Here is a 144,179-nt window from a genome sequence, read left to right as displayed (position 1 = left end):
AATCTGGTGACAAAGCAATGCAATATAGGCTTCCACTTTTGGAAAGCATATATTTTGGAAATATAGGCTTTTGTGAAACAATCAGTGAGTTGATCTTTATTATTTTGTATATAAACATTGGCCTGTGTGTTCCTAAGAGATTGGAATAAAGTATACTAATACAACACAAAACAATCCCATACTAATTTCTTCCTTATGGTAACAGCCATCATGATGGTTCTGATGGTAGTAACAGTGACAATGCTCACCTAAATGCTAGTATGTTCAACTTGACCCAAGTAATTCTAAAGATGATTCTCTCAGTAGACTTGGTCATCTCTTTTCATTGATTTCTGATGCTAATCTCTGCCCCATGATCTTTAGTAAGAAGTACTGACCTTTATTCCCAGCACATAAAAATCAACCACACTCCAACTAATAGCCAATCACTAAACTAGAACTGAGATGTTTAAATATTATTGGAGAAAAAAATGAAATAAAACAAGAGCTGTTAATAAGGAAATTCAGCCACAGTCTGGAATTCCTTTGCCTTCTCTGTTACTTAAAGAATAACCTTAAGGGAACTTCCCCAAAATTAGGGTTGGGGAAGCATTTTGTTTTTGGCTTTTCAGGAGAATGAAGGCATCCGGCTAAGGAATTTGAAGGCCACTGGACAAATGAAACATTTGAAGAAAATGAACAAATCATTCAGAAAAAAAATCCCAAGAAAAACAGTAAATTGGCCTATTAATATATCACATTTTCAACAGAATAAAATTTCATAAATTTTCCTTAATGTTTGTTTCTGCTGTTCTCTGCAGACACATAAAGCAAAAGTTCTTTTTGTAGTCCTAGTCCAATTAAAAATTAAAGCTGGCATGCATTTTAAATTAAAAGACAAAAATCTCCATCTCATGTCAGAAGAGCCACCTGATATAAGACAAAAATAAGGGACTATTTCATTGTCACTAATTTCATAATCTTTAGTTTTATTTTAACTCTTTAGAGCTTTTCTTAAATTATAAATATTATCCCAAAATATATTAGATTGATGTATATGCATACATTTTAAACTTTGTCAGGATATTAATGTTCATATAGAGTATTAACTAATTCTAGAAAAAAGCTTCATCTAGTTTCCTGTACATGATTTTGACTTTGAGTCTCTACCAAGTAACTAAGAATTAAGTTTATATACTCTGAATATATATATACAAATAATGATCATTTAATCTCTTTGAGATATGCTGCACATGACATTTAAAATGTTTACGTTTCCTGCAGTGAACCATGACTATGCCTAACAGCGACCTTTGAAGTCTCCAAAAAGATAATGAGGCCCCACAACAATGATTTCACATGGACTATGATAATGCCCCCATGCTGACAACCACCACCCAAAGATTGTCTTTGGGCTACAAACTATTCAGGACCATCTTGAGGTGGCTAGCAGAAATGGTCTAGTCTCAGACTACTCAAGATAGGACTTGAGACATACCTTGCACTTTTCCATTATGCAGAGAATGGACAACAAATAATACAGCTACCTTTCCCAGGCCTTGAAAATTAACCCAAAATTTTCTTTTCAGGATTCCCTAAAAATGCTGTTGCCCCCAGACAGCAGAAATAAATTTAAGAACATGATGTCCACATCCCCAAGAGGTCTGGTGGGTGGTTTTTGGTCTTTCAATGAGTTATGAATATTTGTCATCATTTAGAGTGATTGGTTACAAGTTATTGGTAATGGTCAGGATAAAGCTGAACAAAGGACATTAGATTCAGGGTTCATGTTTTGAAAAAGTAAAAAGAAAAAGGGGGATATAGAAATGATGGGATAAAGGGTAGATTATTGAATCTACCCTGAGAAGTAAAAGGATATCATATACATGTATATGATAAACTAAAGGGTAGATTATTGAATCTACTTTTAAAAAGCAACTACTTGTTTTAAATATTTTACATTGATATGGATTTTTGTATATTAATATAACATTGAGATTATTTTTGTTACAACATATCGTACACACATTTATATTATTATTCAATGTATTGTACCTATATATCTCATTTAACAATGTAATGCAAATTGCTAGTCCTTGAAAGTTATTATTACAAACTATTCAGGATAGTTTGTAATAAAGAAATGCAGGTTAGTAATTAGTCATCTATTATAATTGAACTTGTAGTCATGTTAGGTAAGCTTTCAAGGTCAAACAGGTGTATTTTATATAGCCTAGTCATCTTTAAACAATTCAGAGATCTAAAGAATAAGGCATTTAAGACGTTTTTAATAACATAGGTTCTTTTTATATAAAAATGAGAAATATCTGCTTCTGACAACACCAACCTACTTCAGAGAAGGTGATGGGCATCAAAGAAACGCCATACAGTGTTTGCTTTCTTTGTGGCAAAAGTTAGCCACTGGGCAAGAAAGTGCCCTTGCCTCAACAGCAGATGGTATGCTATCCAAATGGAACAAGCAGAACACAAAAGACAGGACTATTGAACTTTGCCAAGACAAGGTAGGACAGCCCTTCAGAATATCCTTTGTCCCAGAAAAGTCTGTCAGATATTCCAGGCCAGTAGGCCAAAGATGGATGCCCCAGCATAACAGAGGAATCTTGGGTGACTGACCAAGCAGCCAACTGTTTCTGCCATTTCTCATATTTTTTGGAAGTCCCTTGCTTGCACTTCCTGCTTACTTAGGTAATATTATTTCATTCTTTGTTCTCTGATGGAGTTAAAAACATTATAGTTTTAATTATAGTTTTCTTTTTTACCTTATTAAGAAAAAATTCACTAAAGAAGTATAAAGTATATAAGGCTGAAAACATCAAAGATAGTCTTAGATGGTAATGCAAGTTAGGATAGAAAGTGAATTACATACAAGACTTTGGACACACCAAGATCATGGGTTTATTTTCTCTGAATTTGTCAAGTACAAATAGACTAGACATTGTTGATGCATTTATTGCCTGTATATATTATATATAGTTATTGTATTTATTGTATATAGTTTTTCTTATATTAGTTATAACCTTTTTAAAAATTTTAGACAAAAAAGGGGAAATGTAGTGATATTTTGTTTGTGATCTAACAAATAAAGCCTGCCTAAAGATCAGAGTGCAGAGCTAAGCCAGTAGTTAGGCATGGAAGCCAAGCAATGGTGGCACATACCTTTAATTCCAGCACTTGGAAGCAGAGGGAGACTGATCTCTGTGAGTTCAAGGATACATTGGGCTACACAAGATTGATCCAGTCTAAAAGAAAAGAGAGCCAGGCAGTAATGGCACACATCTTTGTTCTCAGCACTTGGGATCTCTTGCCCTTAATCCCATTGCTAGGGAGGTGGAGACAGGAAGTGATATGGCTGGGTAGAGAGAGAAATATAAGGCAGGAGGAGACAGGAGCTCAGTCCCTTTCAGTCTGAGGATTCGGTAGAGCTAAGAAGTCTTTCTAGTGGATTATTGCTCCAATTCTCTGATCTTTCAGCTTTCACCCTAATATCTGACTCTGGGTTTCTATTATTAAGATCAATTATAGTTCCTGCTACATTCTGACAATTTCTTTTAAAATTAGAAATGACCTCTCAAAATAAACAGCATAACTACAATTACACACATGGTCCACAGGCTGAAGTGCAATGTTTTAAGAAAAATGCATAGGTATATTAAGGCAACAGCATTAATTATTGAAAAATATTTAAAATGATGTCAGTTTCCATTTCCAAAGGACTTAATGAACTATTTGGTCATATATAAGAATATACACTGTAAACAAAAGCTCCTGAAAAAAAGTTGTGCCTGCAGAAAATGATTAGTTGATCAGAATTTCATATTGTGGAGAGATTGAGCTCGTTATAGCCTATTCAAGCAGCCATTCCTTGACCACCTCCATGCTGGAGTTAACATCTTCTAACTAACAAATAAAATTAAAAAACAATAGCAGACTGCTAGCTTCCACCAATCCCAAAGCTAAGACTGTCATTAGATAGCATCTTGGAACTCTAGAAAAGCTTTTCTAATCTAAATATATATTCCCTCTCAAGTATCCACCAATGTATTTTTAACTTGCCCTGTTATAAGATTTTCTTTCTTTTATAAAACTATACAAACTTCGTGAAACTGCTTCTATGTTGGAATATGTATTTTGGAGTAACATGAATCTGTGTTTCCAGGCCTTGGTCATTCAAAAAGTTTCCAGAATAAATATTACTTATTAACTTCGATTAAATGAGCTGTGATTGTTTTATTGAAAATATACACATTTACAAGTAAAAATTATCATGTTGGAATGTAGTATTTTGATAATCTGAAACTATGATCTTGGAGCATAATCATTTGTCCCTAAAAAACTAATTCATAGTCTATTTTTTACATTTGTATATTAATTTCTAATTGTGTACATGTATCCTAAAGACATTTTAAAATTATTTTCAAATGTATATTAAGTCAGTTTGATCTACTAATCATTATGATGTTTCATATTGATATATTTTCTATATGATCTAGCTACTGATGAGAATGCAATATTGAAGTCACCTACTCTTACCTTCTTTATCTTTCTGTGTATAGTGTTAAGTATCTTCAACAGTAATTGCTTGGTAGTTATGAATTGTTTTAAATTGTGTTTGCTTGACATGCCATCGTTTCTTTATCAATGAAAACATAACTTTGCTAGATGTAATACTCTTCATCGACAGCTGTTTGTGCTCAGGTCTCTCAATGCATCATTTTATACTTTTCTGTCTCCCAAGCTTTTCTTGAAGCAATCTGATATTATTCTGATAACTTTGTCTTTGTTGAATTAGCATTTTTATCTCTTAGCTTTTAATGATGTTTTGTTTTCTTTATTGTTGGGATATTTTGGATATAGTATGTCAGGCAAAGATTTTCTAGTAATATCTCTTTGGATTTCAGAATGCCTCTTTGCTGTTTATTTCTCTCTATAGATTTGACACAAAGTCACTAAAAAGAGTTTTATGCCTTCAGATCTAATTCTGTTTCTTCTTCTATCTCATGGACTCCTGAAATTCAAGCCTATGTTTCATTTCTGACATTCTACAATGCTTATTTATACTCTGTATTGATTTTCTTACTTCATTAATTTGCTTTTATCTGTTTTCTCTTTAAACTCATTGAATAGTTTTAGAAGTAGAGACAAATGCATTATTTGTACTATATTTCAGCCACTAAAATTTCACTGGATTCATTAATTTGGGAATTACAATATCTTGTAAGCACCAAGAGAGTATTTTCACATATCTTGTGTTTCGTTGCTGTAGTTTTTACATATGTTTGTTTCTATATCCATTTTAAGTCTATTTGGAAATCTTAACAAGTACCTTATTGTTGAAAGCTCAATTCCTAGCACCTTTCAGGGAATTGAAAATGAATTACTCTAACAGTAAGAACACTAAAATGTTCAAGTATAAAACTATATTTAAAATTTATTAAAGCCTTCAATAACAGTGACTGTAGAAACAATGTGGTAAAATAGTATAGATTGTATTGTGCACTGTACAAGTAAAATGGGCAAAAGAACAAAATACAGAAGGATGAGGGATAAGGAATAAAGAGAGATGAGAGGTTAAAAAAGAAAATAAAGAACAAAGAAGAACATTGTAAAAGGCCAAGAAAAAAGCAAGCTTATATAAACTGACACCTTAATGAAGAAAAATGTATAAACACATAAGATTAAAAAGAGTAATAAGAACTGAAATATAAGAGCCTTCAGAAAAAAATTGAAAATACTACTAAAAATGCAATGAAAACACAAAGACAAAAATCAAACATTGAGGTTTTCCTCTGGGTTTTTTTTTTTAAATTGGTGTCTGCCATATTAAGTTGAGAGCCCCCTAAAGTTGAACTCTCTTGCTTTCATACCAATGAAGCTGGTGCCAAACTCACATCAATTAATCACCAGATGCTCAGAAGAGTGGTTCTGTATAGCAACCAACTTCCTTAGTGTGCTATGAGTACTGGCTTGCAACACATTGCTTTGCAATTTATGTGGGCAAAACAGTTCCTTCTTGGTCCTGAGATTCCATGTTTTGTGTACTCTGGGCTGATATTTTAGTCAGGGAGCTCTCACAACCTTGTTGGAGTGGAGAAGACAAACACATCACAGAGATCTGCATTAGAAAACATTCTGAATGAACCAGCACAGAGAGGCAAATATCCTTTTTCTTCTATTTTACTCATAGACATTAATATGGGTTCTCCTAATCCAGTGCAGTAATTATTGTCTATATATATAGAATTTGCAAAGCTGAAATGAAAGAATTGCTTCAGTCCTAGACTTTAATACTAACCTATACAATGTACTGACATGTTATTCTGAAAACAGAACTTACCACTCTGTAGCAATATTTCAAAAGTCTGATGAGGACAGTAGATGGACATCTATTGGAAAATGAACATCAAACACAGTTAAAGACATATAATAGATTATATTGACTATATAACATTTTGTTAATTACAGTGCTCAATAATTACATGTATTTTATAAACAATTAAGGAGAAAAAATATGCTCAAAGCCTCTAATGATAAAGCTAAGGTAAGGAAATGCAAATGTTACTTTCAAAAGACAAGAAAGTAAAAAAGAAAACCAGACTCTATGCTTTCTAAATATGCTCAGCCTTAAAGACCTTAATAGAGGGATGAAGCTGAAGATGGAAGTACTAATTAAAGATTCAATAATTGCTCAAGCAGCAACAAACTTTTTAATAGACACTTGTCTCACGAACACTGGCCACTCACTAATATGAAGCTCAGGGCTGTGTCCCTGTCTACATCCATCCTCTGGAGAAGGCTATTGTAGCCAGAGTTTTTTTGCCTTGCCCACAGTCAGGACAAATCTCTCTCACCCGCCAGTCTCACAGCCGCTCAGACCCAACCAAGTAAACACAGAGACTTATATTGCTTACAAACTATATGGCCATGGCAGGCTTCTTGCTAACTGTTTTTATATCTTAAATTAACCCATTTCTATAAATCTATACCTTGACACATTGCTCGTGGTTTACTGGCATCTTCACATGCTGCTTGTCCTAGCACCTGCTGGCAGTGACTCTTTCTGCCTTCCTGTTCTTTCTTTTCTCCTCTCTGTTAGTCCCGCCTATACTTCCTGCCTAGCCACTGGCCAATCAGTATTTTATTTATTGACTAGTCAGAGCAACACATTTGCCCCACAGAACATCCCACAGCAGGCTATACTCCTGGGCACTGAAATTGTGTACATTACTCACCAGACCCTTTCTTTACTGCTCGATTGAAACTACTATTTGTAAGTTTTAGTATTACCAATGAATTCTTCATATTTCATTGACTGCTTCCCATTCCTGTCTAGCATCTTGGAGCTGTAAAATGTTGGGTCCAGGCTTCTTGACTTTTGCATACTCTTTGTTCTCAGGCCTCCAGGAAAATCCATTTTAAAGAGTAGATTCCATTTCAACATGGTGTCCAGCTGCAACCTAAGGGACAGCAGGTATGGCAAATGGACTGTCACTTCTACCTGATCATGCTGGAGCAGTTACTGTTACATCCAGATCCCCAAATGGTATCATGTCTTCTTCCTATTCAAGGATCTGATTGAATCACCCCCACAAATAAGTCTATAAAGCAAAGCTTTGGTTCCTCAGAGAATACTGCTAAAATATAGTATCCTAATTTATGACCTCTTTTCAACTATTACTTTTTGAAAACACTTTAAGCTAGAATTAATCTTGATTATTTTCCCATAAACACTTTATTACAACTCTGAGTAAAATGGTGTGTTTGAACAAGCCCATTCAAGTAGCTCAGTAGCAGGACCTCTGGAAAGAACAATCAGTGCCATCAGCACAAATCAGGAAGCTGTCTCTTAAAGGAGCCGCATATTTGCTAGCCATCAGCAAACATAACCTATGTGAAAAATTGTGGCTACCAAGAAGCTGTGCTTGACTCCTGTTTTAGTGGGGCTACAAGCTCTCTTTTTGAAGCTTTATTAGGCTCTATGTGGATGTACATGCACTGCATTGGTGCCAAATGTAGATGGAAGTTTTCCTGTGTCCTACAGCCATTCAGTCCCAAATAAACACACAGAGGCTTATGTTAATTACAAGCTGTTTGATTCATTTCTATTAGTCTATGTATCATCAAATGTCTTGTGGTTTTATCTGAGTTCCATTACATCTTGCTTCTCAGGCAGCTGGCAAGCCTCCTCCCCTTACCCGACCTTTCTTCTCCCTATATTTCTCTTGGATTTCCCACCTGGCTGTCTCCTGTCTTGGCATAGGTCAAGACCATCCCAGAATTATAACTCAGTACAGTATCTGTGCTTCACTTATGATCTTCTGGGCTCCAAAGGTCTCAGACACAGTGTTCATCACAAAGGCTCAGCCAAGCTTCACAACAGATATTGTTGCATTAGTTGGTCACCCCACAATCCTGGAAGCTCCAATATCCTTGGATCTCCACAGGCTCCACATTCACCAATGCTCTAGTGGTCTCTCTTCAGGCTCTATGACCATAGCACATGGTGTTAAGCCATAGCATCTCTCCATGACCCCTTAAATCCTTGGGTTTACACTGTAACTGAGGATGCACCATTACCAAATATTTGTCTCTTCTGGCCTGTCATGGTAAAAAGCCTCAGCTGCTCTATGTGGATCATGGGCTCAAAACCAGTATGATTTGGGAAACTCTTACACATTACCAAGTTCATCTGTCAGCACAAGATATAACCTTGGCTCCCACTGGAACAAAACTTCCCTGGGATGACTCACAGGAATACTTCTCAGAAGATTTGGCCTTATTGGTGCTGCTCTCTTCTTAACCACAGCTTGTAAACAGAGGCAGAGTTTCTGTCCCACCTGTTCCCATACATCTGGCATCCTGTTTCCAAATGACCACACAGAGGCTTATATTAATTATAAATGTTTGGTGGAAGGCTTAAGCTCATTATTACATTTAAATTAACCCATTCCTACAAAACTATTTATTGCCACATGATCTGTGGCTTGCAGGTCCTCTAGCATCCTGTTTCTTGGGCAGTTCACAGGATTCTCCCCCAGCTCTGCCCCTCTTCCTCTGAGTCCCTACTTTGATTCTTCTTCCCAACCTTATCCTGCCTTGCCATAGGCTAACAGAGTTTTAATATCAACCAATGAAAGCAACATATATTCACAGTGTTCAGAAGGATCATCCCACAAGATTTCCTCCTTTCTGTCTAATCAGAAAGAAAGATTTTCACTGTAACATAATAAAATTACATATAACAAATCAGTTATCAGGCAAGAATTATAATTAAAATATCTAGTTCATTTGTATTTGACAAAATCAGAGAAAACATTTATTTATCCATCTGGTCTTGGTGAGTCTAAAGTTTCATATCTAATTTACCTTTTACCATAATTAATACCTATTATAACTGGGACTATCTAGTCTTCAATCCCATCAAAGACCTTAGAAGGAAAATAATATTACCTGAAGTGGGAAGTGAAAGCAAGAGACTTCCAAAAAATGTTAGAAATGACAGAAATAACTGGCTGGCTGGACAGTCATCCAACGTTTCTCCAGGACGTTTGAGCATCCAACTTTGGTTTACAGGCTTAGAATATCTGACAGATCTTCTCTTAGAAGCAGCAAAAATTGAAGTATTGTCATACCCTGTCTTGGCAAAGTTTGGCAGTCACTTTTCTTTATGTCCTGTCTGTCCAGATTGGACAGTGTACTTACTGTCAGCAGTAATTTGCCCAATAGGTCAGTTTTGTTGAAAAGAAAACAAATACTATATGGAGTACCTTTGGTGCCCACCATCTACTCAGGAATAGACCAGTGTTCCCAGGAGCAGAATTGTCTCACATTAAAAAATTCTAAATCATTAAAATATTTTAAATGACACATTCTGTAGGTCTTTGAAGATTTTAAAAATCACATATCTATTTGAAACATATCTCTGCACACCTGGAAACCTAACATGACCGTAAGTTTGACAAATATGGGTGACTAGCTTTTAATCTTTTTTTAAATTATACATTAAATTTTTAAATGGCATGCATAAACCCAATACCTTAAACAAGAAAATATACATACAGTTTAATAAAATTGACTTTAAATTTATATCAATAAACTAAATCCCACACCAATGTAAAATATTTTGAGATAAACAGTTGTTTTTTTGGATTAAAGTAAATTCAATAATCTACCATTTTCCCCACCATTTTTAGATCATATCTCCCTTTCTTCTTTAGGAAGAGATTGACTATGACCAATAACAATTTATAACCAGCCCCCTTAAACAAAGACAGACATCTATAATCTACTTTTGAGGAATGTGGGCATTGTTTTCTAGACTACTTACTGTTAATTGGGGGTGCTGGTAATATTTTTGGGAACCTGAGAAAATTTAGGATAATTGTTAAGTCTTGGCTTCTGTATTCTGTGAGATTTGATCATCTAAATCAGTAGCCTTGAACCTGTTTTGGATGCTGGATCATCTGGACCATCATTTTTATTGGTGTCTGGTCCCCTTGCTCTGAAAATATATAAACTTTTAAAGGTAACATGCATATCTGTATTAATACAAATATAAACTGTACATTGTACACAAACTAGCCAAAGATAATTTTTCTTTGTTTGAGCATGTAAAATATGTGTTACACGATTTGTAGTCACTTGAGGTTTAGTTTTTCATGTTTGTAATCATGATGTCTAGGGTCTTCCTTGATCAAACCTGATTTTCCTTAACCCAGAATGAATCCATAGCCTCTCATTTCCTGTGGAAATAAAAACCCAACTCCTCCCACAAAGTGACATATCTTTGGGTTAAATTTTGGACTGAAGATATTTTTTTTCAATATATAGGTTGGTTTAATATAGCAATTTCCATAATCCAAGGTCTCTTAGTAGTTATTATTTATTCACTAACAGGCAAAAAATATAAAGCCAACATATTAAAATATAGAATACATACTTGGTGTATTTCCCATCTTTACATGGCTTATCATATTTTAATACTCTATTCCCTTCTTAAAGGCTTTATTTTATTATTCATAAATTATTTTTAAATTTATGATTGCTTCTTCCCTTTTACTTCTCTCTCTTTCAAGCCTATGTATATTTGTTAACATACTGAAACCCATTTAGAGTTTTTTTTTTCTACTCTGTATCTTTATCCTTTTTTTTGTCTGTATGAGCAACAATTCTAAATTTGTTATGCAGTTTGCATTGATAGCTTATGCCAACAGGCAGTGGCTGGGAGAAGCCTCTTGGTACTATTGCCCCTGTGAGAGACTGTGGAAACCTGCCATGTGGCTTAGCTAATGGAGGTTGGCATCCAACTCCATTTTTTGGACAACACAGCTGTCACTAGAGACTAGGAAGCCCACTGTGGCTCCATTTCTGTGGGTTTAGAACCTTTTAAAAGCTTTTTTAGGTTGTATGTGGATACATGCTTCACAGTGGCAGCCATATGTATATAGAGGTGTGCTTTGGGATGGTCTTTCTGTATGCTGTGAATATGTGTTGCTATGATTGGTTAATAAAGAAGCTATTCTGGCCTATGGTGAGTCGGGATATAGAAAAGACAAAGACCCACCCCCCAAGGAACAACAAGATGCCAGAAGACTGGTAATGCCAAGGCCATGTGGCAATATGTAGATTAGAAATGGGTTGAGTTAAGCTATAAGAGCTAGGTAGCAAGAAGCCTGAGCCATAGACCATACAGTTTGTAAGTAATATAAGCCTCTGTGTGTTTACTTGGGACCAAGCATCTGTGAGACACAGGTGGGAGAGTTTCATCTCTGCCACAGGGCTGGGCAGGACTGAAGAAACTTTCATCTACAGAGGTGGAAGTTCTGTCCTGCCTGTTGTCAATTATCTGGCAGCCAATTTCCAAATTAACGCACAGAGGCTCATATTAATTAGAAATGGTTGGCCGATGGCTCAGGCTTATTCTTAACTATCTCTTACATTTGAATTAGGCCATTTATATTAATCTACTTATTGCCACATGGTCCATGGCTTACCTCTAGTATCCTGCTTTTTGGACAGATGACAGCATCTCCCCCAACTCTGCCTCTCTTCCTCTGAGTCCCTAGTTTGATTATATTGCCCAACCTTGTCCTGCCATGCCAAAGACCAAAACAGATTTATCACCAACCAATGACAGCAACACACATTCACAGTGTCCAGAAGGACCATCCCATAGTGACAGCTAATTCTTCAGCCCCAGCTTAGCAGTATCAATTGTGTCACAAAAGTAAAATTTCACTTTAGTGGTTTATAATTCAAGACATCACTCCAATAGACCTGATAGGGTCTTTGCATCCCTCTTAGACGTCACAAGCCTGACATTCATCAGCACAACCACTCTCGGTATTATTTGCTAAGTTTCTACTATATTTTACTGAACTCTGAACACTAGGAGATCATTTAATGGGAATAGTTCCAGTCACTATGGCCCTTAGGAATTGTTTTGCTTCCTGCTCTCACGACCTTAAATTCTGAAGGCCTAGAAATTTTGGAGCACTCTTGCTAAGAGACACAACAAACTTGCCATGGAATTGAAGGCTCCGACTTCCCTTTGGCCACATAGGTTTTGTGTATGCTAGGCCAACAGGCTAAACAAGTGAATAATCCAGACTGTAAGGGTAAGTTCAAGTTTTCTTTCACTAAGGCTGTAAAGATTATGTCTGCAGGGTAGAAGAATCTTAGACCTCTCCTAGTGTGAAATTGTCCTATAATTAAAGTCAGTGGGAAAGCACAACCGTGAGTGTGTGTCACCTAACCTCTCAATCTTAATTCCATTGAAACGTTTAAAGGATAATGAAGATAAAATATAACATTTCCATGAAATAAGCTTTGTAAACTATCACTCAGAAACCCATTTTAACTTAATTTTGCCTCATCAATATTCAAGTAAAACCACAATAAAAGCAGGGGGAGGATGTTTCCTCATGGTTTTATTGATACTTGATCTGGAGCATCTCTGTTCTTCAATATATATATGGCTAGAGTTTTCCTGCCTTGCCCACAGTCAGGACAAATCTTTGTCACCCGCCAGTCCCACAGCCGCTCAGACCCAACCAAGTAAACACCGAGACTTATATTGCTTACAAACTGTATGGCCATGGCAGGCTTCTTGCTAACTGTTCTTATATCTTAAATTAATCCATTTCTATAGATCTATACCTTGCTACGTGGCTTGTGGCTTACCGGAGTCTTCACATGCTGCTTGTCATGGTGGCGGCTGGCAGTTTCTCTGCCTCAGCCTTCTGCTTCCCAGAACTCTCCTCTCTCCTTGTCCCACCTACTTCCTGCCTGGCCACTGGCCAATCAGTGTTTTATTTATTGACCAATCAGAGCAATTTGACATACAGACCATCCCACAGCATATATGTGTGTGTTTGTGTGTATTACTATATGTGTACATATATGTACACACACACACACACGTACACACACGTACACACACACACACACACACACACACATATATATATATATATATATATATATATATATATATATATATATATCTCCATTTATTATTGGAGCCTTTATGCTCAGACAGTGTTGCCCTAACTTTTCCTCCTGATTCTACGTACTTCATATTTGAATCAAATACACAGCCAACTTTCCTAAACCTTCAACTTGCAAATAGTAGACATGGGACTTCTTAGCCTTCATTGTCTTGTGAGATTTTCATCATAAATCTGTAACTAAGACAGATTTAGTACTAGAAATGAAAGCTAGATTTAAGGATAAATTCATTAATTGATTCTGAGGTTTCTGGAAGTTGTTCTGTAATTTACTTGGGATTTTATACGCTGATGTCTGGATTTACAATAATAAAAGGATAAATGCAAACACCTAGCTAGCCACAAACCCTTTATCTACAATGGTGTACTGCCTATAAGATATGCTAGGACAATGGTGGCACAAAACTTGTGGGAGTAACCACTCAATAACTGATTTAACTTAAGGCCCACTGCAGGAGATAGAACCCACCACTGACATTAAATGGATGACCAAAAACCTGAGACTAGTTATCCCAGGGACAAAATGTAAAACCAAATAATACTGTTCTAAATAGAATAGAAAAAAAATGTAGTGATACAATGACTCCTAATGATATTGTGCTATATATACATAGATTTTTGCCCTTTTACCTAACACCATACCTTCTTTTACCTTCTGCAGCAGATGGGAAAAATATAGGAATGTACAGCCAAATATTACTTGGGGGAGGGAGACTTTGGAACACTCAGCTCTAGATGAGGCATCTCTGTGGTAGTATTTTATTGGTGCTCTAACAAATAAAGCTTGCCTTGGGATCAAAGGAAAAACCCAGCCACTATAATATTAAACCTAGAGGTCAGGCTGTAGTAGCACATGCCTTTAACCCTAGCATTCAGAAGGCAGAGGTTCATCCAGATCTCTGTGAGTTCAAGGCCATAATAGGAATAGAGCCAGATGTGGTAGCACATGCTTTTAATCCCAGCACTAGTTAACCATAGAGGTCTCAAGGTCTGTACAGACAGACAGGAAGTGGTAGAGCTGGCAGAAAGAGGAAGTGATGTAGCTTGGCGAAGAGAGAAAGTAAGATAGCAGGGCACAGGAAGGTGTATAAGTGTAAGTGTGAGTATACAGGAAGTATCTCTTTGGGGCTGAGGGTTTTCAGAGTGGTAAAAACTTGTGGCTGGGTTATTTCATCCCACTGATCTTTCAACTTTCAATCCAATTTCTGGCTCTAGGTTTTTAACTAATAAGACCTTTTCAGATTCGTGTTACATGTCTCCATCAAATCCCTCCCCTCAGAGCTCAAGGAAACTTGTGAAGGAGGGAGAAAAAATATAAATGCAGATTGGATGGAGTGCACCAAGAAAATTATGTCCTTTAAAGAAACCTTACCAAAGTCCATATGAAGCAACAGGCACAGGGCCTGCATGGTCAGCACTACACTAGATCCTCAGCATACATTTATTACAGATTCCAGGTTTTTTTTTTTTTGTTTTTTTTAAATGGGATTCCTAAGTGAGCAAACAAGTGGGTCTCTGATTCTTGTGCCTTCTCTTGGGCTCTGTTCTTTCTGTTGGTTTGTCTTGTCCAATTTCAAAGTGACAATTTTGTTTTATCTTACATTTCTTTTGTTGTATTTTAAAAACGTGAATAAATGTGTGGATGAAAATCTAGCCACTGGGGTTAAGGTTAAAGGCTGAAATGTCGCTTACACCTGCTGGGATAGGGAAAACTAGTTTTCTCTAAAGGAGTGACATTGCATAAGTCAATGACTCCAGGGCAGGCCTCATGTTCACAAGTAGTTGAACAACATATAATGGACTTCATTTTTCTTTCCCATGTGCTTTTATTTGGCTATAGTTTGGTGCTTTTTTTTGTGGGGGGGGATTGTGTTTTACTTTGTTTTCTTGATTTGGTGGTGTTTTGTTGTATTTGATGTTTGGTTTTGAGAAAGAATTGTAAGTTGGATGAGTAGGGAAAAGAGAGCATCTGGAAGGACTCTGTGCAGGGGAATAATATAATCAAAACATTTTTAAAATTAACATTGTTTTTAAACCATAAAAAATATAAAGAACACTAATGATCTGTGCCTTGATATACTTTAAGAGAACCCCAAATGCAGCATTGGGTTTCTCATTTGTAATAATCAGCAAGCCATGTGCTAACATACATGAAACTTTCCAAACATTTTCTGAAAGCTAAGAAATGAAGTCATTGGTTTTCTTAATTTGTGTTTGATAGAGTGGAAAAGAAAAAGAAATTTGCTTGTAAATTCAAATTCTTAGTTCAAATAGTACATGCATAATACAAAAATGTGTATGTGTTCCTCAAAGAGAGCCCTATTCTTTGTAAATTCAAGTAGCTGCAGGATTTTAATTGTTGTACGTCAAAGAAAGAACATCACTTTAAAATTTGCTGAACTACAATGCAAGTTAAACTTTCAGCTTTTTGGGAAAGGTGACTACGGTGAACATCAAATGGTGTTTGGGAAGCGTCGTTTATGAAGCAATAGTTTGCAATGCAAAGAGAGGAACTTGTGAATGACTAATGATTAGTAGACAAGACACTGGGCTCCAAAGTTCTGACATGTTTCCTTTTCTAGTAGATGAGAACTCAGTCTTCAGTAACCACCCCTCCTTCCAAGTCTGAGTAGCCTCCCACTACCAGCAAAAGTGGCCTCCTCAAATCCAATGGAGTGACATTTTCAACTTTATCAGAATGAATTAACACTGAAGGAAAAGATTTGGTGTGACTCAAGTTCAGAGGCCATATTCCTTTGGGCCAGTGATAGAACTCCCAATATTTCATGGCATGAGCACAGGGCTGGGGCTTGTTTATTTATCTCCCTTAACTTGTCACAGTGGTCAATAACATGGTTGAGACTATATAGTTTGGACATGATGAATGAAAATTTCAATTACTCTGGGCATGTTATTAAAACTTTTGTGCTATACAGGGTGGGGAATTAATTTGACTAAACTTCAGAGGCATTCTGTCTGTTTATTTCAGTGAAATTGTGAGGAGTCTGGTAGTACAGGTATTCTTTCCATTACTTAGAAGGATATCTTACAGCATATGGCCTTGGACCCTCTCCTACAACTCTGAAAATAACATATCTGAATTTTGAAATTAATATATTTCTCATCTTGGGGGATTTCTCTGACCTGTTCACCTAGTGACTTGAAAATGAACTAGTTTTACAAAGGCCCTGGGCCAGAAGGCCAAGTCCAGATACTGTGCAATGTGCCCTGTTCAATAAGTGCTGTGATCTAATGGATTCTACACTGTTTACATGGTCAGTACAGACAGGGTGACATTCTAGCTCATGGCAAGACACTGTGAGCAAACTCAGGGCAGGCTGTTAGGATTTGTGTATGAAAGTTTGTCAGCATTCACAAATAATCAGTTTTTGCTTGTTTGTTTCTTAGTTCCTGGATTTTCCTAAGCCTAAGTAAAAACTGAGGGGTTGATCATGGGCAATCAAATGAACAAACTCCTTGAGCTAGATGCTGTTTAATCTACTAAGCATAAGCACCCTGCTTGGTAGTATACACAGATACTTTATCCTCAAGGTAAATTGGCATGTAAGTTATAGTGTTGGACAGGACCTGGAAGCAGAAGTCAATACTATGAATTGAGCATAGTAGTCATGGTTTTCTCTTGCTGTGTCACCCTATCTTTTTTTTTTCAGTTTGTACAATGACTGCAGTCTGAGTTCACTGAGATTAGTTTACAGAGGACAAAAATGTTCAATCTTTATTCACTGAATTTTCTATACAATACGCAAATACAACTTGAAAGCAGGCAGCTGAAGCTCTATATCAGCTCTCCAGGACATCCTTGGGGACAGTGGTGGACTGAAATCGCTGTAGTTTGCTCAATGTGATCATAAAGAAATGGCCAATCATGCTATTATATACCAATTTATGACCTGTTACAAGAGCCTGTGTTGATGACAGTCAAGGACTTGAAATGTGCACAAGTGAGAGATTGATGACAAAGAAATGTGGAAAAAAGCCATGTGGATAGAATTGTCTGAATGGGAAAATTGTTTAAGGTGGCTCATAGAGGAATAAGTAGAGGACTTAAGTTTCTTTGATGGCTTTCAAGGTAAAGGGGAAAGATCATGATTCAAGGAGAGATGATGGCTTTTAGAAGCTTGAAAGGAAAATGCCAAACTATACTCTGGAATCTGACACTGATGGGAGCCTAATAAATCTAAGTTCGGTGACACAGGACTTTTAGCCAATGGAATTCTAAAGTAATAAATGCACACTGATTTTATCCACTAATCTGTGATAATTCATGTAGCAGTAATAAAAATAAAGATAAGTATGAGTTTATATTTAAAATGACATCTCATGTGTATGATAGGCTTTTGGCAGATTAACTGAGAAAGTGTACTAGATACTAAATAACTATCCTGCATGTGAATAATTAATAAATTAGCATTATACAAAAAATCTTGGAATATTATTTTATAAATGACAAGAAGAAAATTGCATCAGTCAAGTTACCTAGACACAAGAAATGGAATTTGGACTTGAATACAAAAGTACTCTTAACTTCTACAACTAAGATTCTGGGCTAGCCTCTAAAGTTGTCTTTATATACTCTATGAAATTCAAGGATTTTCAAGTTTTCAGAATCAGAGTATATTTTCACTGGCAATGCAAATAATAAAGCAAAATGAAGACAACGACTATTACACATGAATTTTACTGTATATGGTTTTATTCATTCATTCAATGTGATATAAACCTGAGAACAGTTAAATTTGACATTTACTATAGAGAAAAAATATATGAAATGGTCATTATTTCTCTTAGATTAGAAAATCTCCTGTTCACTTAAATTTTAATTGTAAGTGTATTTGTAAATATACATGAAATATGAAAATGCAAAGAGGACCCTGGAGAAACTTTAAGCCTGAAGACTTAAGAAGAGTAAGGGCCTTTTCTACTCTTGAACTTCATCTCTAAAGTAAATGTAAAGTACTTGACCAATAAGTTTTTTTTTTAATCTAACCTCAAAATTGGTGCCATGATCTTACCACCCAAATCATCCAACTTGTTTTGGACATATTAATATCTTGAAGCAACAGAGTCTCTGAAAACATACTTTGCTATTTCTTCTGTCCACAATCTATATCAGATTGTGTGTGTCTTGGAAAAAATATGTTTCTTGAAACAAGTAGAATAGTAATTTCAGCAAGGGGTCTCTTTCTGTCCTTAGGCAACAGCAGCCTTTTCATATAATGAATGGACTTAAGGTATATGAACTTATTTTCTAGTACAACATTTTGAAAATTTTAAAGAATTATGAGCATTTATAGAATAATTATTACTCTTTCCTCTGTATTCTATACTCAGTTATTCAAAGGACATTACAAACAGTGATCTAAATTAATATATAGCAATGTGCTTAAGACATCATCACAAGTCACCAATCTTTAAATTTAAGATATTTGCATGAAGAGAAAACCCAAGATAAAATCCCATCTCTGCAATGATGGAGGGAAAGATGACATGTTCATAGAAAGAAACTTGTATCTCTGGTAAAGGTCCAATTGCTTGATAGGTTAAATAATTTTATTTATTTAGTAGTAAGGACAACATGGATGTTTTCCCCATTGACTATCACCTATGACTCTACTTTGAGTTATGCCCTGAAGACAAAGAGAGGAACCACATATAATATGGCCATATTTGATGATTAAGTGAATCTGATATTTTAATGTTATGACAGATTCAAGAAATCACAAAAGACAGTTCAAATTACTAATCAGAAAAATTAGCAACATTTCTTCATTTTGTGATATTGTGGGACCAAGGGCAAAGTAGTACTGAACCTTTCTTTCCAATTGAGTGGGGAAAACATAGTTACAAACTAAATAAAGTTATCTTATTGATGTCAAAAATATCTTCTACTTTATGCCAAACATGAAATGAAGATTTTAGTGATTATTTGAAAGGTTTAAATATAATCATATACATTAGGAACACTAAAATTTCAAAACAGAATAAAATAAGTACCTTACTAGCAGAAAATACACCAAATTTCGTGGAGGAAAAATTGTGAAACAGACATTCAATACTGAAGAAATCACATATAAGTGGAAGAAGTAGACTTCTATTAGTAGCTGTATAAAAATACTGTGTTCACACTGCTTCATGTTTTAAAAGATATCTCCTGCCCCAAATTGCTAGCTGCTTCTTTTATTACATAGTTTACTGTCTTGGGTCATTGTAATTTCTAAAAGGTTATGCCTGCTGGTTTTCAAAATATAGCTAAAATTGATTTATTTCTCCTCTATTTAGTCTGCAGGCTTTACTGTTGACAGATCATCCTTCTCCACCAGCTGAAAATTAGGTTTAAAATGTGACTACTTCAGAAAGTGTTTGACAAAGAATCCTGTATACATAATGGGAGGGCACAGCCAGATACACAAATCAGGAAGAACAGTAGAGAAACATGGTACATTTATCCTTATAATTTGAGAGGACAATATTTTTAACCTTCCCAAATGCACTGTTTGTAGAATGGTTCGTAAATATCTCTGCTTCTGCTAAATCTTAACGATGAGAGCAACAGGGAGTAGATACAGAAAGGGAGCCTAAAAAGGGTTTTTTTTTCTCCTCATAAAATATCTAAAGTAATAGGAATAACTATGGTCATGTCTTTAGCTAAATCTGAATGTTTTGTTTTTGTTTGATTCCAAATACAATTCTAAATTTTGTAACTAAATTTGTTAATAGTAAGTAAAATGGTTGCTCTTATGTCATAGTCTATGTTCCATAGATGATATTCTTAAGTTTATTAAAATGTATTTTAAGAAAAAGATAATTTACACAATCTTGGGGAGCATTTAATTTTTTTGTTCTATAGGGGAACAATGACTAAGGATTACTTTTTGTTTTAATTGATTTTGATAAAGTCAACTCTTATATCTGAAAGGTTGGTCACTAAAGGACAATTTTTTTTAACATTTGATTCATCCCAGTGACAAAACAAATCTATAAAGAAGAAAATAATATGAAACCATGATGAGCTCTTTTTTAAGGAAATAAGGAGTTTGGGCTTATATCAATTTAAGTATTTCACTTCTGTGAAATATTCTGAATGTGTTCTTTAATGGGGAAAGAATGCTTGTTTCTTCTGAGCATCTCTTCAGGTACCTTTCCATTAATCATATTATACTGCAGAGTCTGGGATTCTTATTTGTTTAATGAACTACTTTATTTTTTGGTTTCTGCTTCAGTTAAGAAAAGTAAGAATCTGGCCGGGCGGTGGTGGCGCACGCCCTTAATCCCAGCACTCGGGAGGCAGAGGCAGTCAGATCTCTGTGAGTTCGAGGCCAGCCTGGGCTACCAAGTGAGTTCCAGGAAAGGCGCAAAGCTACACAGAGAAACCCTGTCTCGAAAAAACCAAAAAAAAAAAAAAAAAAGAAAAGTAAGAATCTGAAGTGATGTTTCTTTATACTTCCTCTATGATGAGTTTCAGTAGACCAATTTGTCTCTCAACCCAAGTCACAGTGGATGTTGTATATACACACACACACACACAGTCAAACACACACACATGCATATTCAGGCACACTCATGCACATGCACACACACATACCAATTGATGTATACATATTATATATAAGAATATATAAAAATACATATATAAATGCATAATGATATAACAATAATAAAGAACAAGCGGTTATCAATTTGAGATAAATTGTGACAAGGGAGGGTTCTAAGAAGACTATCTGGTAGAGGTTAGAAGAAGGAGAAGGAGAAATAAAAACAATGAAACAAGAAATTCCCATGAAACTCATTTTTCTTATTAGTGTAGTGTGTAGTCATTCCAGGTTTGATCTGGAAGTTCCAACCTCCATTGAGGCTTCGGTAACTGTCATGCCTACAAGGCAGGGCCAAGAGAGGACCCTGAAGACCCGAGATCCCCATGTGCCCCCTCTCTTGGTTCCTAGACCCTGGACGCTGGAGGTAGACTGAGCAGAGTTCTCCGGAAAACACTGCTGGAATGTGCCATGTCTTTCCCAGACCCTGCGACCTACCTATCCCTTCATTTGTAAGTAATGCCACTAAATAAACCTCCCTTTTAACTACGTGGAGTGGCCTTAATAATTTCACCAATAGATAAGATCCTTTTTTTTCCCCTTGTATATGGAGAGAAGGAGACGTTTGAAAAGTAGGAAATTTTCCAGTTTAAATTTCTTACTGATTTGAGAGTGGCTCTGTTAGTTCCTACTTATTTGTTTCCTTACCTTCCCATGCCTCTGTCAATGGTCTCACTGCCATCAATTAAAATGATTCCATTTGATGGACTGGTTTGGTCATACGCATAATGAAAAAAGATAGGAGTCTGCACTCTGGAACATCATTAACTCTTCAGCAGGAAAAACAGATAAAGTCAAGAAATGTTGGTGAAAGGGTCAAAAGGTGTATAGTTCTAAGTTGAGAAAACACTGATTTCAGATTGTGAGGATTCACTTACTGAAAATCCTTTCATTTTCAATGAAGGGAAAAGGAACTGAGAGCAGATGATAAACAGCATGCAACTGAATTGATATGTGTTTATGGAGGACATAGATATTATAAATCATAGAAATTATATTTTACTTGTTGGATATGTGGATATAAAGAAATTAACAAACTAGATTGAAGACACAAATATTTAATTCATGTGTGTAATTTAAGGTGATGATCTAAACATGGATGAATTTACACAAACATCAATAAAATATTTGTGACTATACAAGTAATAGAATTTTATAAAATTTAAAAGTACAGAAAGTTCAAAATATCTGAATTCACATAAACAACACCAACATCCTGAGAAATATAAAGATATTTTCTCATAAAAATGGGTGATGGGCTTCTCAATGTAAGTGTCCTCAGTTTCTTCAAAACTCTATGATCATGGTTTCTGTTCTAGTACATGTTGCAGTTTATAGAGTAAGAAATCATTACTAAGAATATGGGCTGAAATCTTCAGAAATCTCTGTTTGAAATTTGAGTTGCATGTTGTGTTTCAAGGTTTAGCATCTATAGTCAAAAATCTCATTTATGTTGCCCTTTGTTTCTACCTGCCACACTTTATCTCTTTCACTGTGCTGATTTTCCAGCCTTAACAAGGTAATTTTGCCACTTGTTTATCAGTAAAGCCCAGTGATGTACAGCATCTTTGTTTTTCTGTTGCTGTAGAGAGGATGTACCTGAATCTACAGATATTTTAACTATGGTTTGCACCCCACAGCCCACAGTCAGCACTCTACCTCTCAGACAGGATTTCTGGAACCCTTAGATGGGCTTGGCCATGGCCACCAAATGTAGGTTTTACCTAAACCTCTGTTATTCTATTTACCAATAAAGAATTGGGAATCAGATTTTAGGTTGAAAAACCTGTTAGCTCAGAGAGACTAAGAAGCAACCAGCTGACCTTCCTTTTTGGCCTGAGATGAAGCAAGAGAAGTGTCTCTTCACTTCTCCCAAACTAAAAAGTCCACGAATCTCTAAGTCCCTCCCTGCTCCTTCCTGTGTGTCACTCTATCCATCTTCCTGGCTCCTCTGTCTTCTCTATGACTAATTACTGTCAACCAGTTACTGGCTCTGCCCCCTGATCCAAGGATAATTTTATTAACACAGCCTCAGAGTTTCACAGTGCTATTTAAAAAGCACATCTTTTACAAGAAATTGTGGCTGCTTAGACTCCTATTTAGTGTCAGAATGTAACTAGATGACAGCAATACAAATTGAGTCAAATTTAATATATCAGTGTCATTGTTGTACTTAAGTAGTGGATTTGGTTTGTTTCCTCTCCAAAACAATTTTGGAGCCATGTGTAAAATTTGAAGTCTGAGAGTATTCCTGAACCAAGTCTGGATATACCTCCACCTAAAAGAAAACTTATTCTTGGTGTGGAATATACCATTTCTTCAATTTTATAAAATTACTATTCAGATGTAAGTGTTGCCTTACAAAGTATCTCCAAACTGACTCAGTAATTGCATCATGTGTAGCAGAAAAACTTATTTTAAAATGTGGAAATCTAAGAAATTATGTGATAAACTGACCAATTACAATTGAACGTTTCAATTATTGGTACATTCATTATTGTACATCCATATACAGGCACACACAGACAGGGATGCATACACACAAACACCCTGCATCAAAATACAGACTTGTTTCCTTATGTTCTGTAATGCTAATGTAAATTATGTTGCCAGGTATATAATCAAAATACACACTAGCTAGAATTATAATTCTTCATAATTTTCTTATTACCTCTTTCTTCAAATGAATTTTTACTTATTGAATTATTTGGGCATATTCAATTAATTGCTGAAAGAATCATTATGGTAAATCATTGGTAATTCTGTAATGAATTTTAATTTCTTTACATTTGTGGACTAAATTAAACAAAAAATCCTAAGTCTAAAGTGAACAACATCTTTTCCTGGCTGTCAGTTTCATTGGAAAAGGTGACCTCTTTGTATAGTACTATAATTGCATGTTGAGTGCTCAATAAGAGCTCTAATTTAATCTTTCCATCTAACTCAGTCATCTTTGTAGCTTTAGAAGTGCCATATCTGACTTCAGTGAATGTTGAAAAATTTTCCTCTTCAGGTCGATTCCACTAATGGTAGTTATCAACTGTTAATTTTATTTCAATAACTGTTATTTCAAACTCAAAATGCATGGATTCTAAGACACTGTTTATGCTGATCATCTTCTGTACATTTTCTATAAAATTTGTATATATCAATGAATAGTTTATTTGGAATATAAAAATTGTACAAATACAGTAAGGTACAAAATGGAAAGTAGGACCTAAAAAAAAATAGAACAAAGCAACTTTAAGAAGCCCATAAGTACTGGGCTATAACCTGGATGCTAATGCTCTCATAAATGTACATGTTGAGTTCTTAACCCAAGGTGATAAGTTTATGAACAAATTAGTTCAGAAGGAAAAACATTAAATAAATTATATTTGTGTCTCTTTTCTGAGTCTCCAGAGGGATACATTGCTCATTTTAACTAACCATGTGAAAATACATGGAACAGACATTGTCTATGAACCCCCAAATGTCAGTGTACCAGATATCATAGCTGCTATCATAGACATCTTGGATGTTCTATATTTAAGAACTAAGTTGTGTTAATAGTAAGCTACTTTGTCTTACTGTTTTGTTATAGAATGCTCTAGACTAAGGCAATCACAACAAAGTATGGATACATACTAGAGTTGGGGAAAATTGATGATGGCAAATGAATGAACCAGTGAAGCAGACAGATGCAGACTATTGTGTTTCCCACAGATGTGAAAATATATCATGGATTGTCAATGGTATAAAAATTTCAATAATTTGCAAAAATTGAATAGGAAAATTGGAACTGAGGAACTAGTTCAGTAAGTAAAATAAAACTGAATGAAATCCCTAAAATCCATGTAACATTGTTGGAGGTGGAGGTGTTTGTGATACCACACCTGGGGAGACAGATACAGATGGATGTTTGAAGTATTAGTTCGCAAAGCAATTTTCCTTTGAGAGTGGAGCTAAAGGTCAGTGGCTAAGACCATTTATTGCTCTTTTGGAGGACTTTGATTCCTAACACCAACATGGCAGCTCACAACCAGCTATAACTACAGTTCTAGGGGATCCAATGTCTTCTTCTTGCCTCTGTAATAACCAGAGACACACATGGTCCACAGAAATACAGCAGGCAAAACACCCAGGCACATAAAATAGAAATTAAATAAGAAATTAAAAACCTTTTGCTCTATAACTAGCTTAAGCATTTCTTAAAATTTCTCTAGGGAAGTTATTCATTGACCATCAGTACTATACCTGGAAAGTGAGGTCCATCCTAGACACTGTGGATTCTTATATGGTGGCAGATGGTTCCTGGGGAAAACAGACAAGACTGACTGACCCTCTGCATGGGCACACAGTCTATGTACATGGGACAAGCCCATGTGTGCTCATTCAACACTCCCACTGCACACAAACAAATTCAACTGTAGGAAAATTGTTACACTCACATTTAAAAATTGACCATCCATACTGGCAGATAATTGCATAATGGTTGAAAAAGTAAATGAGTAGAATTCATTTACATTGTTCTCCCCACCTTTTAATCCCTGGAACATATAGGAAATCAGAGATACATCACCCTTTACAATAGCCACAAATGATATAAAATAACTCTAACTAAGCAAGTAAAGGACCTGTCTGAAAAGTCCCTGAAAAAAGGAATTGAAGAAGATGTCAGAAAATGGAAAGATCTCCCAAGCTCATGGATAGGTAAGATTAACATAGTAAAAAATGGCAATCTTACCAAAAGCAGTCTACAGATTCAATGCAATCCCCATCAAAAATCCCAACAAAATTCTTCACAGACCTGGAAAGAACAATAATTAACTTCATATGGAAAAACAAAAAACCCAGGATAGCCAAAATAATTCTGTACAATAAAACAACCTCTGGAGGCATCACAATCCCTGACTTCAATCTCTACTATAGAGCTACAGTAATAAAAACAGCTTGGTACTGGCATAAAAACAGACATCTGGAACAATGAAACTGAACTGAAGACCCTGACATTAATCCGCACACCTATGAATATATATCTTTGACAAAGAAACCAAAAAAGTACAATGGAAAAAACAGCATCTTCAACAAATGGTGCTGGTATAACTGGATGTCAACATGTAGAAGACTGCAAATAGATCCATATCTGTCACCATACATAAAACTTAAGTCCAAGTGGATCAAAGATCTCAACATAAATCCAGTTACTCTGAACCTGACAGTAGAGAAAGTAGGAAGTAGTCTTAAATGCATTGGCCCTGGAGACCACTTCCTAAATATGATACCAGTAGAACAGACACTGAGAAAAACAATTAATAAATGTGACCTTCTTGAAGCTGTGAAGCTTTTGTAGAGCAAAGGACATGGTCAACAAGACAAAACAACAGCCTACAGAATGGGAAAAGATCTTCACCAACCCCACATCTGACAGAGGGCTCATATCCAGAATATATAAAGAACTCAAGAAATTAGACATCAAAATACTCAACACTCCAATTAAAAAATGGGCTATAGAGTTAAACAGAGAATTCTCAACAGAAGAAGCTCAAATGGCTGAAAGACATTTAAGGAATTTCACAACATCCTTATTCATCAGAGAAATGCAAATCAAAATGACTCTAAGATACCATCTTACACCCATCAGAATGGCTATGATCAAAAACACTGAAAACAGCTTATGCTGGAGAGATGTGGAGCAAGGGGAACAGTCCTGTGCTATTGGTGGGAATGCAAACTTGTATAACCACTCTGGAACTCAATATGGCGCTTTCTTAAAAATTGGAAGTCAATAACCCTCAAGACCCAGCTATACCACTCTTGGGCATATGCCCAAGGAATGCTCAATCATACCACAAGTACACATGCTCAACTATGTTCATAGCAGCATTGTTTTTAATATGCAGAACCTGGAAACAACCTAGATGCCCTTCAACTGAAGAATGGATAAATAAAATGTGGTACATATATACAATGGAGTACGACTCAGTGGAGAAAAACAATGGCATCATGAAGTTTGCAGGCAAATGAATGGAAATAGAAAAAATCATCCTGAGTGAGGTAACCCAGACTCAGAAAGACAAACATGGTATGTACTCACTCATAAGTGGATACTAGATGTAAAGCAATGGATAGCCAGACTGCAACTCACAACTCCAGGGAGGCTACCTAGTAAAGAGGACCCGAAGTAAGACACAGGGACCACCCAACAACAGAGAAATGGATGAGATCTACATGAGCAAACTGGACTTGTGGTGGGTAATGCAGGGCAAGAGTCAGGGGAAAGGGAGCTTAGGGGAACAGGAGGACCCAGCTGCATCAGAAACGGAGTGGGAGAACAAGGAAAGAGATTCCATGATAAATGAAGACCCCATAGGAATAGGAAGAAGCAAAGTGCTAGAGAGTTCCCCAGAAATTCACAAAAATACCTCCACAATAGACTACTGGCACAGTCGAGAGAGTGCGTGAGCTGACCTACTCTTGTGATCAAATGGCCGAACACACTAACTGTCATGATAGAACTCTCATCCAATGACTAATGGAAGCAGATGCAGAGATCCACAGCCAGACCCCAGGAGAAGCTCCAGGAGTCCAATTGGCAAGAGAGAGGAGGGATTATATGAGCAAGAGATATTGAGACCATGATTGGAAAAAGCACAGGGACAAATAGCCAAACTAGTGGAAACACATGAACTGAGAACTAATAGCTGAGGAGCCCCCATGGAACTGGATCAGGCCCTCTGGATAAGTGAGACAGTTGATTAGCTTGAACTATTTAGGAGGCCCTCATGCATTGGGACCAGGACCTGTCCTTAGTTCATGACCTGGCTTTTTGGAACCTAGGGCCTATGCTGAGACATTTTGCTCAGCCTTGGTTCAGGGAGGAGGGGACTGGATCTGCCTCAACTGAATCTACCAGGCTGAGCTTTATCCCCAGGGGAGACCTTGCCTTAGAGGAGGTGGGAATGGAGGGTGGATTGAGGGGGAAGGCTGGGAGATGGGAGGAGGAAGGACAGGGCAATCCATGGCTGATATGTAAAATTAAATTAATTATAAAATAAAATAATAAAAAAGAATATTTGGATTGAGTACAATTACTCAAAAGTAGTAATCTCTTAAAGTTGAGACATTGTACACCTAACACAAAAATGAGTAAGGAAAAAACTCTAAATACATGTAAATAAATCTATCATTTTATTGAAACTCAAGATGAAGGCTTGTTTTGTTTCTAATAGACCAAAAAAATTTTCCTATATTATGTGAACTATAAATGAGGGTTGTGAACTAAAATAATAGAATATTTAGAATATCAGAGACATAGCAATAAAGTCATGCATACTAATTTTAAGACTGCCACCACTAAAATAGAGAAGTAGAAATGTTTCTAGTTTCATTTTGTGTATTAAAGAAAAATACCCTTTAGGCCTATGCAATGCCTTTATTCCAATTCTTTAATTTTAAAAATAGATAATAGCCAATTTATTGGTTAAAGACAAAAATATCCCAAGGCATATAGTGAAGATAGCTCATATTTTATCAACTTATGATGTTCTAGGGATATTCTAATTGACTTATAAATGATTATTATAAAGAACTTGAATATATCTAAACCTATGTTCTTATATCCTAAGTTAAAAGAAATAAACTTTTATTTATTCAGGCACAGAGAAATAAGATAATGTATCTAATGACAACATACATCCAGTGACTAAAACACAGTTGGAACTTACTTCATTGTTCTGTCTAGTTTCTGTTTTTAATAGTAATACTGTGCAGGTTCTCTTGACTGCCTCCTAGTCCTGAGAGTACCATTGTAGGCCTGTGTCCATCACCAATGTTAAATTCTTACCTACTGTTTTCTTGTGTTGTGCTTTAGAGACAGACACTAATATTTCTTTGTGCAGATAATTTTATTGTTCTATATAATCATGTACCCAAAGAAATGTAGATGTCTTGGATAAAGGGTGAGCCTGATTATGTTGTGGAAGACCTTCACTGTTTGCAAATTTAAGCAGTTATCCTTTCACACTGCTTTTAACAAGAGCACCTATGACTTTATACCAGGATAACTATGAACAAGGAAAGGTAAAATCTCAGATCATTTGGGATTTCTGAACACTGATTCTAACATTAATTCCAAGTAACATGGATCATTTCTGTGACTCAGAAGCAGGACATACAAAGTGTAAGTGATTCATACTATCCAGTTCAAGTTTTTCCAAACATGGTCTCATGGGTACCGGAGGCACACTTTGATTATGTCTTAATTTCAGAATGTAGATTTGAAACAAGTCCACTATATCTGGTAGATTTAGTGATTATTGCCAAGAGTAATATTTGATCACCTGTCTACAAATGAAACAGACAGGAGTATTTATAACATATAGATCACTTAAGTTTCATCTAGTGTTATTAGACCTAAAATGTAAATTAATAAAAAATATAAACAATGTAGACAGGAACTACAAATGGCCAGGGCACTGAAGTATGCAAGTTTGACTGTGTCTCCCTTTAAAAGCAAAAAAAAAAAAAATTACAAAATCAGCAACAAATATTGGAAGAATACCACCATTGTTCATTTAGCTGTCTGTAGAAATGTGCACTATAGTAATTAAAAATATGGAATATTTTTATATTGTATATGTATGGGAAAATCAATAACTAAAGAAAAAGTGGTCATGAATTTGAAAAAGAGCAAAAATAGAGGGTTCAAAGAGAATAAAAGGAGGGAGAAAATGCTGTAATCATAACATTAAAATTAAAGTAATATTTAAGATAAAATAATATCTTCCTTCATTTTAAATGGGTTTCCCTTAATGCATATGTAATCATTATATTGTTGCTTTTCATTCTTTCATTAGGTAACATGGGATATTAATATATATCATACATTATATACATTATATATAAATACAATATACATTATATATAATATATAAATAAATAATCTATATTAATTTAACATCATATTTGGATATAAACATTATATTGCAGCATTGAATTTACAAAGTACTCATAAAGGCACAAATACATGTATTTTACATTTTCTTGTGGAGAAAGTGCTGGTAAGATTTGGTTTTACATGGAAAAGCTATAGCAAGCTAGGTAGATTCATGGCCCTGCTTTTGCCCTTATTTGAAGAGTATGTGTTGAGAACTCTGCAGTTGTTGAAATGATAATGAAGAAAGCATAAGTGTCAATCTTATGTGTCCCCTGAATAGTCTAGTTAAACATTTGCCTAGATGTTGCTATGAAATTATTCTGTTTTTTTCCTTTTCTCTTTCCTTCCTTTCTCCTTCCTTCCTTTTCTTCTCCCTTCCTCCCTCCCTCCCTTCCTTCATTCCTTAATTCCTTCCTTTCTTCCTACTTTAATATTTTTCTGTCTTTTTTTATGATTTTGTTTGATTAATACTCAGGATTTAGTAAAAGAGATTACACACCATAATACACAAAGGGATTATGCAATTACTCTCTGAAGGCTTCAGAGGACAACAAATCAGTTTTCCAGAAGAAGCAGGTTTCTTCTAAATATTCCATCTTTAAATAAGCTTTGATTCTTGGAGGCGGATGCTACCACCTTGAATTGTGCAAATCCGGTTCATATTTAAACTATATATGCCTACAGATCTCTACATATGTAATTTTAAATAAATAGAAAATACAATGTTTTTTTTTTTTTTACCCTTTTGAGTAATCATTTTCTATAGACTTCCTAGCCTTGTCATGTCTCCCTTTCCACTTCTGGTGTCTTTAGCAACTTATATACAAAAGTTATATACTTACATCTAATGATTTGCATCTAGAAACCACAAATAACCTCTGTCATGTTCCATGGAGACTTCAAAACATTAAAGGCTATTATCAATGTCCCTGGTCACCTACAAGAAATTAAAGGTAAAGTTCTCTTCCTCAAAACACCAGACAGTAGAAATGGAATTTAGAGAAATTGAAATGGAACTGACCTGGAAGCTTCCTCCCTGAGGAGTCCCTCTCACAGTAATGAAAGGTACTATGGAAACTGTTAAGGAAGATTAGCAATCAATAAAATTAGTCCTACTGAACTGTAATGCTTGTGAACCACAACAGTATGTAGTAGAGCCCAATATTCCCAATGGTATAAAAGTGGTAGTTACAATATGGGAGTGATTGATAGCTCTCAAACTGGACATGAGACCTGCTCAATAGGAGGAGTTCATGTCTGTTACATAACCTAGTAAACTACTTCTGACTGGCAGAGTCATGGGACACCAGGGAACCTACTGTGGCCACTTTCCTAAATCACTGTAATTTCTCTGACTGTATTCTAAATATTGATTCTTGTAACTGTAAGTAAGTCTAGCTCTCACCCTGAATCCAAGATAATTCTTTCTTTTTTCCCCCAGTACTCTGAAACAATTTTGGAAATCTTCAGCTAGTCAAAATACAGGGGAAAAAATGACCATTTACAAACTGGTACATCTCTAAGAAACCCCAACACCCAAGCGCAGAGAACATTATAGAAGGAAAAATAGAAAAACTGAAAGAGCCACAGGACCAAGCCTATGGGACAATCTCTCTAATACTATTTTTTTTTAAATCAGACAAAAAAAAATGTAGCTAGAGGTTGTCTTGTGTCCTGCTCTGTAGCTGCTCAGACCAAAATAAACTCACAGAGACTTATATCAATTACAAATTGCATCACCATGGCCTATGGCTCAATTTTCTTGGTAGCCAGCTCTTATAACTGGACTGAGCCCATTTCTATTAAGCCATGTGTACTGTGGCTTTACCTGTGTGCCATTACATGCTTCTCCCTGGATGGCAGGATGGTATCTTCTCCACCTCTGCCTTTCTTCTTCCTGTCCCTCTCCTGGATTTCCCACCTACCTCTAAGCTGCCTTGCCATAGTCCAAACAGCTTTATTTATTAATCAACAAGAGCAACACATATTCACAGCATACAGAAAGACATCTCACAGCACATGAACTGTTCCCCAGTGTCTAATTCTCTACCAACTTTATAGGTTTGAGCAAACCTTTATAAAAATCATGTAAATTACTTAAACTAAGTCTCTTTATTTGTCTTTGTACGTACAAGAGGGAAAATAGAAGGAAAACACAAATAATTCAGTGTATATATTTGTTTTATATACTCACTGTCTCACCACAGTTGAAAATAAGGTACTGTTTAAAGATTGTAGGAGCCAGAGTATTTGAGGAAATCACAAGAAAACCCACAAAAACAACTAACCTGGCTCAAATGAACTCACAGACTGAACTACCAACCAGAGAGCCTACAAGGGACTGATGATCTAGGCCCTCTGCATATATGTGACAATTGTGTAGTTGGTCCTTTTATGGGACTCCTAATAATGGTAGCAGGAGCTGTCCCTAAGTCTTTGGCTGGCTCTTGGAAACCTATGCTCATATTGGTTTGCCATGCCCAGACTTAATACAAGGGGAGGTGCTTAGTCTTGCAACAACTTGATATGCCATGCTTTGTGGATACACATGGGAGGCCTGACCCTTTCTGAACAGAAACAGAAGAGTAGATTAGTGTTATAAAGGGGGGAAGAGGTGGGAGGAGGGAATGGGAGGAGAGGAGGGAGGGCAAACTGCAGTCGGGATGCAAAATAAAGAGATAAATTAAGTTGAAAAAATGCTGATTGGTCTGTAATTTTCACTACAATAATAGTCCTTTTATATTGATCAACATTTTTATACAATGATTGCTTTTTCAATTTAAGACTGAATGAAGTGCCAAGAGCTTGCTAATTCCAATGTAAGCATTTTAGATTTATTTAATTTTATTTAGTGTGTATGAGTACTTTCTCTGCATGTCTATATGTACCACATGCATGCCTGGTTTCTACAAATAGTCCTCAATGGGCATAGGATCACCACATCCTGGAGTTACCTAGGGTAAACCACCACATGGGTTTTAGATATCTAGTGCAGTTTTTTTTCCCAAGAACAGTAAATGATGTAAACTGCTGAGGTATCTCTCCAGTGTGTATTTCAATGAATTTTTAAAAATCATATTTAAATTTAATTTCTATACAAAATACACCATTGGAGAGAAAAGAGGTAAAGACATATCTGATTTACATCTTCCTGTGACATCAACATATAGACATTTCCAAAGTGTCCACAGCTATGTTTTCCTTCTATACTAGTGTGTATCTCTACTTACTACATCAACTATCAATGCACAATATACATAAACATACACCTTCCATATGGATACTATTCACTTAAGAAACCTGCTATTTTGCAAAATGAATGCATTTTTCCTTCATGGATTCCTTTTCATCCATTGTTTGCTACATAAACACAAATAATCATCCTAATCCAATGTTTACTTTCATGACATGTGGCAATTCATTTACTGGTCTCTGTGCTTTCGTTTCAGCATCCTCTCTTCTCAAAACACGTTATTTGTGTTTGGTGGGTATGAAACAGTAAGACTCTTAGCTCAAGCTGGCCACAATCTCATTGTAACCCTCAGAGCTCTGCCTTGAAAGTACTGGGATTACAGACACGAACAACGTCTTTGGGCCTCAAAACTAATTTTTGCACATTTTTTTTTTTGCAAATTTTCAATTAATTACCTAGTAAAGACTCATCATTTTTTTTGACATGGAAACTTCTCTCTCTCTCTCTCTCTCTCTCTCTCTCTCTCTCTCTCTCTCTCTCTCTCTCTCTCTCTCTCACACACACACACACACACACACACACACACTTTCTCTGTCTCTCTTTGTTCTTTGTCTTGTTCCCTCAGTCTCATTCACATCCCGGTTCTTTTTATTTTTCCTTTCTTCTGTACTGACAAATAACACATTTTGCATCACCATCCACCCTTGCATCACTACCCACCCTTGTGTGTAATAAATACTACATTTATGTGAAGAACACATACAATTTTCACAGTTTCAACTAATTTTTTCAAAACTCAGGTGTATATTCCTCAAAAACTTTTATTCAGTTGAAACAGAAAAAGCAGGAGTTCATACTATAAGGAGAAAATTTTAATTCCCAATAGAAATAATGACTAGGAAATAACATCAAAGTGAGTGACAATATTTCTCTTAAAGGTTGTGATATATAAATGTTAATCTGGTTTTTAATCAAAACAATGACTTCTGGTTGTAACCTATTGTTCTGAATCATTCAATAATCTAATTCTGTGACTGTTTCTTTACTTTTTTTGACAGACATGTAATTTTACTTCTTAAGGTGACCAGGAAAGGAGCCCCCCACCCACACATACATACATACATATTTATACAACATTATTTACAAAATTACAATAGAATATTAAAATTTAAACTATAATTCTAAACTGTGATCAGTTGGACAATGAAGAGACTATAGCTGTAGATTATAATTATGCATCACCATGCTATATGTTTTCAACAACTTTAAGTATAACTAACTTTTCACTAATTATTTTCATTATACATTAAGTCCAAGTGAAATCATGACAAAGTTTCTGTTCAAGGAATTAGCAATCAAATACACTAACATCATAAGTTATTCACCGAATTTTAAAAGTTTATTGCCTATCATGTATAAATTTCTGTTCAAATATTAGCTTTTATAGTGTTCAGTGAATGAAACAGAAATTTCTGATCTTTGGAAATAAAAAACAAAACAAAACAACTAAATTATTACCCAATTTACTCATTTCGAAATGTAAGAGAAGAATATAAATGTAAGGTGATGTGATTTCATTTGTTGCAGGGGAAATTAGACGCCCATCACTTTTCCTAGAGGACTGCTTGTTCCCCAGTCTCTAATATGTTCACGTCCCTTCAGATGACTGCCTTAGTTACTTGTACAAATCAACTGTCAGACATCACCCTCTGCAACTTGCGTGGACTCAAAGTGATTTCCATCAAGATCTGGAGGCACCGTCAGCTTGCCGGCAGTGACACTGCCTCTTGCTTATCAACTGTGCAGTTGTGGCTTGATTGACATTTTGGAAATTCTGTCAGCTTCTCTTCCCTTTGTTTGCTTTTTACAGAGCAGAAAAGCAGAGGCTGTTCCTGTCCATTAGCTTTGTGAAATTGCAGCCTCAGAGAAAGTCCAGTTTGATTAGCCATCTATTTCATGAATAAAAGGAAGATGATTGAGTGATGAATAGAGATGCAGTTACTTAACAGATGCCAGGAAGAAAAATTTAGACAGTATACATTTTCAAAATTTTGACTAAAACCTCCTACTAAAAATACTTAGAAATATTAACCATGTTTCCTTCAATGGGTATTAACAATATAATCATTTCTATTGAAGAACCAGTCTTTGGGCTGGTAAGATGGCTCAGTGGGTAAAGGCAATTTTAGGCACATCTGATGGCCTGCCTTTGACCCAGAACCTAGATATTGGAAGATGAGAACCAAGTCAAGTCATATATGTTTTTTTCTGATGTACATACACACACGCATACATACAAACAATATATATATATATATATATATAGATATAGATATAGATATAGATAGATAGATAGATACAGATATAGATAGATAGATATAGATATATAATTAAATGTCTTAAATACTTGAAAAAAATAATCAAAGACTCCAAAATGTGTGTCAAAGAACCACGGCCAAAAAATATGCTAATATATTTATTTGTTTTTCATATTATATTATCACAGAAAGTGTTGTCACTGATAATTATTGTCTTTTTATAACTCTCACCATAAGAAAATGTATATTATTAAAATCATACTCTTTAGTATTTAAGAAGCCTCTCTACTGAAACAAATTGGAACCACTGTCCCCAATTAAAGTAATGAATATAAGAATATATTAAAATAATTTATTTACTATGGTATAGCTACTTACAAAAAAACTATAAATTTCATGAGATAAATTTGTGATATTAAAATATTATACATAATATTGTCTGATATCTTTAAAATCATTTTCAGAGTGACTTTCTAGACTAAAACCTCTAGTAAATTAGATTCAATAATAGATTTGGGATCTTTTTCTTTCAGAATTAGAAATACACATCTTAATAAAAATATGGTTATGAAATCATGGTGAAGACTAACTCAAAGTTATCATGTCAGTCTATCAGAAAAATCTTAAATATAAACAATAAGAAATGAATGTAAACAACTCATTTTTTTCAATTTCATAGTCAAAGTGCATTACATTAATTTTGGCTATTATTTTCTTATTAGGAAGGTGCTCTAGGTTAAGTTTCTATAGATATGATAAAACACTAATCAAAACCAACTTTAAGAGGAAAGATTTTATTTAATATAACAGAATATAGTCCACCACTGAGTAAAGTCAGATCAGGGATTCAAGGTGAGAAACCAACCGAGGCAGGAACTGAAGCAGAGGACATAGAGGAGTGCTTCTTATTGGATCAGCCTGCTTTCCTAAAAATTCCAGGACCACATGCCTAAGGGTGGTATCACCTACATTAGGTTATTCCTTCCAACCTCAATTGTCAATCAAACAATACTCCCACAAAATTGCCTCAAAAGAGTCAGAACAGCTAGATCTACCTACCTTCAGAACTCTCCCATGCCCTGGGTTTGGATTCCAAAGAACCAACTGACTGTTACTCTTTCTGCCCCACCATTTGCCCTCTGATGCCATGCCCCCACCTTTACCTAAGCTGACACCCACTGCTCAGAACAGGTGTAGGACACATTAGTCTGAAAACAGACCACACCAATCAGAAGAATAGGTTGGCAAACTCAGGCAGAGATTCACTGTTGGACCAGAAGCTATGCTAGTCACTGGAATTCCAGCCTTCAACTCTGTCAGAGACTCCCTGCTGTAACAAAGACCACATCAGCCTTGAGGACTCCAAACAGGCATTCTACCTGTAGATTTCCCTCACTCTCTTGGCACCACCCCCTACATTATCCCCAATCCTTTACCCCCTCTTCATCACCATGTCCCATCCCACAAGTGGGACAGAGACCCCATGTTGGACCAAAAGCCTCTCCAGCCTCAAGAAGTCCAGACCTCAAATTAGAGAGTTACTCCCTGTTGGATCAGAGGTCACCCTAGTTGTCAAAATTACAGGGCATAAAGTAGAGAAGACCAAAAAGGAAACAGAAACCAAGGGGAATATAAAAAACACCTATCAAAGACAACTCAGAAATTGGCACCTAGACCTAAATTCACACCAAAACCAGATGCCTAGATGCCAGTGTAAAAACACAACCAACCACAGCCAAGGCAAAATGTTACCACTAGACTCCAGCTATCATACTACAACAATATATTCCCAAAGAACTGAAGCACAAGAAAATGACCTTAAAACCAACTTCATGAAGATGATAGAGGTCCCAAAAGAGGAAAGAAATAGATTCTTTAAAGAAAGCCAGGAAAATACAAACAATTGGACGAGCCTACTTGGTCATGGTGGATAATTGTTTTAGATGAATGAATCCCTTAAAGAAATCCAACAAATCCAAGAAAAAAATCAGCTGAAAGAAAGGGATAAAAATAATCAAAACCCCAAAATGGGAGTGGAATTATTAAAAAAAAAAAACAACCCACAATCTGAGGGAATTCTGGAAATGGAAAATATAGAAAAGTAAGCAAAAACTACAGATGCAATTATCAACAACAGAATACAAGAGATGAAAGAGACTCTCAGGCATTGAAGATATGAGAGAAGAAATAGATACATCAGTCATCAAAACATTAAATCTATAAAATTCCTAACATAAATCATCAAGGAAATCTGGGACACTAAGAAAAGACCAAAATCAAGAATAATGGGAAGAGGAGAGAAATTCCAGCTCAAGAGATTGGAAAATATTAGAAGCAAAATCATAGAAGAAAATTTTACTGACATAAAGAAGGAGATGCCTATATAGACACAAGAAGCATAAAACAAACCAAAAGATTTGACCAGCAAAGCAAGTCCACTTGCCATATAATGATCAAAAACATTAAACATGTAAAACAAATAAAGGCTATTAAAACTCCAAGATGAAAGGGCCAAGGAAAATATAATGGCAGACCTATTATAATTACACACAACTTCTCAATTGAAGTTCTAAAATCAAGAATGTCCAAGATAGTTGTCTTGCAGACTTTAAGAGACCACCCACACATCAACACAAACTAATATACACAGCAAAACTTTTAGTCACCATAGATGGAGAAAACAAGATAATCCATGAGAAAGTCAAATTTAAACAATGACTATCCTCAAATCCAGCTCTACAGAGTACTTAAAGGAAAACTCCAACCCAAGGAGGTTAACAACACATAAGAAAACACAGGAAATAAGTAATCTAACACCAGCAAAAGAAGGGAAGTACACACACACACACACACACACACACACACACACACACACACACGCACACTACCACCATCAAAAACAAATAACAGGATTTAACAATTATTAATCATTGATATCTTTCATTATCAATGGACTCAATAATAAAAAGACCCATAATAATAAGACACATGCTAACAGAATGCACACAAAAAACAGGATTCATTCTTCTGCTGCCTATAAGAAACACATCTCAACATCAAAGACAGACATTACCTCAGAGCAAACGCTTTTAAAAAGATTTTTCAAGCAAATGAACCAAAGAAGCAAGCTTGTTCTTGTTCCTGATATCGAACATAATAGTCTTAAATTCACAAGTAATCAAAAGATATGGATAAGGACACTTCATACTCATGAACAAAAACAAACAAAAAACAAACATAAAAAACACCAAGATGACATTTCCATTCTTAACATCTATACCCAGAAGACAATTTGTAAAAGAAACATTACTAACACTTAAACCATACATCAAACCTCAACACATTAATAGGGGGGGACTTGAATATCCCACAGTTACCATTGGAATGTCAATCAGACAAAAAACTAAACAGAGAAATAATGGAGCTATCAGACATTTTGAAACAAATGGACCTACCAAATACCCACAGAAGATTTTACCCAAATGCAAAATAATAAACTGTGTTCTCTGTACCTCGGGGAACTTTCCCCAAAATTTACCACATATTTGGTCACAAAAGTAAGTTTCAACAGACACAAGAAAACTGAAATAACCTCTTATTCTGTCAGACCACCAAGGATTAAGCTGGATTTCAACAAGAGAAATAAAAGAAAGCCTAAAAACTCATGGAAACTGAATAACTATTGGGTCAAGGTGGAAATAAAGAAAACATTAAAGACTACCTACAATTCAATGAAAATTAATTCAACTATTAAATCCCACAAAATTTTCAGTCACCATAGATGGAAAATACATACACAATCTTTTGGGACATAATGAAATCAATGCTAAGAGAAAATTTCATAGCACTTTCTACAAAAAGAAATTGGAGAGATCTCATACTAGGAACTTAACAGCACCCAGGAAAGCTCTGGAGCAAACAGAAGCAAATACACCCAAGAGGATTATACATCAAGAAATAATAAAGCTGATAATTAAAATCAATAAAATAGAAACAGAATAATAAAAAGAATCAATGAGACAAAAAGTTCTTTTTAAAAAATCAGCAAAATAGACAAACATAACTAAGAGACACAGAAAGAATATTCAAATTAACAAAGTCATAAACAAAAGGGGGACATAACAAAAGACACCAGGGTAAACCAAAGAATCATTAGGTTATTATTTAAAAGCTTGTACTCAACAAAATTGGAAAATATCAAAGAAATGGAAAATTTTCTCAATATTTACCACTTTCCAAAGAGAAATCAAGATCAAATAAAAGAAAACAAATAAAAAAGCAGTCAATTAAAAATGGGGTACAGATTTAAACATAGAGTTCTCAACAATGAACTTTCATATGGCAAAGAACCACTTAAAAAATTTCAGCATTCTTAACCATCAGGAAAATGCAAATGAAAAGAACACAGAGATTTATCTTACACCCAATAGAATGGCTAAGATCAAAATCACAAGTTACATCTCATGATGGAGAGGATGTAGAACAATGGGAATAGTCCTCCACTGCTGGTAAAAGTACAAACTTGTATAGACACCTTGGAAATATGGCTGTTTTGCAGAAACTTGGGAATGAATCTACCTCAAGACTCAGCTATACCACTCCTGTGTCGTGGTCATTTGAAAGAAAAAGGCATGCCAAAGGGAGTGGCAGTATTAGGAGGTGTAGCCTCTTTTGAAGTAGTTGAGGCCTTGTTAGAGGAAATGTGTCTCTTGTGGGGGCGGGGCAGCTTCCAGGTCCCTCATTTTCAAGCTTTGATTATTGCAACACGTAGTTCACTTCCTGTTGCCTGCATATCAACATGTAGCAGTTCCTTCTCCAGCACCATGTCTGCCTGCACCCATTCTCTTTTCCATGATAATAATGGATTAAATCTCTGAAACTGTAAGCCACCACCCCAATTAAATGATTTCCTTTATAAGAGTTGCCATGTTCATCATGTTTCTTCACAGCAATAGAAACCATAACTACTGGGGTCTAGGGTATTGTTGTGATAGACCTGACCATGTTTCTGTTTGAAGGAATATGGACATTGAGACTATGGATTAGATTGTTGTAGTTGAAGAAATGGTTTTAATGAAGAATACATACAAAGAATATGAGGGATTAGACTAGGACATGCAAAGACTCAATGAATAAATGTAGCTGAATTCTTTGAAAATAGGTTTACTTTGGTTTGATTGGAGTGAACTCAAGGAAACGTACTTGAGAAAGAAATAAATAATATAAAAGCCAGAGAATACAAAACCATTGAATTCACATAAAGAAATATGCATTATTGGTGAAATTATTAAGGCCACTCCACATAGTTAAAAGGGAGGTTTAATTTGTGGTGTAATTTACAAGTGAATGGATTGTTTACAGAGTCTGGGAAAGGCATAGTGCAGTCTGGCAATGTTTTCCGGAGAACTCTGCTCAGTCTACCTCCTGTGTCCACGGTTCAGGAACCAAGAGAGTTGGCACATCTGGATCTCAGGTCTTCAGGGTCCTCTCTTAGCCCCACCTTGTAGGCGTGACAGTTACCAAAGCCTCAATGGGGGCTGGAACTTCCAGATCAAAGCTAGAATGGCTACCCACTACAATGTATTATCTATTCCATTTGTATTAGAGAGCCATTAAAGTTCTCTAACAAAAATCATATTGTTATTTTTAAAAACCACCCATATCCCATCAAGGCATAATTATAATGACTGATGGTAATGAGACATAAGATGGTGCTAACACCAGAATATTCTGTGTTATTTATAATGAATAGGGTCTTAATATGTACACTAATTGGAACAGAAGCTACAAAAGTTATTTACAAATGAAATTAGCTATAGTATAGTATAGTATAGTATTCCATACTTATTTGAATTCAGAAAATGAGGTTGCATTTTTTTTATTTTATTTTATTTTATGTATTAGAACACATGACAAATTTAGGTCCTATGTTTAAATACTTGCTCCCTCTGGTGAAAATGCTTTGACGAGTTGTGAAGCCTTTAAGATTTCGGTTCATCTGCAAAAGTGGATCACTAGGGACAGAATTTTGAGAATTATACCTCAGGTCAGCTTCCTGATAGGCTACTCAAATATCACCTGACATATCCTGAATTTGAATAAGAGTGAGAGGAACAAGAGAAATATTTCAGGTAGGAGAGGATGAAATGGAGCAAACACAGTTCTAATGAATAAAGGTCTCAAAAAAATGTCAGAGATGAACTCTCCTTCTTAAAATGTGGTCAGAGCAGATACATATCAATATTCTTTAATAGGGAAGAACTACTCTCAGCATCCAGCATCTTTGAGCATTAAATTACACTTCATGTTTGAGTGACAATGTTATATTTTATGAAAGTCAACTTGGCATTATATCAATGTTAATGAAGGAAGAGAGCATAGTAATTTAATTAGTATCACTGGATACCCGTGGTTCTATTAACACATTAATAAAAATATTCCCATGCTGTCTTACAAGGCATGCTGACAATTATTATTATTTTTTTGTCTTTTGTTTGGCTGCAATTACAAGTGTAGTGAAATCTCTATTTCCTACAGGTCTCAATTCATTGCCTCCATATCTGACTAAACAAAAAATCTTTAGTAATTTCTTTTCTATATCATATCAACTTCCCCCACAAAAATATTTTTTGAGTGTCTTAACAATTAGGAATATGTACTTTAATTTCTAGATCAGAATCTGCTTTAGAAAAATGCAAACCCATTTTATATATTTTTAGAAGATATTTAAAGAAATAAACATTCAAGAAGAGATACTTGGACTGAATTATTTTCCCACAAGTTGACAAGATTATGTTCTGTTTTTAAGTGAAGGGTTTTAGTGCTGACATTGATTTGAACAACAGTCATTAAAACTTCTGCATCTTGAAAATTGGATGGGATTCAGGAAGACAGCATTGTGCTGGAATGAGCAAAATTTCATATCTTTGAAAAAATAGCAGATATAATAGATACTATCTTGTGTATAGGTTGAAAGATTTTTGTTAAGTACCATTGATACATTTAAAAAAAAATGGAAAGATCAAGTCAAGTAGGAACAAAGTCAGCAAATTATGTGAAAATGGGTTTTAGGAAAGCCAGACTTTTTCTGTGAGAAGACTTGAAGACACTCCTATATTGTACCCACTGAGAATTTCCTACAGGGAATGATTTTCTGGTTGTCACTAAAGATGAAGCATAAAGGATGTTTTGACAGATTTTTTACGAAAGTCTCAGTTCTGATAAAACCTGTTAAACTCTGACTCCTTGTACAGGAAGATCGTGTTGGATGTTTTTTGAAAACATTGAACTTTAATACTCTTACTTTACTATAGAAGACCAAATTCTTAGATAAAAGTGCCAGCTCCTCAACTAATACACATATGTCAGATAGTGATAGTTGTACTTAAGAACATCCTCCCTCCCTCACATCCCTAAAGTCCCCTGGATTCAAAGCAAGAATCAAATCTCAGCTTGTGCCACCAGGCAATGTTACAGGAAGAAAAGGCTTAGCAACCACAGGGCTTTGAATTCCAGGCTAATAAAGTAATGTAAGGGGGCAGGGAGTGGTTAGCTGGACAGTGTGGTTGGGTTAATAAAGAGCAAGAATGACATATATAAATGCACTAGAGTGAAATATGTGCATCAGAGCTTCGTACATAAAATTTAAAAGGTTTGAGGAGATCATATATTGGTTGGTTGAATGTGGTGGAAAATTTAAGTAAATAAATGAATAAGCCAACAAAATTGCATCCAAAGTGAAATGGAAGGCAAAACATGTTGTAGGAAGGAATTCAGGAGTGAGACAAAAAAAAATCTCAGTTCAGTGCCATGCTAAAAGGATTTATTACAGAAAACTATAATTTTAGGTTAATTTTTCTTCATTTGAATGTCTCAAAGAATGTTTTCTTCTATAAGGTAATGAACAGTGTAAAAGGAGAGACACTAGTGGCCTTTAAAGAAAGTGTTTTCTCTCTTTTGTAGAATAAGACTGATGATAAGAGTATTACAGAACTTACTTTCAAATGATGGATAAGGGTAGTGAGATTCTCGAACACCATAGTCAGTGTTCACAGATGTTGAAGATAGAAGAGATTTGCCCAATTACAGCAAGTAGGAAGGCTGATCAACATGAAATTTCTGCTGATGGGAAGAATGACTATCCAGTTAAGGCATTTATTAACCTGTATAACAAGACTACATAATAACAAAAGGACTAAAGTTTATTTTCAGGTGCTTCAAAAGAAAATGATGAGTTATCTCTCAGTTCATTTGAGTTCTAGTTCTCAAAACAATAGCACATTCATTAAAGAGAAGGCAGAGATATATAACATCACCAAAATATCAGAACAAAAGCATATTTCTGTTTCTGTCCCTATCTGTTTCTCTCTCTCTCTCTCTCTCTCTCTCTCTCTCTCTCTCTCTATATATATATATATATATATATATATATATATATATACACATATATATATATATATATACTCTCTATAGATATTCATCTAAATGTATTTATGAGAATCAGAATACTTTTGACAAAGTACAAAGAAACATAAATTTTCCCAACCTCAGTATAAATGAGGACACGCAGATGTCAGGTAATAAATGGGGAGGCCCAAATCCATCTTTCAGTACCTCCACAGTGTGGTCACGCAGTAGGCTGAGGCTTTAAGCATGATGAATGGGGTTAATAGCACTACAGAACTTCCTATCAGTGCATTTGTTACAAATGTTTCTCAGTTATTGTCCTTTCAATGGAGAGAATTCATTTTACATATTTTAGCAATTTTTACCTATTAGAGAAAATAAATGCAAGCATTCCAAGCATATATCAAAGTGAGCTCCCCAAACTTAGCGGCACAGTAGAGTATACATTGTGGATTTAAAAAGAAATGCTTTCATGAATATTTATAAGGTGAGTGGTATATGCAAGGAATAGGGTTATGCCCCCTTTTCTCCCCAGTCATGATATATTTGTTCTCTCTTCTAGAAATATACTTTTTTTTAAAAAAAAGTAGTATTTGTTTTTGTTTCATGTGTATAAGCATTTTGCCTGAATTAAGTGCATCACAAGTGTGGAGTGCCCTGAGGTGCTAGAAGGGAATGTTGGAGCACTGGAACTGGAGTTACAGATGGTGGTTTTGAGTCATTTTGTTGAGGCTGAGAGCTGAATCCAGGTCCTTTCAGAAGAGCAATGAATGGTCTCCATGACTGAGACATCTCTCTAGTCCCCTTTGGGTAATACTTCATCATAATTCTCTAGAATAGCCCACAAAGCAGATATCAAAACCATAGCAATAACATTGTAATTAAGCTAGAGTCATTTAAAGATGCAGACTGTTTGCTAATGTATAAATGTGGGAAAATGGCTCTTTGCCTTAAAGGTTGATGTAACAGGACTAGCCTATTATTTGCAGCAACAAGTGTATTAAATCACAAATGGGCATTCTGAGAGTCAGGAGATACTTTGACCAGAATACAGCTGCAATTTTATTGGTTCCCTCATATGTTATTTAGTTTTCAAGGTCTCATTATTTATCTCTTGAATATATCGTGGCTAAGATATTTTGTTGAAAAGTCTCAAAACTGAATTACGTATATGAGATAACCAAGAAAACTGTATTTGAGAGAAATAAAGCATGATCTTCTAGGGGTGGGGAGTTGGGGAGGATAGGGAAGAAGATAAGTATGGGGCAATCGTGACAGAATATACTGTATGAAAACATATTATTTTCAATAACAAATACAGATATTTTGTTATTTAAAAATCTCGAATTTTTGAATGCTGTGACCAGGGATTTATAATAACCTGTCAGGTTGAACATAGGGAATTGGGCTTGGGCTGTGTTTCATGAGCTGGACCAATTACGTATATACTCAACCTAATATGTAGGCATGAAGAAAAGAACTAGTATGGCAGAAAACGCCAAATGTTAGGTGTCAAAATGTCCAGACTCTTGTTTTAGATATGGAATCTGAAAGAGTATTGCATGTTAGGTGAAATGATAAAGAGGAGTGCCACTCTTAAAGAATAGAGCCTTGATATCCATCTCTTTTACCATTCTCCCCTTACAACAATCTTCTTGATATCCGTCTCCTTTACTATTACTGCCTTACAACAATCTTATGGATTATACTCTATTTCAGAACTACTCTGACACAACTTAAGTGTGCCAAAAATTATAGCTCTTTATGACAGGCGTAAAGTTCAATGTTGTATAGAATTTCTCTCTGCCGGAAGAATTTGGGAGTTTCAAAAGGATCATGTGGGTAGGAGTAGAACAGTGAATATACCAACATGTATAATATCCTGCCCAAAACAGGGTTTCTCACAGGACCTCTCTTCAGTTTGAGAAGTTGTTAAAGCAATTCACAGAGGTCACACATGCAACTATTTATACTTACAGTTCCTAAAAGATGTATCACAAAGAGTAACATGAAGAAGTCAATAATGTGCAAAGAATGAGCAAGTAAACAGAACTTTCTATTGTTCCTAGATATATCAATATCTAGGAAACTCCACTTACTTTGAAGTCCAAAATCTCTCAACTCAGCTACTGGAGGGTTGAATAGAAGCATAATTCTATTTCTAGGTGTGGTTGATTAAGTCATTGGTAATCACTTTAATAGTGACTGTTCTTTCTTTCGTGGAGATTAGACTATCTGTTCACAGTGTTGATTTTCCATTGAGCAACCCCATGTGCAATAATCCATGTCCTGCCAGCTACCAGTCAACTCAATCGCATACAATAGAAACAACACTTTGAAGATTTCAAGAATTGTTTCCAGTGTTGGAGAGGAATAAATGAGAAGAAAACACGATTTACATTTCATAGAATTACAAGGTCACATTCAATATATATTTGAAGGAATCTAGTTAGCAAGGGATGACAAAATTCTGTATTTTTCTTTGCACTTGGAAAACAGTTTTGCATGTGTCTTACTTCAAAAAATATGCAGGACATTTCTGTGAAAAACATTTGGATTCAACTAACTCTAATTTCCAGGTTGTTCAATATGAATAATTAGGTTTCCCAGAAGAGTTCAGGCATATTTCCTCATATAAATGGACTAATAAATTTTGCTGACTCCAAAGACTAATACTTTCCTCACAAATGTCTGGAATCTTGTTTGAATATAATCTGTACTAAGACAGAAAATATATAAATTTTAATAGTAAAATTAATTGCCATTAAATATTTAGAGAATAATTGGATATCATCAATGCTTGTTGAATGAATTGTTGGACAAATGTATTGTTCAAGAAATTTATCACTATTTTCAAAAAGAATTAATACAGTGATACTCTTTAAAATAAATAGATTAAATTAATGTCTTTTGATATTTACTAGTTTTATTTCAGAGCCTTGAGATTATAGAAAAAACAGAATAATTATATTAGCTACATGAGTCATTCACTTTTTATTTTTGCAGTAGTTTTACATCTTATACTCCTCAAATTTTTAAGTTGATCACTTCAAGGTCAGGACATATAACAATGTATTTCACAGGAATAAATAACAGTACAAATCATATGAAGCCAACTTCTTAAAACATATTTTGAGATAATTAAACCAGGCTAGGCCAATAATTTTCAGATATCATTATTGCAGCATACCATTCTTCATAAAATCAAGTTGGTTTTATTTTCATCTAATATGTACTTTTTAGTATTTATTTAAAATTTAAATCTTTGTATGAAATATGATATACAGAATTTAATTTATTATAATGAGAAAAATAGGTACTGATTATTAAAGTAAGAAATCATGAAAATTACATTAAAAGGTTTTAAATCCGTAGTTGACAAATACCAAAATAAACTGTCTTATTAATATCATTTTCAGAATACATATACTTGCTTGCTTTATTTATTTTGTATCTATAGCTATGAAAGAAAAATAACATTTGTGAGAAATCATTTAACATTGCATAATATTTTCATAAAAATGAATCATAGTTATTTTAACTACTTATTTTGTTTTTAAATTCTATAAAAAATATTTTGCATTATTTCAACTGATTGAATGTTTCATGAAAATATTTTCTTAAGCACATGTTATTGAAGACTCTGATAGTGCATTCAACTTGTCTAGATAAATTTGTGTAATCTCTGTATATTACAATCTTCTTCACAGTTGTAAATTCTCTTTGACATGTTAAATACCACATTCACTAGTTCTGAAGAAAAGTATATGAAGGAGTATAAGGATATTAAGAAGAAATTTATGTCAACAATCATAATTCTTCATCTCTATACCCTTTCTTATCCATTTTACCTCTGATATATTGTTAATTGTCCACTTGGAAGAATCAAGAGACACCTAAAAGATGAGCCTCTGGAAATGCCAGCGGGAATTTATCTTAATTATGTTAATTGAGGAGGAGAACTTATCTTAATTTTGGTTGCTACCATTTCCTGAGAAGGGGATACTAGACTCTATAAAAAGGGAAGGCAAACTAAACATCAGCATTCCACCCTGTCATTCTTTCAAGTGTGAATTTGATGTGACCAGATGATTCAACCTCATGCTGCCACAGCTTTCCAAATAATAGAATATGAACCTTTAGTCTAGTATTGATGGGAAGCAAGGCACAGTGCAGAAAGAAATGGTGTTGGAGAAGGAGCTTAGAGTTCTTACATCTTGACCTGCAGGCTAAAGGAAGTGTGTGAGACACTGGGCATGACTGGAACATATATGAGACCTCAAAGCCTACATATGCAGAGACAGACTCCTCCAAGGCCATACCTACTCCAGCAAAGCCACACCTCCTAATAGTCCCACTCCCCTATGGGGGCCAAATACAATTCAAACTGACACAGACCCTAAAAGATCATTTACATGAAGCTATAAATGTAAATCCTTGGTTGCATGGAGACTATAGAATATTGGGAGAAGAACCATGGCTCATGTGTTGAGAAGATGTGGATATGGAATAGTGCCAACCAAGGAGGAAATCTGTATGGTTCCCTAAATCCTTTGGAACACAGATAATTTCATCAGAAACTCCAGATGCCAGACATTGAACTAAAGGATTCAGCTTCTTTGTTTAGTCTTTTGGATTTTGGTGCTGCTTTGATCAGAGCCAAGTTCTTTCATTTTGGAATAAGAAGCTTTCATTTGTACAATTAGTATCAGAAGTACGCAGCTTGTATTATTATTATTATTATTATTATTATTATTATTATTATTATTATTTTATATTACTTTACTGTTAAAAATTTTTGAATTTTTAATATATTAAAATTTAAAAACCTTGGGAACTTATAAATTTGAAATGAATTTATTATTTTACAGCAGGTTCAAGAGCCTATGAGGACAAGGAATTCACTACATTCTACATTTCAATGCTGAGGAAAAGAGATAATACAGTATGCCTTCTACAACACAGTCAATATTCACAACTTGTACAATAAGAAATGATGGAAAACACATATTCATTCCTTTTCTTCTTGGATCTATTTGAAATGTATCTATTATAATAAGCTCTTATTTTGGGTTTTTGTAAAACTATTTCCTGGTATAACTGTCAGTTTAATTAAAATCACTAATTTTTATGTATTTGAACCTACACATCTAGTTAGTGATTCTTTATGAATTTTTCCCTTAAGGCAAAAAGATATTAATTCATACTTTTTGAAGAACAAAATTTAAGCAACACGGTGAGGCTTTGAGAAATAAATAAAAAACAAATGTTACACAAATATTGGCATGTAAGTATAAAGAAAAATACATAGGAGTATTAAAAACTATTTAAATATGTTACATATTATAAATTCATGTTAATCGTATTGATAATTTTATTCCTCATTTCTACACATTGTTTCAGTGAATTAAGACTGTTGTAATGGTTTAAAATTTATGTGATTCAATACTTTACAGGACTGCATATCTAGTGAGACATGTTAGTCATCTAATATTTAGATTGAACAAAAATAACAAAAAGCATCTGGAGTTACTAAAACAATAGTCCTTTTAGAAAACAAAACATTGTGGATAATGTGTACACATTATTTTAATTCTGAGAATACTGAAAATTTTAAATGCCTGTCTTTTTTTTCTTTTTTAAAAATTATTTTTATTTTATAATTAATTTAATTTTACATATCAGTCATGGATTGCCCTGTCCTCCCTCCTCCCACCCCTCCAGCCTTCCCCTCCCCCCAATCCATCCCCCATTCCCACATCCTCCAAGGCAAGGTCTCCCCTAGGAATTCATCCCAGCCTGGTAGATTCAGTTGAGGCTGGTCCAGTCCCCTCCTCCCTGCATCAAGGCTGAGCAAAGTGTCTCAGCATAGGCCCTAGGTTCCGAAAAGCCAGCTCATGCACCAAGGACAGGTCCCAGTTCCACTGCCTGGGGGCCTCCTAAACTAAACCAACTCTTAGTCTTTTTTATTACCCACACAGGGCAACCTAAAATCTCCCAAACTAGTCCCCATTAAATGCCTGTCTTATACTTGCAATTGTGTAAGAACTCTCAGTTGTGTACCATTAAATCTCACCCCGCCCAGTGTTGGAGCATTGTACTCTAATGAACACTGACCCCCTTTCTCCCTAGAATGTTAGGCAGATGTTTCTTCTGTTCTAGTTCATGAAGAAATATCTTGTGTTGGCTTCCTTGTAAACTTGTACTCAGTACAAGAGTTGGTTGTAGACTGCATAGTCTGTGAAGGTGTTGTAGCCCATTAGGTTTCCAAGTGGCTGTACATAGCAGGACTGCATAAGAGGTTGATTGGAGCGTGGGCCTTGGCACCAGGTGACTGTAACTAGCAAGGGGAAGGTCTTGTGCTCTACCCCTTGGCATTGTTATAAATAGACCTTTGGAATAAATTCTGGGCTGGTGGATAACGATCCAGGCCCACCAGAGTCTATCCTGTGTTTTCTCCACTCTCTATTTCTAAGTCTCTTATCCCTCATTCCTCAAAAGTTCCTGGGGTAAATAATGGTGGGGGCTGGTCCCCTACATGAACGTCTTTGCTGTCCTCCCCATTGCTTGTCATCTGCTATCTAATTAATATGAACAAGTTTACATCACCAATTTAGACCACTGAAAGGGACAGAGCTGAAGGATTGAAGCTTCCTAAGCTTCTCAGGCTGTAAACTTTCATAGTTGCATTTGTGTTTCATTCAAGTGAGCACAGCAATTATAACTACATCCCAGATTTAAGAAGTAAGAAAAATCCTGAAGAGCTGAAAAGACCTGTAAAGCCATGTAGCAAAACATATTTATGCAGAATGAAGGTAGGACTCAGAATGATGATGCTATTTAACCATATTTATTTTGAAGTTACTCTGAGTATCAACTTCCTTTCCAGTCCACTATACAGATGCCCATGCATCTAACATAATATGCTATTTTAATCAGCTAAAATGATTTTGCACTAAAAACTGTTGTTTAAGAAATACATTCTTCAATAACCAGAAATAATGTTAGACAGATACACAAGGTATAAAACTATTCAGAACTATCTGCCCATTTAATATAAAATACAAAATTCATTTTATTCATAATTGTCTCACATTCTGCAAGATTATATTCTTATCATTAGTCAATAAAGCAATTTCGAAATTAATAAGTATTTTTATATGTGGACATGACTTCATGAATTTTAAACAGGATGAGAAATTGCTATATTACAACTTTTGTCAAATAATTGTTTTGCACTATTAACAGTGGCAGATTAAAATAAAATGGGTTTTTAAATGAATAATATACATGTGATTTCTTAGCAGTCAGTATCTGTTTGCAAAGTAAATCTCTTAATAAACCTTTTCAAGTATAATTTAAAACAGAAAATACACAAATTAACATTTTAAAGTTGTTGAAAACTCCATTGTGTGTACCCTATATTCAGAAAAAAACAATTACCTCAGGAGCATTTACAGGGCTAGTCATGCTTGGCTACAGGCCATTGTTTTTTCTTTCACTTGATAATATTTACCTTTCCTTTACTCTTTGCAAATATATCTGGTCATGTGACTTTTCTTAGAATATGTGATACAAAGACAGATGACTTATTGGATGGGAGAGGGAGAATACCTAAGTGTTGTGTGATGTTTGTACACTGTATGAAGATGTTTTGCTCTGATTGGTGTAATAAAAAGCTTAACAGCCAAGAAGTAGGCAGGAGGTATGGACAGAACTTCTGAGGCAAAGAGAGAACTCTGGGAAGAAGAAAGGTGAAGTTTTCAGCCAGACACAGAGAGGAAACTGGAGGTGCATGATGGAAGAGAGGTAACGCCACATGGCAGAATGTATATTAATATAAGTGAGCTAGTTGAGGTTATAAAGGCTAATTTAGACTAGCCTAAGGTAAGGCTAAGCTTTCATAATTAATAATAAGTCTCTAGGTCATTATTTGCATACTGGTAATCCAAAGATAGTCCGACAAGAAAAATCCATCTGCATGTGTTGTCCAACATGGAGGCTTGAATATCCAACCGGGGTGGCTTCCAAGTTCTGCAGTCTATCAGGCAGGCTGGTGCTCAGCTTACAGAGGCATGGCTACTTGCCACTGCCTGCGGGCTTGAGCCAGCTGCCATCTCCAGGCCTCAGTGCTATACACTAAGGTGATCAGTGCAGAGGCTGACATGGCAGTTTCAGCTTTGTCTCACACAGGCAGAAAACACTACAGGTACTTAGCAAAGCCAGGTACACACACACACGCACACACACACACACACACACACACACACACACACACACTTTCAAAAGTTATAGTGCATTGGAAAATGTGCTTGGATACTAAAGAAAGAAAAGAAAATGGGTATAGACAGTCATGGAAAAAAATTAGTTTAAAAATAATAAAAATATTTAAAGAAAATAATTTTAAAAAAAGCCACATAAAGATAGGAAATACACAGGGTGTCTGGACCCTGTATGGTACTTTGCTGACTGAATTTTTTAAATGGGAATATACAAAACACAAGAGCCACTGACAGACTTTGGATTGTGGAAACTGTTAAATTAAACCAACCTATATACTTTTAAATGTCTTAACTTCAAAATGGAAGACAAAAAAATATGTTGCATTTGGGGAGAGGTTTTGCTTTTGTTTTCACAGGAATCAAAAAGTTATGGTTCTCCTCAAAATCAATGAAGAGCAGATTAGACTGTGGGAGACGACCTGAAAATCTTAGCTACAGACATAAAAAAAAGAAACCAAAAATGGATACAGGACAGATAGCACATATGCTGATCCCTCTTCATGGCAACAGCTCTGAGGCTAGATGAGACATGATAAATCTTATTGACTACAGAGTCCTCATGACAGTTTTGTTGTACAGTCCAAAAGGAAAAACACAAGTAGTACAGGTGATTCAGCCTCTCAGAATGTCTGTTGCAATTTACTTAAATTTCTACATCCAGACCAACTTCAAAGCTGCTAGCTCAGATGGTCCAGCCACATGCATTATTCCAGACAAAACTTTACATAAGCACTACCCAAAATTCCTATTCTATGAAGTCTAGACAACAGCTTACACTTCCAGAATTGGACCATTATCTCAATTTTCTCTGGCTACCCTAAAGATGTTAGATCCCACAGACAACAGGATGTAGTTTTAAGAATACAATGCCCACATTCCCAAGAGTGAGGTGGTTGGTTTTTCATCATTTGGTGGGTTGTGAATATTTTGTCATTGTTTAGATGGTTAGTTACTGTAGCAGGAATCTTAAAAAGTTCTTATTAATAAAATCAAACCTGAGGCAGGTATTGGGGTGAACTGGAAGATCAGAGAACCAGAACAAGCCACAGCTAACCTCACCTGGTCAACTTCTCAGCTGATCCTGTTTCCCCAGACTGGAAGCCTCTGAGTCCTCATCCAGAATGGGTCTCAGCTGAACTGCTGCTCGAAAGCCTAAAAGCTTAACCATCCAAATGCTACTAGCCAAATGCTTCTAGTTTCTGGTCCTCATGCCTTATATACCTTTCTGCTTTCTACCACACTCCCTGGGACTAAAAGGCTCGCTTTCTGGGATTAAAGGCATGTGTCACCATTCTTGGCTGTATCCTGAAACAGAGGGATTTCTGCCTCTGGAATGCTAGGATTAAAGGTGTGTGCTACCACTGCCTATCCTCTATGTTTAATATTGTGGCTGTTGTGTTCTCTGACCTCAGTTAAGTTTATTAGGGTGCACAATATTTTGGGGAATACAATACCACCACATGTTACAAGTTGTTATTGGTCATTGTCTGGGAGTAAACTAAGCAAAGGAGATTAGATTCAGGGATATCATTCTGAAAAGAAAAAAGGGGAAATAGTTCAGAAATTATGGAAAAAAGAGTAGACTATTGAATTTATTTTTAAACTAAAAAGCAACTACTAGTCTTAAATATTTTACATTGGTATAGATTTTGTATAATGATACAAATTTGTTATTTTTGTTATACTGTATATGTGTTTTTTACTCTTGCTTGAGGTATTGTACCTATGCAGCTCATTTAATAATGTAATGTAAATTTCTAGTCCTTTAAAGTTTTTGCAATCTATTTAAGATAATTAAGATATAGAGGTTAGTAGTTATTCACCTAACAATCAAATTGGTGACGATGTTTGATATGTTTGTAAGACCAAAGGGAGATATAGTTTAAAAAGAGAGATGATCTTTAATTATTTCAGAGACCTACGGAATATGACATTTAAGATGTTTAAATAGCATAAAGCTTTTCATTACAGTGACACAGGTCTACTCCTGGTAGCACCAATTTACTTTCAAAAAAGGATGATGGACATTGAAGAATGTCCTCCATATGGAGTTTGCTTTCAATGTGGTAAAGCTGGTCATTTGGGCAACAACTTCACTTGCCTTGGCTGCTGACAGTATGCTGTCTAAATTGGACGAGCAGGACTCAAAAGAAGGTGACTTCTGAACTTGACCAAGACAAAGTAGGACAGTCCTTCAAATTCCTACTTCACAAAAATGTCTGTCAGATATTCCTGGCCTGTAGACCAAAGATGGATGCCACAATGTTGCAGAGGAACCTTGGGTGACTCTCCAGGCTGCCAGCTGTTTCTGTCATTTCTCAGATTTTGAAGTTGTTTGCTCTGCATTTCCTGTTTACTCAAATAATATTTCATACTTCTTGAGTCTCTGATGTGATTGAAAGTAGAAAGTTACACCATTTTTCTTTTTATCAAATTCAGAAAAGAAACTTACAATAGAGATATGAGGCTTATAAGATTGAGAAATATAAAAGCCTAAAATGTTTATCTAAGAAAATGTTTTAAAGTTCCAAAATATATTTTAGAATGGTAATACAAGTTATGATAACAATGATTTAGGTATAAAATGTTAAATCATCATGTTAGGATAGACAATAAAGTAATTTCTTGAAATTTGCCAAAAACAAATGGACTAGACATTGTAAATATAATTCTTACTTGACAATTGTTCTTATTGTATGTAGTTTAACTGTATTAGAATGAAAAACTTTTCTTTTTTATTTAGACAAGAGGGGGAAATGTGAAATATTTGTACACTGGGTGAAGATGTATTGCTGTGATTGGTGTCATAACAAGATGAATGGCCAAACATCTAGGTAGGAGGTATAGGCAGGACTTCCAGACAGGGAGAAAATTTTGAGAAGAAATGTGGAGTTGTCATAGATACAGAAAGGAAACAGGAGGTACAAGATGGAAGAGAGATAATGCCACCTGGCAGAACATATAATATAAATGGCTTAATTTATTTTAGAAGTGCTAATTGAGACAAGCATAAACTAAGGCCAAGCTTTCATAATTAATAATAGTCTTGGAGTTTTTATTTGCATGCTGGTGGTCCAAAGTTAGTCTTTTCCAACAGAAAAGTCTGACCACATTTAAGTGTGTGCTTGACGTTCTGTGTATTTTCTCCTTCACTTGGTGGCAGAAGAAGAATACTTAGTAACTGTCATTGGGATCCCTCAGTCCTCTCCTTGTTAAGTCAGATAAAGTATGTGATATAAGAGGAAAAAAATCAAATCTCCACTGTGCCTTTTAGGGTTTTGAATTTGTTGTTTGTTTGTTTGTTTGTTTGTTTGTTTGAAGTACCTTCCCATACCACCCATAAACACCTGCCCCTGGAAGGCACTGCCCAAGTTGGATGACCCTTTCTGTATCAATTTGCAATTAAGAAAACACACATATACCCACAGGCTAACACACTGGAGAAAATTCATCTAATGAGGTTTATTTTCTTGTCAGGTACATCAATGACAATTGAAGCTAACTATTACATCATCTTAACTAACACAATTAAATAAGGCTCAAAATATCTTACTTTTATCTTTCAGTAAAGTAAATTTTTCCTTAAACCTACAATGAAAGATGGTTGAATTTAATATCTGTGATTGTGGTAATATTATTTTTATTCCCCTATTAAAGGTACTTGAAAAAATAAGGAACAACTTACATTTTAAATATTTTATTTGTTCTTCTATTGGAGATATGTAGATATATAAGGATATATGCCTCTATAATGTTGCAAAGCACATAATTTCATGTTTATTGATTGTGTAGCAATTTTCTCTGAACTGAAACGTTTCCTCTTAAAGGTTGAAGGAAAGCTCACAAGACTCAGGAAATAATCAATCCTCACAAGTCCTAAGACACTAACCTTCACAAGTAAGATGGCTGGGGAGCCAGACCAAAGCCATAATAAAACTTGGATCTACTTCTCATAGGTCAAAAGGACTTCAGATAAATATAGCTTAAATTTCCTTACCTGTCCATTCCTGAGGATGATATTTCTTTCTCCTGGTCTTGGGACTTTCCCCCTTCCTCAATTACTAAGACTATAGATCTAAAAGTTAATTTTTTTACTTCTTTTTCAAGTCTATGTCTGTCTCAACAGATTTCTACTTGGGTGACAGAAAACTCCAAGCACTAGCTGATGACTACAACCTGCTTCAAGTGGTTATGAACTCTGGACTTACTGAAAGCTGATATGGACCAGTTCAACCAATATGATTACTCCCTGTCTCTACAGCTGGGTCAGATAACCATATGCTTCTGATGAATGCCCCCTGTTCAGGCTTTGACTAGCCTTTTATCCTTCCTGAGCCCTGACAACAACAACCCAATGTCAGCTGGAAGTAATTACAGATTTTTCCAAATTTCATGCCTTTAATAGGCTAGAATGCTGAGTCAAAGGGAAATTCCCTGTAGCCTAGAATTGACCCCATTTAAGGTCATATATTTCAGTTCACCATCTTTTCTGCCTAACCTCAGGGCAGAACTACCAGCTGAATCTGATGACCAAGGATTTCTCTCCTCCCTACGAGTTGTGTCTTTGATACAGAAACAACTTTGGCCTTGGCTGCATGGAGTCTATCAGAAGGCTCCACTTCCTATGCCCCATGATACCAGCCAGGGGACCTGGACCTGATGATCATCAAGAGGCACGGGAAAGAGAACTTGGAGCTTGCTTGGAAGGGATCATACACTGTCATACTGACAGTGCCCACAGCTGTCAAACTGGATGGGTCCCCACTTAGATTCATCATTCCCACATGGGAATCCTATGTTCCCATGAGCTGATCCTGAGGACTGCACTCCAGAGGAGTTCAATCCTAAACTTTGGAGGTCCATTGCATACCCAAAGGACCCTCTAAAACTGAGAGTCCAGAAAATCACCCATCCAGCTAAATATTGGGCTTGTCCCTGCGCTTCTTTAGCACATGCCTGCCAGGGATTTCCAGTCAGGTCACCATGGGGGACCACAACCCCCACCTACTTTTTAATTTTACATGGAATATTATCAATGCTCTATCAGAAAAATTCCTGAACCAGATTTCCCATACATCTTCTTTAAGAACTTGGTTTCCTGATTTATATTTTGATTTGGGGATGCTTTATGGTTGGATTAAGGTATCTGATATGAAATTGCAAGGACTCACCCATTTTTGTGTTTGCCCTAGACATGCTAGGGATAAGGCCCAGGTAGAAACCTATGGGGGAAAATAACAGCTATAAACTTAGAAGAAAAATGTCTCAAAGATTTGAGATGATACACTACTCAAGAGGGGAATGAAAGGACTGGGAAGCCAGACCAGAGCGATGACAGGTTTCTAATAGCCCTGCCAGGGACCAGGCCTTAATTTCAGTTTACTGCAAGTGGCTGGAGCTGAGCTTGCAGTTCTCAGGAAGACCATAACTCAGAGGCAACCAATCAGCAGGCACCCCACAGCCTTCTGCTGCCTCAGCAGGCACCCTGAAGCCCCTTCTGCTGGCTCAGCAGACGGCCCCCCCAAGCCTTTTGCAGGCTAAAGATAGCTTTTCTTACTCTCCCTTCAACAAGTCCCTAACCACTACAGCCTCCAACCAATCAGCTCTCAGACTAATCTTTCCTCCACCAATCAGCACCAGATTAATCCCTCTTCCCTGGAATTCTCTAAACTCCACTACAAAGGAACTTGCAATCTCCCTCGGGCTCTCTATTAGCCACCCCAACATGCTAGAAATAAACGCTCTTGCTAAATTGCCAACGTGACTGTTGCTCTTTCTTGGGGGCTTCTCTCAGAGCCTAACAAGGCCGTTTCCCCAAGGTAATAGAAGCAAAGCCAATAGCTGAGAAATGAAGCGTGGCTGCCAAGTTACTTACCGTTAATGAACAGAGTTACAGGTATGCAACCTGTGTGACTTATACTCATTTTGGGATTGTCATTGAGATGTGATGGCTGCTTTTGAATAATCCTTTCTCTGATAAGTAACCACCACCACCACCCTCCAGTCATATTCCTGCCTGTTTCTCTAATAACGTCCTTAGTTAGTCAACTTAGACTTCGGTGGAATCTTAAAGGGACCCTGTCTGAGGCAATAAACTCTTGCTTACCCAGGAAACATTTCCTCTTGGAGAAGGAAAGCTACTAAGTTTTAAGTAAACAATCCTTACAAGTCCTAAGAAACTACCCTTCACAAGGCCTCTCCCCAAGGTTATAGAAGCAGAGACAATAGCTGAGAGAAGGAGCTGCCACACAGCACGTTTTTATTGAAGTTACTGTTGTATCATCTTATTTTCTCCTCTGAATAACCTTCAAATCTAATTGTTTCATGTATCTGCCTTAGTTTGGTTTGCAACAACAAAGCATCATTGACTGGATGGTAAAATCAATGCATTGTTCTTTCACTGTTTTGAAGTCTGGAAAGGTCAAGGTTCTAGTGGGTTTGGTATCCAGTGAGAGCTCACCTGAGGGCTTGTAGAAAGCAGAAAAGGAAGACTGCAAACTAGGTCTCTGGTGTTCATTAAGATCATTCTCCCATTGTAATGATCTCATTTATTACCAAATCCATTCAATTATATTAAACCAAACAATTCTCTCTCTGTCTCTCTTTCTCATATATATATATATATATATATATATGCATATTTATATGCATATACATATGCATATGTACAGAATTAATTCCTGTGTTAAAAATTAAGTGGGACTTCAAGTCATCAGTGTAACTTCAACATTATAAAACTAGAGTGAAGAACTTCAATGTCTAAATATCTTCCACATCTAAATATCCAGTGGGCAAAAGTAGAAATCACTAAAATTACAAACAGAAATCCAGAGAATAAAATAATTTGTCACTTTACAACATTATGAAATTAGAATAACTTCTAGGCAAAGCAGACAGGGAAGTTTCAGGAAGACACACAGTAATATTAAATGAAAGAGTGATCCTAGATTCATAATCAAAGAAGCACAGTGGTTGCTCAGACTACAGTATAGATCTTAACCTCAATTTGAAGACAGTAAGTAGTCCTGCAGTTTTCAAACAAGCTGTTAAAAATCCATAATTTTAGTCCAAGTTAGACAATCTCAATACAAGTATATCCTACAGACTACTTGGCCATCACCTCCAAACTTTGTCAAGTTCATCAAAAACAAAACAAAAGAAAACAAACAAACAAACAAAAAACCCAGAAAAATTGTTGAAACCTGTTACAAGAAAGAATAACCTGCACACAAAAGTTATAAATAAGTAAAAGCAGCATCTGTGGTAGATGCCTTAAGTAGACATGTAAAGGAATCAAGACAGTGGAAAAACAGTAGGTATCAGACAAGGAGGAGGTATCCTTATTGGCTTACTAATTATAAAAAACCAAATAAACAAATGGATAATGGAGTTTTGACTACATCTGAGGAACAACTGATTTTCCCTAAATACAACTCAGGATGAATTTTGAATTTGAACAGAACTTGCTCTTAGGAGAACAAAGAACAGAAAAGGAATTTTGTTGTAAATCTTTGTTAGAGAGCAGAGGCAGCCATGAGTACCTGGAATGATTGACAAGTGCTATGTGTCTCAATGATTAAGGTCATTGATATGAGTTTATAGCCATTTTTAGAATATAATGAAATATTATTTAGTATTCTAATCACAAGATATAAGAAGTATTTTTAATGTTTTAAGAGTACATAACAATTTGATGGTACAAAAAAATGAAAATTAATAATTTATGGAGAAAACTTTTAAATGTGGAAATAGTCTGGGGAATTTGGTTCACACTCATTTGCATAGTGACATTAAAAAATTGGTAACAGAAAATAATTGCTCAAACAGACAAATTGTAATTAAGTTATAGTACCCATCTATTTTTTGCTGAGGCAATATTTTCAAATTAAATCAGTTTTTACTGTTAGGCTTAATTTTTACAAAGTAAAAGTGTTGATAAAATATTAGAGAATTAATTTCTTGCATTTATTGTCTATGTAATTTTGATAAATATCTTCTCTTACATCTATGAAAATAAATACCTAAAGAATTTCAGGATTGGGAAAATGGAGAGGTTTATATTAATGTTGGTTCTGACATATTAGAAAAAGGTTTAGTTGAACACTGAAAACAAAAATAATCAAGGAGTTCTACAGTCAATGTTTTATTGCTGTGATGTGTTGTGGGAAATGTGAAGTGAAATGACTCCATGATGAAGGAATCTCCTATGAAAAAAAAAAAAGCTTTTAACTGGGCACTTACTTACACTTTCAGAGGTTTAGTCCATTATCATCATCCAGTGAGCATGGAGTCATAGCTGTGAGCTCCAGTCTGTTCTGTAGGCAGAGAGCAGATGGGCCTGGGCCCAAAAGTGTTTTTGAAACCTTAAAGCCCACCCCCAGTGACACACTTCCTCCAACAAAGCAGTTCCTCCTCTGACCAGAGCATGCCTCCTAGTCCTTCGAATCCTTTTGAATAGTGCCACATCCTAGTGACTGAGCATTAAATTGTATGAACCTACAACAGATCTTAGAATTCAGTCCCAGAACATCTTTGTTGGCTGTAGCTAGAGTTTTCCGCCTTGCCCACAGTCAGGACAAATCTTTGTCACCCGCCAGTCCCACAGCCGCTCAGACCCAACCAAGTAAACACAGAGACTTATATTGCTTACAAACTGTATGGCTGTGGCAGGCTTCTTGCTAACTGTGCTTATAGCTTAAATTAGTCCATTTCCATAAATCTATACCTTGCCACGTGGCTGGTGGCTTACCGGCATCTTCACATGCTGCTGGTCATGGCGGCGGCTGCAGTGTCTCTCCACCTCAGCCTTCCGCTTCCCAGAATTCTCCTCTCTCCTTGTCCCACCTACTTCCTGCCTGGCCACTGGCCAATCAGTGTTTTATTTATTGACCAATCAGAGCAATTTGACATACAGACCGTCCCACAGCAGTTGGCCTGAAGTTGTTGAGACCACAAGCTCTTATTTGTACCTATGATGGATTGGCCCATAGGTAATACACAGAGCAATAGCAGATGGAAGAGGAATGTCAGAACTAGAGGGAAGATCCCTCTGGTTGCTGTTTGATAACAGTTTCAAATGAGTGGTTCAGGGATCTACAAATCAGTTGACTTTATTAAAGCTGAGCTTGCTACTGCTTCTGACATGGTGTTGCTTCTTTCTCACATTGCTCATTCCCAGCTACTGTAATTAACATTAACTTAGAGAACATCTCATGAAATGATTGAAAGTTCTTTACTAGGGATGGTGTATTTTACGGTTAGATTTTTCTCATGTGCATTTAATATGTATATTTATAAACACATATAGTTATTTAAAAATATATATTTTTATTCTTGAGATTATAATTTGATTACATTTTTCTTGTTCCTTCTTCCCTCCAAATACTCTCACATTCCCTACCTAATTTTCCTTCAAACTCATTTCCTATTTGTGTTTTTTTAATTTTTTTTTTACTAATTGTTTAGTGCTTATTATTACTAATTATTTTTACTAATTATTTTGTGCTTATATACATATATATTTATATGCACATATCTTCCTAAATATAAGCTTATATGCAGGGTTATTTTAGTACTATTGATATGAGATTTTGTGTATTTATAAATGATAGTTTTCTAACACATTAAAACTCATTTTCACTTTTATTTATACTAATCCATTTCTTTTTATTTTTAAAATATTTAACTTAATAGAGTAAAAATTGTCTACTTTTATTTCAGCACAGCACAAAAGTAATAATTATCCCCACTTAACTACTAAAAGAGTGAATTACAATTATTTTCATTTATTCTTGAAGTCAGAATTGGTTTAGGTACATATTTCAGAACGTTATTATTGATTTTTTCTTCATCATAATGATTGTGTTGAGATTAATAAAAAGTATGGGATATTTATTTTTATTTTATAGTCCTCACAAATGCTATGAAAACTTTTATTTATTTTAGATGTTTTTCAATAGAAAAGAAAGTATTATAATTTCCTTTTTATATTATATATATAAAATTCAGTTTCAGCACTGGCTTATGATAGTTACTACATAAATGATATTGTATTTTAGTATATTTCTTCCTATGTTGACTTATTTTACACAATGATGAAATGTCATTTAATTATGTTCTACTTCAACTAGTTATTTTAATTGCCTTCAACATCATGATGTTTGATGGGAATGGTAAATAACATAACTTTGTTAATTTGTTCTTATATACTGTGTCACTTTAAAATTAGTATAACACAGGTGAGAGGCACTTGTAAGGCATACACGGGAGGGTTTTATGTCTGAGACTAGTCTAGGTGCATAAACAGACTTGTTTTAAGGAAAAAATTATATGGTAACTCCAAGTCCTTATTACGTTGTCTCTTTTCAAGAATGAATTCAGAAAATACTTAAATTTAGATGTTGAGATAAAGATTTTCCGAGATAGAATAAGAACCCTTACAGGAGATACAAGAGTTCTGGTTTCTCTCCCTCATTTATCCCTCTCTTCTTTCTTTCCCTCACTTCCCTTTTTCTACCCACCTTATAGGGCATAACAGATACTTGTTAGCTTTCATCCTGTTTAGAAGGTCCTTACCACTGCACAACCATGCTTGCACGTTGACTCTTCATATGCCAGCCTCCAGCCCTGAGGAAAATGAGTATCTATTGTTATTCTCACCCAGTAATTCCTATTTGATTAAGATATCAGGCTGACTAAACCACCTGGAAATTAAATGATGGTTGTATTGAATAGTTTTGATTTAGTTTTTTTTTTTTTGACATTCCTTGTCCTATTTTTTCTTGAACTTACTTCCTTGCCCTAATGTACAGCAATATCATTTTAAGACTTCTTCATACTCTCTACTGAAAACCATGTGTTCTTCCGAGTGTGTATGTTCCCCATGCAGAGCCTATTGCTTAAATACCCTTCTAAGAAATATTATAAAGAATGTTTATTTTTGAACATTTGTATGTTTAAAATGTCACCATTATACTCTCAAAAGCTTTGCTAATAATTTTTTTGGGGGAAATGTACTTCATTAATTAATTAGCTATATTTTCTCAGAACACTTCTTCCTTTTATTTTTGCTGATATTCAAAATTACTGATAGTAAAATACCACACATTCTTTTGTAAGTTAATTGAATTTTACATACAATAATATTACAGAAGTCATTAAACTGGCCTTGCCTTCTGGCCTCATTCACAAGAGCCATGTAGCTATGTGCAGTTTCATGGTTTTATATTTGGTATCATGTGTGTTCTCTTTGTCTTCATACAGCTATCATAGTCTGTTTTGGGCCTTTCATGGGCTGTGGAAAGCATATATTGAAATGATTTCATGGATTCCACTATGTATTATCTACAGTTAATCAAATATCTTTATTTGCTTATTTTTATCCTATTATTGGGTCTTACAAGGCTGGAGTTTTCACTATGGATAAAAATAATAAGAATAGATAATAATTTCTCATATTTCTCTGATAAAATCAAATTATTATTCTTTTAATATATTATAAACACTCATTTGTGTATTTAATAGATTATTCAAATGCTCTCCAGGTTGATAGATTTAAATTTTAATGTCATTATATTTTCTGAATTATTTATTAGTGATGACCATAGGAAGGCATGTATATTTATGTGTATGTCTATGCTCTACAATTGTGTGGGCATATGTACAAAAGAGAATGAGAGAAAGAGAGAGAGTTTTTTGGTGGGTCAACATGAATGCTGTCTATGTCCAACTACAATGTCTGATTGACAGTCAAGCTCTTTGTTTCAGTAATGTCTAAGTGCAGATTTATGCAGAATTTTTTAACCACTCTTGTGGCATTCATCTTCCTTTTCTCCTCTTTCTTTTCCTGGACTCACCATATTTTATCTCCCTACCATGTTCCTGAACACCTTTTGCAAACTTGTGTGCAGGGTAATTTCCTCTAATCAACTTTTCTAATAGAGTTATGCTGTCCATTCTGCCCCTATCTAAACCTATAAGGGCTTTAATTGTTTCACATTAAGGTTTCAGCCATGTGCCAAAAATAGAGTTTGAAGTAATACATTGTTTATTACAATTACTGCCAGAAAAGGAGATTGCATAATGTTCTGTAAAATGGTTAAATATTTTCTCAGAAGAACTACATAACCTGTAAGAATGATTTTTCATCATTGTCTCCATGTTCCTTTCTTAGATGATGTGAAAAGTATTAATTTAAGACAGGGTTCAATCTAGCCTATTACATTTTTAAATTAGTTCTTTCAAACTCCAGAAAGCTTGACCTCCACACGTCATATCGAGCACCACTAGATCCTGCTTTGTTACAATTGCTTCAAAGAAATTGAACTTGAAGATCATTTTAGTAGTCCAAGGAGATTTGTATATTTCACTGGAGAAAGAGTTGTAAAGCAGTTCTCCAAAGTCACACAAGGTTGCCTGTATCATTTTTGTTATTTACACTATAAAATGTAAGATATGAAATGAATTATATAAAGTATGAACATTTAAAGCTAATAGCAAAAGTAGCTTGCATTTCAACATGTTCATTTATCAGCTAATGAAATTATTTTCCAAATTATCAATGTTTTTGACCAATTATATTGAAAATACAAAAAGTAAACATAGCTTACTTTAAAATTTGTTTTCTTACTTTTTTGATCAGGCAGAAGTAAAGATCCAGGGAAGAGCCTGTAAAGCAAATGGAGATATAATGCTACTAAGCATGGCTCCTTCGTGTGGATGTGTGCAGCAAATGACAGCCCATAGGTGACACAGGTACCCAGGCCTTCCACATCCCTGGAGACGCCGTTACAGAAACATGTGAGAAAAAGGATCCGCAAATGTCAGAGACAATTGTAACTGACATGAGGATTGGACATTGCAGAACAGAAAATTAGGAGAGATGGGGGGAGACCTAAATATGGCTTAGCCTTTCATAATCATACATAATACTCACCTTGTACCATCTAGCATTGAAAGACTACTTTTCTGATATATCACTGTGAAAAACTCCTGTAGTACTCATATCATGACTCATAAATATCAAATAAGGGGAATGGAATTCTATGAGTTATTAATCTTTTCAGGAAGTTAATTTTAAAATGCATTACTAGAGATCGGATATGTAGGCTACAGCAATGGCCATCTATTATTAATTCCTATAATATCCCCTTTTGAATAAGCACCAAATATAATAGTATACTGTGTCTTGGGACCAATGTGTGGGAAATCACAATGTGATGCAGCTTTCTGAACATAAATCTGTACTCAGGTATCTGCTTGGGCTGCGGCTGACATCTGTTCATCTACTTTATGAATAGAGACAATGGAGAGCACTTCATCAAAAGACTGGTGTCTTCAGGGTAGTCACATTATGATTAAAAATTACATTTTAGAACGTCACTGTGGAATTAAACTGGTGAGGTCTAAAGTTCAAATGACTGGTGCCGAAGAACACATCACTCAAACATTGTCTCTTTGAGATACACAAAGGAACAATATTTTTTTTGTTGTTGTTTATAAATGTTTATTTTTTTAAAGGTGGTTGATGATGAATACATTCTTTTTCTAAAAGAAGAAAGGGGGATATAATATGAAAATATAGGATATAGATATGATAGGATGAAAGAATGGATTGTTGATCCTACTTTTTTATTTTATAATTTGATTTAATTTTACATAAAGTGTCCATGTATAAGCCCCAGGTTCCAAACAACCAGTTCATGCACTGAGCACAGGTCCCGGTCCCACTGCCTGGGTGCCTCCCAAACAGATGCCATAAAGGAACAATTAATGAATGATAAGCATAGATGATAGCAACATTTAAAACAAATCAGAAAGAGAGAAAGAGAAAAAAGAAGGGAAAAAGGAGGAGGTGGGGCTAACTGGGGTAACATAGTTGATTGACAGCAGTTCTGGTGTGAACTGGAAAATGATAGCTTATAGACTTTTTTGTATTAAGGATACTAATAATTCAAAAGTAAAATGATAAGAAGATGGAAAAAGGAGTACATAGAAAACAAAACTGGAATGAAATGGAAAGGACATGGGTTGGAGGTGTAGGAAACAACAGAGAAACACTATAGAGTAATGAAGAGAGAGGCCACAGTAAAAATCCATTCAGGTGAGACATGCAGCAGAACATCACAACTAAAGCACTGAAGTACAGCAGTGTGCATAAAAATAGAGAAGAAATATTCAAAGGTTTTAGAACATCAGTCAGTACTTCTTCATAGTTGACATGGATGCGGTTTCTCCCTCTGCTTCCCCTGTCCTTAGCAGTAGTCTGATACTTCAGGGGAGCTGCTATTCTCTGCAACAAAGAAGTAGTTTTTCCTTCATAGCCAGAGATATTTCTACGTGGGTCGCTCAGTGTTCTACTAGCATCCCCAGGCTGCAATGGCCTAGCTAGAAGTCAGTTAGTACTTGGGTTTGTTTTCTGGGAATCTTTCTTGCACTTACAGGAATTTCTTTGACTAACCCTCTTAGGGGACAGTGTAGAAGGCCTGCATATTTGTGTGACTGATGATACCTCTCTGCTGGCACACATCTGCAAGAAGGAGCCATATTTAGTAGCACACTTCTTGAATTCCAGTATTGTGACTCACCCAAAGAATGGTGTGGATAGAAGATATTCACCCCAGGCAGTGTTATATAATTTCACCTTCAGGTTCCTTTGTCTTTTGTCTCATTCTGTCTTCTCCTGGCATTATCTGTACCTGTGAATTCATAGGTTTGAAAAGTCTTTCTGAAGTTCATTGCTTGCAGCAGCAATACCTAGATAGGAGTGATACCCATTCAAACACAAACCCTGTCCCAATAAAAGTAGCATGATCCAGATGGCCAAAGATTTACAGATGCTCCTGGCTACTTCCTAGTTGAGATTTCACCTATCCTTATTTCCTTTTTATATGTTCATTTTCTTGCAGGACATTTTATTTCATTGCTGTTGCTGCTTTTGAAAAATTATTCTTTAAGACTTTTATATAGCTGCATCTAAATAAATATAATCAAACAATCTTCCCAGTGCCCCCCAACTCTCCTTTTCTATTCTTCTTTTACCGCCTCCATGAAAACTTTGTCTTATTTTCTTGATAATCCTCTAATTCCTAGTAATGCTGTGCCTATGTACATGGGGAGCCTATCAGTGGCCACACACTCACAGAATAGTGGTTTTCCCCTCCACCAGCAGCTTTCAATTACAATAACTCTTCAGTAAGGAGGAGAAAGCCAGATTTCATCTGACCCGTGAATGTAGGAGATTAGGCTGGCATGACAATGTGTAGGTCAATGCAGCTAACCAAAGCTAGTGTGAGTTTATTCATTCAGCAATCTGATTATCTGCAAAAAGTGCCTTTCATAGCACACCTCTAATCTTCGGACTCTTACATTCTTTTATCTCTTCTCTATTTTTTCCCTGAGCTTTGGCAAGGGGTAAGAGGATGATACAAGTGTCTCATTTAGGGATAAAGACTCAGTTTTTTTTTCTTTCTAGTACTTTGGTTTGTTATGTACATCTGTATTGACTACTAATCACTGAAAACAAACAAATAAACAAATAAAGAAACTTCACTGATCATCTGACTATTCTATACATATAAACATAAATATTTAGAAGGCAATATGACACCATGATCATTTGTTGAAGTTACAATCACAACTTCTACCTTAAGGTCTATGATATCTTTGACCACTGACTTTTGACCAGGATTATAGTACTAGGCACGAAATGACTTCCCATGGAACAGGCTTCACATGCAATCAGAAAGTAGTTCACTCTTAACAGCTGTGACATTATTGCACCAGTGGTTACATCTTGCCTTGTCACTCAGTATTTCAGAATTGTAGCACTACTCAGTGTCCAGTACTGTGTAGGAACAATACTATATTTTCTCCATTAATGTCTTTTCACCCTGATTATTATCCATATAACCCCATATTATTATCACCTTCTAACACTATGAAAGCAAGGTCCATTTGTTTGAAATTGATTTTTCCATGTCCTGCAGTAAAAATGTGTGATGTCTTCTGCAAAAGGGTCATACACGTAGATAGAGTGAGTAACCAAAGGCAATGGGAATAGACTGCTTTTTTGGAGACAAATTGGGCCCAACTGACTAAAACAAAACAAAACAAAACAAATAAAAAATAAACAAACAAAAACCATCACAAGAGGCATCTTATGGCTTCCTTGCATGTGATTTTTCAACAATGGTCCCAGTTTTCTGATAGTGGCATATAGACCCCATATTTGTCTAATATTTTAAATGCAAGTGTTCCCCTAACCTATGCTTTAAATTCACAAGTATTCTGTTATCCCTCCTATTACATTTTAGTGGTGTTTCAAGTTAATAGACATATGGATTTTTCATAATCCTTCATTTAATTTCATCCTAACCCTGACCCACCAAGTTCTTATTCCTTTCATTTTTTAAGCCTTTCTACATCTAACATTCTACTTTTCTACTTTAATTTTACCTGTAGAATCTACTGTGTCCCTTCTCTTAACATTCTCTTCCATGATACCCCCTTTTTAATTTCATGGATTCTGCTTATACTCAAAGTTAAACACATAAACAAAACATTTGAAGCTAATATACTTATACTAGAAAAAAACATGTGACATATTTCTTTCTAGGCCTGAACTACTTCATTTATTATGTATTTTTAATTTTATGCATTTACTTGCAAATTTCAAGATTTCATTTTCCTTTCCAGCTGTGTAATATGCCATTATGTATCCTGACCTTCCTTGTCCTATCTATTCTTCTGTTGGACATCAATGCTAATTCTATTTCTTAGTCATCGTGAAGGGAAAGTCAATGAACATGGATGTGTAAGTGTCTCTGTAGTCAAATATAAAGTTCAGAGGGTATATATCAAGGGAGGCTAAAGTTGGGTTATATTGTTCTATTTCTAGTTTTTGAGAAAACTTCAGAGTGATTTCCAAGTTTCTGTGCTCAATTACATAAGTACCATAGTGTTTAAGAAGTCCTTTACCACATCCATGCCAAAATATCTATTCCTCCTGAGAGCAATTTTGACGGGGGTGAGATGGAATCTTAAAGCACTGTTTATTTGATCTGCATTTCTTTGATGGGCAAGGATATTGAGCACTTTCAAAAAGTGTTTTGTGTGTTATTTTTGTGTCCTGCAACCTTGCTGAAAGTGCTTGTTTTCTTAGAGCATGAATGCAAAAAGAACAGGATAGTTTTCAGAAGTTGCAGGGATCCATGTAGCTGCAACATCATGTTACCCAACATTCAATTATGAAAACTAGCTATAGCCTTCTTTTTTTTGTTACCTGTAAGTAGTTTTTAATTTTAATTAAATGTCTTTAGTAGTCCACTAGCTCACAGTTATCTTCTATTTAAATGCTTATTTGTGAAAGTTTTTAAATGTATATTGATAAGAGAGACTATTAAAACTGTGACACTTTTAACTGACCCCTTATGATCCATTTTTGTATACTCTCTGCCTACAATGTGAGACGCTAGTGGAGTGCCTATAATGAGTGCATCAAGAGCAAGGTAAATTTGACATATGAGTCACTCAAAAAAGAAAACACCATTTCTCACAATCAACATATTTCTTTCTTTGCACCTTGAAATGCAAAAGAAAGAGTAAAATTGATGATAATTTTTGTCTTTAATTATTAACTTTAGTTAAGTTTTAACTTTTGAATCCATCACAAGCTTTAAGCACATTAATTATGTACATAAATATTGTTTAATTACAAATAAAATTAAAATTTCCTTGCAATCCAAGATATCGTTGGATGTAATTATGCTAAAAGTCATCATAAATGAAAACATCTTTTCAAATTTAATTCTCCTAAATTTTGTCAGTACTATGGACTGTTGATATGTTTTAGCTGGAAATGTGCCTGCTGTAAAAGGATGTACTCTCTTAAAGGTCGATCCTTCTGACATCCATATTCACTCTTCTCCTGCATGAGTGACCTACCTATTTTGTTCCCATTTGTAAAATTGTATTGCATTTTAAAAATGTGTAGTCTTTTTTTTAATGTGTAGTCTTATACTATTGGCTTTTATCCACTGTGCATAATGCTCTTGCAATCCATGTAGACCATTTTACTTGTCAATGGTTTACTCTTTCAAGATGTTGAAATGATATTCCTGTGGTTAAAACACCTTGATTTGATTTGCAATTCACAAAATAAAGGATACTTGGAATGTTGCAGTTTGTGGTGGCTTTGAATAATGTTGGTTCAGAGATTTATGAAAATCTCATAGAGGAAACAAGGAGTGTAGAGAGCACTGAAACAAGCTTTACAAACACAAATTTACATTATCGCAGAGATGATTTTTTGAACAGCACACTGGTTCACCACAAAAATTCCATGGCCAGAAAAATCAGCAACAACAGGATAAAGGAAAGGAAAAATCAGAATTCTAAGTACAATATTAAAATTCTGTTAATGGTTTATCCACTCACCTCAAAGTAACCCCTTTTTTATCTCTCTGCTCTTCTACATTGAGTCAAAATTCAGTGAAATACTTGTGTGAAGAATTATAGAAGGTTCCCTAGTAGACTTCACATGCTAAAGTGTCCTTCCCCATCAGTACCTATAGTCTGCCACTATTCAAATATAATAGATTTAAATAATTCTACATATAAATAATTCACAAATTTGAAAATATATAACTTATTATAGGTGTCTTATCATTAGCTCTTTATGATCTCTACTTTATATGATAAACAATGATTACTAATTCGTATATATGAGAAAACTACAGTATGTGTGGAAATTGGTCTAACCACTCTCAGTCACTAAGTCTAATTTCTGAACACATCCCATACAGATATATGGTAGTATTTATTTGGCTCTCAAATACTGAGCTTTTCCTATTATATTAAACATAATGTTTCTTCTAAAATTCAAAGAGACCAGTATGACCCTACTTCCCATGAGGTGTATAGAAATATCAGTCATCCAATTAAAAACTATGAAATGTGTGAAAGGATAGAAGTACACTTCTAATTAAAGCCAGTTAAAATAATATTTGTTAAACAACATTTTTAAACACTTTTTAAATTTCATTCTTTCACAAAAATTTATATGACTTCTATATACATAAAGCATAAAAATAACTGAAATCATTATTAATAATGATGCATTTTGCAAACTCTTTAAACAATATAAGCATTTAATTTCATGTGAAGAGAAATTTCTCCTTTGGATATTTACATATGACTATATTATCAGTTCAGTGTAACAAAATATTAAACATAAATATTCACTTACTTGTGTATTTATAGACTATTGTTTGTAAATATTCATATATTTTTGCATAAACATGTAGAAGATAATGTAATTTTGTTTTATAATGGTTTTTTAGGGTATACTCATTATCACTTATTAGCAGGACCATAACTATTAAACTTTCTTATTTAAAATAATCTACAAAAGTAAAACTATCCTTTAGTTTTAAATTGTTATTTACTTCAAATTTATTCATCTGGCACTTTTGGTGCATAATTCTGGTGCCCCTACTTCCAGAATTAGTAGCATAAATCTCAAATTATGAACTTCTGCTTCTACATGAAGAATAAACTGCATCTTCAGTTAAGCTAACTGCATAATTTCCTAGTTAATTTTATTTTTTAAATTGCTTGGATATTTTCCTAGCCTTATTTGTTGATTTATCTGGGGTAAACATTTGTGTGATGATAATGACTTTAATAGGAAATGGTAATTTCAAGGAAAAATGGAATGTTGAATGATCATTCAAAAAATGAGCCAAGTGTAAATAAATACTTTTGAATCATCATGGTTCTAGCTTTCTTGTTGGTACCCCAAGTGTGCATCAGAAGCAAGTATAGCAAGATCAAATATTGAATTATGACATGAACAGATATTGAACAGAGCATCATTTTTTTTTCAGATTAGAGCCTTGAAGAAGTTTTTTCATTTCCATTTTGAGCAATTTAACACTACCATTCAGGGTTCATCTCAGCTGATTGTAGAAACATCATATTTTCCACTAGCTCATGTTTTAAATAAAAGAAGAAATCTGCAAGCATCTATACTACTTTCTAATTCAAACATTAATTTTACCTAAAAATATTCAGACATATTAAGCAAATATTGTGGCATATAATTGAAGTGGTCTGATTTTTGTCACACTGATGAACATAAGGAGGAAACAATTGAAAAGGATGAAAAATTTGTTTTACCTCTCTGCTTCAGCAGTTTCACTTCAAGATCAACTCTATCCATTGTTTTGGCCTTGAGGCATGCAAAGTATCATGGCAGAGGGTGCATGTGGAAAGGTTTCTCCTTATAGGAAGGCAGGAAGTGTTCAGCAAGGATGGGGCCAGAAAAGAGTTCAAAGTGAAAGAATCAGTTTTCTCTTGTGAGAAATGATAGCACATTTATAGGAATGGAAGTAATCCAATAAAAAAGAAAATAAAATCAATGGTGCTTTTGAGAACATCTATAAAGACACAAATATTTTGGAATTCAATTTGAACACTCTTGAAGTCCCTATACATTTTTTTTCTGGAATAATAAGCACTATGATTTGAACAAATTAATACAAGAATTAATTTGGGACTTTGAATGATTATAAGGCCTACTTTTGGACACAGTTGTGATAGTTGTTTTTTTTTTTTTTCAACTCTAAGGGAACATAGACATACTGTGAAGAATGGCAATTAAGAAAATGTTTCCATCCTTATTGTCTGTAGGGAGTTTATGATGATTTGGGGAGGCAAGAACACTGGTAGAGTTAATACCTTGGGCTGGTCGTCCTGCATAAGAAAGCAGGTGAAAAAGCTGTGGGGATCAAACTAGTTAAGTAGATCTCTTCCATTCCTTTTGCTTCAGTTTCTTTCTCCAGATTGTTGCCCTACTTGAGTTCCTTCCTTGAATTACCTTAGTGATGGAGTGTTATAAGATGTAGTGATAGAGTGTTATAAGGTGTAAAAATGATTTGACAAATCCCTAGCCAGGCGGTGGTGGCACTTGGCAGGCCGAGCCAGGCGGATCTCTGTGAGCTTTGGGGCCAGCCTGATCTACAGAGCGAGAGCCAGGAAAGGCACAAAACTGCACAGAGAAACCTTGTCTTGAAAACAAACAAACAAACAAACAAAAAATCCCTAAGATAGAAATTAGTGGTAGGATTAGGGTGTTTCTGTGATATATTTGACAGTCTACTTTTGAGAAGACTGAGGTGGCATTTAAACTTTGGGCTGGAAAAGTCGTGGAGTGTTGAGAGATTTCTGAGCTATTATTGTGAAAACAGAAGATAATCCAGACAGAACAGGTCTCATTCACATAAGACATTACAGAGACTGTTACAGCATCCTCAAATGCTGCTTAAGTTCAACCCAGACAATATGTGAGAAGGGAAAGGGGTACAAAGTTCAAACCTTAAACAAGAAGCTATTTGTAATTGACAGCTGCTGATAGAGGGAAAGTTGGATTTTCTCCAGAGGAGTGACACTAGGTATAGCAACCACACTCCAAGGCCAATCTTATACTCAGGAGTGTCATCTTGACCCCAAAATTACTATTTCAAATTTCTAATCTTAGAAATTTCTACATAATATTCTCAGCATACTTCTAGTTCTGATTTTGTAAATACTGACACAGACTTCTGGAGCATCTCACATTATCTAATTTCCTTGCATATGGAACTCAACGTCCAAATCACACAAATTCTTTCTATGTTTACCTTAAGTAATTGGACAGAATTGGAAATTTTCTGTCTTCTGAATGGTTTTAAGCCATAAAATCAATATTGCTTGCTTAGTCGTAAGTAGGGAGTAAAAATTTGGTAATAAGCATATCTTACTTGAATTATTTCTTATACAGAGAGTCCTGGCTCAAACTTCCATCTCCTGTTCAGTGTGTGTAAATTTGGTTATTTAGAAAGATGTACAACAATATTGATCTACTTGTTTTGAAGTTCATGTTGATTTATGTTTTTAAAAAACTATTTTACCTATACAAGAGATTTTAGGTTAATATTACTTTTGAAACACTACAAATAAAAGCAGTTAAATATAATTTTTATGAATCATGATTAAGGTATAGTAGTTGGACTCCATCATTATAACTTAATGGTTTGACTGGATATAATTGAATAATATATTTACTATGCTTTGTAAATACTGTAATGTGCCTATCAACATAGATAAGATTAGAGATAAACCATGACTAATGAATTTCACAGTAATTAAGAATTTGAAGATCAAGATTCAGTTGGGAGAAAGTTGCTTTTAGGATGTGACAAAAGGGAAATTTGTAGCTAATAAATATCCTACAGGTGTTTGATGAATATGATTCAGGGGAAACATAAAGCTGAAAATCTAAATGTGAAAGTGTATTGTAATAAAAGCTGTGAAATGTTATTAAGTGCAGTAACTTTTGTGTATCTTATTGTATTTTATAAATTTTATTATTACTCCTGAGATGCCTGTTTGTTTCCTAGCAAGAGACAGAAAGGGTATGTATCCAGATTTGAGGGCAGATTAGGATGAACTAGGAGAGTAGGGGGAAGAGAAATCATAAACAGGGTACTTTGTATTTTTTTAAAAAAGTACATTCAATGACTGGAAAAAATAAAATATTATAAATATAAAAATTAAAATTAAAAAAGTATATAAGAATTTAACATTTTTAGAAAGGAACCAGAGAGCTTTTAGTCTTCAATAAGAAAGTTTTTTTTTATATTTTCAAATGTAATACAGTATGTATAGCTGTATAACATCAAGATGTATAATATGCAAAAATTGAACATGTCCATCCTTGCCATCCAGGTCAGGAAAAAACAAAGAAACAAGAAGCCTACTTGCATAAGCCATCTTATGTCCCTTTATAAGTACGTACTGTAAAAGAAGAGCCAGTATCTTAAATTGTACAGCAAAACTATGCTTTTTTGTTGTTTTTTATGTCAATACCTGGGCATACACTTTCAAGTGGAGTAAGTTATTTCACACACTCCTTGGAGTATAAAAATTAAGTACACTATATGCCATTTTTATCTTAAAATTATTTCTAAATATAAATCCCATATGAGTATACTTTTGTGTGATCGATATATTGTGCACCCCAATAAACTTATCTGAGGGTCAGAGAACAGAACAGTCACTATATTAAACATAAGTTTAGGCAGTGGTAGCACATGCCTTTAATCCAAACATTTCAGAGGCAAAGATCCTGCAGCCAGGCGTGGTGACACATGCCTTTAATTCCAGGAAATGATGGCAGGAAGCAGAAAGGTATATAAAGTGTGAGGACCAGGAACTAGAACTTTTTAAGCTTTTAGCTTTTAGCAGCAGTTCAGCTGAGATTGATTAGGATGAGGACTCAGAGGCTTTCATTCTGAGGAAACAAGATCAGCTGAGGAATAGGCGAGGTGAGGTTGGATGTGGCTTGTTGATTTCTCTGATCTTTCAGCATTCACCCCAATACCTGGCTCCTGAATTGTTTTTATTAATAAGATCTTCTAATAATTCGTGCTATACTTTTGTGTGCTTTTTGCATATAATGTTTTAGTGGTATATGAAGATGAGTGTCTTTCTGGAATTGTCTATAATGATGTTTTATCTACTATTCACACCGAAATTTGAATGAGACTTTTATTATAGTATTGCTATACCTTTTTTGTCATTGGCTATTATCTGTTAATGCTGTCTGTATTTATGAAGAAGACAAATTTGATCTGACTTGCTCTCATACCCATTTCTACAAGTTTCATTTTTCACAGTTAAAAATAGACAAGTAATCATCATATCCATTGTTTCTTATACAAGATGAAAGTTTAGAGAGTTCAAACACCTTTCATGAAGCTCTCAGGACAGTAATAAAGACTTTTAGCTTTTTCAGGTTGCTTTGATAGAAATATACTATGATGAATATCATAAAAACTAATGCTTTATTTACATCTGCAGAGTTAAGAAATCAAATATCAAGAATATTTGTTATTTGTTCAGATGTTCACAATCCTTTGCATAAATTATGCTTTCTCCCTGTGACTGCACCATTGCAGGAAACATAATGGACTTCCTGAGACCTCACACATAAGACAATTATTTACATACCACTTCCCAAATATTCAAAATCTAAATATTAGTTGTTTTATTGGAGATGAGTTTTTAACATATAAACATCAGACAATGCAAACATTAAAACCTTAGCAATTAGAGTATACGTCTAGGTTAATAGTTTGTCAATTGTATAAACTAACCTAGTATTCTTAAATGTCATATCAATGAGGATAACCATATTCAAACACCACTTTGCTGATTTAGCTTTCTCCTCCTACCCCCACACTCAGTCTCTCTCTCTCTCTCTCTCTCTCTCTCTCTCTCTCTCTCTCTCTCTCTCTCTCTCTCTCTCTCTCTCTGTGTGTGTGTATGTGTGTAATACTAATATATATATATATATATATATATATATATATATATATATATATATTTATGCAATATGAAATCTCTTCAAAGCACCTTCCATGAACTCTAAGTAAATCCATGAAGATATTTTGTATTCTATACATTTTAAAGCAGTAGAACCCTCAAAGCTGTTATATAGGCTTCCAAAGAGCAGGTAGTCAGCAATAATTTAGTGAGAAAATGAATAAATATAATTTGTATAAAGATTCAGCACAAAATTAGAAAGGTGGGGGACAGAATAACAATTCACATCCTATTAATGGCATCCTTTTAGTTGAGGATTCTATTGTGCTTTATGCATCTGAAAAACACCATTACATTGTGATCCCTAATACAAAATATCTTGAGATAATTTTTAAAAGATTGAATTATCTCACAAATAAAGTGTGTGCTGTTCCCACTTTCTTTTCATAGGTTTAAATATATATTTGACTCTGAATTGCATTATGAATAGTAATAAAATTAGTTTTAGGGAGAATCCACTGTTCACATTAATGAAAACATACATTTTTTACTGTTTCAAAACTCACATTTTCAGAAATCATAAGAGCAAAATAGTATTATCTGTTTCTCAAGTGTTCAAATTAGAGGTTATGTATAAAACTTTTGAGAAATGAACCCATTAAAGTTGATTGTGTATATAGGGTAGGGCATCTTTTCCTTACACTTTCCACTGAATAGCCTTCTCCTGCTTCAGGCTGCATTGAGTGAGCTTGCCAAGGGAGTGGTGGAGAGCTCTCCCAGGTAATGACACAGAGGAAAGCTAGGGAGCTGACCAACCCTACTACCACCCAGGACTAGAACCAGAGCTATGAGTTGGCCCACCCCAACATCCACTGAATCTATGAACTATTGGAACATGTGAATGGGGATGAATCTACATCCATAATAAAATCTCCTTGAATCCTGGAAGAGGAAAGGCCAGAATCAGGAACTGCCAGCCAGACACAGAGAAAGCAAGATGAGAATGTTGTACTGAAAAAAAGGTACCAAGCCACGTGGCTAAACATAGATAAGAATAATGTGTTAATTTAAGTGTAAGAGCTAGGTAGTAATAAGACTATACTACCAACTGATCATATATAGGTAACATTAAGCCTCTGAGTCAATTATTTGGTAAGCAGCTTCTGGGCATTTGGGATTTGCTGGCAGGACAGAAACTTCTGTCTACACGGGACAACAGGATATCCAGAGCAACCCAAGTGAGATCCCTTTATTGGTGGTGTATCAGACACCAGATGCCTCAACCAGACCAATGACTTGTAGCAAATAAAGATGAACAAACCAAAGGATAAACTATGTGACTCATTGTACTACACTACAGCTTCCATGACAAGATTCTTCTTTGTTTGTGGGTGAGTGTTTTTTTTTTTTTTTGTGTGTGTGTGTGTGTGTTTTGTTTTGTTTTGTTGGTTTTTTTTTTTTAAATTTGGTTTTGTTTTGAAGGGGAGGTTACAAGGGTAGAGGGTGGATGCAAGGGGACAGGGAGACAAGTGGGATCAGAATGCATGATGTGAAACCCACAAAGAATCAATACAAGCAAAAAAAATAACCTTGATTATGTAATTCATTTTTATGCATTTGGCCAATCTATGAAATTCCTATAAAGAAATATCTAAAACTTCTTTAAGCATTTATTGTAATGGGATAAAAACTCTGTGTAAACCTTTTTTGATAAATGCATGTATATTCAAATATTAAGCAAATACTTTCTTTTTGTCTAAAGTTTTATCCCTAAGAAAGTTCCAACAAACACTTCTACTTTGATTTTAAAAAACATTGAATTAAAACATTAAGTCTTCAACATAGAATGTCTGTATCCATGGAATCCAAACACATAATTACTTGGTGATATACTGAGGTTGACCTATTAAATCAAAAATGTAATAAAAAAGTAAATTGCATGTGTATGTTCAAAGCGTTATGAATCAAAGTTAAAATTATTTAAATTACATTTTACTGTTTCTTTAAACTCAGTGTATTAATTCACCTATGGCTACCCATCAAGTACTTTGCATCCATTGGCACTCTTTCCTAACCTTTATTTATATATAAAACATATATTGAATATGGCTGACACCTCAACAGTTTGTTTAGTTGGATGATGTGAATACTCTATTTATATTATACAAAATGCATTTTATTACATTTATTTTATGTATTATAGTGATATGCAATAGGAATACAGTTTAAATAAGATCATTAATCAAAAATTATTTATATTGCTTTGTGTTAAAGATTTAGCATACAAAATGAAACTTAAAGACTGTGATGTTAGAGTAAATTATTTTCTGTAATTTTCTTATTGTCTCTGCTGGTCATATTGTCCAACTCTGATAACATCTAGTAAGTTGAAAATTTATTTCCAGAAAGGGGAAGTTTCAGATGACTGAATGTCCTAAAAATAAAGAGAAGTTGGCTTCATCCATGCTCTAAGTAGAGGGTCCCTGGCCTACCAGAGTCCCTATTCAGGAGAAATCATTTTTTAATGAAGCTCCGAATCTAAATATTGAACTATACTGAATATTTTTACCTCTGAATAGAGACTATTCCTTTGACTCAATTTAAAAGAAATTTGTTTGCAAATGTTTAGAAGACTCATGGGTCATCTGATAGTTGCTATTAGTTATCAACTTGACTGAATAAAATGTACTTAAGACTGAGAAAGTACACACTTGCCTGCATATATATGTCTCTTCTAAAAAGCATTCATTTATGAGATAGTGATATAGCATGGAGAGATCAAGCTTACATTTTTTTTCAGAAAATTACATGGACTGGTGCTTCATGAAATACAATGAGAGGGATAGAACCAAAGCGACCATAGAATCAAACTTTTAATAAATATAATTATGATTTTTGTTTCCATCCACACACATTTAATTTCAGCTTTGTTGGACTTTCATCACAGTCTGAACTATACTGACCCTGCCAGAAGCTTACATTCCTTCCTTGCAAGACAATGACAACTCAGCTTTCAGCTTTCTACTGAGGTGCTAGCAGTGTAGCCATTATTGAACTATCCAGATACCTATCGTCCAAAATGTTAAATCTTAACTCTTACTGGAGAGAGAGAGAGAGAGAGAGAGAGAGAGAGAGAGAGAGAGAGAGAGAGAGAGAGAGAGAGAGAGAGAGGGAGGGGAGAGGGAGAGAGGGAAACAGAGACAGAGAGACAGAGAGAGAGTATCTTCTTCAAAAGACACTTGAATATTAGAAAACTTTCTCTAGATGTCATGAAATCAGAAAAAGGAAAAGTAGAGACTGCCTGTCAGAGTAAAATAATTTTTAAAACGTTTTCTGCTAATTTAGTGATTGTATAATTACTAAACATAATGATTACAGGTCAAATGTACTTTCAAGATTTAAACCTTAAATTTTTTTCCTGTCAAATATAAAATGATAGGGACTATATATAGTGAGTCATCTGACAGAATAAGAATATAATAAAAATTCTAAAATTATAAAAGAGGGTTTAGAAATTATAGTGAGCAGAAAGCCATGAATAAGTAGGAATAATTTAAGAAGATACAGGAATACAGTGATAGGACACCTGATGGATTCTAACTGGATCCTGAACTCTACCTTTCCCTCAGAAGTCTAAAGAATAACAGAGGAGCCTCAACAGTTGACTTAGGAATCAAGAGCACTGACTTCTCTTCCTTCTAGAAATCCCAAGGTTGGTTTTTAGCACTCTCAGGATGACTCACAACTATCTATCACACCAGGTCTGTGGGATTTGACAACCTCTTTTGAACTTCATAGGCCCTGTCCACAGGTGGTGCACAAACACACATAAATATAAAGGAAAAAATGAAAGAATAACGGAAGTTCTTGGGGCATCTAGTTTATTATTATTTGGTGGGATCTTTGCTGAATAGGTTTAGCTAGGTGTAAGGTGAAACAAATGAACTAACAATCAGGCAGATTCCTAAAATACACTAAACCTGGCAGATGTACATGGCTCAAGACTTTGCATATTTCTTGAGGCTGAAGGTTGAATACCAAGTTTGACTCCAAGCTCTCTTCAGGTACGATGGAAAAACTTCAGTCTTGCCACAGAGCAATTTATCAAACTTGAAGCTATTATCATTTCTACAAAAGGACATTTAAAGTGGAAAGGACCAGTTCATTTCAAAGAATAGCTATAGGACTCTGCGATTCCCTGAATGCTTAAATAATAAAAATTAAATAGGAAAATAGGAAAGGACTCTAAATATATTGTAATCCTCTTTCAGTTTTTAAAAATGTCATAGAAATATTTCCTTTGTTATGTCAGTTTTCCATGTCCTATGCTTACTATTTTTAATTCACCATCAACCTGTCCAGCAAAAATTGTGTTTTACTGGCTCTTCGTACTCTACTGTGGAAAGCAATTAGGTAGCAGAGTATTTAGTCATTGTCCTAGTGCTATTCCAGCTTCATGGTAAAATGTCCTAATGAAAAGCAAATTAGGCAGAAGGTTTAATTTAGCTCATAATCCTATGCTACAGCCCATCACTGTGGGAAAATCAAGACAGGAGCTTCAAGCAACTTCTCATCCACAGTCATAAAGACAGAGGAAATAAATGTACAGAGGTTTAATCCTCAGTCAACTTTATCTACTCTTAAGCATTCCAGGACTGAGAACCAGGAAATAATGCAGCTTACTTTCAGGTTGAATTTCCCACAGCAGTTAAAGTAATCAGAAATCTCCTACAGACATGTTCACAGAACAACAGAGTCTAAGCAATTTCTCACTCAGACTCCCCTTTTAGGAAACCTTATGTTATAACTAGTTGAAAATTAAAATCACACAAATCAAACCTCTCTCTCTCTCTCTCTCTCTCTCTCTCTCTCTCTCCCTTCCTCCCTCCCTCCTCTATCTCTAATTATAGATTCATGTCAAGACACTGGGATTTATTTAATATTTTTGTCAGGTAAAAGGATAACCTGTTTTCAAAATATAACATTTATGGAACATGCTTTTTCAAATGAGTTCAACAATAAATATTGAGAAAATCCAGACTGCTTAAATGGAATAAGATTTAATGATTTAGAAAATATCTCAATCAATCAAATATTAAAATGGATTAAAAATAATATCACTGTACTTTCTTATAAAAAATATTTTCAGTATATTAATTAGGCTTTCAGAGATATAGAAATGAAGTTTATAAAGTATAAATAAAATTTAAACAAAAATATCAACCAACATTTAAAAGTGGAATGTTTCTAATTATTAGCAGGTATAGCCTTGTCTTAGACTCACAACTATGTTGAATATATGCTATCTCTTTATAATATTAAATAAATTTTATATAAATAACCAAATAATCACACTTTCAATTTTTAATAAATTTCATTTACAAAATATTCTTACTTTCAAATATAAACATTTTAAAAACTCAACTATAAAAAGCTAAGTGAAATGTGAACGTGTTATTTCATCTTGTCAGCACTGAGAATAGTCTATCTTTTCTTTTATGGTGGGGACATACTAAATTTGTCTTTGATTTTGTACTCCCCCCCCATAAGCCACTGCCAAGGCTCCAATTAAAATAAGTATTATATAGTAATAATATACTACTTAATATACTAATAAAGAATAATGTAGCTTTCCTTTAAGTAAAATATACTAACTTTCTGATGGAATAGGTCAATCATTTCTATAGCTAAATATTTTTAGAACACACATATATACAAAATTATTGATATTTGCTTTGTATACTAGTTAATTTCCTCATTGCTATAACCAGATATCTAACATAAACTATCTAAGGAAGAAACAACTTCCTCTTCTCAGAATTTAAGGGTTCTATTCATGCATCTATGTCTTATATGCATATGCAGAATCCATTGCTATGGAGTAGGAGGAGATGTTTATTCATTCTAGTCTGTACTGGAAGCAGGAGCTAAGTATTAACTTCAAAGTTATGCTCCCAGTTATTTACTTCATCTACTCACTCTACTCTACAAAGTTTCCAAGACTTTTCGAAATACTTCTATCACCTGATAACCAAATATTCAACACATGAAGTTGTAGGGGACCTTTAACACTTAAATCTTAACACTGTCTGTGGTCTGTAAAGACGTATGACTCTTTCATAATGTATTAAATCCATGTCCAAGGGTCCCTAGAGCTCTGAAAGCTTCAGCACTGTTTGAAAGTGCCAAGCCCAGAGTTCTGAGTCTCAAGGGACTCAACTTTCTTGAAACTGCTATAAAAATAAACAATAAACTGGCAAAAAAATCATAAAATAATTCCTAACGGCTCATATAGACTCACAGAGACTGAAGCAGCAAGCATAGGGCTTGCATGGGTCTGCACCAGATCCTCTGCATATATTTTATGGTCCTTACTTTGATGTTTTTGTGGAACTCCTAACAGTGGGAGCAGGTGTATCTATGAATCTTAACTGCTCTTGAGAATCTCTTCGTCTTATTGGGTTGCCTTATCAGGCCTCAATATGAGGGTTTTTGCCTTGTCTTATTGTATCTTGTTTTGTCTTTGTTGGCTGTCTCCTTAGAGGCCTGCTCTTTTCAGAAGAGGAAATAAAGCAGGACTGTATTTGGGGGAGAGGGCAGGAGGAGTGTTGGAAAAGGGGAGGAGGGAGGAAAGACTGTGGTGGGGATATACTGTATGAGAGAAGAATCTGTTTTCAATAAAAAAATATAAAACAGAAGATGAAAAAAATTAAATTAAAAATAATAATGTCAACAGAAACTTAAAGGACCCTTCTCTGTAGATGAACTTCTAAATGGTCTTAAGATAAAAAACACAGAGCCAAATGTAGGGGTGAAAGCCTTAGAGAGATCAGGGGAATAGGGAAAGCCACCAGTCAACCTTACCTCACCACTTTGCAGCTTCCAAATGTGAGAAATATACACTGAAATGTATCATTTCTGCTATGACTACAAGGCATTGAGAATTGGAAATTTGAACTTTGATAAAATGTGCATCAAGAGAAATCTTCATTTTAATATAGAGGTTCAGACCAGGGGGAATTTTGCAATAGCCTCTACTGCACAACCTTATAGGGAACATAAGCGACTTTGCTATTGGTTCTCACTTTGGCTCCCAAAATAAATCTGGTTCAGTGCTGAAAGAAACAAAGTAAAAAATTTTTATTCTAGGGATGATGAGACAACTTAGTTGATAAAGTACCTGCCATACAAGCATGAGCAGTGGGGTATCTTAAAAAGTTATGTATGACCTATGTACATCCAGCACTTGGGGACCAGAGAAAGTTGGATCTGCTGAGTCCACTGACCAACCTGCTTAGCTGGATTGATAAACTCCATGTTCAGTGACTGAAGTGTTGTTAAATAAATTGCTTAAATAAATAAAAGTGCATAAATAAATAAATAGATAGATATAGATATAGATGTAGATAGACAGACAGATAGATAGATAGATTTATAGACTAATGAATAAATGCTGGAGAGTAATAGAAGAAGACTTCTAAAGGTGACCCCTGGTCTTGATTAACATGCAAGCGAGAGTTCATATGTACCTGTGCTCACATTCACAGATACTTAGTAAAACCACACAATAATGACTGTTCTAAAGTTACTTTATTTATGCTCCAAAGGCCAAATCCCCTAGCTGTTCTTCCTACTATGTTCAGTTCCTACCAAATTTCTGCAAATTTTCTTCCACTGTTTCCTGGTTCTACATTCTTATTCCAGATTCAATGACTGTCATAGACTTAACTTAGTGCTAGGAATGAAGTCTAGAAGTCATTCTTTAAAATGTGACCCAGTCAAGCTCATTTTCCACTCCGTGTTTACATTACTCATATTGGCGTATAACAGATAAGTAAAAAGACATTGGCTTTAATGGTGTGCATACACATTCTTTATACTACCACCAGCAACAGTGAAGCATTGTGAAAACTGAACAGTTTTCCCTGTCTATACAATGTTCATTAAAGTCAACAATTTATAACTTATAACTACAATATTATGCAAGATAATTTTACTTCCAACCATCAAAATGTTGTAAGTTAAGAACTAAACATTTCAGGTTAAGTGATTTTGGAATAAAATAATTTATTTGCATTCTGTATTCTCCTCGTTATTTATAAGTCCACAGTTATTTTCTCTTTAATTTGTTAAATTTTTATTGACAATTTACCAGCTGTGTTTAGTGGCAATATTTTTTATTAATTGTCCCTCAGGGAAGTCATTTCCTTCTGAAAGAACAGATGTTGGTCTATTAAGGAAACCACTCTCTCCCTTCAGAGTAAATGAATGATATTTCTAATGATGGTTTAGGTAACTGCATCTATATTACTAAATTGCTATTTAAAAGTACAATATTTTAGTGTTTTGAGAGTTAACTCTAACATATATAAACTTCAATGTTTTTTAGTTTTAAAATGTTTGAACGGTATTGAAGAGTTAATACAGAAATAATATTTTATATTGACTTTTATATTTCTTATCATTATCAAATTATTTTGTAACCTTACACAGCATAAGGTTAACTTCTACATGCTTTATTACATTAAGCAAATGAATACATGTGTTATTTATTTCATTCACATATATACAATAATCACATTTTCTTGAACTCTGTCTTTTGGTAAATACATATTTATTTTATTGAGAAACCAGTACTAATTTTATGCAGTCTCTCTAAGTCCCTCAGATGCTTTGAAATTATTGTTCTCTATGTTGCCCTTTTCTGCTCTTATAATGAAGAACATTTCTAATGATATACTTATTTATTTATGCATTCAACAAGTATTTATGGACTATAGGCAAGGTATCTTCACACCATAAATATAAAATAAACCTACAAACAAAATTCTAAGACCTGGTGAGGTACATATTTTTTGACTTGCAGACAAAATATTGAAAATAAAATATTTTATTATATTAGTACAAACAGGAGAGGCTATCAATGTTAATTAATGTTCAAAACAAACCTTCAAATGCCAGTGGCTTAAGGCTAAACAAATTTAATCACTAGCCACAGTTGCACATTCAGCGTGTGTAGATGTAACCAATCGTATTATTAAAATAAGAAGCACAGAGCCAAGGTAAAAGAGAAAAGCCGAGAGGTCAGAGCTCAGAGATAAAATCTTACCTCCTGCAGTGCTCCTAGCTTCCCCGAGAGAGAGAGGTACTTCCTGTGTCCCTGTTTAAATAATCTTTCTGTTCTGCCTTCTCATTGGTTGTAAACCCAACCACATGACTGCCTCATCACTGCCTGTAAGTACCGCCCTCCAGGTCTTAAAGGCGTATGTCTCCAATACTGGCTGTATCCCTGAACACACAGAAATCTACCTAGCTCTTCTAACCACCACGCTCTCACTATGGCTCTAATAGCTCTGACCCCAGGGCAACTTTATTTATTAACATAAAATTAAAATAACATTTCAGTACAAATAAAATATCACCACATTTCCCCTTTTCTATTTTAATAAAAAGAAAAAAGGCAAAAGGTTATAACTAACAAAAGAAAAACTATATACAAAAGTACAATAACTATATACAATATATACAAGTAACAAATACCTAAACGATGTCTAGTCCATTTGTATTTGACAAATCAGAGAAAATAATTCCCTTATCTATCCTATTTTAGTAAGTCCAAAATGTATCTAATTCACTTTCTATCCTAATTAATCTTCAACTATAACTAACTAATCTTCAACTCCCTCAGAGACCCAAGAAGGAAATAATATTAGCTAACAAAAATAAAAACAGGAAGTGCACAAAAGCAACTTCCAAAAATTTTGTGAGTTGACAGAAACAGCCAGCTGCCTGGACAGTCACCTGAGGTTTCTCCACAGTGTTGGGGCATCATCTTCAGCCTATAGGCTTAGCGTATCTGACAGACTCATTTGTGAAGTAGGTTGTACACAAGGTCAACAGTTCAACCTCACACTGGGTGAGAGCAGTCCATGTACCAGAAACACCTGAATTCCACTAGTGTCATGTCATGATTCAGGATTTTAAATTCTGGAAATTGTTGATGGTTTTTGAATTCAGCTGTCCATTCTTCTTGGCTGTGTATATATGGCTTCATCTAAGCATGCCCTTCTCCACATCCCTCTATTAAATGCCAGTCTACTATTGAGAGGCGTGAGCTTTCAGTTGCTGTTCCATTGCACAACAGAAGCCATCGGCCCACTGCCTGTTCAGCTGCCTTCAAAGAAAAGGGCACTGTACCTTTTCCAGATTGTGAAGGCCACTTCAGGGATGGTGCCATATTGTCCTGGCCTCAGAAGATGCCTTCTGATAAAGCCATAACCATACTTGTTTTGGCAGGAATCGGTAGTCCTTTGTTTCGTGTTCTGTCTGTCCATTTTGTCCTGTTGATTTGAGGATACTTTGTTGTCCAGTGGCTAACTTTTGCCACAATGAAAATTAACTCCATATGCAGTTTCTTCAATGCCCATATTTTCTCTGAAGTAGATTGGTACTGCCAGGAGCTGACATGTCTCAAAAAAGAAAAATTTCTAAGTTATTAAAATATTTTAAATGCCATATTCGTTAGATCTCTGAAGGGTTTGAAGATGACCTGTCTAAAATATATCTGCTCAATTTTTAAAACATATCTAATATGACTACAATTTCTATTGTAATGTCTAACTACTAACTTTCATTTCTTTATATCCTAATAGTTGGTAATAATGTAAAGTATTTAAAACTAGTAATTGTCTTTATTGTCTTTTTCTTTTCTTTCTTTCTTTCTTTTTTTTTTTTTTTTTTTTTTTTTTAAAACAAGAACCTTAAATTTAATCTCCTTTGCTTAGCCTTTTTCCTAACCCTTGACAACAACTTGTAACCAACCCCCCTAAACAATTGAAAATTATCCCAGACCCAAAACCCATTAAAAGAACCAAAAAACCACCCGCCCCACACCACTTCTTTGGCAATGTGGGTGTCATATTCTTAAAATTGCTTCCTGCTGGGTATGGGTGAAGTTATCTTTATCCTGAAAGAAAAATTTAGGTTAATTGTCAAATTCTAGGAAAGGTAACTATATCCTTCATTATTATCCAGTCTGTGTATAATGCCAAAGTTCAGGGTTTATCTCAAGTCCTTATTCAAGTAGTCTTGAGACTGGATCATCTCAGCTAGTCATCTCAAAATTGTTCTGAGCACCTTGTAGTTCAAAGCTGATCTGTAGATGATGTTTGTCAGCTTAGTGATATTATTATTGTCCACGTGGAATTGTTGTTGTTGTTGTTGTTGTGGGGCCCCATCTTCTTTCCGGAGACTTCAGTTGATGTTAGGCCTGGCCGTGATTTCCTGTAGAAAACTGATAAGAGACTCGAACACAAAGACATATATATGCAGCTAATTGAAGCCTTTTTTCTAGAATTAGTTAGTACTCTATATGACCATTCCTATCTTAACAAAGTTTAAAATGTATATGTATCTATTAATCTTGTAAATTTTGATATAAAATTTATACTTTAAGAAAAGTTTAAAGAATCAGAGTAGAATCAAAGAGTTGAGATTAGTAATAGAATAGTCCCTTAATTAATTTGGCTTTTGTCCTGTCCCATAGCAGAAAATGGCTCTTTTATTCTGTCATGATACAGGGAGTTTGTATTTTCATTTTAACAACATGCTTGAGTTTAAAGAAGGAGAGAGCCATTCTCCAACTCCAAAGTCAGCTTTAAATTTTAATTGAACTGGGACTATTAGAAAACCAATAGTGTTAAATCTTTAGAGAAAAGCAGAAACAAACATTTAAGAAGACATAAAATTTTTTAGATAATATATACCCATATGCCATATACTCCCATATACTCTGTTTCCTGGGATAGATGATTTGTCCCTTTTCTTCAGTTGTCTCATTTGTCTTGTGTCCTTCAGATTCCTTAACCTTCATTCTCCTAAAAGACAAAAACAAAAACCTTCCCCCAAGACTAATTTTGGGGATGTTCCTTTTTGGCAAGTTATTATCTGATTAAATGAAAAGACATGTGTTACAGGTACAAGTTAGTTTAAATTGGATGTTCATGCTGGTTGATGAACTATCACCTCCTCTAATTAAGAGGTTTCTCTTGTTCAAATCGAACCTTTATCAATTTTGATGGTACCCACAGCTTATCTTCTCCTATAGAAACAAAAGCAAAACCTCGTTCCCAACGTAATACATACCCTGGCTTCCATTCTGAGGTCAGCACATCCTTAAAGTATATAGGCTGATTTAATTCTGTAGTTTTTTCTATTACCCAATGTCTCTCTGCAGCTGTTGTTCCTTTCTCATTGGCATTCAGAAAATTCAAAGTTAATAGAGCATTATGCAGTCTATTTCTGGGGGTTTTTGTTACTCCTTTCTGTTTATTTAGCATATCCTTTAGAGTTCTGTTTGACCTTTCTATAACTGCTTGACCTGTAGGATTATGTGGTATACCTGTAATATGCTTTATATTGTAATAAGCAAAAAACTGTTTCATTTTAACAGAGACATATGATGGAGCATTGTCAGTTTTGATTTGTGCAGGTATACCCATAATGGCCATAACTTCTAGCAAATGAGTGATTACAGAATCAGCTTTTTCAGAACTCAGAGCAGTTGCCCATTGAAATCCTGAATAAGTATCGATAGTGTGGTGTACATATTTCAGTTTTCCAAATTCTGCAAAGTGAAACACGTCCATCTGCCAGATTTCATTCCTCTGAGTACCCTTTGGGTTACATCCTGCTGGTAATGGTGTTTGATTATAGAAGGAACAAGTAGGACATTTCTTTACTATTTCTTTGGCTTGTTGCCAGGTTATGGGAAAATCCTTTTTTAAACCTTTACTATTGACATGATGTTTTTTATGAAATTCTGAGGCCTCCAGCACATTTCCTATCAATAATTTATCAATCTCATCATTGCCTTGTGCTAGAGGGCCTGGCAGACCAGTATGAGATCGGATGTGAGTTATATATAAAGGATGACTCCTTTTCCTGATTGTATCTTGTAATTGAATAAATAGTGAAGTTAATTCTGAAGCATCAGGGATAAATTCTGCAGTCTCAATATGTAATACCACTCTTTCAGCATACTGAGAGTCAGTTACTATGTTGAGAGGTTCTGAAAAATCCATTAATACCAACAGAATAGCATACAATTCTGATTTTTGCACTGAATTATAAGGACTTTGTACCACTTTACTTAAATTTTCTGATTTGTAACCTGCCTTTCCTTGTTTGTTGGCATCTGTATAAAATGTACGAACTCCAGATATGGGTTTTTGCCGTACAATTCGAGGCAAGATCCAATCAGCTCTCTTTATAAAATCAATTCTATTGCTTTTGGGATATTTGCTGTTAATTTCTCCCAAAAAATTACTGCAAGCTCTTTGCCAAGGTTCACTTTCTGTCCATAATTTTTCAATGTCCTCCTTAGTTAAAGGTACGACAATTTCTGCTGGGTCTATTCCTGCTAATTGACGAAGTCTCAATTTTCCTTTCCAAATCAAGTCAGAGATTTTTTCCCCATAAGTTTTTAATTTTTTATTTGGTTTATTTGGTAAAAATATCCATTCCAATATAATATCTTCCCTCTGCATTAATATTCCAGTAGGGGAATGCCTAGAAGGTAAAATAACCAAAATGCAATCCAGCTTTGGATCAATACGATCCACGTGCCCTTCATGTACTTTCTTTTCTACCAAGGCCAATTCTTTCTCAGCTTCAGGTGATAATTCTCTTGGACTATTTAAGTCCTTGTCACCTTCTAAGGTTTTGAACAAATTAGTCAGTTCATCATTTTTTACCCCAACAATAGTTCGTAGATGAGAAATATCTCCAAATAATCTTTGAAAGTCATTAAGAGTCTGTAGTCTATCTCTCCTAATTTGCACCTTTTGGGGTCTAATTTTTTGTAGCTCTATTTTATATCCTAAATAATTAATAGAATCTCCTCTTTGTATTTTTTCAGGAGCAATTTGTAATCCCCAGCAAGGCAAAATTTTCTTTACTTCTTCAAACATTCTTTCTAAAGTATCTGCATTTGAGTCAGCTAGTAAAATATCATCCATATAATGATAAATTATAGATTTAGGAAATTTTTTACGTATCACTTCCAATGGCTGTTGTACAAAATATTGGCACAGAGTTGGACTATTTAACATTCCCTGTGGGAGGACCCTCCATTGAAATCTTTTAACCGGTTGAGAATTATTATAAGTAGGCACTGTGAAAGCAAATCTTTCTCTGTCTTTTTCTTGTAAGGGTATTGAAAAGAAACAGTCTTTTAAATCAATAACTATGAGAGGCCATCCTTTTGGTAACAGAGTAGGCAAAGGAATTCCAGATTGTAGAGAGCCCATCGGCTGAATTACTTTGTTAATTGCTCTAAGGTCTGTTACCATTCTCCATTTACCAGATTTCTTTTTAATAACAAATACAGGAGAATTCCAAGGGCTGGTTGACTGTTCAATATGCTGAGCATTTAACTGTTCTTCTACCAGCTCTTCTAAAGCCTGGAGTTTCTCTGTTGTTAAAGGCCATTGCTGAACCCATACAGGCTTGTCTGTTAACCATTTTAAAGGTAGAGCTGTTGGTATTTTTGGAAGATTATCAGTTGTTGTGCCCTGTTCTTGTATAATATGGATGGCTGGTGACCACTCAAAATAATGCCTTCTAATATTTCTCTCAGAAACATGTGCTAGTTTATGATTTGTTTCTGAGATTGGAGGGATTTTAATCTGAGTATTCCATTGTTGCAACAAGTCTCGACCCCACAGGTTCATAGCTATGTTAGCGACATATGGTTTTAATTTTCCTCTCTGTCCTTCTGGACCTATACATTCCAGCCATCTTGCACTCTGTTTCACTCCAGATAATGTCCCAATTCCTAACAGTTGAACGTTTACCTCCTGAAGAGGCCAAGCTGGATGCCAAAATTCTGGTGCAATTATGGTAATGTCCGCACCTGTGTCTACCAGACCAGACAACAAAACACCATTTATTTTTATCGTTAATTTTGGTCTCTGTTCATTAATAGAAGTTTGCCAAAAAATTTTCTTTATGTTTTCTCCTGAATTTTCTATTCTCTCTTTTTCATCATCCTGACCAGCCTGATTTATTCCAATAGTCATTTGGTTATTTAATCGCTCAGAGCAGGGATTTCCTCTACAGCTGCAGGAAAGGTTTGAACTGGTTTTGCTATGGGGGCCTGCATGAGGCCCCTCCGGGAGTTTCCCGAAAACTGAGGCAAAGGATTACCCTGTCTGTCCTTTGTTGATCTACATTCGTTGGTCCAGTGTTTTCCCTTACCACACCTTCTGCATACTCCAGAAGGAAGGGGCATTCTGTTGCCATTGTTCCTTGAAGAAACATTGCTTCTAGGATTGACCTGTTTACAGTCCCTTTTAAAATGTCCTTGCTTTCCACACCCAAAACATCTAACACTCCTCAAACCTTTTGAAATTACTTCTCCTACCCACGTATCATGCTCATCAACCTCAACATTAATTGTTTCTCTAATCCAATCTTCCAAAGGTGCAGATCTTGCCCTTAACGGCCTGATTATTCTTTTGCATGCTGCATTCGCATTCTCAAATGCCAAAGCTTCAATTATTGCCTTACTAGCTTCTGATCCTGAGACCATTCTGTTTACTGCTGAAGCCAGTCTTTCTAAAAAATCTGTGAAAGATTCTTTAGGGCCTTGCATAACCTTTGTGAATGACTCATGTTTTTTTCCTGGTTCATCAACTCTGTCCCATGCATTCAAGGCTGCCATTCGACATAAAATTACGGTTTGAACATCATATAAACATTGTGTTTTTATTGAAGCATATTGGCCTTCTCCAATAAGCTGATCCTGACAAACTTGTATTCCTTTATCCCTCCATTGTGTTTCTACGTTTCTAGCTTCCTCCTTAAACCAAGTCAGAAATTGAATTCTCTGGCTGGGTTCCAGAACAGCTTGTGCAAGGTCCCGCCAGTCCTGTGGTATAATCCTATTATATGTTGACCAAGAGTTTAACATTTGCTTTACATATGGGGAATGCATGCCATAAGATACTATTGCCTCCTTAAACCTTTTAAAATCCATCAGTTCAATTGGAGCCCAGATATTTTGTGTAGCCATTTGATCAGGCATCTGCTGTACGGTTACAGGATAAATTAAGGATGATTGTGTGAAAACAGGCTTTCTTTCTGTAACTTTATGATCCAAACTTGAACCAACTTCACTGTTAAAATTAACAGGTTTTTCTAAAGCTGTTATCCTGGCACTTAAATCGACTATCTTTTTAAATAGTAAAATGAGAATAAGCATGGTGATTAACTGCATAATTCCCATAATACTAATCTTTTCATATAGTTGTTCCATTGTCAGACTGCCTAAAATTTCAAACAAAACCCAATTTTCTTCCAATGTACACAGGAAACCCATTTTTTTAAATGTGGAAAAAATTTGTCTTTTAAATAGTTTCCTTTATGACTTACCAAATCTGCGTAGAACAGTAGAAATCTGAGCGAATTTCAAAACAGCCACCTAGAGTCCTAGGTGTAAATCCAGAGAGAGAGAGAGAGAGAGAGAGAGAGAGAGAGAGAGAGAGAGAGAGAGAAACAGAGAGAAAGCAAGAGAGAAAGCAAAAGCGAAAGTGAAAGTGAAAGTGAAAGTGAAAGTGAAAGCGAAGGGGTAGCCGGCTAAAGCTTAAAGCCAGCCACTTGTTCCCTCTGAGCCGAGTCAAGGCTTGGCTTTACAGCCAGGGGCCCTGTTTAGCAGGGCAGGCCTGAGCTGTTTGTAGCACTGGCTTTAAGCAAGCAGCTCACAGTCCGGCCTGAGCCAAGCAGACCTGGGCTGGGGCTAGGGAGCCGGCTGCTCCGGCTAGGGAGCCGGCCCCAAGCAGTTTTTAATGGATTCTTGTCACGTTGGGCGCCAGATGTAGATGTAACCAATCGTATTATTAAAATAAGAAACACAGAGCCAAGGTAAAAGAGAAAAGCCGAGAGGTCAGAGCTCAGAGATAAAATCTTACCTCCTGCAGTGCTCCTAGCTTCCCCGAGAGAGAGAGGTACTTCCTGTGTCCCTGTTTAAATAATCTTTCTGTTCTGCCTTCTCATTGGTTGTAAACCCAACCACATGACTGCCTCATCACTGCCTGTAAGTACCGCCCTCCAGGTCTTAAAGGCGTATGTCTCCAATACTGGCTGTATCCCTGAACACACAGAAATCTACCTAGCTCTTCTAACCACCACGCTCTCACTATGGCTCTAATAGCTCTGACCCCAGGGCAACTTTATTTATTAACATAAAATTAAAATAACATTTCAGTACAAATAAAATATCACCACAGGCTATTTAAACTTTTACCCGGGAGTGACACACATCAATTCAGCTCTTATTTCTATGACCTATGTAAGAATATTCACTTCTAAGCAGAATGAAAAAGTAGCAGTTTACTTTTTCTAGAGGGATGTAGTTAAGTTTTAAATTAAAATACCTAATGTAACCTACTACTCTAGTAGTCAAAGACCTAATCAAATCTCCTTTCCTCATACAAAGTACAGTTTCTTCTGAGACTGAAAACTGGAATCCTGTCTATTTAAGGCAGGGAAGCTTAAACTTGTGGAGAAAGATGGGTAGAAAATCTACAAGGTACTTACTTTTATAATGGTGCTCAATGTGGTATGGAGAAATGCATCAATTCTAAATGTGGTTGCCTCCATTCAGATCTAATTACTTCAAATGAGTTGTCATTCCTGAGATGTCCAGTGTTGCTGTGGATATTGGTCTGTATAAATAAAATTCTGATTGGCCAGTAGCCAGACAGGAAGTATAGGCAGGACAAGCAGAGAAGAGAATTCTGCGAAGAAGAAGAAGGCTGAGTCCAGGTGCTGCCAGATGCCGCCATGAGGGGCAGGCTATAAAGTACCAGTAAGCCATGAGAAACTTGGGAAGGTATAGATTAATGGAAATGGGTTAATTTAAGATAGAAGAACTAGATAACAAGAAGCCTGCCACGGCCATACAGTTTGTAAGCAATATAAGTCTCTGTGTGTTTACTTGGTTGGGTCTGAGTGGTTGTGGGACTGGCTGGTGAGAGAGAATTTTTCCTGACCGAGGGCCAGGCAGGACTGGAGTAAACTCCAGCTACACAGTGTTAATAACTGAACATAGTATGAGCGATCAGCAAAGAAAATGCAGCTTAAGTAAGATAAATAATATGAATTGCAACAAACATCTGCAGTAACTGAAAAATCCTGCTCCATATGCACTGAAGCAAGCCTCGCACCCTCCTAGGAGGGAGGAATTCTGTGACGAGCACTGACTCTGCCCATCAAGCTACTTCTATGCAGTGAACAGCTTCATTCTAGCTTCTTTGTGTGGCTTTCATTTTGCATTTGTCCACACTTGAAGGCAGAATTTAAGGATATTTACACAGGAGGGCCTATAGGAGTTGGTTAATATAATTTTGAAAACAAACTTTAAATACATGAGTATTATTTAAGGCCTCAAGGGAATAGAATTGATTTGCCTTACCTAAGCCATAAATGTAGCTGGCTACTAAAGCAGTAGAAAAGTCCTTGAAATGTTAATAGATTTTGGTTACTACATTAGTATTAACTTTTACCATTCAACAGCATGTTTCTTTGTTTTTTGTCAATATTTGGTTTTCTATATAAACATAATTGTTGGTGTTTGATATTATCAATTGGTGAAATAACGAATCTGGAGAAGTGTGTGTGTGTGTGTGTGTGTGTGTGTGTGTGTGTGTATTTGTGTTTGTAAAACAATAATTAATGGGAAAGAGGACATGAATTTAAAAGAGAGAAAAGAAGAGTTATATAGGAGGTATTGGTGAGATGAAAGAGAAGGGGAAAAGATTGTAATTATAATCTTAAAAAGTAAAATATTATTTTACTTCAGTTGTGAATAAATTGAAGAAATATGTGTGGTCTTCACAGAGATGATACAATCTAACAGTTCATTGTTTTATTTCCCCAGGTTTATTGAGTTTAATTTGATAAGTAAAGTGTAAATTGATGAGTAACATTGCATATATTTAATATGTACAATATATTTATATTCATTTATGTGCATATTGAAGGTGCTTTGCACAGGAATGGCATCATATTCCTGATCCCTTTGCATCAGCTACCTGAGTGATGGGAGGCATGCATCATTGTGTCTAGGTAGGCAGATGGGGTTTCTGTTATTTTTTTAAGAATAATAATTTAAAATTATTGTGTTTTATCAAATAAAAAGTAAAAAAGAAATTCAGGCTAAAACAAGTGGCAACTTTAAACTATTTAATATTGACTGTTCAAGAATGAGCAAGAAGCCAGTACAGCTGAGTGCTCTGAACAACTGGGATCTAGAAAGAGGCCAAATACACAAGAGACTGGATCATGATGATACAATTGATGATTAAAATAATTTCACTTCACTTATTTGTGGGTATAAAAACAATATTTAGAATATATTGTACTGGTTTAATAAAATGGTGGTTAAAATGAACAATGACAGCAATAGACATGCTAACACGATTTGGGGGAAGGCCCAGGAGACCTCATCCAGACATAAAGAACTAAAGGTGACTAAGGAATGCTGAAAATTGGAAAAGCAGTCTTTCCAGTAGAAGACAACAGCAATCGGTTAGCCAATTCCAAATTGTCAAGCTCTGAGAATATATGTGAAATTAGCATTATACAGGCTGAGCATTCTGTATGTACATATTTAGGAATATTTTTGTACATATGTGTGTGTGTGCGTGCGCACGTGTGTGTGTGTTTGTGTGTGTGTGTGTGTGTGTGTGTGTGTGTGTGTGTGTGTGTAACAATAATTAATGCAAAGGAGGCCATGAATTTGAAAGGAAAAGGAGGGGTACATAGGCAGTATTAGTGAGATTAAAGAAAAGGGGGAACGGTGTAATTATAATCTTAAAAATTTTTTAAATTATATTATTTGACTTGAGTACTTAATAAAATAAAGAAATAAATGTGGATTTATTTGATCTGACAGGTCATTGTCTTGTTTTCCTGGGTTTATTGAGCTTTAATTTGAAAATTATTATTTAAATTAGTAACAATGCATATTCTTATAATATACAACATATTTGTATTCATTTTTGTGAATGTTAAAAGTACCTTGAGGATAAGATATGCTTAACATTTTTTAAACTATGAAAATATTACTTCAAATATCTTGGAATAAACTATAGAGAGGACAATACTTATTTGAACATGGAGTTAAAATAAATGTATCTTAATTTTATAATATTTTATATGTAAGAATTTATATCTAATTAACGTGTTAACATTGATTTACAATGAATATAAAAGCACTTATAGAAAATTGGTGCAGCTTACAAGCAAATATATATGAAATTTAAAAGGGAAATTATGAAGAAGTAAACATATGATAAAATATCTGCTCTTGTTTGTTTCCTGATAAATTAAGTGTGCATCCCATTTTTCTGCAAACTGATAACTTAAACTTTCATATAAACAACCACAGGCATTTTCAGATTCAATTGCTTAAACACACACTGTGCATCTAGCTCAGTAAATTAAATCTGTTCTCTGTACCCTTGAATTGTAAGGCATAATGCACTGAGGAAAACATACACTATAACCAATGAACTAATATACAACATAATAGAATTTCACATCTAGTCAAAATTAAATGTCGCATTCAATTAAATAGCACCACATAAACAAAGATAAAATAAATTTTAAGGATGCCAAGTGATTTTGCACCTCTATGGATGCATTCCCTAACAGCATTCAGCAGGAAGTAAAATTAGCCAAACTTTGATAACTCACAAGTTAATCTTATTAGTTATCTATGTGCTGCTTTGAAGCCTCCTCTTTTTTTATAATCATAATGTTCACTTTTTTTTAACAATTAGCTTTGTTGTAGACATTTTCACATATGCACATGATACACACCTAACATTCATCCCTCTCCCTATCCCCCAATCTGCACTCTCTATGATGAATTTCTCTCTCAAATTCTCATCTATTTATTTGTTGTGTTACCCACTGAGTGAATATTAGAATGTTTAAAGGTGGTTAAATTCAACAAAAACATATCTACAACTCTTCATGAACTTTTCATTTGATTTGCAGTAAATTTCTCAGTGGTTGTCAATACTGCTTTACGGCTTTGGATTATTCATAATACATTATCTGGAATGACTATATGTACTGCGATGCCTCTGGTAACTAAATAGGTCCTTCTAGAGTGAACGAGTAAATCTAGTAATAAGAAAGTGTGAGATAACTGCCTAGTCTGTGGGACTCCTGAGCATAATCAATGCAGGTTATGGCCTCAACAAAAACAATTACCCTCGGGCCAGCCTGATGGCTCAACAGGTAAAAGATCTATCCATAAAGCTTTAGAACCCAAGTTCTAGCCAAGCCTTCCACACAGTGGAAGGAGAAAAATGGCCGCCACTAAATACTTCTCAATTTTCACACATGTCATGGAGGTTCTCCACCAAATAAATAAATACTTGCCGTGGGATGTCTTTCTGTACGCTGTGAATATGTGTCACTCTGATTGGTTGATAAATAAAGCCATTTGGCCTATGGCAAGTCAGTTTATAGCTAGGTGGGAAATGGAAGAGAGAGAGAGGAAGGAGGAAGGCAGAGGGAAGAGAGAGACACTGGCATGGGCAGGAGAAACAAGATGTGAAAATACCAGTAAGCCACGACCATGTGGCAACTTACAGATTAATAGAAATGGGTCAAGTTATAAGAGCTAGCTAGCCAGAAGCCTGCCATAGGCCATGAAGTTGGTAATAAATATCAAGCCTCTTGATTATTTTATAAGCGGCTGAGGGACCACTTGGCCAGGTGGTATTGGAGAAAACTTCTGGCTACAAATACTTATAAATAATAAATAATAATAATTTAACTTCTACTCAAGGAATGAATTACCTCAGAAAGTTCAATTTCTTATAGTTACAGGCAATTAACATAATTTTATAACTATGTTTATGTTTAGAATTTCTCTATATAAAAATATAGAAAGTGGGCCGGGCGTTGGTGGCACACGCCTTTAATCCCAGCACTTGGGAGGCAGAGGCAGGTGGATCTCTGTGATTTCGAGGCCAGCCTGGGCTACCAAGTGAGTTCCAGGAAAGGTGCAAAGCTACATAGAGAAACCCTGTCTCGAAAAACCAAAAAAAAAAAAATTAATTAATTAATTAATTAAAAAAAATATACATATATATATATAAAGTGGCTGCAACAGTTATCTTGTATGTGAGATGCTAATCTTTATACAAGTGCACAAAAATGTATTTGCTTGTGGCTGCTTATGTCATATATAAAACCACATACACATGTGTGAATGTGAAACATTTACAAATTAGCATTAACCATTCTTGATTGTAGCATGGAAAACATAGCAGTTTATTTGGAGCTAGCATCTAACACAGACTGGTCTCAGACACTCTTATTTAGCTGAAGCTGGCCTTGAACTCCTGATCCTCCTGGCCTTACCTCACAAGTGCCAGAATTACAAGAATGTACTACCTAACATACTCTCATTATTTTTAACAAATTATTATGCCATAAGTTGGTATATGAAAGACTAGTGTTATTTAACATCTGTGTCTTAGCACAAAACAAAAACTAATTTGTATGACTAAGATTCATAATTGCAAATTCAAAACAGTAAGTTCCATAGTAAATAACTGATAAGGTCCAAGCATAGTCTTTCCCCATTTCATAAGCTGGGCACTTGTACTTTAAAATAATGCAGTGATGCTAAAACAGTTAAAATGTGGAGCACAACAGGAGTTATTTAGGTCATTGAAGGCAATACTGTGAAGTGCTTTATAAGTGTGTGTTGCAGGTTAGGTTTTATAGGATTGGGTTACTTACCACAAAAGTGGATTTTAATCAAGTGAAGTCACCATACATGGTAGATCTCTTCTAAGTGTACTGTGTGCCACAGTGGTAGGTGTTCCTGCTAGGTGATTGCATGTATCTTTGTGAGAGCCTTTGCAATCTACTTCTCCCAGAACCTGGGCTTTTCTGTTTCCAAAACTATGAGCTAAGTAGACATTGCTGTTGTATTTTATTTATCATAAAATAGTTATCTAGAGAATTTCAAAATGCTTTAAGAAAATAATACAAGCATTTTATTGTTTGTTCAGGAAAAGTAAAATATTTGATAAAATAATAGAGCCATATGTAGTGGTGAACACCTTTAATGTAAGCAACAAGAGGCAGGTACATCTCTGTGAGTTAAAGGCCAATGTGGTCTGCAAATCAAGATGCAGGCCAGCCATTTTTACATAATGAGACCCTGTCTCAAAGACAGAATATGACATAACATTCATCAATAAATTACAACAGAAAAATTTAAGACACACAAAATGTTGTTGACCACTGGACACCTTTACTAAAGTAAACATACAAGCCATATAGCACCAATTAGTATTTGTATGAATTATAACCACTGAAAGAAGAAAATAAGTAAAGGAGACAGATGTAATACAAGAATATCCCAACACATAAATAGACATATAAAGAGAATATAAGAAGATATAAAAATTTAAGGACGGGAGTTCCATTATCAATCAGCAAAGAATAGCATAGTGTATGCAAAATAACAATATATCCCCCGATACACATATATGTTGGGAACACACAGGTTTTTGTGTTCATAGATCATCAGGGAAACCAGTATTGTTAAGCACACAGGATTGCCTCTTCAAAGAAAAAGATGTATAACATTTTCTCCCACCCAGAAGGCTTGAAATTGGAGGCTATTAATAACTGGATGATCTATTTTATCTGAAGGCCTTGCCCATATCAAGTTTTCACAACCAAGACCAGAGATACTTCATAGTCTAAATAACCTTTACATTATCTGTTTAACCATAATCTTCCCCAAGCTCCCACAACCAAGATTAGAGGTGGCTAATAGATTTAATTAACCTCTGAGACCATGCCATGTTCTTCCTTAGGCCATTAAGTTAATACATGTAGCCTATCTCTAGAACATATTTTCTTAAAAGAAATGGCATGTACTTTGAGTTAAGTGTTAATGCAATTATGCATTGTTGTGCAACAGGCATTATATTAGGCAGGAAGGAACACTTCCTGTTTTTTTTCTCTCATTTTTTCAAATTATCTTGTTTAAATATGCTTACAATAAACTGCCTGGTCTGAGACTCCAGAAGTTTTATCCAGCCTGGCCAAATCAGGATCAAACAAGTGTTTCTTCTTGCTTTTTTTGTGAATGGATCATTTTGCTGCCAGCAGTGATACTTGTAGGGATGCATGATGCCCTCATCTACACTAGAGTGTATTATCAGAGGATTCTGGTAGAAGAGTATATCAGACACTCATATGGGAAATACTCATTTTCAGTGGATATCTGGACATATTTGAAAGCAACTTGTCTTAGTTAGGGTTTTCATTGCTGTGAAGAGACGCCATGACCACAGCAACTCTTATAAAGAAACATTTAATTGAGGTGACTCACTTACAGTTCAGAGGTTCAGTCATTATATCATGATTGAGAGCACAAGGGCATGCAGGCACACCTGGTGCTGGATCTGAGAATGCCACATCTCTCAGGAAACAGGAAATCAACTGACTGTCACACTGAGGGAAACTTGAGCTAAAGATACTTCAAAGCCCACCTGCACAGTAACACACTTGCTCCAACAAGGCCACACCTCCAAATAGTGACACACCTTTTGGGGCCACTTTTTCAAACCACCAAACAACTCATCAGCATATTTTTGCCAATAATTTTAATGAATTGCTAATTTTAACTGTGAAAACTAGAAAACAGAGGCAATTATTTCTCTATATATTCTACAAATCATACTATAAAACAATTAAAATTACTGAATTATAGCTGCATGACATAATAATGAATGGAATATATATACAAACATTTGTTTGTACATACAAAAAATACATGCAGACAGTGGAGACAGCAGACTGAAGATAATTTACATTTTTAGTACTATTAAACCCAGTGTCTAAAAATATATGTATTATATCTAAGTATAGATAAATAAAAAGAGGTTGATGAGCATGAGACTGACATAATTATTGGAGGAAGGGGGGTTAAGTTGATACTTAAAAACTGGATATGCCAGGAACTATCCTTGTCTGATTTGGATAATGATTACAAAAATAAATCCAATTATATTTGCATTAAGGCTTTGCAAAAATTTCCATATGGATTCTATAGTCAATAGTATAAATACTTAGAATAAATTAATAATAAATAGCTATGTATAAACAAATGCAAATTTTCATAAAAGTTGCCATCCAGTTTATTTTACTGGGAAATTTCAAAATGTGTATAGCTTCCAAATTGTCTATAGCAATTCAATTAAACTATCATGTGAATAAACTTCCCATCTGTAGTACTATGAATGTACTTGGTGCCTACAAGTTCATAGAGAGTACAACTATTAGGAGGTGTGGCTTGGTTGGAGTGGGTATGGCCTTGTGGGAGGAAGTATGTCACTGTTGGGGTATGTCAGGCTTTGAGGTTTCCTATGTTCAAGATGCTACCCAGTGTCTCAGACCATTTCCTGTTTCCTGCAAGATGTAGGAGTCTCAGTTACTTCTGTAGCACCATGTCTGCCTGCATACCATCATTCCCCCCACTATGATAATAATGGACTGGATGTGTGAAACTGTAAGTGAGGTCCCCCCACAATTGTTTTCCTTCCTTCATAAGAGTTACTGTGGTCAAGGTGTCTTTTCAACAACAATAGAAACTCTAAGACAGAAGTTGGTACCAGAAGTGGGGTGTTGATGTGATAGGTCTGACCAAGTTTTTGTTTGGAGGAATATGGACTTTTATACGTTGGGTTATGAAAGAAACGAAATGCCTTAAGCACTACATTATGAGTCATACTAGTAGAAGCTTGGAAGACAGTGGTACTGAGTATGACTTGATGAACTGTGGCAGAGGGTTACCTCAAGAGGTTTCAAATAAGAAGAATTCTAGTTTGTTGCACAGAGATCATTCAAGTGATATTTTGGTGAAAAATATGGTTGCTTTTTGCACTTGTTGGAAGAGTCTGCCTGAAGCTAAAGTGAAGAGTTTTGTATTAGTTCCATTGGCTGAGAAAGTCACAAAACAGACTAGTTTAGACTCTGTTGTATGTTTATTAGTGGTGACACTAATGAAGATTTATAATGAAAAGAAGCAAGCTGAATAAATAAAAATACAAAATGTGCAGACTGAAAAGGGGGGCACCTGTAAGTGGAATAGAGCTAAATCCTGTGCTCAAGGAGATAAATGGATTAAGAAATTGAATAAAAGGAGGGGTGACCACAGGGGAAGATCCCACCTAGCTAAATTTACAACTTGTGAAAAGGAACTAAAGCAAAGCTTAGAGTCTGGTGTGGTGGTGCACATCTTTAATCTCAGCACTCAGAAGGAGAAGGCTGGTGGATCTCTGAGTTTGAGGTCAGCTTGGTCTAGAGATCCAATTTCAAGACAGCCAAGCTTATGTAGTGAAGGACAGAAACCTCATGAAGAAGTCATAGAGCAAGGGGACAATGCTTCAGCCTCAACAAGTAGCACCATTTGGCAGCTTTGGCCACATGGTTCTGGTTTTAGAGATAAGGATAGAAGAAATATATTATGTAATTTTCATCCAATTCCAAAGAAAGCTACTGAGGCCAGGCATATGTCAGGAGTGTCCCTGAATGGAAGTCTAGAGAGGTCATTGTATGAAGCTGTGAAGTTAAAGCCTGGATTGCCTTGGAGATCCTAAGATGTGAAAGATTCCAGAGTCCTGGGATAACTGCTAAGGAAAGATGCTAACAGGAAGTGAAAATAGCCCCAGAGAAAGATATGTGTTGCAGTCAACAGAGCTGAAAGGTGTGAAGAGTGGTTTGACATCAGACACAAAGATGTTTGATGTTTGTGCAGGTCACTTTTGGTACTGGTTTGGTCCAGTATTTATTCACTATGCTCCCTTCCCTATGTTTTGGAATGGTAATGTATATCCTGTGCCATTAAATGTTAGAAGTATGTAATCTGATTTTTTATTTTGATTTTTACAGTGAATACAGTTAAGAGATTGCATGAATCTCTGAAGAGACTTGAATTTTAGACTTTTTGATTGTTTGTTTGTTTATTTTTGAGACAGGGGTTTCTCTGTGTAGTTTTGATGCCTGTCCTGGATCTCGCTCTGTAGACCAGTCTGGCCTTGAACTCACAGAGATCTGCCCGGCTCTGCCTCCCTAGTGCTGGGGTTAAAGGTGTGTGCCACCACTACCCAGCCCAAATTTTAGACTTTTAAATAAGTTTGGGACTGTTAGAGGCTATGGGACTTTTGAATATGGACTAAAAGCATTTTGCATTATGGTATTGTTACAAGCTTATGGGGGCCAGGGGGTAGAATGTGGTAGATTGAACATAACTGACCCCATAATCCCAAAAGGAGTGTCACTGTTAAGAGATATGGCCTCATTGAAGTAGGTATGGCTTTGCTGGAGGAAGTGTATCACTGGTGGGGAGAGTTATGAGGATTTCGATGATTAGACTACTGCCCAGTATCTCAGACCATCTCTTGTTTTCTGCAAGATGTAGGACTCTCAGCTCCTTCTCCAGCTTTATATCTGCCTGCATGTTGCCAACCTCCCTGCCATGATGACAATGGACTAAACATCTGAAACTGTACGCAAGCCCCCTGAATTAAATATTTTCCTTTGTAAGAGTTGTAGTGGTCATGCTGTTTCTTCACAGCAATAGAAACTCTAACTATGCCGGGCTGTGGTGGCACATGCTTTAATCCTAGCACTCAGGAGGCAGAGCCAGGTGGATCTCTGTGAGTTCGAGGCCAGCCTGGGCTACCAAGTGAGTTCCAGGAAAGGTGCAAAGCTACACAGAGAAACCCTGTCTCGAAAAAAAAAAAAAAAAAAAAAAAAAAAAAAAAAAAAAAAAAAAAAAAAGAAAGAAACTCTAAAATACCATCCTACTTCTATTTTTGACAGAGATGCCACAATTAAAATATCTTCCCTCTGTCTCTCACAATAATTATTGTTAAAACCTTGCTAAACCGTCTATGTAAATAATTTTGTTATTGTTTCTCCCCCTCATGTAAGTCTGTAAGGATACTTCCTAGAAAAAATAACCAAACAGGTATGGATACACTCTAGACTGGATATGACCCTACTGTGATTGTCTAGCAGATATAAAGATGCCTGAGGGAAAAGCTTACTGCTTTTGCTTGTCTGCATTGACTCACTGTTGGTGATCCACCCATCAAGTTGCAGTTACTACTGCAATTATACTTTGCTACAAACAGAACCCAGTTTCTTTGGTCTTTTATCTACAGGGGGATTATAGTTGATAGATGGCCACTCCAACAATTATGAGGAAGTCATAGTCTTCCTGAGCTGCCCCTAGAGAATGATAAGCATGTCGGGCAAATTGCACCTGGAGCAGATCTGCTCCACATGAAAACCTGAATTACAATCTCCTTAATTTATTTTGCTGTTTAACTCCATTTGTACAAATAGTTTCTCCTTTTCCTTCCATGTTCCAGCTCTTAAATCAAACTTCTAGGCTCCCTCCTGCCTTGCCATATCCTATTTCATCACAGCTCATCCATCATCCATAAAGCTGGTCAGTGTTTAATACCATCTTTAAAATTGTGGTTTGGAAAACACAAACTTAGGAGGATAACATATAATAATACATACTTATACTAGTTATTGCTTTATAATCACCATTCTATCTATCTACTTTTTAATTATTTATTTATTGCCTTCTCTGAAAACTGTTATGTTGCCCCGGCTGACATTGCACTCTTTGTTTTCTTGAAATTATGGCTGTCCTGTAGCCATAAGTTTTCTCAGGTCCTTCTCAGCCCCGCAGTCCCTCAGTGTGCTGATAAAATAATCACTCAGAGGCTTACATTAATTACAAACTGTATGGCCAGTGGCAAAAATTTCTTGATACCTAGTTCTATCTTCTTAAATTAACCTATTTCCATTAATCTATGTTTTGTGACATGGCTGTGATGTTACCAGTATGCTGACATGTTGCTCCTTGAGCAGCAGGCTGATGTTTCCTCTGCCTCTACCTTTCTTCTTCCTCTCTCTCTCTCTTTTAGATTTCTTGCCTGGCTATAACTTAACTCGCCATAGGCCAGAGCAGCTTCTTTATTAACCAATCACAGCAATACATATTCATAGATATCCCACAACAGTTTCCTTCTACTGTCTCACATTTCTTGAGAAATACTGAAAAGAAAAGTTATGCTTTTAATTAGTCTGTATAGATGCACATGAGTTTGTCTAACACAAACATAGAGAAACAGATTCCCTGCATCAATCATATATGCATTGAAAGATTTTTATACACTACTCTAAAAAATGCAGCAATCATTTTAAAGAAAACATGAGTCTTTATTCCCACATATCCCATATAATTTTAATGTTTAATGTGGTAAAACATAAGCCATCACTTAATTTACAAAAAATGGTGATTGATCAAAAGGATATAAAAAGGGAAATCATTTATCTCTCCATTGCTGAATTTCCTCTAGGAGGCTGACAGTTGAACACTGAGGTTGAAGTGTGGATGCTGTGGTAAGAGGAGCCATAGTACATGTTGCTTCTCTATCCATGTCTCCACACAGATAATGCTTGCTCATGCTCTCTTCCTCCATTGTCAAGTCCTGTAAAATTTACCTTGAAGTGATCTTCTAGCTAATTCTCTTGACAAATATGAGAATACAAGGAAATGTATAATTTGTAGTGCACTTTTCTCCCTATGGTGGGTAGGGTTTCTATATTACAGCATGCATTTTTACAGAAAAGTATTTTTTGTTATCTCAGGAGAAAAGAGATCCTATGAGCTGTGGGATGGTCTGTATGTCAAATTGCTCTGATTGGTCAATAAGTAAAACACTGATTGGCCAGTGGCCAGGCAGGAAGTATAGGCGGGATTAACAGAGAGGAGAACTGAGAAAATTCTGGGAAGTGGAAGGTTGAGGAAGGAGACACTGGCTGCTGCCATGACAAGCAGCATGTGAAGACGCCGGTAAGCCACGAGCTACGTGGCAAGGTATAGATTTATAGAAATGGATTAATTTAAGATGTAAGAACTAGATAGCTAGAAGCCTGGGCCATTAGGCCAAACAGTTTAAACAATATAAGTCTCTGTGTTTACTTGGTTGGGTCTGAGCTGCTGTGGGACTGGTGGGAGACAGAGATTTGTCCTGTGGGCCAGGCAGGAAAACTCTAGCTACAAACCTATGTCTGCCATGGGTAACTTTAATGATCACATAAAACTTTAACAAATTTATTATCATCTTTTTTACTTCCCTACCAATAATCACTTCAGTCACCACCAAATAATATTAGCATGATTTTCTGATTCAATTTTAAAATAATAATTTGGAAAATTTATAAATATTGTTTGTAATGTTTAAACCTCATTTGTATTTGACCACTGCTTACAATATTTCTGTGCTTGACCAAGTCTGCCATAGCTTCCAAAGTATCATGTCCAGGTACATTAAGCATCCTGCTTACTGTGAATGATGACGTTTTCAAAATATATGTTAGGTATATATTAAAATAATTCTCATGCATTACATGGTTTCCAGGTTAAAACAGCTTGTTTTGTACAATGGACAGTTAATGGCATATTGTCATATTGAATTCAATATTTTTCATAGTCTCATATGTTATTCAATTAAATCATTTTAAATAACATGATTACTTTTAAATTCATTAGCATATTTTATATAAATTATACTTAGCTTCTAAATTATACTCCTTGTGAAGCAAGATCATAGTTTAAAATCTGAGACATAGTGTGGTGAAGAAGAGTAGGCATTCATGTGTAGATACATGATAAATTATAACTATGGTGCTAGCATCTGACAGATATTATCTGATAAAGTTGTGATTGGAGACTGAATAAATGGATAGCTGCAACTCCAATTGATGCTTTATATGGAGTTTAAGAACTTTGAAATCACATAATTTCTGTGGATCATCTTGTTTTATACATTCAGAATTAATTGGTCTAAACTTTGAAATATGGTAACAATAATCTGGGAATTGTTTTATATCTGTCTCTGTATCTAAGTAAGATTTAGTTGCCAACTTGACACAGCCTAGAGTAATTTAAAAGAAAGCCTTGATTGATGAATTGGTTAAATCTGATTAGCCAGTGGACATATCTGTTGGGGATTATCTTGATTATTAGCAAGTAGCATCCCCCTATTATTTCTGCTTCAAGCTCCTACAATTATTTCTGACCTGAATTTCCAAAATGATGGACTATGACCTCAAACTGTAAGGTGAAGTCAAGGCTTTCCTCTGCTTGGCAATTTTTGGTCAGAATGTCCCAGTACAATAACAGAAAAATAAATAAATGGAACATTACCATGACCAATAAAACTCTTCTTTTTGATGTATTCTATTCATACTGGAAATTGTAATATATTTAATTTTACTTTGACTTTGTCACACAACTTTTAGTAAAATGGGTATTTATTGTATGAAAAACCTACTTTGTCTCAACATTTCAAAAATGTCCATTTCCTTTGTTGTGATAGGAAGAAATTCTTCCATAGGGAAGCTGACTGGAGTTTCTATTTAAAGTTATCTCATAAACAAAGTTTCTTCCATTGCAATGTTGAAAATAACCAGTTGCTTATTCCAAGCGTGGTTATTTGAACTGTTTATTGCACATTATACCAGGTAATAAGCTTCACAGTCAATATAAAACTTGTTTTGTTTCACAGTTCTAGGAGTGGAAGTTCGAAAGTCAATAAATGGTGATGAATCCTCACTCTTGATGGCAGATTTAAAGGAGAGAGAAAACAATGATTTATGAATCATTCTCATGATAAGGCTAGAAACTAGGTGGAGCTCTTACCTTGGCATTTTAGCCTTTTGTGAGAACAGGCATGCTGTTATGGAAAAAAAAGCAGGGGCATTTGCATGTAAATGTGTTACTTATTGATTATCTGTCAGAAATTAAGAGGATGTATTTTCTCCATGAAGCAGAAGGCCAAGGACTCTGTTGGCCTGGCTGGAGTATTAATGGGTAACTCTAATGGGTGAGTCACATTCTGGAAATAGTTTCTTCTGAATAGGTGAAAGACTGATTTATTTTAAAGACCCACTTTATAGCAGACATACTTCTGTAATAAAAACAGTCAACAAAGTCGGATTGACAAATAGTTTCCAATTTGTAATAAATACAAATATTTTCATTAACAGAGATGATATTGCATGTGTCAGAACAATAATGGGGCAAAACTGCTGGATATTTGAGAATATTGGCATAAGTATCTGTTAGGGTTTAGAGAGAGAAAGGTAATGGATATTTTATATTAAAAAAATTAAAAATTTCTGATGGGGGAATGTCTTTTTGGATGCTATGAAAATATGTTGTTCTGATTGGTTGTTAAATAAAGCTGTTTGGCCAATGGTGAGGCAGAAAAGGGTTAGGGTGGGCATTCTAACTAGAGAGGAGCAAGGAGAAAGGCAGAACAGAGGAGACACTGCCAGCTGCCATCATGAGAAGCAAGTTGTAAAGATACTGGGAAGCCATGAGCCACGTGGCAAAGTATAGATTTATAGAAATGGGTTATTTTAAGATGTAAGATCTAGCTAGTGAGAAGCCTGAGCCAATAGGCCATACAGTTCATAATTAATATAAGCCTCTGTGTGTTCATTTGGGTCTGAGATTTTACTATATTGAATTTAAAACCTTTTATTATTAAACAGAAAAGGGGAAATGCTTTTATACACTGCTTTAATAAAATGCTGATTGGCCAGTAGCCAGGCAGGAAGTATAGGTGGGATAAGCAGACAAGGAGAACACTGGAAAGAGGAAGGATGAGTCGGGAGACGCCAGCCTGCTGTCCATGGAGCAGCATGTAGTGCCACACAGGTAAAAACCACAGAAGACGTGGTAACATATAGATGAACAAAAATGAGCTGAGTTTAAGTGTAAGAACTAGTCAGTAGAAAACCTGAGCTAATGGCTGAGCAGCTTTAATTAATATAAGCTTCTGGGTGTTTACTTGGGGGAAGTGAGTGGGAAAGATTTGACCCAACAGCCATCAGGTTAGGACACTGAAAAACTTCCAACTACAAATTTCATGTGAATATAACAGATTTAAATAAATATGAACACACAAAAAGTCAGAAAATAAAAGTAGGAACTTGAATCATATCAATAGCAGAAGAAATTAGTGTAACTGATGCCTCACCATTGTGTTATTTGTTTTTGAGCCTTGGATCTTCCAATGTAGGTTATGTCACCTGCCATCCCTGACATATACACTGTAATATTTGTTATTTAGGACAAATATACTCTCTCCTGGTTAATTGAGGATGGATGTTGATTGCCATCATATACGTGTTGCAACGCAGAACAAAATCATTTTCCCACAAAATACTGAGAATGGGAAATTGGATAATATTTGTTCACTAATTATGAAAATTCTTTGCAAAAACATTTTTAACCTATGTAATCCAAGGACACAGCATAGAGTTTTCCCTTAACTGCATCATTACAGTAAACATTCCTCAGCAATAAAAATATAAACTGAGGTGATTGCATTTTGGAAAGCCTGAAGTAAGACAAATATTTGATGAATTCAACAATTTTCATGTCTGATAATGCAGAAAATATTGTCAGTTATTTGAATATATTAGTGGATATGCTAGAGTACCTTTGTTCTGCACTATTGGAATATACTTTCTAACCTTAAGTTGTAAAACAGAGACAAGTTATAGGAAGAGCATGTTTTATAGTAGTTTGGAACATCAGATGTGTTAGGAAAACATAAGAAAATACACAGAGGTTTTGAAGCAATGAGATTGTTACTCGTATTGCCAAGTCTGAAATTTTCAGTGAACTGTTGAGCCAGCTCTGCCACAGACAACATGATTACTGTTGGTGAGAAGAAACAGGGAATAGAGCCATGTAAGTGAAAGGAAGAGAACTCACTTCTGGAAGGCTGGAGGGCCAGTTAAAAAGCTAAGAGCTGGAGTGTACTGTGTATTTTCAAACAAAACTGCAGAATTGGGTAGGCATGACTGACAAAGTGACTAAGGAAGAATTGAAAATGATGAAGTCAGAATTGTATCTGCTACAGCAGGCCAGGTAGAACTCTGTAAAGCAACCCACCAATTACTAAGCTGTAAATAGCATTTCTTCAAAATGTTGTGAAAAAATAGGAATGGGTTATACAAAGACAAAATTATTGCTTATTTTCCTGTGTTAGTGTTTGAATTTTTAAATAATGGAAATAGTAGAGAAGTAAAAATTATTTCTTTAACGGGCGAAAAATTACTGAAATAAATCAAATGGAAAGACAACAATAGCAAATTAGTCTATTACTACATCATTGGTCTCCTACTACATTTTGGAACTGAAGCTCACCATAGACCAGACTGGCTAGGAACTTATGATGATTTCAGCTCATGATGAACTTAGGTAATGTCAGCCATCTTGCTTCAGATTCCCAAGTCATGGAATTACATGTGTGAACAAAAACCCTGTTTTCTACAACATCTTCATGAGCAAGCTATGGATGCTTACCGTTTTATTGTCTAGCAATGCTTTTAATGTGAATATACACACTTCAATATTTGCTGTGATTTTGAAGCCTGATTTTCCATAGTTAATCAGTGTATATGCATTCCGTGTCAGCATTTATCTTTCACAATACTATATTAAATTAATTTTTTAGCAATGGAATACATGTATACAACATTTTATCCATGACTTCCTATCTCCAATATATGTTAGGCTTTCCCAGAACATCTCCCTCCTAACTTAATGTTCTTTAAAATAAAATCCCATTGAGTCCAATTAGTGTGCTACCCAGATGTAAACAGGTATAGATCTTCCACAGGGACATAGACAGCCCACTATTGTGGCCATCTCACCAAAGTTCAGAGACCCTCCCTCTCCCAGTAGCTATCAATTGCCATCCTTAGTTGGTGATGGGTCCACATGCCCTCTCAAGTCCCTGCTGCAATTTTAAATTGGCTTCATCTTGTACAGATCTTATGCAAATAATGATAGATGCTATGAATTTATATGAGCAATAGCTAGTTCATATCCAGAGTACAGTACTTTATAAAAATCTGGAGTTCAGCACGAAGAACCCTCAAAAAGTTAAAAATAAATCTATCACATGACCATGCTAAACCTCTGCATGGAATATGCCCAAAAGACTTGACATCCCACTCCTCAGCCATTTTCACTGATATTATATTCACAATAGCAAGGAAATGCAAACAAACTAAATTTACTTCAACTTATGAATAGATAATGAAATGTGGTACATGTATGCTATGGAATATTAATCAGCTATAAAGAAAATGAACTCCACTAGTTTGGCTAGTTGTACTTTTTCCAGTCATGATCTCACTATCCCTTAGTCATGAAAATTTCAGGTAAAAAGATGAAATTATAAATGATCATATTAAATGAGGTAACCTAGGCCTAGGAAGGCAAAACAACAATAACAGTAAAGATGCCTTAATAGGTCATAAAGAATATTATTAGCTATCTACATATAATACCTCTAATATGTGGGAGTCTATATGTACAGATACATGCATAGTTTAAATGAAATTCTCCTCTAAGAGATGAAAATATTCCCTCCAAGAGCTATAGACTGTCTAAGAAAACACACAAGGCATGAGAAGCCTTTCTTTGAGCTATTGATCAGGGCTGTCCAAGAGACTCCCAAAACATTGCTATGCACATGGTTGCCCCCAGACATAGAAATTAGTTCCATGTACTTTAGACCTATGTATGACCCAGAGGAACCTGACTGGATCTCACTCGAAAGTATCCTTCCTGGGGACTAGATTTCAGAGTATCAGAAGGTGTCATACAAGATTTCAAATGAGGAAAACAATCTATAGTCCTACTCCGTTATGATGCCTATTAACCATGGAAATGACCAGCTTGGCATAGTAACCCTAGGATGCAAGAGTTTCATGGATACCTGGGCAGTAATCAACAGATCTCTAATTTGATTTAAGGTTCATCCAACAAGAAAAAAAATCATATCTGATAGTGTAAACCTTGCCAAGAATTCAGGATTTGTGAAATCATGGATACTGGAGGAAAAGCAACAAACAAAATACCTCACAAACTCAACAAAATTCCTAAAATCCATTTTAATATTTATCCCTACACACACACACACACACACACAGTTCTTCCCCCATCAAGAAAATTTTGCACAAGTGGAGACAATTACAAAACAAAACATCAAAGCTGACCTAAATGTAGAGTTGTGGTACCCATCCTCAACTAATATATTTACAACTCTTGCACATAAGGTTTAAGGATTATTGCAAAAGTTTAAGATTCAGAGGGACAGGGAGCTTGCACTGAGATTATATCTCCTGGAAATGTCATTGAAATTACACCCACTAAAGACCACCGATATGGATGCTTGATCAAAATCTGAACAAGGGTGATACCAATAGCCATGCTAGCATGGAAGGGAGTAGCTCAGAAGGCCACAGGCCTAGACAGAGAACTCCAGGCTTCTAATATACTGAAAATTGGAGAAATAGTCTTCCTTGGAGAAGAGAACAAGTGGGGATATGTGGGACGGGTTGTAAGGAGGAAAGGGAAGAAATGAAATATCGCATTTACTAAAGTAATTGAAAGCACTGGTACATTAATTTTAAATTTTTATAATATTAATTCCTTAATCTGAAACATTCTGGTGAGTAATTATTATATATAACTTTGAATCTGTATCTTGCCTTTCTTACTATGTTTTACACTCAAAGTTTACAGGGTATGTTTAATAGTTTTATTCTCATAGAACTTTTTCAAGTGATGTAAATCTGTAATGTTCTTTCTAAACTATATTTTTATTGATTAAAACTTTTTTTTTCAAGACAAGGTATCTGTGTTGTTTTGGTGCCTGTCCTGGATCTTGCTCTGTAGACAAGGCTGGCCTTGAACACATAGAGATCCAGCTGGCTCTGCCTTCTGAGTGCTGGGATTAAAAGCATGCAGGACTGCCACTCAGTGCTTAAATCAATTTTTAAATTTAAATATGTTCTGATTGTATTGTTACCCTTTCTGAAGCTGTTGCAGATTTTCTCTCACTCCCTGTCCATACATTTACACTCTTTCTCAAAATCAAGCAAAAACCCAATGCAAACATAAATCTTTAATGTGTATTTAGTCATATACTATAAGGAACAACATAAAAATATGAATATTTTATTATGAAATTCAACCAAATACACATCCTCAACATTGCAGTCTTGGTAAGTCTTGGGTATAACTCTGACTACTGTATTTAAACTCTGAACACACATAAAATAATAAAAAAGGAAGTTATATATCAACAGCTTTAATGAGCCTAGATGCAAAATTTCTTCATTGAATGCCAATCAGCAAACAAATTCAATAAATGCATTAAATTGATGTATTACCATGATCAAATAGGATTCATTACATGAAATAAGGATGTTTCATTAGGGACACAAAAATCAGCAAGATGAAAGACACAAATTGTGTGACCATTTCAATGGATGCAAAGGCATTTCACTAAATTTAAATTTTGTTCATGATAAAATGTTGAAAAAAAAGGTATAGAATGGATGCACTTGAAAACTAGTGAGTGCCACTTATAATAAACCAACAACCAATGTGCTAAATATGGTAAAGCTAAAATCCTAACTCTGAAATCTGATCAGACCAAGGATGGTGATCTTCATCTGACTTCTGTTTAACACAGAACAGAAGTTGGCAGAGCTTCAGTCAAGAGAGATAAATAAGGCACATCCAAAATGGAAAGATGAAGTCATACTGTCATCCTTTTTGTTGGCAAGATGTTATTTATCAACAATATCAAAGGCGATAGCTATCCAGAGAACTGTCCATTTCTTTTAGATTTTCCAATTTTGTGGAGTACAGGATTTTGAAGTATGACCTAATCATTCTCTGGCTTTCCTAAGTATTAGCTATGTCCCTCTTTTCATTTCTTTTTTCTTTTTTAATTAGGATATTCTCGCTCTGCATTTTGGTTAGTTTGGATAAAAGTTTGTCTATCTTGTTCATTTTCTCAAAAAATGAACTCTTTGTTTCACTGATTCTTTGTATTGTTTCCCATGTTTCTATTTTATTGATTTTTAACCTCCAAATAATTATTTCCTGGCATCTACTCTTCCTGGGTGAGTTTGCTTCTTTTCATTCTAGAGCTTTCAGGTGTGCTGTTAAGTCACTAGTATGAGATTTCTCTAAATCCTTTATGTAGGCACTTAGTGCTATAAACTTTCCTCTGAGCACTGCTTTCGTAGTGTCCTATAAGTTTGGGTATGTTGTACATTCATTTCCATAGGAAGTCTTTAATTTATTTCTTTCTTTCTTCCTTGACCAAATGATATTTCAGTTGAGCATTGTTCATTTTCCATGAGTTTGTAGGCTTTCTGTAATTTGTGTTGTTGAATTCTAACTTTAAGCTACAGTAATCCAGTAAGATACAGGTGGTTATTCCATTTATTTGTATATGTTGAGATTTGCTTTGTGACCTGATATGTGGTCAATTTTTGAGAAGTTTCCATGAGGAGCTGAGAAGAAGGTATATTCTTTTATGTTTGGGCAGAATGTTCTGTAAATATTTATTAAATCCATTTGAGTCATAACATCTGTTAGTTCCCTTATTTCTCTGTTAAGTTTCTGTCTGGCAGACCTGTCAATTGGTGAGAGTGGATTGTTGAAGTCTTCTACAATTAGTGTGTGGGGTTTGATGTGTGATTTCAGCTTTGGTAATATTTCTTTTACAAATGTGTATGCCCTTGTATTTGGGGCATAAATGTTCAGAATTGAGACTTCATCGTGGTGGATTTTTCCTGTAATGTGAATATGAAATGTCCTTCTCCATCTCTTTTGATTAGTTTTACTTTGAAGTCTATTTTGTTTGTGTTTAGGATAGCTACACCAGCTTGTTTCTTAGGTGTTGGACTGGAAAATCTTTTCTTAATCCTTTGCTCTGAGGTAATGTCTGTCTTTGAAGGTGAGGTGTGTTTCTTGTATGAAGCAGAAGGATGGATCCTGTTTTTGTATATGTTGTGTTAGCCCGTGTCCTTTTATAGGCAAATTGAGACCATTGATATTAAGAGATATTAATGACCAGTGATTGTTAATTGCTATTACTTTTTGAGTGTGTTGTTGCTAGTAGTACTGTGTATGTGTTTCCCTTCTTTGGGATTTGCTGGCATGAGATTATCTATTGCCTGTATTTTCCTGGGTGTAGCTAACTTCCTTGGGTTGCAGTTTTCCTTCTAATATTTTCTGTAGGAATGGCTTTGTGGATAGGTATTATTAACTCTGGTTTTGCCATGGAATATCTTGTTTTCTTCTTCTATGGTGATTGAAAGTTTTGCTGGTTATAGTAGTCTAGTTGGGCATCCTTGGTCTCTTAGTGTCTGCAAAACATCTGTCCAGGACTTCCTGCTTTTATGGTCTCCATTGAGAAAGTCAGATGTAATTCTGATAGGTCTGCCTTTATATGTTACTTGGCATTTTTCCTTTGCAGCTCTTAATATTCTTTCTTTATTCTAAATGTTTGGTGTTTTAATTATTATGTGGTGAGTGAATCTTTTTTGGGGGGAGGGGTACAGTCTATTTGGTTTTGTAAGCTTCTTATACCTTCATAGGCATTTCTTTCTTTTGGTTGGGAAAGTTTTCTTCTGTGATTTTGTTGAATATATTTTCTGTGCCTTTGAGCTGGAATTCTTCTCCTTCTTCTATCCCTATTCTTAGGTTTGGTATGTCTATGGTGTCCCAGCTTTCCTGGATGTTTTTTGTAAAGAATTTGTTAGACTTGACATTTTCTTTGTTCAATGAATCTATTTCCTTTATTGTATCTTCAACACCTGAGATTCTCTCTTCCATTTCTTATACTGTTTTGGTTATGCTGCAGCTGTGGTTCCTGTTTGCTTACCTAGATTTTTCAATTTTAGAATTCCCTTAGTTTGTCTTTTCTTTATTGCCTCTATTTCAATTTTCAAGTCTTGAACTGTTTCCTTCACCTGTTTGATTGTTTTTCCTTGTCTTCCTTTAAGGGATTTATTGATTTCTTTTCCTCCATTTCTTTAAGGAAATTTTTCATTTCCTCTTTAAGGGCCTCTATCATCTTCATAAGGTTATTATTAAGGTTTTTTCCTCTGCTTCATCTGCATTGGGATGTTTAGGTCTCGCTGTTGAATCACAACTTTCTGTTGTTGAATGTATTCTTACACTGCCTTTTACTCATCTGGGTTTGGGATAATTATAGGAACAATTGTGGATTTTGTGATGTATTTGTTGGATGGGTCTTTTGTTCCTTTATTGTCTGTGTTCTTTATTGTCTTTTGGCCTGAGTGGCCAAGGGTTCTGGTAATTGACTGGTTGTCAGGTCCAGTAGTATTGTCTCAGCTGAGGTTTGTGGGGGTCTGGGTCCCTAGATCTAATGTATCATCCAGTTCTTCTGGCGGGTGTGGACTTTAGTTGTGCCTATGGGGTCTGTTCTTCCAGCTGGTGCAGGTTGTGCCAGTGCTGTGGAGTCTGCTTTCCAACTGGTGTATATTTTTCCTGTGCCTGTTCCTCCAAGTAGAGTGGGTGGTGCTTCTGCCTATAGGATCTGCTGATGATGCAGTAGAGGGCTATTCATGGGTAGGCTGCTCTTTTTCTAACTGGTGCAGGTGGTGCTGGTACCTCTAGGAGCTCTTTTTCCAGTGAGTGTAAGTGGTGCTTGTGCCTGTAAGGGCTCTAGTCTCAAATGGTGCAGGTGGTGCTTGTGCTTCTAGGGGCTGCATATTTTGTTGGGGACGTTGACCATGGGGAGGATGATGGATTCTGTATGTTTGGCAGGCTGAGTGTTTCTTGTAGGTTACAGAATCCAATGGGTGGTGGTGCTAATATAGTGGCCTGCCTGCAGGACTCTTACCTGCTGGCTGGCTGCTGGGGCTGAGATGGGAGGAGGAGTGCACAGGATGTGCCCTGTGGGTCTAGGAATTGGGGCAGTTTAGCTGGGAGAGCACTCACTCACCTCTTTTTCCAAATGGTCCAGGTGGTGTTTGTGCCTCTAGTGGCTGCTGATTTTGCTTGGGATGGCTGGCCAGGGCTAGGATGATGGGCTCAGTGGTTTTGGGTGGTGGAATGGGTCTTGTAGGATACAGGGTTAAATGGGTGGTGGTAGTGGTGGAGCTGCCTGACTGTGGGACTCTTACCTACTGGCCTGCAGATAACTGATGGAAGCAGATGCAGAGATTCACAGTCAAGCATTGGCCAAGCTCTGGAATCCTGTAGAAGAGAGATAGTAAGAGCCAGGGGCGGTGTGAGGGGGTGGTGGTGTCAAGATTGTGACAAGAAAACCCACAGAGACAGCTGACCTGAGCTCATGGTAGCTCATGGACTCTAGACTGACAGCTAGGGAGCCTGCATGGGACTGACTCAAGCTTTCTGCATGTGCATTCCAGTTGGGTAGTTTGTTTTGTTTTGTATGGACCAGGATATATCGCTGGTGCATGAGCTGGCTTTTTGGAATCTGTTCCCTATGGTGGGATGCCTTGCTCAGCTTTTATAGAGGGGAACGGACCTTTGTCCTGCCTCAGCTTGATATGCCATGTATTGTGGACTTCCATGGAGGTCTTACTCATTCTTAGGAGTGGATGAGGTGGTAAAAAGAAGGTAGGGGGAAGGAACAGAAAGAAAGGAAGCGGGGAAGACTGTGGTTGGTATGTAAAATAATAATAATAATATACCCAAGGTATCAACAAATAAACAGAGCTTCTGAAATAATTAACAAATTTATAAAAATTATAAGATACAACATATAAAAATGTAGCATATCCTAGCATATCCTATGCCAATACCAAATAAGTGAATCAAGAAAATAATCACCCCCCACTCCACACCCACAAAACCCAACAATATAAATGAAAATAATTTAAAAGTCTTATAATAGATCTAAAGAGAAATTTTACAAAAGAAGATACTGAGTTCAACATTTGTAGTAAAATGTTCAAAATTGCTAGTCCTCAAAAAATCAAAATTGCTTTCTTACTCTGGTAAGAAAGACTACAATCAAAAATACTAAAATTAGCAAATTCTTTCATTGATTTATAAAAATAAGGGTGGGGATTTGGCATGTTTGGTTAGGAATTGTTAATAATAGTCATTTTAGAAATTAGCATACTGAATCCTAAGGTATTACTTAATCAGTTAATCAATAAAAAACCTTATGATGAAGATAAGCCTCTAAGTATCCTGAAGAAACATTTGTCCTCTATGTTTTATTATTACTCCACATACAATAGCCCAGAGCAGAAAACAAGCTGAGTGTCCAACAGTTTCTGAATGAAAAAAAGCAAACATGGTTAGTATACATACACAAGAAAGTGCTATTCAGTAATGAAAGAACACTCAATCCTATTATTTCTGACAAGTGGGTGGCACTGGAAGTCAATTTATAAAGTAAAATAAGCCAGACTCAGAAAGACAGGGACCATATATTGATACTCACATCCACAAGGAACTGTCATCATGGAAAATGAGAGAAGTGGTTCTCAGAAAGAGGGAAGATGAGGTGAAGTGCATGGAAAATTTCATCAGTGGGTGGTAAGTTATATTTACATAAAAGCAAGTTCTGATGTGTTCATATAAACAGGGTGAGTAGAGACAGGAATAACCAACAGCACAATTCAAAGGTCTCAAAGAAATTTGAGTTCTCTTACCATAGAAATGTATAGCTGTTTAAGGTGAAACTAGTGTGTTTAACCTGATTTAAATAGTATATTGTGCATACTACATCACATGCACATTGTGACAAAATGTGTTGTGATACTCCACTAAAATGCACAATATTTATATTTTGTTCAAATAAATTAAATTAAAGATAAATAAACTTTATTTTAAAAGTTAGAGCACATTATAAACTCCTCTGATATTTGTTGCCTTTTTATTCAAAATATTATTTACATATAAACAGCTATAATTTGTTTGAAACAGTTTTTATATGTCTTTATCCATGATAGAAATTAAATTTAACTTGGGCATTATTTGTTCATCACATTTTAATTTTGCTTTAATAATATAATACTTGAATATAAAATGATGACATTTAATTCTCAATCTGTACTTACATAAGTGAATGGATGTACATATGAAGATATACCAAATGCATGTAAGTTTAAGATAGTTTCTAATAAGAGACAGTGACATGTTATTTATAGTTTCGAAATAAAAATAATCCACTTAACAAGGAAATCTTTTATTTTTGATTTAAAAAGCTGTGTATTTTTCCTTATGAATTTCAAATAACAGTGAATGCATTGTGACTGCTCCTAATACACATTTTAAATTTTGACCTGTTTTTGACCTTTGCTTAAAAAAAATAAAGCTCAGTTGTCAAAAATAGTCTGCTCATATTCTAATATCATTAGGAAAAAAGTAGGCTAATCTTGAGCAGTTCTCTTAAGTACACCTACCAATAATTTACTTGTCTGTTTTAAGACTATGAAAGAGTTCAAAGTAAAGCTGAAGCCAATTTTATTCTGACGAATGGACTTTTTCAATTAATATTTTGAATAAATTTCTCAGAAAAATATGCCATGAATGAACATGCAGGCATATGGCCTGGATCCCATTGGCAGTTTTCACGGAAGCCAAATCTTCCTTTCATAATCAGGCCTCCCACAGAAGACTCCTCTCATTGGATGTGCGCCTGGTTTATCTAGATGAGTGCCAACTAATTGCTGGGACAACAGATGGGCCTATTCAATTGATGTTTCTACCTGCCAAATAAGGCTACAAAAGCATCATACTAAACAAAGTACCTACCAAAATCAGCATTGGATCAAATTGGTCATATAAATATGGAGAATTTTCATTCTTTTTAATGGTAGAAAATTGCAAGAAAAGAAAATTGTCTGGGTTGGGAAAATTTTTTCAATTTCCTACTGTGGGCTGAACAATGAAACATCTAATGAAAATAAATATATCCTAAATGATTAGTGCCACGGGTAATTAAATAGCCGTCAGGCTAGCCAAAAGTTGTGTCTTCGTTGTTAGTTTTAATTTTAACTGTAGTGCAAATCTGATCGGCAATGAGTATGATGACTTTATAGGATTTGACTCTACAAAATACTGTTGCTCCACTGTTTTCATTTTAAAATTTCTTAAATATATTTTAATAACTTAAAATTACAGTCCCTCCCAAAATGTCAAACAATTTCTTTGTTCATGAAATTGTCCATGAGTCAAGGTTTCTGTGATGCTCACAGAAATATCTTCAAATTAGTGCCAGTCAGCATTCATCACACATTATAGGGTAAACTTTGACTTGCCTCTATGGGTCACTATATTTTCTAGGCTAACCACTGTGGAAGGTAACCTGGAATACTTTTATTTGTACAAGACACAGTACATCAAGAGTCAGCATCAGAAATCTGTACATTGAAGAATAAGTGCATGAAATGTATTTAGGAATTATGGGAGGGTTTTTGGGACAAAATGAAAGTGGGAGACTATTTAATTATAATAATTCTCAAAAAATAATTTTAAGAATAAAAAGTATATTATAAAAAATTTCAACATATAAAAATAAAATTGGAAGCAAAAAAAGTTCTTTAAACCACTGAGTTTATTTGGGTCAGGTATAGACCACTCGTTATAAATCTATTTCTTCTCTTTATGGAGACATGAGCTGATACTTAGATGGGAAAAAACAGGGAGTACACAGTTAGCTTTGGGACAGAAAAATCTAAGTTCAAATTTAGAGAATAAAACCTAGTAATATTTACTGACACTTTTGTGCCAATGAAGATGAAGGCTCTTAAGGAAAATAGTACCTCAATATGTAACTGAAATATTATAGACCAGTTAAAAAAATTGAAATTTAAAGAAAAAAATGTGTTAGAAAACCTCTTTGAGAACATGGGGGAGATACAAGTCAATGATCAAAGAGTGAATTTATTTCACAGCAGGAGGCTAAATTGTGACATTTCAGAAATCCAAGAACCCTTTTCCTCGCCTAATCACACCTCATAAGCTTGTCAACACACTGCTATCTAATATATATATATATATATATATATATATATATATATATATATATGTGTGTGTGTATATATGTGTGTGTATACATATATACATATATAAAGCAGAGGTTTAATCATAAACAGGAATGAACCTAGTTTGCCTTTACTCTAAGATGAACTCTAATACCCTCTCTTGCCTCTGCATGCATATGCATGCTCATAAAATTGGCACAGACACACAGACACACATAGAGACATGTAAATAAAAGTGAAAATATCTACATGTACATATATGGAAAGATGGTCCCTTATATCCGGAAAGGAACCATCTCTCAATCAAGAGTAAAATGAATATATATATTGCAGATAATCATCGTGATCTATATTATATATACAGGAGGAAGTTGCCTAATAAGTAATAGAATCAAGAACTGGTTTTAGCTGATTGATCAGGGACTGGTAAAAACATGAGAAGCAGACAATAAATTATATTAGAACATTTCAGTGAGAAAACTGAGGTGAAGGAGGCCACATAAAGTGGAACCACCTTCAGTATTGGCTGGAGTCATATAGATATAAGTATAGAAAAACATAGACAGATAGATATATAAATATAGATATAAATAAAGATATATAAAACTAGAGGATTTCCACAGGAGGGAATTTGTGTCTGTCCTAGGCCACCTCTGTGCTTATCTTCATAGGTCAGCTATGTGTGACCTATGAACTGTGATGGAACCAGAAGTGACTGCCCTGAGACTAAAAGCTCCTCTTTTCATCACAAAGAGGGACATGTTACTGCTAAGTAGTCACCAAAAAGGACCAGAGAGTTCAGTCAACCATTTGTTAGTAAGTTGATTATTATAGACAGGTGGTATCCTTGAAAAGAGTACATACTACTCACCGCTCAGATTTGACACACAGATGGTGATGGCATTTGCTTTTCCTAACTCAGGTTGTAGCCAACCCTGTTCAATAGATGAGGAAATGTAGCATCTAATATAACCATTCAGGTAAGGGAAATTGTGAAGACACTTATTCTAGACTCAAGGATCACTTGCAGCTATGATTTTTAAACTAAAAATTTTGCCAGCCAATTCTCCTACTTGTAAAGCCTCTAACCCTGAGCTTTATAAAAGACTCGCCTTCCTCTCAACAAATGCTGATCTCTGAAACCCTCACTTAGGGGGAAACAGCCCATGCAAAGGAATAAATATGTTTCCTTTAATTAATATGTCCAGGAGAATTAAATCAGTGGTCTTTCTCCTCCTAATTTTGGAATTAACACTAACTTTTTTATTAGAGCAATTTCCTTCATTTAAAATTACCTTTTGATGGCATTGAAGATTTATTTCAGTGGTAGAGCACTTGTCTAGCAAGGATGTATCTCTGGGATCAGTCCCCAGAGCAGAAAACAACAACAATAAAAATCATAAATTTTCTATGATGAAAAACCATTTTGTTACAATTTTGAAATTATAGGCGTTCAGGTATTTTCTTGAGATGTAATTACACACATTGTGTGTGTGTGTGTGTGTGTGTGTGTGTGTGTGTGTGTGTGTGTGTGTGTGTGAAATTCTAGGTAAAACATTTACTTCCATATTTAAATACCACAAACTGGTGGTGTTGATGTTGGTAAAAGTTGTTCATGCAACTTTGAGGATAATCCTTACATTTTTGGCATACATCACTAGTACAAGTGAAAAAGGATTTTTTTCTTTATTCTTTCACTGGTGATTTTATATTTTGTATATGCAACAATATGTTTCCTTTACCCTAAAAATAATTAGTATGTCATCATTTTATGCTGAAAGGTTTCCTATGCTTAATTTTGTGTTTAATCAACAGAACTGGAACACCTTTTCCCACATTTTCAGTCACTTTATTTCTCTTTAGTGATATTGTTTTGTTGCTCTGGTGTTTTACTGTTGCTTTATACGCTCATTCAAAATTATGTCAAATCTCTGAATTTAATTCAACCATTTAAATTTATCAATGAACAATTGATAAACTGGTTTTTAAATTTAGTAATTATTTTACCTTTTAAATATGGTGGATCATTTTAATATCATTAGTCTTCAATAAGTTATGAGAGCTAGAAAATGTTATTAGCAATCATGTTACTATGATGGTGACTTTTGTATTTGAATTCTTTTACAATTTAAAATAACTACATGCATTGTCTAATTATTTGCAAGAGACTTGTTTTCATGTTTCATTGTTTTAAACACTTTTTTTCAAACCAATTAATGATTTTAAGGACTAGAAGTAAAATAAAGCTTATGAATTTCTAAAGCTCATTCCAAGTGATGTAATTTCTCCAGGAAGGTTCTATCCACTAAAAGTTTCACAACCTCTCCAAACTGTGTCACCAGTGGAAAATAAATACTGAAATATCCGAATCTATGCCAGATATTTCTTATTCAACCACAATACTCAGTTATGTTTCAGTTCATCAAAAACAATTTTACAAATGAAGTTGGGGAAACAGCTCAGTGGGAATTAGTATTTCCACAGCAAACATGAAGACCTCATGTATGGCTATGCATACCTGTATCCCCATTGCTGTAGGATGTAGACAAACAGATCCCAGGAACTAGTGGGGCAGCATACCTAATCTATATGGGCAGCTTATAGTTCAATAAATGTCTGTCTCAAAACAATTAGATAGGCAACAAAAGAAGAAAACACAAAAGACCCCCCTCTGATGCACGCACACACACACACACACACACACACACACACACACACACACACACACACACCAAAAGTAAATCAAATACATACAGTGATCTATTTAATACATAAAATTATCAAAGAAGAAGTTCAAATGGTGAATACTGTACTTTGATTTCATATCTCTTTTATTGCTGAATGATCAGCTTATTGATACTGCATGATAATCTTTAGAGTAAACTTTAATTTTAGGAAAAGTAACTTTTACTGTTACTAAGAATTTCATGAAATAGAAATTAACTTTCTGAGTAAATGTGTCTGAAATACTTAACTATATTTATTGCCATTTGTTTTTTTGACAGTGAATAATAAGTATAATTTCCTATGTGTCATTGGCCACATTTTATCATTTTTAGACTTTATGTGTCTTATTATTTCTCTTATTGTTTGTTGCAGGCAAAATACTTGGCCCTTCATTTATTTCCAAAAGACAAATCACAATCAATGCTGCTTTGGACTTTGTCCTCATTATTTTGTCTTGGTCTGCATGGCTTCTTTTCAATTACTTTACCACTGATATTGACCACTCCATAAAGTTCATTCTAAGCAGCATCCCCTTGTTATAATTTCACTCATCTTAGTTACACTTTCTCAAATGTTAGGCTTGTTAGTCTCATCACAGAACTTACATTAATTGGAAAGCATTTGTTTCATGTTATTTAGTATGTTTAATAAATTACAGAAATACCATTATCATCTGTACTTCCGTTGCATTTTTTGATCACCAGAGATTGTTGATCATTTTCGAACCTCTTTCTTCAAAACACTTTTAAAACTATCACCTGAATAGTTTTGTGGGTAGGATATGACACTGATAGATTTTTAAGCATAGAGAATGCCATTCTCTATTGACTACGAAAGTGTGGATGATAAATCCATACATGGAATTCATTTTCATTGTCAAAACCTGGAAGATTAACTATTGTTAAAAACTGGAGAGAATAAGAGTAAGAGGATCAGGAAGGGCTTCTTGCTTATGTTACAACCTTAATGATGCTATAAAAGTTGAAGTAAAACTGTCTGAAAAGGTATCTAAAAGTCAAAAATGTCATTGATTGATTCTTCAAGAATGTCTCTTATCAGTTTAAAGACTCAATGTTAGTCAGTCTTCCTCCTCCAGTGTCCCAGGGATTAGAATTCACTGCAACTGTTCCTCTAAGGCTTCCTCAGAAAAATCTCCTCGAATTTAATTTAGTCTTCCTAAATCATTAGCTATTAGTTTTATGAAATTAAGAGTTTGTAGATGTAATTCTGAAGGGTTTTATTAAATAAGAAACATGAAACCAAATGCAGAGTTAAAAGCCCCAGAGGTCAGAGAACAGTAGCTAAGAGCTGAGACCAAGATCACCTTCTTAGCACCCGCTGCTACTGCCGTCCTTCCCCTGAGAAAGAAGCAAGCTTCACCCTGCCCAGGCATAGTTCACCATCTTTCCGGTCCTAACACAAATGCCTCTGCTTCACCTTCCAGTTCAGACTAGAGAGGCCTCAGGATCCCAACTCAGCCCCAAGACCTCTAATCATTCGCTTTACCGGATAAAACTGAGTTACGATATTTTTTAAAGTGGAAAACAAAAAACATGTATTTTATACACTTTATGAAATATAATAAGTAAATATATCAGCCGATTTCAAGACTCCTATTTTTGGGCCCCTGAGGAAAAACAGGAGTCTTGAGTCTCATTGTATAGACTTCATTTTTTATATCAAAGTATTTATAATTTTCTGAAATCCTACTGTGATAATTGTATACAGCTTTTAACTTTTAAAAGCCTTTTATTATTAACCTAATTTATATTTTGGCTATTCCATACACAGCGAGATGAATTATAATTATTCTAGATTATACCCTTTCCATTCTCTCTTCCATCCTATGTCAACCCCCTCCCACAATCCCTTTCTCATACTCCTGTATTTATGTTTTGTTTTGAGACTGTGTTTAACCAAGATTATAAGTTTGAACATGGATTTTGAATCATTCACCGGATTTTGGTGGGTTCACCAGAGAGCATGAAGATACCGACTCTCCCCTCCTAGGAGCATGTAGCAGCCAATGGTTCATGAAGAAATGGTAAGGCCCCAGGAACTCTTCCACTCTCTCTTCTGCTTGTTGATAGACCCGCTCTGTGGAGTTCCAATGCAGGGAACCCCAGTGGCTGTGAGTTCAAGTACGCAAAATTCAGAAGAAGTCATCTCATTGCTTTTAGCTCTGTGTTCTGAAACTTGCATTTAATCTGAGATTTAAATGCATAGTATGCCATGCTCAGAGCAGAACACTCATCTGTCCCTTATTCTCAACACCTTGAAGAGCGGTAATTCTGCTTTCCTCGCTATTCACTGCAAAAAGAGGGTTCTCTAAGGTTGAGAATAGCATTCGTCTGACGATATCAATATAGATATTTTCAAGACAGGTTGATGCTATGCTATGTCATTTTAATTAAATGACGTTAGTCAGTTCTTCCACGGGGCCTGTGCTTCCCTACCTATGTGTTTTTGATATGGTCATCAGTGTCAGATATGGGATCCTTTCTACTGAGGTGTTCCCAAATCTAATTAGAGAAAGGTTATGTACTCTAATGACTGATCTGAAGTGGGTAGCCATTCCAACCTTGTTCTGGAAGTTCCAACCCACACTGAGGCTTTGGTAACTGTCACACCTATAAGGCGGGGCCAAGAGAGGACCCTGAAGACCCGAGATCCAGATGCTCCAGCTCTCTCGGTTCCTGGACCCTGAACGATGGATGTAGACTGAGCAGAGTTCTCCAGAGAACACCGCCAGACTGTGCTAAGTCTTTCCCAGACCCTGCAACCTACCTATCCCTTCATTTGTAAGTTACGCCACTAAATAAACCTCCCTTTTAACTATGTGGAGTGGCCTTAATAATTTCACCAATACTGGTCTGCAACAATTACTCTGGTACTTTGCATGGAAGGTTAAAACTGATGTTCATATACAGTTTTTTAAATGAAAGTTGGGAAGTAAAAGTCAAATTTCTTTTACTAATTCTAGTGTATAAGATACTAATGCATGAGTTGTATGTTTGCTCTGACTTTGATACAGTGATCTAAAATTGCAAGCAGTCTAATACAGTGAATATAAATCATTTATATTTCAGGTGAGGTGTTGTTATTTCGTATTTCTTGTGGAGTTTTCATGATGGAATGTCACGTTTAAAAAAATAATTTTTTTCCTTCTCAAGTTACTTTAAAGTGTTTTATCACAGTTATGGCAACCAAGCTAGGACATTGCTCTTTCTCCAAATAAAGTTTTTTTTTTTTAACAAATCTGCAAATAATTAGGTGGCTCTGTATATTTTTGCTCTTGTTTCTAGAACCTCTATTCTATTACACTACTCTAACATTTGTTTGTGTGTGTGTGTGTGTGTGTCTGTCTGTATGCCTGCCTGCTAGTAGTGTACAGATTTTGTTACTTTTGCTCTGCAGTATAATTTGATGGCAGGTATTACTTTCAAGTCACCATTACTCTTTCTACTTAAAACTGGGATTTGGGGCTTCTGTGTGAGTTTTAGGATTTCTTTTCAATCTCTTCAAAAAAAATATCATGAGATTCTTAATGTATCATGATGGAACTGTGTATCACCTTTGGTCATATTGTCATTTTCACAATATTAATATTGCTAACTACTGAACATGTGTGGTCTTTCTCTTAATGTCTTTATTCATTTTTCTCTAGTTTTGGAAGCTTTCATTGTAAAAGATTTTTACTACTTTGCCTAGGCTTATTAGTCTTTTTGTTCTTTGAAACTATTGAGAAATGGAATTTTTTTCCTGATATATTTCTTGGCAAATATCTCAATAGCATTTAGAAAAGCTATTCATTTAGTATGCTAATTTCTTATGTTGTCTTTTTCTAGAAATTGTTTATCATATCAAATTGTTTTCTCATGTAGTCATCAGTGTCTGAAGGTGTAAGGTCATCCTATCCAAACAAACAACAATTTTACTTTCCCTATCTTATTAACATCTCTTTCTTTTGTTTTATTTTTGCAGCTAATACTTTGTGTGTGTAACATTTTAATATAAAGAGTATGTGCACCCTCTAAACTTTCTGACTTAGAGAAATGCTGTCATTTTTATACCCATTGAGTGTAACATTTAATATAGTGTCGGCATTCTGCCTTTATTATTCCAATGTATGTTCATTCCGTTCATACAGTCGAGTTTTTATCATCAAGTGATATTGATCTTTGTTGAAGGACTTTTCTGGCTATATTATGATAATTTTGGAATTTTTGTTTTTAAGTTTTTGTGTGCCTTATTACATTTATTGTTTTTCATATTTTCCTGGTTGATTGGATTAGATTTGCTTTCTTTTATCAATTTGACAGGGTTATAATTTTCTGGAAGAAGGAACCCAAATTGAAATTTAAAAGAAAAATGTTTCCATAGGTTTCTATATGCAGGTCTGTGGGAACATTTTCTTGATTAGAGATTGATGTAGGTAGGCTCATCTCCCAGTGGTTTGTTGTTTCACCACTGGACAGGTAGTCCTGAGTATGGGAAATCAATCTTAGGAAACCACAACAAGCAAGCCAGTAAACTTTGTTCCTTCAGGGTTTCTGCTTCAGTTTCTGCTCCAGATTTTTACTTTGACTTCTGGGTTGAATTCCTCTAATGCTGAAAAATGAGGTGGAAATGTATGCCAAATAAAACTTTCCTTTCACAGATTGTTTTTGGTCATGGTGTTTTGCCATAACACTAAGAACCCTAACTCAGACACAGATAGAGGCACTTACAGACTAACAGATAGGTACAGTCAGAGATGGGTAAAACTAATGGCAATATAGTGGACAGGAAGCACTAACTAAATGGAAGAAATCAACGTTTCACTAATACAACAAATAGTATTACTGAAACTTAATCATAATATCTGTCTTATTTTTAACAGCAAATGATATTATAATCTCTAAGCTATAGAGTCAAGTTACAAGTTACATATCGTATACAAGGTTTCCCAAACTTTTGTTTTTGAAAGGAAAGAAATTGAAAGAATTAAGAAAATATGTAAAAAAAAAAAAACCACTTTGTCACTGACAACTAAAGGAAGATAGATTTCAATCAATTTAACATGATAGGGGACCACTAGAAAACTTGTGAAATATTAAGTTAAATGAGATTAAATCTCATAAATTGAAGATAAAAACGTTCATATTAAGTCATTGTAATAGTATTTTTAAAACTCCCATCATTATAACAAGTCAAAATTATGCATGATATATAACTATAATCAGATTAAAATAAAATATTCATTGAAATATTTGAGTAGTCATAAATTATATGTAGTATATTTACTTGTGTTGCACATCATTCAGAAGTATTAATTAGGAATTTCTACACATACTTTCTTAAAATAACAAGAAAAATTAAAAGTTCTAACAAACAATACAAAATAGAAATGGAAAAGTAAGATCAGAAGATAAATGGATGTTCAAATTTGAAATGTAGAAGATGGACTGAAAAATAATGTCAGACATGGTACTTTGTGAAGGAAAGGATCAATTTGAAGATGAACTATTGAATCTAGATGATACTTTACAGGAAGTAGAATTTTAGAGAATGAGTATTCTATGGCTTAGCAGAAGTTTGGAGCAGGAGGCAATGGAAGAAATAAAAGAATGCACACACAGACAGAATCAAGGGCATCGAGAAGAAGAGATTCCTTAAATGAGATATGCCCTTGTTCACAACAAGTCCTAGCTGGAAACACAGGTTAGTCTTGACTCAAGCCTCCTGGGATTCCAGCACCAATGCTTCACAGCGTGTAGAAAATTGCCCACCTTTGGCTGGAAGTTGTTGACTGAAGGCTTCTCTTGTTTCTCCTTGTCTCCATCCTCTGGATTTGTAACCAAATTTGGGGCATTTGTGAGAATTTCTTCAATATACCAACATGCGTTATATATATATATATATATATATATATATATATATATATATATATATACTTACACTGTTAGTCTAAGCAAATATGCTGGAAATAAGAGGAAGAAGAGGAGGATGAGAAGGATAAGGAACTGTCCCTTTCAGATATAGAGGAGACATAACTATCTGAAAAGCAGAAATACAATTTGACATATTTGAGAAAATCAAATGTTCTGATAGCAATGAAATATTTAATAATAATAATAATAAAGCAGGAAGAAAATGAACATTTTTAAAAGAAAGTGTCTTTGGTGCTTTTCCAAATATTTTCTGATATTTAAATTACTTGACAGACATCATGATTCATTCTATCTCTATAGTACAGGATGAGTTACTCAATTTGAAATGTGAATAAAGGATTTCTTGTTTGATAAAAGTTTAAATTTTCATCTTTAATATATCCATACAATATTTTCCTCAATTCAAAACAAAATACAAAATGACCAACTGCCTAAATAATTTAATGTAAAAGTAGCAATTTTTAGAAAATTTATCACAGTAGTGCTAAGCTAAATGGCTTCTAAAGATGGTTGCGCCCCCCCCCCCTTTGATGTATCTATCATGGTAGGTGGCATTTAAATTTACTCCTAACGTTCCAAAAGCTGCCCTGCTACATGGACACACTCTGGTACTGGGGCTTCATGTAGTCACTGAAGCCATTGCCAAAGCAACCAGGAGTCTGAAGAAGCCACCAAATGAAACTACCGTGTAGATGTAACCAATGGTCTTATTAAAATAAGAAACACAGAGCCAATGTAAAAGAGAAAGCCGAGAGGTCAGAGCTTAGAGATAAAATCTTACCTCCTGCAGTGCTCCTAACTTCCCTGAGAGAGAGCTACTTCCTGTTTGTCTGTGTTTAAATAGTCTTTCTGTTCTGCCTTCTCATTGGTTGTAAACCCAACCACATGACTGCCTCATCACTGCCTGTAAGTACCGCCCTCCAGGTCTTAAAGGTGTATGTCTCCAATACTGGCTGTATCCCTGAACACACAGAAATCTACCTAGCTCTTCTAACCATCACACTCTTGCTATGGCTCTAATAGCTCTGACCCCAGGGCAACTTTATTTATTTACATAAAATTAAAATCACATTTCAATACAAATAAAATATCACCATACTACCGTATTGGAACAGTCTTAGAAATTAGCATTCTTACTTAATATGTCTCCTTTAGTTGTAGTTTTCTAGAGAAAATATATCAGAAGTATCCAACTCAGACCTAGAAACCATGGCCTCTGGCAACAGGAGAAAGGCTTATTGCCTGGTTTAAGTAATCCAAGTACATTGTTAAATATGTGCCTGTATAAATATATGTCTGCTTATTTGAATGTATAAAATATGAAGTATGTGTACCCAAATACAGCACACCTACAATGAGTGTGGTTTTTCTCTTTAAACAGACAGGTCACAGGACACACCACTAGACTCTATGGACATCTTATCTGGTAACAAATTTTGACAGACAAAACCTGATGGTGTCATTTGGAGATGATATCCCCAGGCCTTTGCTTGTGGCTGGCTGATCCTGAGCAAAATAATGGAATGGTGATAATTCCTCTGGGACACACTCTCTTAATGGTGAATTCTTACCAGCATTATATACTTAGACGTCATTCTCTCTGTGAATCTTTTTTATCCTTGGCTCTTTAGGAGACAATTTGTAGACTGAGCCAATTTCTGGATCTTTGTGAGCCTTCTGGTCATTTTTATTTTTCAAATAAATTTCTTTTTTTTTTTTTCAAATAATGTGGACTTCATTTCAAAATATTTTACAAATAAATTTGAATTAATTTTAGCACCTGAGAAATATAGAAACCTGAAAAAGTATGGAGAAGCGGGCATGTCTGGAGGTATCTGAAACTATTCAGAGAATTGGACACACAACTTTTCTTAGGGACTGTGGGGGTTTGAATGAAAAATGACCCATAGGTTCACAGGAAGTGGCATAATTCGGAGGGATGGCCTTGTTGGAGGAAAAGAGTCACTGGACGGGGGTGGGGTGGGGGCACTTGTGGTTTCCAAAGCCCAAGCCAGGCCCGGTGGTAATCTCTCTTCCTGGTGCTTGCTGATTTGGAGACAGAAGTCTCAGTTCCTTCTCCAGTACCATGCAGGCCTGTGAGCCTCCATGCTTTCTGCCATGATGGCAATGGTCTAACACTCTGAAAGGTAAGCCAGCCCCAGTTAAATGCTTTCCTCTGTATGAGTTGCTGTGGTCATGGGGTCTCTTCATAGAAATAGAAACACTGACTAGACCGGGGTTTCCTAGAGAATTTTGACTATTGTACAGGGTAGATGCTTTTTTTCTTGTCAGTGACAGGAAGATGGAAGATTAGGTCTATTTTTTGTTTTTTTTTTTGTTTTTTTTTTTTTGGTATTGTTGTTTGTTTTTGTTTTGTTTTGTTTTGTTTCCTACTAACTGGCCTAAGTGTCTATGACACTTTTTGTTCCTATTTTCCCCCAGAGAATAAATTTTTCAGGTTTGTATGTTTAAGTTGTTACATTTTGTATGTTTGTTTGTTTCTTCTGATTTAATTTGTCTTATTGGAAGGCTTATCATTTCTCTCTGGGGAAAAATGCTGTCTTGGCATTTTCTAGTTCTCTTATGTACTGAGGAATAGAATTTATGAATATATTAAAAATGCAAATTCAACACTCCATTATTCAAAGCTGCTTAGAGGATTGTTATGAAGGTGGTTCTGTTTGTCATAAAGACATCAAAGATATTAGCTATAAAACTGTTTAAAATAGAAAAATGAAAGAAAAAATAGTCTTTCTCAGGGTTGAAGTGATGCTTTGGTATATAAAGTGCCTGCTGTGCCAGATGAGTAAGAGTATACAGATTCTTAGAATTAATACCAAGCCCACACAGGTGATGCACACTTGGGTCTGTGCCACTGTGGACAGAGACAGGAAGGTTACCTGCATTCACTGTCCAGCCATTTTTGCCAAATCAGTGAACTATAGAATCAATGAGATTGTCTAAAAGAAGTAGGTGAAAAGTAGTTGATGAAAAGCCCGACTTTGACCTCTCACCTGCACAGACATGAGGACACAGCTGCACATGCACACAAACATGCACATGCACATATAACATATAGGATATATAGAGATTTCTCGTGAATTTCATATTTTAAATTTGTTCATAAAATAATACACCGGTTTTAACTAAAGATAGAATTTTTTAACATCTATATTTGGACCAGAATATAATTTTTCAAGGCTTTGCCATTCCCATGAATGTGAAGCATCAGGGTCCACATGGCTGTGCTCATGTAAGCAAAACACATACTTTCATGACTTCATGTGCTCCCTATATGGTATTTCCCCTTATCATTATTTTCATCTTTATGTGTTTAAACAAATAAATAACATTAGCAATCTGAGTAAGTAAACTCCCCACATACACTGTACAAATCATATTATCTAGTGTGAACTATCTCTGTGTAAGTCTATATGGAACAATTTTTAGTTTTCTAAACTAATTTCAATAAAAAATTCAAATTAAAAATTAGCATAAATCATGTTTAATTCAAGTCATTTTCAAAAATGTTTTCCAGATTTTACTATACTTATAACACATGAACACTGTTACATAGAATATCAAACTTATAATATGGTTTTTTTCTGATTTGAACCTGTGCAAGTATTATACATGCTGTCACTGTCACTGTGGTTCAAACATGTCAGTCTGATTATTTCTAGAAAACTGTTTCCTTAAAATAACCTATTACCTATGGCTTTTACAATCTTTCTGCCTCCTCTTCCATATAAATTCCTGAGACTTGCTAAATGGGTTTGTTAAAAGCATCACATTTTTTAGAAATGAGTGCTCTAAAGTCTCTCACTCTCCATATGCTGTCTAGTTGTGGATATTTTGTTGATTCCCATCTACTGCAAGAAGCTTTTCTGATGAGGATTGAAAGACAGTCTGCTCACCACAGAGATTAGATGGATAATAATTGTCTATTTAGGATAATGGAGTGTTCCAAGGAGGAGTAAATAAAGTATAATATTACAAAGAGATTAAGATGAAACTAGAATAGGAGGATAAAATGGAGAGGTGTTTTGAAGGGCAAGGTAAAGGAGGGAATATGGGGACTGACAACTAGTACTAAAGACTTTTGAAAAGTCATATGAACACCTACTACTGTATAAGTGTCCTAAAATGTAAACATACATGAAATAAATTTAAATGGACTCATAATATAAGGGGGAGAGAATGTCACAACTAGGCTTCTTATGCCACCAAGTAAAATCTCTAGTCACATCAGGAATGGTTTTATCTTGCGGAGTCATTGGACAAAAGAGTCTCCTGAATCTTTCCAAACCTCATAGGTTTTATGTTGCTTTCTGTAATCATATGGTAAAGTCCTGTTACTGGAGACACAACTTACTTATATCCTCAAACTTGGAGAAATTGACCTGGTGTCCAACTGCAAACTTTACCTCTACTTACTAGCATTGATGGTGCTGGATGGTATTTTGCTTGATGTCTGTAGACAAAATTCTAAACGGTCTTGTAGATGTAACCAACCGTCTTATTAAATAAGAAACACAGAACCAATGTAAAAGAGAAAGCCAAGAGGTCAGAGCTCAGAGCTAAAATCTCACCCTTCCTCCTGCAGGTCCTAGCTCTCCGAAAGAGAGCTATTTCCTGTGTGTATGTCTTTTTATAATCTTTGTGTTCTGCCTTCTCATTGGTTGTAAACCCAAACACATGACTGCCTTGTCACTGCCTGTAAGTACAGCCCTCTAGGTCTTAAAGGCGTATGTCTCCAATGCTGGCTGTATCCCTGAACACACAGAGATCAATGGGATTAAAGGTGTGTGCCACCACCACCATGTTCTTTCTATGGCTCTAATAGCTCTGACCCCTGGGCAACTTTACTTATTAACATACAATTAAAATCACATTTCAGTACAAATAGAATACCACCATACGTTCTTATTAAATAAGAAACACAAAGCTAAATACACAGTTAAAAGCCCAAAAGATCAGAGTACTAGCCTTTAGCTTACCACTTGCTGCCATCCTTCCCCTTAGAGAGAGACCTTATCCTGTGTGACCAGTCTTTTTATTGCCTTCTGTTCTACCTTCTCATTGGCTCTAGACCCAACCACATGATTTCCTAGTTACTACCTGTCTATACAGAACTCCAGGTCTCTATGGTTCATACTGGGATTAAAGGTTAGGGTCACTGCTTGGCTGTGTCTTTGACTATGCAGAGATTCTGCCTGCCATGTGATCGGATTAAGGGTGTGTGCCACCACCTCCGGCCTTCTGCTAAATGGCTCACTTTTAGCTCTGATCCCCAGGCAACTTTATTTATCAACATACAAATAAAATCACATTTCAGCACAAATAAAATATCACCATAATATCCATCTTAGTTAGGGTTTCTATTGCTGTGATGAAACACCGTGACCAAAAAACTAGCTGTGTCATGTTGACATAGAAATATGCAGTATAGTATCAGAGGAGAAAAGTAATCAGGAATTTCATGCAACTACAAATTCTGATACCTAAAATAGAGATTTATTTGTAAAATATACTGATACAATAGTAGAACTAATGTTATAGGAATAACCAAAAACTTTTCTATTTGCTTCAAGCCTACTCAATGAGATTAAACCCACACGTGACACTGCTTAAGTGGCCAATAACTAGAGACAAGGTAGGTCACAGATATCTAGAAAAGCCCACTACTACTACTCTGCTAAAGAAACACAGCAGGAAAGTGAACCTAATGATACACTGTTTGCAAAGGCAATGTACAAAAGATAATAGAGCATGGGCATAAAGTAGACATATACCACAATTGAATACAATGAAAAGATGACAGTCCCACAGTACAGACTACTAATTTCTCAAGGTGCCAAAAACACATATTGAGAAAACACAGCCATTTCAAAAATGGTGCTGAGGAAACTGTATATGAGTTTCCCCATGGATAGTAGACAGGAACTGATTGCATTTGTCTCACCAGAAAATGGTACAGGTAAAATGATTTGAAAAATGTAAGTCCTGAATTTTTGATCTTCTACAGAAACATTCCTCAATAATAGCCATTGTTTTATGCTTTCCTGGTTTTGCAATACAATGTTTCTCTGTGTAGCCCTGGCTGTCCTGTAACTTGGTTTTTAGGAGAGGCTGGCCTCAAACTCAGAGATTGGTCTACTTTCACCTCGCAAGTGCTGGGATTAAAGTTTGCATCGCTAGGCCCTGTTAAGTTAATGCCTTTCTGAGTAAGTGTCTGGTAGCTGGTGTTAAGTTCATTAATGTTTCAGTTAAATATGGTTCATAATATCAGAATGACACATTAAACAACCTATTTGTTTTATAATCTTAAATTTAATAATGAATCACTTGATATGGGCAATAAATGACATATGATTATTACATGATGGGTGAATAGAAAAGAAAAGTAAAGAATTATATTTTCAAGAGTACTGTAAAAATGTTTCTGACTCTACTTTGGCAGTAGTCACTGACAGAAGTATATGAAATAATTATTGTTGGCTGATGGATCAACAATATTTGAGTGAGGGATGCTAATGGATTGTTAAATCTGGATAAGCAAATGTTGAAAAGAAGAATTGCACTGGAATTCTATAGCAGATGACATCAGAAAATTATGAGCAAATGGTCATTCATTAGCCCATCACTTATTATTAGGACATAATCTTTTCGTCTAGTGAAGATGGCATGACACTACACAGACTGAATGGAAGAATAGCATGAACTGACATTTTAAAGGGGTCCCTTTGACTGCTGCATCAAAAATAACTCATCAGAGAGCAAGGTTAGATGACAGAGATAGCCAAGGGTAGGATTAGGGAAAGAAAAGATCAGAAAAACTTAATCATTTAAAGATCAGAAATGAAAGACTTTACTGATGTTAGTTATAACAAATTTGGAAAAAGAAATGTGAACATTTGACATACAAATAGAAGCAGTTGTCATTTATTGAAACTTACCATACTTTATGAGGTATTTACTGACAGACGATAGGGTTAGGATTATCAATTATACTTACCACAAGTTCTCTGAAGTGTAATAAACTTTCTGAGATGTAAAAAAGATTGTACACACCCAAAACCACATACCAAACTATCAAGATCATAAGTTAAATGTAATGGTCTGCATATGGATTAGTGTAGAATCATTGAGACATCAGCTTAGGTAAGGGTATTGAATTCAGACACTCTGATAGCCCTGCTTTCCACGATTTCAGTTTTCTGGAATGGCAAGCTCCACAGATGGTCTGACAGTGTATGTGGCTTCCCAGTGAGATGATGTTCACAAGGCAGGTTGGCATGGTGTGTGAGAACAGAATGCAAGACAAAGGGAAATGCCCGCCTGTTCACACAATCCAGTTCTCTGAGGAAAATTGTGGACAGAATTAACAACCTTCAATCTCTGCTTATGGCACATTTTCCTGTCCAGTTGCTCAATATGGATAAAAGCAGCCAAATTTGTAAGCATAAATGAATCACTTTATTTCTTTGCTTACATGACAGTAATTTGTTTACCAACATAACCTCAATTCACCACTTTAAAAAAGAAATATCTGGCTTATAACAGTGCTGAAAGTCTTTGAAATCAACTTGTATGCAAAACATTTTTCCTTAGTTTCACTAAATGAATATTCAATAGAGAACTGATTTAAAACTTACTGATTCTGTTTGCTATTACAATTTTCATATTATTTATTGAATCAAACATGTACTTGCATTATTCTTTCACAGAAATTTGATGTCTGTAAGTATATGTTCAAACATACTGTAAAGAATGGTCTGTATCTTATATCATTCTTATTCCTTGTTACTGGAATCATTGATGCTTCTTATCCAAAACCATAATTTAAATGCCAACCCAAAATAATACTTGGAATTGTGATAAATAAAGCTTGACATTATTAAGTTTAGCTTCCTAAAATGAATAATAAATAATTCTGAAGTTACAGAATGTCAGTTGACTTTTGGCTTCTGTAATTAGTTCTACAATAGATTTCCTTTGACATCATTTAAACAGGAATATTATTTAGACTATAATATAAATTACATGTTATTTTAATTCATTTAAAATTTTTATTAATTCTTTTTTGTTTTATTCCTTTAAAAGTTTTTATGTACTTCACAATGAATTGAAGGCTGTTATTCTATGTATGTTAAATTATAAACATGATATTTTTATATTCATGATAAAATGGTTGATACATTCAAGCACATTGATTATGGATTATCTCACATAATTCTGTTCTCAAAAAAAAACTATTTTTTAAATTAGCACTTAAACCTAAACTTTTCATTTCCATTTACAGTGCAATGATATTAACTACAGTCTATATCTTATTCAAATTTGGCCAATAGTACCACAACAAATCTGTTAAATTGAGGATGGACAAAACCAGTATAGAGCATTCTAGAGAAATAATGATGCTTTCAAAATGTGAATCTGAGAAGATTGGGTGGTCATATGCAAAAGGATAGAATGCAAATCTTTTCTTCCCATCAAATACAAAAACAATTTCAAGTTAAGCACATTGAAAAAAACAGAAATTAAATACAAGAACTGTATCTGTAAAAAGAGAAAAAACCTACAGGTGAAAAGTAACTGGATACTGGCCTTGATAGTGGTCCATACATTTCATCATCAAAAGCTCAGGAGAAAAATGAAAATAAAGAACAATTGCTTCAAAATAAAAAGTTTGTGATAAGCACACACTTCTTTTTCTCAATGAAAAATCTGATAAAGATCACATGAATCTGTACTCTGTTTCATTATTGTTGAGTGCACACTATCTTAAAATTTTTTAGGTATACTAACAACCACCATAATTTTTTTTACTCTGTAAAATTTCTATGTCTTTTAATACATTACACATTATTAAATAACAGATTTTAATTCTATGAATTGAATCAGAAGTGATTTCTATGTCTGGAGAATGGAAGTAATATGCATGTTCTTAAGTTTCTCACTTAGATTTTTTTACCCTAACTTATTAAATACCAGAAATCATTACACACCAGAAAATAGAAAGGAAGTAGATGATTTATGGGCCCAAGAGATCAAGAAAAACTGGAAGTATAGTGTAGTTTTAAGTGGGCTGAGTTATATTTTTAATGTGCCCATTATGGACAATTAAAGAAGCTGTTGAACTACAATCATCAATAGGGAAACAAATAAACAATCAAATAAGCCAAGTCAAGTCTCCTTTTTGTTGTCAATACATTAGGACAAAGAAGCTTAATGATATTGAACATATACTCACATAACAGTATATTAAAATTAGATTTCCTCCTGGTACATCTAATCAAAACTGAGTTGAGAATAATTTCCTAACCTTGGGTGGCACTAATGAGTCTTAAAACCCCAAAAACAGTGCTCAGAAAACACAAAGTACATGTACTGGTGTTTCATCTCTGCTGTGTAGAAATGTTGTTTACTCCCTTCACTCAGTTTCAGTGAAAACCACTTTGAAACCATTGATCTTATTAGCTACAACCTGACTGGCCTTATTGGACATAAGGCAAGAAAAAATATCACAAATTAGAGATCTTGAGGTCACCCTTGCTACTGTATCAGCTCAGAACACATGAGAAACTTAATCCCAATTTAAAAAAATCATAATTATGATCAGAGATGTTTGCATGTTGGTGTCCCTGCAAGTGTCATGGCCAGCAGGGAGATGATCCCTGTGAAGATGTTAAGATTAAAACTCATTTCAGCATAACTTTATCAAGCGCTGGTGCAAAAATTTCCAGAGTCTGACCTCATAGTTTATTTTACTTGCACATTTAAACCCAGGAAAACTTTGGGGAAAATAGGTCTCCTCATGATATTTATCATAACAAAGCCGCAGAGATAGCTACATTGAAACTCTCTTGCACAGCACACCTCTATAGTAAATCACCTGTGGCCTTTGCAATAAGAATGAGTTCTATTGACTTATAAACAGTTTTCAGAGTAAAAGCTTAGGGAAGAAGGATTTGTAATAAGCTTAGGATAGAATATTTTGATGGAGGAAGCAAAGTACATAGACCTCTATCACAAAAATTATTCTATTCCCTGAGAGACAATGCTAAGGACTAGGGCCTAAACAATGTTCAGGGTTTTGATGGATTCAGGTGCAGGCTAGCTCTATAGAAGAGCAAAAGTTAACCAGGTTTTTAGACAACTCCAATGCAGCATTTCATGTGACCAACAGCGTAATTTTCTTCCCATGCAGAAAAAAAATCCTGCCTGTTTAACCAGTCTGGTTTCTCTCATGTTTTCTGTAAACTGTGCCTTCTACATTTGTACACTACTGTGTATCAGAATTTGTTCAATCTACTAAATGATAATTAAAATATATTTAAAATACAATACCAGTAAAATTCAGGGGCCAAAATTTATAGAATATGCTACTAATTAAGAGAAATATTATTTTACATATCCTATGGAATATATACTATAATGTCCTGGAGTATAAAATATGTAAAAGAACTGAAAGAACTAAACCCACATACTAGGTACTCTTAACTCTGTGAGATAAAACTAGAAACCAATAGTAGTTAGAAACATGAATATACACAAGTAATAAGAAATTATTTTTTTAAAAAGAGATATTTTAAAAGCCAGTAAGTGACAGAAAATTTTGAAGAATAATATTAAAACATTCTTAATGGATGAAAATTAAATCTACTGCCTCAAGTTTTTAATGTAAGAGAGCTGAAATGCTAGTAAGAGATATTTTGTTTTTTATTAATTATAATATAAGTCAAGAATTATTACTGAGCTCCAAATTCAACAACCAAGGGAATGGAAACAAAATAACACTCCTTAAAAACTAATGTAATATATATTGTAATATATTAATTATATAATATATAATAATGTAATATATATATTAGGGTGGATACTTCATTGAAAGTTTTGAGGGATGTTATGATCACACTCTGACACTCCCAAGACTTGACAATAAAGTTAAACCTTTAACCAGAGCTAGCAACTATCTATCTGGAATCAGGGATACAGCAGCCAGTAATTTGGCTAGAAAAGACACACAGGAAGGAAAGGGCAAGGACTTGAGTTTGGGCTTCCTTTTTGGTTCTGCGTGGAGGGAAGGGATGTTTCTATGGCAATGTTTCCAGTGCAAAAGCTACTTAACCTCTCTAATTTAGCAGGTTTTTATCCCAGCCTTGAACTCCTGAGTCTTATAGAATGAGAGAGACTGAATTTAAACCTACATATTGGAATCACTGCAGAATTGGGACCAAGGGACCAAAAGCCATGCTAGACCTTAGACTGAGTGGTTGTTGGCATACTGACTGTTAGAATATTGGACCACAGATGATAATGAAAATATCAGTAAATACATATTTAGCCACTAAGCAAACAGATAAATATCAGTAGGTACTCCAACATGTGACATGACCACACTGACAGAGAAGTCACACCACCTGGTGCCTCTGAAATTACGGCTTGGGCCTTTCCAAGAACTGCTCATGGGACACCCTAAAGCAGGATCATACTTGCAAGTTGTGAGCAGAGCTTGAGGCCATTGCTGGTGGGTGCTGTTGATGCAGGAAAACTGAGAAGTCAGGAGATTTGGTGAGATATTTGAGAAGTCCTTAAGGAGAGAGTTAAATAATATTAAAAAGAACAATCTTTCCCATGTTAAGAATCAGAAATATCACAATACAAGCAGTTAGGATTTTGTAGAATACTACTATGGAAGGCTTGAGAATGGACAAAATAAATGAGAGGATAAACTGCTTAGCTGGGATTGACAATAATGACAATTGCAATTACTATCAGTTTGATAATTCTTATTTTATCCTTAAAAAGTACTTTGATTACTGTATCAAATATGAAAATTTGACTGATAAGATACAAGCCTTAGAGAAACTTACTAATAAAAATAGTTCAAAAAAATTGACTGATAATATATGTCTTAGAAGGACTTATTATTGATAAGATATAAGCATTAGAAAGTCAATACTGAGAAAATACAAGTCTTAGTAAGACTTAGTAATGAAAATTTAAAAAAAAATTGAATCATAATATACAAGTCTTAGAAAGACCTACTAATGAAAAAAAAATCAGACAAAGACAGAGGAATTTAGAGCAGAACCTACCAAGCATTGCTTTATAAAACTGGAGGAGCAGTCTAAGATTGTTAGAAAACCAATCTTAGTTTATCCAGTTACCATACTAGAATGACCGCCAGATGATAGGCACCCTGAAGGATATGTAGAAGTTGACTGAGATCCTATAGAAATGTTAGCCTTGAAGAAGCAATCATTTTATATCATATGCAATCATCCTTTGTGAAGCAGATGTTAAATTCATGGGCAACTTGGAACATAATTATTCCACAAGATGGGAAAGATTTAGCTACAGCAATATTGGAAGCTTGTCCTCATTGACAATGAAAACATAAAGGAGAGAGAAAGCTGGGTCACAGAATTAAGAAGTAGGGCTATGAGTTTTGAAATTTCAAATATCAGCTTTTCAGTGAAAGCCAGTATTGTAATCACACTTTGGCTCTATACTGTATAGCAGCTTTGAATGCTTGGGACAGGGCTAAAAAGTCAGGAAAGAGAACTGAGGTCATTTACTAAAATTAGCAAGGCCCAAAAGAAGCCTTCACTGATTTTATTTTTGGGGTGTGCAAAGACTGAATTCAGCTGTAAAGAGAATATCAGAGCTATGTTAGACAAATACTAATTGAATCTTTCATTTTTGAAAATGCAGATTTAGAATACAAAAGGGTGATTAGGTCTTTAAAGACAAGGTCAGCACCTATGGATGAATGAATCAGAAATACAGCTGATATTAGGTCTTATACTTAGGATGAAACTTGGATAGGAGAAGTGATTTCTAAACATTTCAAGGAAAGAAAGTCAGAATTTTTAATTGTAGTTAAAAAAGCTCATTTGAAAAAGGATTGTAGGCAAGGTATTCATGGAAACAATGTTTTTTTTTTTTTCTAGAGATAATTCAAAAACAAGAACCCAGCCTTCTGGAGTGTGCAGGGGGTGTGGCAAAGGCCTGGCAGCATTGGACTAATGAATGCAAATCAACAAGGGACAGACAAGGTAATGTTATGCTTTTCCATGGGCAAATGCCCTAAGGGGCCTCTTGCAGGCCCCAATGTCAAATTTGGTTCAGTCATTCCCTGTCAGCATGGGGGAAACTGATCTACAGCATGATTAAAAAGACTTAATACATGTTGTTAAAAAACATACTGCTCTGGATGTGATCAAAGACAGAACAGCTTTAATAGACACAACAAACTGTTCAGGAGAAACCAGAAAACAAGTATTTTAGCAAACTTCTATAAAGTATCAGAGACCAAAGCTAAAACTACACATAAATGACATTAAAATTGACAGACACAGGAAAAAAGACATAGCAATAATTGCACTAAAATTAGCATCCAAATTGATCTCTTCAAGAGGTAAGTGTTCAGCTTCTAGGGATTGGAACTTTATCTAAGGTAAAACAAAGTGCAAAATGGGTCAAGTGTATAGGACAGAAGGACAGGTAAGAAAATTAAGACTACATGTGATTAACACAACAATGAATTTATGGCATGTGATTTGTTACAGCACTAGAAAACATTTCCTCCAATCTGAGAAACAAACCATAAAATAAAGAATACCTCTGAGAGAAATATTAAAACGTATTATCAAGAATAGAAGCAAACAGTTCAGTTTGCACATAGGCAGTACAAATAGCTGTTGGCCTTTCTCAAAGGTACCAACAGCCTTACCTTTGACACGGTTAATTGACAAACCTGTGTCAGTGGAACACTGGCCTGTGACACTGGAAAAATTACAGGCACCAGAACAGCTGCTTCAGGAGCAGCTAAATAGAGAATATATTGAAGAATCAACCAGTCCTTGAAATTCTACTGTACT

Source organism: Peromyscus maniculatus, chromosome 10 (assembly GCF_049852395.1).
Source record: "Peromyscus maniculatus bairdii isolate BWxNUB_F1_BW_parent chromosome 10, HU_Pman_BW_mat_3.1, whole genome shotgun sequence".
NCBI classification, from domain to species: domain Eukaryota; kingdom Metazoa; phylum Chordata; class Mammalia; order Rodentia; family Cricetidae; genus Peromyscus; species Peromyscus maniculatus.
Note: the sequence above shows the minus strand (reverse complement) of the source record.